The 144,179-nt window shown below is 48.7% G+C and overlaps 3 protein-coding genes and 1 pseudogene across 4 annotated transcripts; 1 reads left to right on the top strand and 3 right to left on the bottom strand.

Annotated features, from left to right (window-relative positions):
- The first annotated feature begins 32,339 nt into the window (after window positions 1-32,339).
- Window positions 32,340-33,233, top strand: LOC100192567 (uncharacterized). The gene has a single exon (NM_001137782.2). It carries the CDS (start codon window positions 32,457-32,459, stop codon window positions 32,781-32,783), a length of 327 nt encoding a protein of 108 aa, NP_001131254.1. The 5' UTR covers window positions 32,340-32,456; the 3' UTR covers window positions 32,784-33,233.
- Window positions 33,234-36,135: 2,902 nt separating this feature from the next.
- LOC100280685 (uncharacterized) lies at window positions 36,136-39,069 on the bottom strand. 2 transcript variants are annotated; one of them, NM_001153604.2, is made up of 8 exons: window positions 38,675-39,069; window positions 38,378-38,440; window positions 38,120-38,236; window positions 37,715-38,009; window positions 37,377-37,532; window positions 37,143-37,294; window positions 36,544-37,064; window positions 36,136-36,350 (listed from the first exon to the last, which is right to left on the bottom strand). In NM_001153604.2, exons 1-7 carry the CDS (start codon window positions 38,971-38,973, stop codon window positions 36,911-36,913), a joined length of 1,236 nt encoding a protein of 411 aa, NP_001147076.2. In that variant the 5' UTR covers window positions 38,974-39,069; the 3' UTR covers window positions 36,136-36,350; window positions 36,544-36,910. The 2 variants fall into 2 exon arrangements, with proteins under 2 accessions (NP_001147076.2, NP_001339104.1); NM_001352175.1 differs by lacking the exon at window positions 36,136-36,350 and having other exon boundaries at window positions 36,533-37,064.
- Window positions 39,070-39,416: 347 nt separating this feature from the next.
- LOC103631194 (uncharacterized) lies at window positions 39,417-98,354 on the bottom strand (annotated as a pseudogene).
- Window positions 98,355-121,275: 22,921 nt separating this feature from the next.
- LOC100281078 (arogenate dehydrogenase) lies at window positions 121,276-122,594 on the bottom strand. The gene has a single exon (NM_001153997.1). The coding sequence runs from the start codon at window positions 122,531-122,533 to the stop codon at window positions 121,484-121,486; it is 1,050 nt and encodes a 349-aa protein (NP_001147469.1). The 5' UTR covers window positions 122,534-122,594; the 3' UTR covers window positions 121,276-121,483.
- Between the last annotated feature and the right edge of the window lie 21,585 nt (window positions 122,595-144,179).

The raw sequence follows: 144,179 nt of genomic DNA, 5'->3' as shown, positions 1-144,179 counted from the left end.
CCAAAAGATGGTCGTTGGAAGTGTGCTGTCGCATGGCGCACCGGACAGTCCGGTGCGCCACCGAACACTGTCTGGTGCGCCAGCCACGTCAGCAGACCGTTGGGGTTCGACCGTTGGAGCTCTGACTTGTGGGGCCTCTGGGCTGTCCGGTGGTGCACCGGACATGTCCTGTAGACTGTCCGGTGCGCCATTTGGTGCTGCTCTGTCCTCTGCGCGCGCAGGCGCGCATTTAATGCGTTGCAGTCGACCGTTGCTCGCGAAGTAGCCATTGCTCCGCTGGCACACCGGACAGTCCGGTGTGCACCATACACTGTCCGGTGACTCACCGGACAGTCCGGTGAATTATAGCGGAGCGCCCTCTGATTTTCCCGAAGGTGAAGAGTTCGAGCTGAAGTGCCCTGGTGCACCGGACACTGTCCGGTGGCACACCGGACAGTCCGGTGCGCCAGACCAGGGTGCCTTTGGGTTGTCTTTTGCTCTCTTGTTTGAACCCTTTTCTTGGTCTTTTTATTGGCTTATTGTGAACCTTTGGCACCTGTAGAACTTATAGACTAGAGCAAACTAGTTAGTCCAATTATTTGTGTTGGGCAATTCAACCACCAAAATCAATTAGGAAATTGGTGTAAGCCTAATTCTCTTTCAGTTGTGTCCGAGTTTCCAGATGTGTTTCCAAAGGACCTACCGGGTATGCCACCAGAGCGGAAAGTTGAATTTGCCATAGAGCTTCTTCCTGGAACTGCCCCCATCTTTAAGAGAGCTTACAGGATATCTGGACCAGAGTTGGTTGAACTTAAGAAGCAGATCGATGAGTTGTCAGAGAAAGGTTACATCCGGCCAAGCACCTCGCCTTGGACCGCCCCTGTCTTATTTGTGGAAAAGAAAGATGGCACCAGAAGGATGTGTATCGATTATCGAGCTCTGAATGAGGTCACCATCAAGAACAAGTACCCCTTGCCTAGAATACAAGATCTGTTCGACCAATTGAGAGGAGCCAGCGTGTTCTCAAAGATAGATCTGAGGTCAGGTTATCATCAGCTCAGGATCCGACCTTCAGATATTCCGAAGACGGCATTCATTACCAAGTATGGGTTGTATGAGTTCACTGTGATGTCTTTCGGCCTAACCAATGCACCGGCCTTCTTCATGAACTTGATGAACAGTGTATTCATGGATTATCTTGATAAGTTTGTGGTGGTATTTATTGATGACATTCTGATATATTCACAGAGCGAAGAAGAACATGCAAGTCATTTGAGGATGGTATTGCAGAGATTGCGAGAGCACCAGTTGTATGAAAAGTTGAGCAAGTGTGAGTTCTGGATCAGTGAAGTTCTGTTCTTGGGTCACATAATCAACAAAGAAGGATTGGCGGTGGATCCGAAGAAAGTGGCAGACATTCTGAACTAGAAAGCGCCAACAGATGCCCGAGGAATCAAGAGCTTCATTGGAATGGCTGGATATTATCGGCGATTCATTGAAGGGTTTTCGAAGATTGCGAAACCAATGACAGCTTTGCTAGGCAACAAGGTTGAGTTCAAGTGGACCCAGAAATGTCAAGAGGCCTTCCAAGCGCTGAAAGAGAAGTTGACTACAACGCCTGTCTTAGTCTTGCCTGATGTGCACAAGCCCTTCTCGGTGTATTGTGATGCTTGTTACACCGGTTTGGGATGCGTGTTGATGTAAGAGGGAAGAGTTGTGGCTTACTCGTCCCGACAGCTGAAGGTTCATGAGAAGAATTACCCAATCCTTGATCTAGAGTTGGCAGCAGTGGTTCACGCACTGAAGACATGGAGGCACTATCTGTATGGACAGAAATGTGATGTCTACATAGACCACAAGAGTCTGAAGTACATATTCACTCAGTCAGAGCTGAATATGAGGCAGCGAAGATGGTTAGAGTTGATCAAAGACTATGAGTTGGAGATTCATTACCATCCAGGCAAAGCGAACGTAGTAGCAGATGCTTTGAGCAGGAAGATTCAAGTCAATCTGATGGTCGCTCGTCCAATGCCTTATGAGTTGGCCAAGGAGTTTGACAGGTTGAGTCTCGGATTTCTGAACAACACGCGAGGAGTAACAATTGAGTTGGAACCTACCCTAGAGCGGGAAATCAAAGAAGCACAGAAGAATGATGAGAAGATCAGTGAGATCCGGCGACTGATTCTAGATGGCAGAGGCAAAGATTTTAGGGAAGATGCAGAAGGTGTGATATGGTTCAAAGACCGCTTGTGTGTTCCCAATGTCCAATCTATTCGGGAGTTGATCCTCAAGGAAGCTCATGAGACAACCTATTCGATTCACCCTGGTAGTGAGAAGATGTATCAGGATCTGAAGAAGAAATTCTGGTGGTACGGAATAAAGAGGGAAATCACAGAGTATGTGGCTATGTGTGATAATTGTCGGCGGATCAAGGCAGAGCACCAGAGACCAGCTGGATTGTTGCAACCATTGCAAATCTCTCAGTGGAAATGGGATGAAATCGGCATGGATTTCATAGTCGGATTGCCTCGCACTCGAGCCGGCTACGATTTCCATTTGGGTAGTGGTGGATCGCTTAACCAAGTCAGCCCACTTTATACCTGTCAAGACCAACTATAGTAGTGCAGTATTGGCAGAGTTGTACATGTCTCAGATCGTTTGTGTTCATGGTGTGCCGAAGAAGATAATGTCAGACAGAGGAACACAATTCACCTCTCATTTCTGGCAGCAGTTGCATGAAGCCTTAGACACACATCTGAATTTCAGTTCCGCCTACCATCCGCAGACCGACGGCCAGACTGAAAGAACTAATCAAATCCTTGAAGACATGTTGAGAGCCTGTGCGTTACAAGATCAGTCCGGTTGGGACAAAAGATTGCCTTATGCAGAGTTCTCCTATAACAACAGTTATCAGGCCAGCTTGAAGATGTCACCATTTCAGGCGCTTTATGGAAGGAGCTGTAGAACTCCGTTGCAATGGGATCAGCCTGGAGAGAAGCAAGTGTTTGGGCCAGATATTCTGCTTGAAGCTGAAGAGAACATCAAGATGGTTCGAGAGAATTTGAAGATAGCGCAATCAAGGCAGCGAAGCTATGCAGACACCAGAAGAAGAGATCTGAGTTTTGAGGTTGGAGACTTCGTCTATCTGAAAGTGTCACCGATCAGAGGAGTCAGAAGATTTGGAGTCAAAGGAAAGCTAGCACCCCGCTACATTGGTCCGTATCAGATTCTCACAAGGCGTGGAGAAGTGGCCTATCAGCTCAGTCTGCCAGAAAATTTGTCTGCTGTGCATGCTGTCTTTCATGTGTCTCAGTTCAAGAAGTGTGAAAGCATCTAGGCCCCTGGTTGGTTTTAGTGATTAATGACAACGTAATATTATATGTGACTAACGTATGTTTTGTAGAGACAAATGGTAAGTTAGGTCGCATGACAGGTAGAAGTACTACAACGGTGAAAACAATCCCGGAGATAAGAACTCGAAGCGACGGCTAAAACGACGGAACAAAAGGTGAAGGTCTACGGAGTCCGAGTATCAAGGAGATGTGGACACTCGCGATTTAGTTAGGTCTTTTGTTCTCTTTTAGCCGTACTATAAAGAGGGGTTGTCGATGAGTAGTTTGACCAAGAGAGTTCTAGTGTAGTGTTGGTGCACAATCACACTCATATACAGTGCTAGGTGTCACTCTAGAACTCACACACAAGTTAGAGCGCAAACCGATTTGAAAATCAGCTGAAAAACAAGAGTTAGTGTTTTTGGCTTTGGGGCACCGGACTGTCCGGTGTGCACCGGACTGTCCGGTGCACCCTCTGCCAGGTGGGACCAGGCTGGTCCACGGCAGAGTCTCTACCCTTCGCAGAAACCCGAGAGCGCAGCATTCAGAGTTGAATTTTAGTGGCACACCGGACACCGCACCGGACTGTCCGGTGTGCACCGGACAGTGGACTGTTCACTGTCCGGTGCGCCATGAGAGCACCTAGAGGGGGGGTGAATAGGTGATCCTGTAAACTTCAAAACTAAAGCCACAAAACTTTGATTAAGTGTTAGCACAGTTAATGCCAAGTGGCTAGAAAGAAGATCTTGCACAATATGATAATCACAAGGAGTTCAACACAGAGAAGACACAGTGATTTATCCCGTGGTTCGGCCAAGTACAAAACTTGCCTACTCCACGTTGTGGCGTCCCAACGGACGAGAGTTGCACTCAACTCCTCTCAAGTGATCCAATGATCAACTTGAATACCACAGTGTTATGCTTTTCTTTCAATATCCCGTTTGCGAGGAATCTCCACAACTTGGAGTCTCTCGCCCTTACACTTGAGATTCACAAAGAAATACGGAGTAAGGAAGGGAAGCAACACACACAAATCCACAGCAAAACGCGCACACACACGGCCAAGAGTCGAGCTCAAAAGACTATCTCAAGGTTCTCACAAGAACGGAGCTCGAATCACTTAGAATGACAATCGGATGCGCAAAGACTGAGTGTGGATGATCAAGAATGCTCTAAGGTTGCTTGGTGTTCTCCTCCATGTGCCTAGTGGTCCCTTTTATAGCCCCAAGGCAGCTAGGAGCCGTTGAGAGCAAATCTGGAAGGCTGATCTTGCCTTCTGTCGTCGGGCGCACCGGACAGTCCGGTGCACACCGGACACTGTCCGGTGCCCGATTTCCTTCCTTAAACAGCGCAGTCGACCGTTGTAGATCTGGGAGCCATTGGCGCACCGGACATGTCCGGTGCACACCGGACAGTCCGGTGCCCCCTTCTGACCGTTGGCTTGGCCACGTGTCGCGCGCAGAATCCGCGGCCGACCGTTGGCCCTAGCCGACCGTTGGCTCACCGGACAGTCCGGTGCACACCGGACAGTCCGGTGAATTTTAGCTGTACGCCGTCGGCGAATTCCCGAGAGCGGTCACTTCGGCCAAGGCAGCCTGGCGCACTGGACACTGTCCGGTGCACCACCGGACAGTCCGGTGCCCCAGACCGAAACAGCCCCTTGGCTGTACACAGCCACCTCTTTCCTTTTCTTTTTCTTCCTGTTTCCAATACTTAGACAAGTATATTAGTACACAAAACCAATGTACTAAGACTTAGAAACGTACCTTTTCTCTTGATTTGCACTTTATTCATCCATTGCATAAATTCACATTTAAGCACTTGAGTTGGCACTCAATCACCAAAATACTTAGAAATGGCCCAAGGGCACATTTCCCTTTCAATCTCCCCCTTTTTGGTGATTTATGCCAACACAACATAACGCAACTAGAACAAGTGCAAAATCACTTCAAAACACTTAAATTTATTTTGATTCATTTTTGGCATATATGGATCATCCTTTGCCACCACTTGGTTTGTTTTTGCAAATCAAACTCAAATCTCTATCTCTAAGTCAAACACACATGTTAAAGCATATAGAGAGTTATTCCACAAGAGATTGATCAAAGATTTCAAAAACTCCCCCTATTTCACATAATCACCACTTCTCCCCACAAGAAGCCAACTTTTGACAAGAGACACAATAAAAGAGTTTTGCCAAAACAGAAAGCTCTATTCTACTATTTTCAAAATCTCTCAAGTGGTAGCTGATCCATTTATTGCTTTGGCCTTTATTTTCTCCCCCTTTGGCATCAAGCACCAAAACGGGATTAATCTTGGCCCTGTTAACCCCATTGCCTCACCAAAATCTTCAATTAAGAGCAAATAGGCAATAAGAATTAAAAGATGAACTTGGAGAAGTTACTCTTTTCATCGGAGTGCAGTGGAAGTCTTTCATGGTCCAAGTCCACCTTTTCCCTTTCAATCCTCCTTCGAGACTAAATCATCAAACTCAAGCACATGGTTAGTCTCAAAGGGTCAAGTTGTAACACATCTCCCCCTATACATGTGCATCACTTTGCAACGGACTTGTGAGGTCCAGGGAGTGTTTGTACAACTTGAGAACCACAATAAGCAACAAAATGCAGAATTAACATGATCAAAGGCATAAACACATGTATGCTACAATTCAATCCAAGTTCCGCGAATCTAAGACATTTAGCTCACTACGCAGCCTGCAAAAGGTCTTCTCATCTAGAGGCTTGGTAAAGATATCGGCTAGCTGGTTCTCGGTGCTTACATGAAACACTTCGATATCTCCCTTTTGCTGGTGGTCTCTCAAAAAGTGATGTCGGATGTCTATGTGCTTTGTGTGGCTGTGCTCAACAGGATTTTCCGCCATGCGGATAGCACTCTCATTATCACATAGGAGTGGGACTTTGCTCAGATTGTAGCCAAAGTCCCTGAGGGTTTGCCTCATCCAAAGTAGTTGCGCGCAACACTGTCCTGCGGCAACATACTCGGCCTCAGCGGTGGATAGGGCAACGGAGGTTTGTTTCTTAGAGTTCCACGACACCAGGGACCTTCCTAAGAATTGGCACGTCCCTGATGTACTCTTCCTATCGACCTTACATCCAGCATAGTCGGAATCTGAGTATCCAACCAAGTCAAAGGTAGACCCTTTTGGATACCAGAGTCCGAAGCAAGGCGTAGCAACTAAATATCTAAGAATTCGCTTCACCGCCACTAGGTGACACTCCTTAGGATCGGATTGAAATCTAGCACACATGCATACGCTAAGCATAATATCCGGTCTACTAGCACATAAACAAAGTAAAGACCCTATCATTGACCGGTATGCTTTTTGATCAACGGACTTACCTCCTTTGTTGAGGTCTGTGTGTCCGTCGGTTCCCATCGGTGTCTTTGCGGGCTTGGCGTCCTTCATCCCAAACCTCTTTAGCAAGTCTTGCGTGTTCTTCGTTTGGGAGATGAAGGTGCCATCCTTGAGTTGCTTCACTTGGAACCCAAGGAAGTAGTTCAACTCGCCCATCATCGACATCTCAAATTTCTGCGACATAACCCTGCTAAACTCTTCACAAGACTTTTGGTTAGTAGAACCAAATATTATGTCATCGACATAGATTTGGCACACAAACAAATCACCATTACAAGTCTTAGTAAAAAGAGTTGGATCGGCTTTCCCAACCTTGAAAGCATTAGCAACTAAGAAATCTCTAAGGCATTCATACCATGCTCTTGGGGCTTGCTTAAGTCCATAGAGCGCCTTAGAGAGCTTACACACATGGTCGGGGAACCGATCATCCTCGAAGCCAGGGGGTTGCTCTACGTACACCTCCTCCTTGATCGGCCCGTTGAGGAAAGCGCTCTTCACATCCATTTGGTACAACCTGAAAGAATGGTGAGCGGCATATGCTAGCAAGATTCGAATTGACTCTAGCCTAGCCACAGGAGCAAAAGTCTCCTCGAAATCCAAACCTGCGACTTGGGCATAACCTTTTGCCACAAGTCGAGCCTTGTTTCTCGTCACCACCCCGTGCTCGTCCTGTTTGTTGCGGAACACCCACTTGGTTCCCACAACATTTTGCTTCGGACGAGGCACCAGTGTCCAAACTTCATTGCGCTTGAAGTTGTTGAGCTCCTCCTGCATGGCCAACACCCAGTCCGGATCTAGCAAGGCCTCCTCTACCCTGAAAGGCTCAATAGAAGAGACAAAGGAGTAATGCTCACAAAAATTAACTAATCGAGATCGAGTAGTTACTCCCTTGCTAATGTCACCCAGAATTTGGTCGACGGGATGATCCCTTTGAATCATCGCTCGAACTTGGGTTGGAGGTGCCGGTTGCGCTTCTTCCTCCATCACTTGATCATCTTGTGCTCCCCCTTGATCAAGCGCCTCCACTTGAGGTACCTGTTCGTCATCTTCGGTTGGGAGATGCACCATAGTTGAGGAAGAAGGTTGATCTCGTTCATCTTGTTCCTGTGGCCGCACTTCTCCAATCGCCATGGTTCGTATAGCGGCCGTCGGAACATCTTCTTCATCTACATCATCACAATCAACAACTTGCTCTCTTGGAGAGCCATTAGTCTCATCAAATACAACGTCGCTAGAGACTTCAACCAAACCTGATGATTTGTTGAAGACTCTATACGCCTTTGTATTTGAGTCATAACCTAACAAAAACCCTTCTACAGCTTTGGGAGCAAACTTAGAATTTCTACCCTTCTTCACTAGAATGTAGCACTTGCTCCCAAATACACGAAAGTAAGATACATTGGGTTTGTTACCGGTTAGAAGTTCATACGACGTCTTCTTGAGGAGGCGGTGAAGGTAGACCCTGTTGATGGCGTGGCAAGCCGTGTTCACGGCTTCCGACCAAAAACGCTCGGGGGTCTTGAACTCTCCAAGCATAGTCCTAGCCATGTCGATTAGCGTCCTGTTCTTCCTCTCTACCACACCATTTTGCTGTGGTGTGTAGGGAGCGGAGAACTCATGCTTGATCCCTTCCTCCTCAAGGAACTCCTCCACTTGAAGGTTCTTGAACTCGGACCCGTTGTCGCTCCTTATCTTCTTCACCTTGAGCTCAAACTCATTTTGAGCTCTCCTGAGGAAGCGCTTGAGGGTCCCTTGGGTTTCAGACTTATCCTGCAAAAAGAAAACCCAAGTGAAGCGGGAAAAGTCATCAACAATAACTAGACCATACTTACTCCCTCCTATGCTCAGATAGGCGATGGGTCCGAAGAGGTCCATATGCAGCAGCTCCAGGGGTCTTGAAGTGGTCATTACATTCTTGCTGTGATGTGCTCCTCCCACTTGTTTACCTGCTTGACAAGCTGCACAAGGTCTATCTTTTTCGAATTGCACGTTAGTCAACCCTATCACGTGTTCTCCCTTTAGAAGCTTGTGAAGGTTCTTCATCCCCACATGTGCTAAGCGGCGATGCCACAGCCAGCCCATGCTAGTCTTAGCTATTAAGCATGCATCTAGACCGGCCTCTTCTTTTGCAAAATCAACTAAATAAAGTTTGCCGTCTAATACACCCTTAAAAGCTAGTGAACCATCACTTCTTCTAAAGACAGACACATCTACATTTGTAAATAGACAGTTATACCCCATGTTGCATAATTGACTAACAGATAGCAAATTATATCCCAAGGACTCAACTAAAAACACATTAGAAATTGAGTGCTCATTTGAGATTGCAATTTTACCTAATCCTTTTACCTTGCCTTGATTCCCATCACCGAATATAATTGAATCTTGGGAATCCTTATTCTTGACGTAGGAGGTGAACATCTTCTTCTCCCCCGTCATATGGTTTGTGCATCCGCTGTCAATAATCCAGCTTGAACCCCCGGATGCATAAACCTGCAAGGCAAATTTAGGCTTGGGACTTAGGTACCCAACTCTTGTTGGGTCCTACAAGGTTAGTCACAATTTCCTTAGGGACCCAAATGCAAGTTTTGTCTCCCTTGCATTTTGCCCCTAACTTCCTAGCAACTATCTTCCTATCCTTTCTACAAATAGCAAAGGAAGCATTTAAAGCACAATAAATTGTAGAAGGTTCATTTACTACTTTCCTAGGAGCATGAATAGTATTCTTTCTAGGCACATGATGAATAACATTTCTCCTAGTCATATCTCTACCATGCATATAGGAAGAACTAGAAGCAGTCATGGCATAAGACTCATAAGCATGTGAATCAAAAGCATCATAATTTCTAAAAACATTTCTAGAATTTTTCCTATCATGATACAAAAAGGCATGGTTCTTTTTAGCACTAGTAGCCATAGGGGCCTTCCCTTTCTCCTTAACGGGAATGGGAGCCTTATGGCTTGTTAAGTTCTTGGCTTCCCTTTTGAAGCCAAGTCCATCCTTAATTGAGGGGTGTCTACCAATCGTGTAGGCATCCCTTGCAAATTTTAGCTTATCAAATTCGCTTTTGCTAGCTTTAAGTTGAGCATTAAGACTAGTCAATTCCTCAGTTAGTTTGGAAATTGAAACTAAATGATCACTACAGGCATCAACATCGAAATCTTTACACCTAGTGCAAATCTCAACATGTTCTACACAAGATGTTGTTTTGCTAGATTTTTCTAGTTTAGCATTTAAATCATCATTTTTGCTCTTTAACCTAGCAATTGAATCATGACATGTAGACAACTCACAAGAAAGTATTTCATTTCTCTTAATCTCTAATGTAAGTGATTTTTGTGCTTCTACAAATTTGTCATGTTCTTCATACAACAAATCTTCTTGCTTTTCTAAAAGCACATTCTTATCATTCAAGGCATCAATCAATTCATTTATTTTGTCTATTTTAGATCTATCTAAACCCTTGAATAAGCATGAATAGTCTATGTCATCATCATCACTAGACTCATTATCACTAGAAGAAGCATAAGTGGAGTTTCGAGTACTCACCTTCTTCTCCCTTGCCATAAGGCATGTGTGACGCTCGTTCGGGAAGAGGGATGACTTGTTGAAGGCGGTGGCGGCGAGTCCTTCATTGTCGGAGTCGGAGGAGCAATCCGAATCCCACTCCTTTCCAATGTGTGCCTCGCCCTTGGCCTTCTTGTAGTTCTTCTTCTTTTCCCTCTTGTTCCCCTGTTCCTGGTCACTATCGTTATCGGGGCAGTTAGCGATAAAATGACCAATCTTACCGCACTTGAAGCATGAGCGCTTCCCCTTTGTCTTGGTCTTGCTTGGCTGCCCCTTGTGACCTCTTAGCACCGTCTTGAAGCGTTTGATGATGAGAGCCATCTCTTCATCATTAAGTCCGGCCGCCTCAATTTGTGCCACCTTGCTAGGTAGCGCCTCCTTGCTTCTTGTTGCTTTGAGAGCAAGAGGTTGCGGCTCGTTGATTGGTCCATTCAAGGCGTCGTCCACGTACCTTGCTTCCTTAATCATCATTCGCCCGCTGACGAATTTTCCTAGGACTTCTTCGGGCGACATTTTGGTGTACCTGAGATTCTCACGAATATTATTCACCAAATGAGGATCAAGAATGGTAAAGGACCTTAGTAATAGTCGGACGACGTCATGGTCCGTCCATCGCGTGCTTCCATAACTCCTTATTTTGTTGATAAGGGTCTTGAGCCGGTTGTATGTTTGGGTTGGCTCCTCGCCCCTTATCATTGCAAACCTTCCAAGCTCGCCCTCCACCAATTCCATTTTAGTGAGCATGGTGATGTCGTTCCCCTCGTGAGAAATCTTGAGGGTGTCCCATATTTGCTTGGCATTGTCCAAGCCGCTCACCTTATTGTACTCGTCCCTGCACAAAGAGGCTAGCAACACAGTAGTAGCTTGTGCATTTTTGTGAATTTGTTCATTAATAAACATAGGGCTATCCGAGCTATCAAATTTCATTCCATTCTCTACAATCTCCCATATGCTTGGATGGAGAGAGAATAAATGACTACGCATTTTGTGACTCCAAAATCCGTAGTCCTCCCCATCAAAGTGTGGAGGTTTGCCAAGAGGAATGGAAAGCAAATGCGAATTCGAACTATGTGGAATACGAGAATAATCAAATGAAAAGTTTGAATTGACCGTCTTCCTGAAGTCGTTGTCGTCGTCCTTTTGAGAAGAAGAGGATTCGTCGCTGTCGTAGTAGACGATCTCCTTGATGCGCCTTGTCTTCTTCTTCTTCCCATCTTTGCGCTTGTGGCCCGAGCCAGAGTCGTTGGATTTGTCATCTTTTGGCTCGTTGACGAAGGACTCCTTTTCCTTGTCGTTGATCACGATTCCCTTCCCCTTAGGATCCATCTCTTCGGGCGATTAGTCCCTTTCTTGAAGAGAACGGCTCCGATACCAATTGAGAGCACCTAGAGGGGGGGGTGAATAGGTGATCCTGTAAACTTCAAAACTAAAGCCACAAAACTTTGATTAAGTGTTAGCACAGTTAATGCCAAGTGGCTAGAAAGAAGATCTTGCACAATATGATAATCACAAGGAGTTCAACACAGAGAAGACACAGTGATTTATCCCGTGGTTTGGCCAAGTACAAAACTTGCCTACTCCACGTTGTGGCGTCCCAACGGACGAGAGTTGCACTCAACTCCTCTCAAGTGATCCAATGATCAACTTGAATACCACAGTGTTATGCTTTTCTTTCAATATCCCGTTTGCGAGGAATCTCCACAACTTGGAGTCTCTCGCCCTTACACTTGAGATTCACAAAGAAATACGGAGTAAGGGAGGGAAGCAACACACACAAATCCACAGCAAAACGCGCACACACACGGCCAAGAGTCGAGCTCAAAAGACTATCTCAAGGTTCTCACAAGAACGGAGCTCGAATCACTTAGAATGACAATTGGATGCGCAAAGACTGAGTGTGGATGATCAAGAATGCTCTAAGGTTGCTTGGTGTTCTCCTCCATGTGCCTAGGGGTCCCTTTTATAGCCCCAAGGCAGCTAGGAGCCGTTGAGAGCAAATCTGGAAGGCTGATCTTGCCTTCTGTCGTCGGGCGCACCGGACAGTCCGGTGCACACCGGACACTGTCCGGTGCCCGATTTCCTTCCTTAAACAGCGCAGTCGACCGTTGTAGATCTGGGAGCCATTGGCGCACCGGACATGTCCGGTGCACACCGGACAGTCCGGTGCCCCCTTCTGACCGTTGGCTTGGCCACGTGTCGCGCGCAGGATCCGCGGCCGACCGTTGGCCCTAGCCGACCGTTGGCTCACCGGACAGTCCGGTGCACACCGGACAGTCCGGTGAATTTTAGCCGTACGCCGTCGGCGAATTCCCGAGAGCGGCCACTTCGGCCAAGGCAGCCTGGCGCACCGGACACTGTCCGGTGCACCACCGGACAGTCCGGTGCCCCAGACCGAAACAGCCCCTTGGCTGTACACAGCCACCTCTTTCCTTTTCTTTTTCTTCATGTTTCCAATACTTAGACAAGTATATTAGTACACAAAACCAATGTACTAAGACTTAGAAACGTACCTTTGCTCTTGATTTGCACTTTATTCATCCATTGCATAAATTCACATTTAAGCACTTGAGTTGGCACTCAATCACCAAAATACTTAGAAATGGCCCAAGGGCACATTTCCCTTTCACGCCATGAGTCCAACGGCTCCCTGTCAGAACTAGCCGTTGGAAACGACCGTTGGCGCACCGGTGGCGCACCGTTGGCGCACCGGACTGTCCGGTGCGCCATCGCGCAGTGAATTGCCTATAACGGCTAGTTGGTGGGTGAGGGCTATTTATACCCCCTCTACCCACCATATTCAATGTCTTGCACTCCACATTTATTCCAGCACATTGCTAGAGCATTGCAAGCACCAAGAGCCTAGTGAGGAGATTAGAGAGTTAGTATCTCAGGCACACCACAAGCGTTGGTCTGTGGTATCCCAAAGGAGCTACTTTTGATTTAATTGGCTATTCCGATTCAGATTATGCCGGTTGCAAAATTGATAGGAAAAGTACTTCTGGGGGATGCCATCTGCTTGGTAGATCACTAGTTTCATGGACATCCAAAAAGCAAAATAGTGTTGCCTTGTCAACTGCCGAAGCGGAATACTGAGAGCACCTAGAGGGGGGGGTGAATAGGTGATCCTGAATAACTTCAAAACTTAAGCCACAAAAACTTGTTAAGAGTTAGCACAAGTATGGCCAAGTGGCTAGAGAGGAGTCAAAACACAATAACCACAAGAAATCAATCACAGAGATGACACGGTGGTTATCCCGTGGTTCGGCCAAGTACAAAACTTGCCTACTCCACGTTGTGGCGTCCCAACGGACGAGAGTTGCACTCAACTCCTCTCAAGTGATCCAATGATCAACTTGAATACCACGGTGTTCTTGCTTTTCTTTCTTCAATCCCGTTTGCGAGGAATCTCCACAACTTGGAGCCTCTCGCCCTTACAAAAGATGTTCACAGAAAATCACGGAGTAAGGAAGGGATTAGCAACTCACACAACACAAAGATCACAGCAAATACGCACACACAAGACCCAGACTTGAGCTCAAGAGACTAGCACACTAGAACGGAGCTCAAATCACTAGAATGAAGAACAAGTGCGCAAGATTGATGTGTGAGTGATCAAGAGTGCTCAAGGAATGCTTGGTGTTGTCCTCCATGCGCCTAGGGGTCCCTTTTATAGCCCCAAGGCAGCTAGGAGCCGTTGAGAACACATCTGGAAGGCTATCCTTGCCTTCTGTCGTCGGGCGCACCGGACAGTCCGGTGCACACCGGACAGTGTCCGGTGCCCGATTCCTTTCCTTAATAGGCGCAGCCGACCGTTGCCGACCGTTGCAGATCTGGCGCACCGGACAGTCCGGTGCACACCGGACAGTCCGGTGCTTCCTTCCGACCGTTGGCTCGGCCACGTGTCGCGCGCCGATCACGCGGCCGACCGTTGGCCCGGCTGACCGTTGGCTCACCGGACAGTCCGGTGCACACCGGACAGTCCGGTGAATTTTAGCCGAAGTCGCCGGAGAAAAACCCGAGAGCGGCCTCTTCGGCCGAGGCAGCCTGGCGCACCGGACACTATCCGGTGCACCACCGGGCAGTCCGGTGCCCCAGACCGAAACAGCCCCTTGGCTGTACACAGCCAAGTCTTCTCTTCTCTTCTTCTTTCTGTTTCTAACACTTAGACAAGATATTAGTACACAAAACCAATGTACTAAGGCTTAGAAACATACCTTTACTTGTGATTTGCACTTTGTTCAACCATGGACACATTTTCACATTTAAGCACTTGTGTTTGCACTCAATCACCAAAATACTTAGAAATGGCCCAAGGGCACATTTCCCTTTCAATCTCCCCCTTTTTGGTGATTTATGCCAACACAACATAAAGCAACTAGAACAAGTGCAAAATCACTTCAAATAAAAACTCAAATTGGTTTTGATTCAATTTTGGCATATATGGATCATCCTTTGCCACCACTTGGTTTGTTTTTGCAAATCAAACTCAAATCTCTATTTCTATGTCAACCACACATGTTGAGGCATAAAGAGAGTCATTCCAAACGAGATTGATCAAAGATTCCAAAAACTCCCCCTAAATCCCATAATCAATACTTCTCCCCACAAGAAGCCAACTTTTCACAAAAGAGACAATAAGAGACAAAAGCTTTTGACAAAACAAAAACTCTATTCTACTATTTTCAAAATCTCTCAAGTGGTAGCTGATCCATTTATCACTTTGGCCTTTATTTTCTCCCCCTTTGGCATCAAGCACCAAAACGGGATCAATCTTGGCCTGATAACCCCATTGCCTCACCAAAATCTTCAATTAAGAGCAAATGGCAATAAGAGTTCATGAGATGAACTTGGAATTAGTTACCCTCTCATCGGAGTGCAGTGGAAGTCTTTCATGGTCCAAGTCCACCTTTTCCCTTTCAATCCTCCTTCGAGACTAAATCATCAAACTCAAGCACATGGTTAGTCTCAAAGGGTCAAGTTGTAACACATCTCCCCCTAAACATGTGCATCACTTTGCAACGGACTTGTGAGGTCCAGGGAGTGTTTGTACAACTTGAGCACCACAATAAGCAACAAAATGCAAAAAGGAACATGATCAAAAGCATAAATACATGTATGCTACAATTCAATCCAGGTTCCGCGAATCTAAGACATTTAGCTCACTACGCAACCTGCAAAAGGTCTTCTCATCTAGAGGCTTAGTGAAGATATCGGCTAGCTGGTTCTCGGTGCTAACATGAAACACTTCGATATCTCCCTTTTGCTGGTGGTCTCTCAAAAAGTGATGCCGGATGTCTATGTGCTTTGTGCGGCTGTGCTCAACAGGATTCTCCGCCATGCGGATAGCACTCTCATTATCACATAGGAGTGGGACTTTGCTCAGATTGTAGCCAAAGTCCCTGAGGGTTTGCCTCATCCAAAGTAGTTGCGCGCAACACTGTCCTGCGGCAACGTACTCGGCCTCAGCGGTGGATAGGGCAACGGATGTTTGTTTCTTAGAGTTCCATGACACCAGGGACCTTTCTAAGAATTGGCACGTCCCCGATGTACTCTTCCTATCGACCTTACATCCAGCATAGTCGGAGTCTGAGTATCCAACCAAGTCAAAGGTAGACCCCTTTGGATACCAGAGCCCGAAGCAAGGCGTAGCAACTAAATATCTAAGGATTCGCTTCACCGCCACTAAGTGACATTCCTTAGGATCGGATTGAAATCTAGCACACATGCATACGCTAAGCATAATATCCGGTCTACTAGCACATAAGTAAAGTAATGACCCTATCATTGACCGGTATGCTTTTTGATCAACGGACTTACCTCCTTTGTTGAGGTCGGTGTGTCCGTCGGTTCCCATCGGAGTCTTTGCGGGCTTGGCGTCCTTCATCCCAAACCGCTTTAACAGATCTTGCGTGTACTTCGTTTGGGAGATGAAGGTGCCGTCCTTGAGTTGCTTCACTTGGAACCCAAGGAAGTAGTTCAACTCACCCATCATCGACATCTCGAACTTCTGCGTCATCACCCTGCTAAACTCTTCACATGACTTTTGGTTAGTAGAACCAAATATTATGTCATCGACATAAATTTGGCACACAAACAAATCACCATCACATGTCTTAGTGAAAAGAGTTGGATCGGCTTTCCCAACCTTGAAAGCATTAGCAATTAAGAAATCTCTAAGGCATTCATACCATGCTCTTGGGGCTTGCTTAAGTCCATAGAGCGCCTTAGAGAGCTTACACACGTGGTCGGGGTACCGTTCATCCTCGAAGCCAGGGGGTTGCTCCACGTACACCTCCTCCTTGATTGGCCCGTTGAGGAAAGCGCTCTTCACATCCATTTGGAACAACCTGAAAGAATGGTGAGCGGCATATGCTAGCAAGATTCGAATTGACTCTAGCCTAGCCACAGGAGCAAAAGTCTCCTCAAAATCCAAACCTGCGACTTGGGCATAACCTTTTGCCACAAGTCGAGCCTTGTTTCTCGTCACCACCCCATGCTCGTCCTGTTTGTTGCGGAACACCCACTTGGTTCCCACAACATTTTGCTTCGGACGAGGCACCAGCGTCCAAACTTCATTTCTCTTGAAGTTGTTGAGCTCCTCCTGCATGGCCAACACCCAGTCCGGATCTAGCAAGGCCTCCTCTACCCTGAAAGGCTCAATAGAAGAGACAAAGGAGTAATGCTCACAAAAATTAACTAATCGAGATCGAGTAGTTACTCCCTTGCTAATGTCACCCAGAATTTGGTCGACGGGATGATCCCTTTGAATCATCGCTCGAACTTGGGTTGGAGGTACCGGTTGCGCTTCTTTCTCCATCACATGATAATCTTGTGCTCCCCCTTGATCACACGCCTCCAGTTGATGAACCTGTTCATCGTCTTGAGTTGGAGGATGCACTGTTGTTGAGGAAGAAGGTTGATCTCGTTCAACTTGTTCCTGTGGCCGAACTTCTCCAATCGCCATGGTTCGTATAGCGGCCGTCGGAACATCTTCTTCATCTACATCATCACAATCAACAACTTGCTCTCTTGGAGAGCCATTAGTCTCATCAAATACAACGTCGCTAGAGACTTCAACCAAACCCGATGATTTGTTGAAGACTCTATACGCCTTTGTATTTGAGTCATAACCTAACAAAAACCCTTCTACAGCTTTGGGAGCAAACTTAGAATTTCTACCTTTCTTCACTAGAATGTAGCACTTGCTCCCAAATACACGAAAGTAAGATACATTGGGTTTGTTACCGGTTAGTAGCTCATACGACGTCTTCTTGAGGAGGCGATGAAGGTAGACCCTGTTGATGGCGTGGCAAGCCGTGTTCACGGCTTCCGTCCAAAAGCACTCGGGGGTCTTGAACTCTCCTAGCATCGTCCTCGCCAAATCGATGAGCGTCCTGTTCTTCCTCTCTACCACACCATTTTGCTGTGGTGTGTAGGGAGCGGAGAACTCGTGCTTGATCCCTTCCTCTTCAAGGAACTCTTCCACTTGAAGGTTCTTGAACTCGGACCCGTTGTCACTCCTTATCTTCTTCACTTTGAGCTCAAACTCATTTTGAGCCCTCCTGAGGAAGCGCTTGAGGGTCCCTTGGGTTTCAGACTTATCCTGCAAAAAGAACACCCAAGTGAAGCGGGAAAAATCATCTACAATAACTAGACCATACTTACTCCCTCCTATGCTCAGATAGGCGACGGGTCCGAAGAGGTCCATATGCAGCATCTCCAAGGGTCTTGATGTCGTCATCACATTTTTGGTGTGATGAGAGCCTCCCACTTGTTTCCCTGCTTGACAAGCTGCACAAGGTCTATCTTTTTCGAATTGAACATTAGTTAGACCTATTACATGTTCTCCCTTTAGAAGCTTGTGAAGGTTCTTCATCCCCACATGTGCTAAGCGGCGATGCCACAGCCAGCCCATGCTAGTCTTAGCAATTAAGCATGCATCTAGACCGGCCTCCTTTTTTGCAAAATCAACTAAGTAAAGTTTGCCGTCTAATACACCCTTAAAAGCTAGTGAACCATCACTTCTTCTAAAGACAGACACATCTACATTTGTAAACAGACAGTTATATCCCATATTGCACAATTGACTAACAGATAGTAAATTATATCCTAGTGACTCTACTAAAAACACATTAGAGATAGAGTGCTCATTAGAAATTGCAATTTTACCTAACCCTTTTACCTTGCCTTGATTCCCATCACCGAATATGATTGAATCTTGGGAATCCTTATTCTTGACGTAGGAGGTGAACATCTTCTTCTCCCCCGTCATATGGTTTGTGCATCCGCTATCAATAATCCAGCTTGAACCCCCGGATGCATAAACCTGCAAGGCAAATTTAGGCTTGGGACTTAGGTACCCAACTCTTGTTGGGTCCTACAAGGTTAGCACATATATTCTTAGGGACCCAAATGCAAGTTTTATCTCCCTTGCATCTTGCCCCTAACTTCCTAGCAATTACCTTCTTGCCCTTTCTACAAATAGCAAAGGGAGCATTGCAAGTATAATAAATGGTAGAAGGTTCATTTGCTACTTTCCTAGGAGCATGAATAACATTCTTTTTAGGAACAACATTTTTCCTAGTAACATTTCTATCATACACATAAGAAGAACTAGGAGCAAGCATGGCATGAGAATCATAAATATATGAGTCAAAAGCATCATAACTTCTATTTGCATTTCTAGTATGTCTTCTATCATGATACAAAAAAGCATGGTTCTTTTTAGTGCTACTAGCCATAGGAGCCTTCCCTTTCTCCTTGGCGGAGATAGGAGCCTTATGACTTGTCAAGTTCTTGACTTCTCTCTTGAAGCCAAGCCCATCCTTAATTGAGGGGTGTCTACCAACCGTGTAGGCATCCCTAGCAAATTTTAGTTTATCAAAATTACTCTTGCTAGTCTTAAGTTAAGCATTAAGACTAGCTAATTCATCATTCAATTTTGAAATAGAAACTAAGTGTTCGCTACAAGCATTAATGTCAATATCCTTACACCTAGTGCAAACTTCAACATATTCAACACAAGAGTTGGATTTATTTGCTTCTACTAGTTTAGCATTTAAATCATCGTTTATGCTCTTTAAGTTAGAAATAGAATCATGGCATGTTGACACTTCACAAGCAAGCATTTCATTCCTCTTAATTTCTAATGCAAGGGATTTTTGAGCCTCTACAAACTTATCATGTTCTTCATACAACAAATCCTCTTGCTTTTCTAAAAGTATATTCTTTTCATTCAAGGCATCAATTAATTCATTAATTTTGTCTATCTTAGATCTATCTAAGCCCTTGAATAAACATGAATAATCTACTTCATCCTCACTAGATTCATCATCACTAGAAGAATCATAAGTATTAGCATTACGAGTGATTACCTTCTTTTCCCTTGCCATGAGGCAAGTGTGATGCTCGTTGGGAAAGAGGGTTGATTTGTTGAAGGCGGTGGCGGCGAGTCCTTCATTGTCGGAGTCGGAAGAGGAGCAATCCGAGTCCCACTCCTTGCCTAGATGCGCCTCGCCCTTTGCCTTCTTGTAATGCTTCTTCTTTTCCCTCTTGTTTCCCTTTTCCTGGTCACTATCATTATCGGGGCAGTTAGCGATAAAATGACCAATCTTACCGCACTTGAAGCATGAGCGCTTCCCCTTCGTCTTGGTCTTGCTTGGCTGCCCCTTGTGACCCTTTAGCACCGTCTTGAAACGTTTTATGATGAGAGCCATCTCTTCATCATTAAGTCCGACCGCCTCAATTTGTGCCACCTTGCTAGGTAGCACCTCCTTGCTTCTTGTTGCTTTGAGAGCAAAAGGTTGTGGTTCGTTGATCGGTCCATTCAAGGCGTCGTCCACGTACCTTGCCTCCTTGATCATCATTCGCCCGCTGACGAATTTTCCTAAGACTTCTTCGGGCGACATTTTGGTGTACCTGGGATTCTCACGAATATTATTCACCAAATGAGGATCAAGAACGGTAAAGGACCTTAGCATTAGTCGGAAGACATCGTGGTCCGTCCATCGCGTGCTTCCGTAGCTCCTTATTTTGTTGATAAGGGTCTTGAGCCGGTTGTATGTTTGAGTTGGCTCCTCGCCCCTTATCATCGCGAACCGTCCAAGCTCGCCCTCTACCAACTCCATTTTGGTGAGCAAGGTAGCGTCATTTCCCTCATGAGAGATCTTGAGGGTATCCCAGATTTGCTTGGCGTTATCCAAGCCACTCACTTTGTTATATTCATCCCTGCACAATGAAGCTAGAAGAACAGTAGTAGCTTGTGCATTCTTATGGATTTGCTCATTAATGAATATAGGACTATCCGAACTATTAAAGTGCATTCCACTATCTACAATCTCCCATATACTAGGATGGAGAGAGAATAGGTGACTACGCATTTTGTGGCTCCAAAATCCGTAGTCCTCCCCATCGAAGTGTGGGGGCTTGCCGAGCGGAATGGAAAGCAAATGTGAATTTGAACTTTGCGGAATACGAGAGTAGTCAAAGGAAAAGTTAGAATTAACTGGTTTCCTTTGCTCGTAGTCGTTGTGGTCGTCGTCCCTTTGGGAAGAAGAGGATTCATCACTGTCGTAGTAGACGATCTCCTTGATGCGTCTTGTCTTCTTCTTCTTCCCATCTTTTCGCTTGTGGCCCGAGCCCGAGTTGTTGGACTTGTCATCCCTTGGCTCGTTGACGAAAGACTCCTTCTCCTTGTCGTTGATCACAATTCCCTTCCCCTTAGGATCCATCTCTTCGGGCGGTTAGTCCCTTTCTTGAAGAGAACGGCTCTGATACCAATTGAGAGCACCTAGAGGGGGGGTGAATAGGTGATCCTGAATAACTTCAAAACTTAAGCCACAAAAACTTGTTAAGAGTTAGCACAAGTATGGCCAAGTGGCTAGAGAGGAGTCAAAACACAATAACCACAAGAAATCAATCACAGAGATGACACGGTGGTTATCCCGTGGTTCGGCCAAGTACAAAACTTGCCTACTCCACGTTGTGGCGTCCCAACGGACGAGAGTTGCACTCAACTCCTCTCAAGTGATCCAATGATCAACTTGAATACCACGGTGTTCTTGCTTTTCTTTCTTCAATCCCGTTTGCGAGGAATCTCCACAACTTGGAGCCTCTCGCCCTTACAAAAGATGTTCACAGAAAATCACGGAGTAAGGAAGGGATTAGCAACTCACACAACACAAAGATCACAGCAAATACGCACACACAAGACCCAGACTTGAGCTCAAGAGACTAGCACACTAGAACGGAGCTCAAATCACTAGAATGAAGAACAAGTGCGCAAGATTGATGTGTGAGTGATCAAGAGTGCTCAAGGAATGCTTGGTGTTGTCCTCCATGCGCCTAGGGGTCCCTTTTATAGCCCCAAGGCAGCTAGGAGCCGTTGAGAACACATCTGGAAGGCTATCCTTGCCTTCTGTCGTCGGGCGCACCGGACAGTCCGGTGCACACCGGACAGTGTTCGGTGCCCGATTCCTTTCCTTAATAGGCGCAGCCGACCGTTGCCGACCGTTGCAGATCTGGCGCACCGGACAGTCCGGTGCACACCGGACAGTCCGGTGCTTCCTTCCGACCGTTGGCTCGGCCACGTGTCGCGCGCCGATCACGCGGCCGACCGTTGGCCTGGCTGACCGTTGGCTCACCGGACAGTCCGGTGCACACCGGACAGTCCGGTGAATTTTAGCCGAAGTCGCCGGAGAAAAACCCGAGAGCGGCCTCTTCGGCCGAGGCAGCCTGGCGCACCGGACACTGTCCGGTGCACCACCGGGCAGTCCGGTGCCCCAGACCGAAACAGCCCCTTGGCTGTACACAGCCAAGTCTTCTCTTCTCTTCTTCTTTCTGTTTCTAACACTTAGACAAGATATTAGTACACAAAACCAATGTACTAAGGCTTAGAAACATACCTTTACTTGTGATTTGCACTTTGTTCAACCATGGACACATTTTCACATTTAAGCACTTGTGTTTGCACTCAATCACCAAAATACTTAGAAATGGCCCAAGGGCACATTTCCCTTTCAAATACATTGCCGCAGGTGCTTGTTGCACACAGATTTTATATATGAAACAAACTCTTCTAGACTATGGCGTAGTTCTAGAAAAGGTACCTTTGTTGTGTGATAATGAGAGTGCTGTTAAAATTGCTAATAATCCTGTACAACACTCTCGCACCAAGCACATTGATATCCGTCATCACTTCCTTAGAGATCATGTTGCTAAAGGAGATATCATTTTAGAAGGAGTAAGGTCGGAAGATCAATTAGCGGATATTTTCACTAAGCCTCTTGATAAGACCCGCTTTTGCATGTTGAGGAATGAACTAAATATTCTTGATCTCAGAAATTTTATGTGAAATGTCAAATGGTGTTGTCAAGCTTGCATTGCATATTTAAATTCCTTGTATTGCATCTAGGACTTGTCTAACCTAGTTGAGATAACCGCCAACAAAGCGAGTGAAGAAGCTTAACTCGGGTCAAACTTGACAAGTCTTAGTTTTAAGTTTTTAGCACTTAAATTCTTACCTTTTATGCAATTATTGGTTCTTGAAATATGCATGAGGTACTGCACTTAGGGGGAGTATTCAACACTCAAATCACTCATGAAAACCCCTAGTGCAAGCCAAAATGCAAATTTCACCATTTGCCTATTTTCTCTAAAAATTATCTAGCCTATGGCAAAATATTTTGAAAAGTATATGAGGGTGCCAATACCTGTCCCAACAAGTGTTATTTTGTGTGATTATAAGTTGGGATTTGGTTTGGTTGGAAGTTAGATAGAAAAATTCAAATTTTTCCAATCTTCCCTCTGTCTGGGCTCACCGGACAGTCCGGTGTGCACCGGACACTGCACTGTGCAATGTCCGGTGCACCAGCAGCCGCGCGCTAAAAATCATTTTTCCTGTGCGCTGTCCGGTGGTTCACCGGACAGCTACTGTGCGCTGTCCGGTGTGCACCGGACAGGCACTGTTCACTGTCCGGTGCGCCCATATTCGGTTTTTAAAAAACCTTTCCCCGCCCGAGCCCGGGGCAGAGACATTTCCTCACGCGCTCTCTGTCTCTCTGGCGTCTCCCTCTCCCCCACCGGCGACCCACCGGCGACCCTCCGGCGACCGTGGAGTCCTGGCCACGTCCTCTCTCTCTCGGTGAGCAGGCTCCCCTCCCCTGTCTCCACTCCCTCTCTGTGCTCTGTCTGAGGCAGTTAGGCTCCCATTTTCCACCCCTTTCGCATCTCTTCCAAATGCTGTGAATTCCTGTGAAATCCAGTTGTGAAATGTGTTCCCCTGTGTTCCTTGAACACTCCTGCAGGCTCCTAGCTCCTTTGGGAGGGTTTTCACTCCTCAAATGGCCGTTTCACCGAAACCCTAATTCCTCGCACGCCACGTGCTCGGTGAAATGCCCAAACCAGCCAAACTTGCTCCAATTGAACCCAAATTTTTCAGGCACCTTCACAACACTTCCAGCAACATCCTTGCCAAATTTCACGCCAATCCGAGATCCCAGGCTTAAATTTTACCAAATTTCCCGTTTTGAGCGATCGTTTCCGAGCCGTGTGCCCAAACTCCTTTTTCTTCGACTAAACTCAAACCAAGCACACCCTTCACTCATATTCACCTATATAAACCTATTCGTGAAGTATCGGCTCAATTCCATATCGTTTCGTGCCTCAATTCGATTTCCAAACATCCTATGACACTATTTATCCGTCAAACGTCGTCTTCACGTCATTTGACTTCTTGATCGTCCCGTCTAGTGCCATATCTCTCTGTGTATGTATTTATTCACATTTCATATGCTTATGACTATGTGACTAATACGTGCTCACCTCTTCTATCATTTCAGTGACCTTGTTTGACCGTGTGCCGTCTCCCGTCCTGCCTGGATCGTCACCTCTCGTGTGAGCTTTCCAGGTAGTCATCTCATTCTTTGCTAAATCTATCGGTGATTTTTGCTCTGTGCTTAGTCTCTCTATCTCATTTGCAGACATCAGATCAGGATGCCGCGCACGAAGAATGTGTCGGCGCCAGGGGGAGGCGATGATGAGGATCCTCGTCGCCCCTTCAGGCAGGTTAAGGGCAAGACTGTTTATTTGGAGCAGCAGGAAGGCCGCAAGAAGCGGCGTACGGACAGAGCAGCCCGTGCAGCGGCAGCAGCTGCAGCAGCCGCTGCGCAGGCTGAGCTTGGAGATCAGCCGCAGACTCCATCCGATCAGATTGCATTCCGTGTTCGTCGTCTCACCTCCCGGCCTCGCTCCTCCACTCACACCTCCGCTTCCACTCCGCCATCCACTCTGCCTGCTCCCGTCACTCCTATTGCTCCATCCACCTCCACAGCCATACCCGCTACCTCCACTACGCCTGCTTCCACTGCTCCTCCTCCTCCCGCTCCCGCTTCAGCTCCTCCTGTCCCTCCACCTCGTTTCCGGGAGCGTGATGAGACTGAGGTTCGTCCTCTGGTTTCGGATCCTCGTCTGTTTGATCTTCAGCGTGCTACAGCGGCACGGGTACGTAGGTTCAGATACGTACCCGTGGAGTCTTGGCTACCAGCTCAGAGAGACCCTGCAGCAGGTGATCTTTTCAGCACACGGATTGAGGAGTCGTTTTTCAGGGCTCAGATGTCTGCTCAGATAGCTCTGCGAGTGCACCGCCTTTTGGATCTTCCAGCTTTTCTGCTTGCAGCCGGTGCTGACTCTGAGGCGCATCTCACCTATCTGCCTGGCCTTCTGACCCTTCTGACTGTCAGCGGCAGATATGTTGAGGAGTGGGTCCGCGTCTTCTACGCCTCTGTTTGGATTGACCCGGATCATCACTGGATGAGGTTCCGCTTTGAGCGTGAGGATGTCACAATTACTGCCAGTCAGATCCGCCAGCTATTTGGATTCCCTGAGTCGACGACTCGCCTTCACAGCCTCTGCTACGGCACTTCTGACCCTCCTCGTCGCCCTCACGGCGGTGTGGCTCCGGGCACAGCTCACGTCGCGGCTCTGTTCCGCCCGCCCTTTTCAGATGGGTCGCGATGTTCACCGGCCGATTTTACTACAGCAGCGAAGTACTTATATGAGCTCATCAGACGGACTCTTCTACCGAGGATGGGATACAGGGAGGCTACCACTCATATTCAGCTTTGGCTCCTTGGTGCCCTGGTCTCCCACTCTGAGTTTGACGTTGTGGACTTCCTGATTTGTGAGATCGAGGACACCGTTCTGGATGGGATTCGTGCTCGTCGGCAGTTGCCTTATGCTCACTACTTGTGCCACATCTTTGCGCAGCTGATTCAGCCCCCTCGATTTTAGAGCACCCTTGAGGCCTCTCGCCTTGTTTTTGGATCCTATCGTCCTGCTCCTGAGATTCCTGTGCCAGCTTCTGCTTCTGTGTTTGACTCTCAGGCCGAGGATGCAGCTCTTCGCCAGTTTGACACTCAGGGTACATCAGCTGATGATGATGATGATGATTTTGGGGTTCCTCCTTCGCCTCCGCCTCCTATGCCTCCACGCTCCCATGATCATGAGGCTGGGAGTTCTCGTGCTGCTCCTGCTCCTCCTCCGGCTATGGACCCTGCTCTTGCGACGATTCTGGCCAACCTGGCAGCCGAGCAGGCCCGGTTATCCGAGACGATGCTCTCGATGTTTCAGAGCATGCAGGACAGGCAGGATGCACTTCAGCAGCAGCTACTTCAGGATCGGGCTGAGAGTAGGGCATTCATGGCTCTTATGCTTCAGCATTCTGGTATCTCAGCACCTCCGGTTCAGTCTGCTCCTCCTCCTCCGCTTCACGCTCCAGTGGTGCCATCGATTTTGTCAGGACCCCCTGTTGGTACCTCTCCGCTCCGGCCGGTCACTTTGGCGTTCACCTCTCCGGTTCTCAGCACTGTCTGTCCGCAGCCACCAGTGCCACCAGCATCTGCTGTTACCACTACCGCTGTGGCAGTATCTGTGACTGCTTCTGTTCCGGTAGCTCCTGCAGCGCGGCCTCCGTCCGAGTCAGTACCAGCTCCAGCTTCTACCGCAGATCCTGGATCCGAGACTGACTCTGACCCTCCGCCGGCGTTCGCTCTGCTACCTCGACCTCGACCGGATGCGCCCCCGCCGCCTCCTCCTGCTTCAGATGTTTAGGTTCAGGTCCCTTTTGGTGTTTGACGCCAAAGGGGGAGAGATATGAGTTGTGAGAGCTAGGGGGAGTTAGAGAGTTAGTAGAGAGTCAGAGTCATTTTGATGTAATATATGTGCCTGCTACTCTCTGTACTAGCTTGATGTTTTTGGCTCACAAACTCGTCATATACTCTCGTTACGTATGATTGACTGTGTGCATTATGTTTTCACCTCATATTTTATCACCAGTCTTCTAGCTCTTGTTTCATAAATTTAACTTCACGTTTATATGAACAAAAATCTTATGATGTGTATGCGCTCACTCTTATTATTATGGTACACATTCCTTCTGTCAAAGATTACTGAGTATAACTAACCATTCTTTCTATTGACAGAATCTTCAAAACAAACTACTCTCACAAAACTTGTAGGGTTGTCATCAATCACCAAAAAGGGGGAGATTGAAAGCATCTAGGCCCCTGGTTGGTTTTAGTGATTAATGACAACGTAATATTATATGTGACTAACGTATGTTTTGCAGAGACAAATGGTAAGTTAGGTCGCATGACAGGTAGAATTACTACAACGGTGAAAACAATCCCGGAGATAAGAACTCGAAGCGACGGCTAAAACGACGGAACAAAAGGTGAAGGTCTACGGAGTCCGAGTATCAAGGAGATGTGGACACTCGCGATTTAGTTAGGTCTTTTGTTCTCTTTTAGCCGTACTATAAAGAGGGGTTGTCGATGAGTAGTTTGACCAAGAGAGTTCTAGTGTAGTGTTGGTGCACAATCACACTCATATACAGTGCTAGGTGTCACTCTAGAACTCACACACAAGTTAGAGCGCAAACCGATTTGAAAATCAGCTGAAAAACAAGAGTTAGTGTTTCTGGCTTTGGGGCACCGGACTGTCCGGTGTGCACCGGACTGTCCGGTGCACCCTCTGCCAGGTGGGACCAGGCTGGTCCACGACAGAGTCTCTACCCTTCGCAGAAACCCAAGAGCGCAGCATTCAGAGTTGAATTTTAGTGGCACACCGGACACCGCACCGGACTGTCCGGTGTGCACCGGACAGTGGACTGTTCACTGTCCGGTGCGCCATGAGTCCAACGGCTCCCTGTCAGAACTAGCCGTTGGAAACGACCGTTGGCGCACCGGTGGCGCACCGTTGGCGCACCGGACTGTCCGGTGCGCCATCGCGCAGTGAATTGCCTGTAACGGCTAGTTGGTGGGTGAGGGCTATTTATACCCCCTCCACCCACCATATTCAATGTCTTGCACTCCACATTTATTCCAGCACATTGCTAGAGCATTGCAAGCACCAAGAGCCTAGTGAGGAGATTAGAGAATCATAATCCGCGCTTGTTCCTCATTAGCGCTAGTGAGAGCCACCTAGAGCACACACCACTTGCATTAGGCTTCTCTTGGTCAAGCGAAAGTCTACGGCTTGTTACTCTTGGTGATCGGCATCACCTAGACGGCTTGGTGGCGTTGGGAGCTCGGTGATCACCGTGAAGATCTTGTTGGTGACCCGACTCAAGTTTGTAAGCGGTCTCGAGGGATCCACCGCGCCGGAGTGGCAAAGGATCATCTCGTAGTGAGCACTTGGTTCTTGCGAGGACCAAGGGGGAGCGATACCCTTGCGCGGGTGCTCCAACGAGGACTAGTGGAGAGTGCCGACTCTTCGATACCTCGGGAAAAATTGGAGGAGTCTTCTAAACTTTGCTTTACATTCCGCACTTAATTCAAGCACTTTACATTGTGTATTTGTTTAGCAAGTATTTGAAGTATTATCTTAGCTTTGTTACATTTCTAGTATTATATTCTTAGTGCTAGTTGTTGGGGTGAAGTTGGGCTCTTGTTTAGCTCTTGCTTAGGTTTTAATTAGTGTTGATTTTTTAGATAAGCCCAATTCACCCCCCCTCTTGGGCATCGTGATCCTTTCAAAGTGTTTGCGTGTGCCAGAAGAGCAGTTGCCAGTGGAAGGTCTGGAAGTCCAGGAGGACTTGACCTACACGGAGAAACCAGCACAGATCCTTGAGACTGCAGACAGAGTCACCCGAAGGAAGACCATCAGAATGTGCAAAGTCAGATGGAATCATCACTCTGAGGAAGAAGCAACCTGGGAGCGTGAAGATGATCTGATGGCTAAATACCCTGAGCTCTTTGCTAGCCAACCCTGAATCTCGAGGGCGAGATTCTTTTAAGGGGGATAGGTTTGTAACGCCCTGAATTTGGGGGTAGATTTTTTTCTTTTCTCTCACCAAATTCGGGCGTTACTCTCTTTTCTCTTCCCGTTTTGCCTCTTTTTTCCCAATTTCAAACCAGTATGGTGACAGGTGTCCGTGTCGTGTATGAACAAAACCTAAGTGTCATGGGTGTTGCATCATGCCGAAGCGCACTTCTTTGTCTGATGTCGCGTGTTCGTCTCGTTCCGTTTCGGATTTCAGTTGGCGATTGATTTCCTTTAATGGTCGTGTGTGTCGTGGGTTTCGATCTGCGAAGTGGCCCGGCCCAACCCAGTCCAGCCTAGCCCGGCCCGGTCCGGCCCAGTCCGGCCCGCGCGACCCCGGCGCCCCACCCCCCCTCCCCATGCGCCCCCTCCTCCTCTCCCTCTCTCATTTGGATTTCCCGCGCAGCAACCTCCCTCTCCCTCTCCCACCTCTCTCTCCCCGTGGTGCCCTAGGGATTGGAGACGGCGATCACCGGAATTTGGACCCCGAGGTGAGCTCCCCTCCCCTCCCTTCTCCTCTCTCTCTCCCTCTCTCCCTCTCCCTCCTCTTCTCTCCCCCTGCGCGCGCCCCCTCTTCTTTCCCCTGAGCGCGCGCGTCCCTGCGCGGCGGCGCGCTTCTGCTCCCCCGCGGCGCGGCGGCCCGCCCCTCCCCTCCCCTGCGCGGCGCACCCCCGTCCCGGCCCCCTGTGCAGCAAACCCACGCGCGCGGTGATTATTTTTTGGGTTTGTAGTTAATTTTAAACCCACGCGCAAACCCAAGCTTGGGTTCGCCCCTTGGGGAGGAGTGCTGTGCATTTAGGAAACCTAACGGGCGGCTACAGCCCCGGGGAATCTTTGTAAAGGCTACGTAGTGATACCCTCCTGGGCCACCTAGGTAGTGGTCAATGGGGAGTAGCTCTCTCCGGGCAGAAAGGGAATCACGACTTGTGGGTAAAGTGCACAACCTCTGCAGAGTGTTTGAAAAATGATATATCAGCCGTGCTCGCGGTTATGAGCGGCCAAGGGAGCTCCAGTGATTAGTGGTACTTGATCAGAGATGTTCGGTTTGCAGGTGGCAATGAGATTGATGGTTCTTGGTTTTGACTCTGGTAATGGTAAGTGATACTCTTTCCGTTTGGAAAAGGAGTACGTTTGGGTTTAAAACGTGGGTTAATTTTAAAACTTGGCTTTCTCTACTAGTAATAATAATCTGACCAACTAAAAACAACTGCTTGACTTACCCCCCACATAAAGCTAGTCCACTACAGCCAAACATGATACTTGCTGAGTATGTTGATGTGTACTCACCCTTGCTCTACACACCAACCCCCCATCCCCAGGTTGTCAGCATTACAACCACTGCCCAGGAGAAGATGAAGCCGTAGAAGGAGACCACCAGGAGTTCCAAGATTACGACAAGTTCTAGGCGTGGGTTAGCGGCAATCCCCAGTCGGCTGCCTGTGAAGGCCGCATATATCTACGTTTCTTTTCCGCACTTTGATTTATTGTAAAGACTATGTGGATGTCTCAGACATATGATGTAATCGACTATTATTTCCCTTTTAATACTATTTGAGCACTATGTGATGATGTCCATGTTATGTAACTGCTGTGTACGTGAATTGCTGATCCTGACACATACATGGTTCGCATTCGGTTTGCCTTCTAAAACTGGGTGTGACACAAGGCAAGGTAAGGGCTCAGAGTTGATCCTTACATAATCATATTCTAATCAGAAACTATCTATGTTTCTGTCACTTATTCGAACTTACTCAAAAAGTACTCAATATTATTGTACATGTCCTTAATGAGTCCAATGTATTTCAGTTGAACTTTATGTTTGTCTAAACCCACTACACATCATTTATTCTTATTTTTTCATATGTCTTCCCCAGGTCAATGAAAATCATGTGTAGATCCTTCCTTTGTTCACTATATTACGCTATCACTTGTTTTATTAAGAAAATAGTTCCCATGGTTGTTATTTTAGGCATAAAATCAAATTGGTTCCAAAGATCCTCATTATACCTCTCAGACGATGCTCGATAACTCTCTTCCATAACTTCATATTATGGCTCATCAAATTAATTCTCTAATAATTATTACAACTTTAAATATCTCCCCTCTTGTAGATCAGTACTAATATATTTCTCCTCTACCAGTTTGGCATCTTGTTCTACAGTTGAACAACTTGGTTAGCTATACTATAACTAGATCCTCGAGGCATCTTTATATATTAATTGGAATTCCATCAGGACCTGTCGTTTTATCCCTTTTCATGTTGTTCAATATCTCTCTAACATCAGTTTTTAAATCGTACATAAAATGCTTGTTCGTATCATCAAAATAGTCATCTGGTTACCATCATCGAAGTAAAATGTTTTTTATCGATTCGAATAAGTTTAGTGGAAACGCGTTTGGTGGAGGCTTCATGGGACCAAGAACGAGCATACACCTGCAAGCATTTGGCACGAATTTTATTTTACTAACACCCTATTTTAAACTCTCTAAAACTAATAGTTAGTAGCTAAAATTAGTTGTGTGGTTTAATTTGGGTTAGCTAATAGACTACTAATTGTTAGCTATATTCTTTAAATACTACTAGTTGTTAGCGGCAATGACTGCTATGCAATTAGTTCTTAGATGCAAACGAGTCTGTTAGATCTGATCAAAGAAGAAACTGTTGTTCGTTAATATTTTTTTTATAAAGCTACTCAAATTAGTGATGGAAAGCTTTAAATATCAAATATAACAAACTCTCTCCGTCTCAAATTAAAATTTATTTTACTTTTCAATAGATTTATAATAATTAATATATGTATTTTCCATGTGTGTCTAGATTTATAATTATTTATTTGAATATAGATATAAAAATTAAGAGATACAACTACTAATATTTTAGGACGGAAGAAATACCGACTGAATTATAATATAACAGATCAAAACTCTCGCTTAGACTCTTATATCTAAGGTCTGCTTGCATTGCATCAATAGCAGTCATTGCCGTTGTTAGCTGCTGCTTTAGAGGACTAACTAAGGGTCCCTTTGGTAGGGCTTATTTTTCAGCTTCGACTCTGGCTAATGTAAAAGTTGTGCTAAACAACTCTTTTTCAAATGGCTTCACCAGTGAAGTGCTTTTCCAAAATGAACTAGAGGGCATGAGCCAAAAAAGTGGCTCACCCGGCTTCAGCTCACGTTATTTTTGCACAATAGCCCTCCCACCAGCTCACGTCTTCTATAATGATATTTCAGCTATACATATAAAAGTATCTATACAACCTATAAGCCGTTTTGCCAAATAATTTTTCAGAATGGCTTTGGCTCATCTAAAGAAGTGGCTTCACCTCGTGAGCCAGAGCCAAAGCCATTTTTGAAGAAGCCAGAGCCTGCCAAAGGGGCCCTAATTCTAATAAAATCGATACGGATTGTGATGTCCAAACGTGACATCGTAGGACACGGAAAAAGGGTCTTTCTGAAAAACAACCTATAAGTCGTTTTGCCAAATAATTTTTCAGAATGACTTTGGCTCATCTAAAGAAGTGGCTTCACCTCGTGAGCCAGAGCCAAAGCTATTTTTGGAGAAGCCAGAGCCTGCCAAAGGGGCCCTAATTCTAATAAAATCGATACGGATTGTGATGTCCAAACGTGACATCGTAGGACACGGAAAATATATCCAAATATATCCGAGCCCACGCAATGGATACCGCTCGTTCCAGATCCGACGGCTGAAGCGAGACGACTACCGCCGCGGGGAAGAGCCGTGTGCGGCCGCAGGAGCCAGGAGGGTAATAATTGGCGGCCCCGGCTTGGCCCTCATCAAACCCTCACAGCGAAGGACACAAAAACACAGGTAGGGTTAGGCGACGCGGCGGCGAGAGCGCGAGAGTAGGAGGAGGCGTCGGCCATGACGGGGAAGGCGAAGCCGAAGAAGCACACGGCGAAGGAGATCGCCGCGAAGATCGACGCGGCGACGACGAACCGGGGCGGCGGCAAGGTCGGGCAGGCGGATCGGCTAGGGCAGGACAAGGGCGGGCACGCGAAGCTGGCGTGCCCGCTCTGCCGCACCCCGGCGCCCGACATCAAGTCCATGCAGATCCACCACGAGGCGCGCCATCCCAAGCTCCCTTTCGAGCCGGAGAAGCTCGTCAACCTGCACTCCTCCACCCCCGCCGCCGCCGAGGCCACCACCTCCAAGCCCAAGCCCGGGGTCCGCGGCAGCCTCAAGAAGTAGCTGGCTGGCTTGCCTGCCTGACTGCCTGGGGTAATTCCCTTCGATTTCAATCCCATCCACCGACCCGATCTACAATCAATCAAAGTACCGCCCGCCCTCCGGCCTGCGGTGTACTGTTAGTCTGCTGCTGCTGCTTCTTATCGTTGTTATATTGCTGATACATGTCTCGCGTGATAGATGTGCAACTATATATCAGTCTCGTCGCCGGCAACACTGGCATGCTTAAACATGTGTCGCTGCTGCTCCGTGATGCCGGCGACGGCTGCTATTAGTGTTAATGTTAGTGTCGATCGGGTCTCCTTGAACAATGGCAGGAATCTGTTGCTTGTTTACTTTCTTCTAATGGCAAGTAAAGTTCCCTAATTGTTTCGTCTGCCGTTGGGTGTTTAATACTGTCAGGGTTTCATGAGACAGATCCTCTCTTGTCTTGTGTATGAATAGTTTGTATTGTCGGATATGCTCGGCTAGCCCAAATCTTCACCTGCTTTGCTTATGCCCACTTGAACTAGCGAGGACAATTGCCTTTGTAACCCATGTGACAGTTGTTAGGCTTAATTGTTCTTGGTTTATGTATTGTGACTAGAAATAAAACGTAGTTATCTAGTTTGAGTCATAAGCAAATGCTTGAGATCGGTAGCGATTTCAGTTCCTCTTCACATGGTTAAGTATATGTCTTGAGTTCGTCACTAGATTAAGTTTACTATTTTTTGCATGGGTATTAGTATTTTCCTAGACCCAAACTTCTCAAAAGGCATTCATGAGAGATGAGTAACATAACGGATAACCAATTAACCATGTACTCCCGCCCTCTTTTTATATTTTGAGCTAACGAACATTAACTATAAAACGGCGGGAAGGTGTATCTTTTGTTTAAAATGCTGGAGTAACGCCATATTAATGACTACACCCGTTGTTTTTTGTCGTCTTCCTGAGAATTGTTTGCTCGCGGGTAGAAGTGGTACTCCAGACAATGCTGCATCACGAGACTGTCATTTGAAGTTGGGATATGTTGTTTCAGCGATGTACAGATTTTAAGGCTTCCAAGCCTCAAGCTTACAGTTACCCCCTCAATGTAACTGCATTTGTTCATTTTCTTGGCAAATTTAGTGCTTCCGTGATCAGGATTCACTCAGGATTTACTTGTATAACACTACTTCATGCAAGCAAGCTTAGCCTTCTGTAAAGTGACCATTCAATTTTAGGCAATAATGCAGTAGTATGGTAACTATGGTTGGTGGTATTTGAGACATTGGGGGTATGACAAGAATTGCACTCTTTTAGTTTGTTGGATGTCATACTGTTTGCCGGCTCATGGTTGAGCAATTTAAGTTATCCAGTTTTATTTGCTTTCAACGCCATACTTAAACTGCGTGCTTTCCTGGAAATCTGGTGTATGGCCTTTGGATCCAGCAACCAATTGTCCTAAAATCTGATGCATGGTCTTTGGAGTACCATTTTCGTTGTTTCCTAGTTTTGTTTGCTTGTGTACTTGCTATGCATTGTTTCTGTACCTTCACCTTAAAAAAAACAAAACACCATGTATTGCCAGGCTGATAGAGTTGAAATGCAAATGATAAGGTTGCGGTCGGATCAATAGACATATACAATACTTTGTTCATCTATTGCCAAACTGGAAAGTTTGAACATTTTTATCCATGTACCCTGACTCTGACCGGGAGAGGTGACCTGTTCACTGATTCGGTCCCAAGTGTGCTTGAAACTCTGGCGGATTTTGCCCATCAAATTGAAACAGCGTATTGAGACGGCAAAACATCTGTCAAATTTGAATTTTATCGCGGAGCCTACTGCTCAAAGAAGCACATACAACGTCGAAAATAGAAACACATAGTATTATTGTTCTAAAATCTGATACATGGTCTTTGGAGTATTATTTTCGTTGTTTTTAGTGGTGGTTCATTCAATATTGCTAGGCATACTTGTGTACTTGCTATGCATTATTTTTGTACCTTCGCCTTAAAAAAAGACAAAACACCATGTATTGACAGACTGATAGGTCAAAATAAATCATAAGGGTTGAAATAAATGACTTCGTTTATCTATTGCCAGACTCTAAGGTGTGAACATTTTTATCCAGCACCCTGACCAGCGTGACCTAATGGTGTGTTTGGTTGGTTGTACGAGGAGGGATGGAACCTGACTAGCGTAACCTGTCCACTAATGGTGTGTTTGGTTGGATATATAAGGGCATGTACAGTGGAGAGACACAAAAACGGTTCTCCAAGCACAGGAGACAACTAAGAGACTCTATTGTACAATGGAGTGTCTATAAACGTAGTCTATTAATAAATACAGAATTAAATGTATTTGTATAGCATCAGATCGATAGAACAGACGACAAATTCGTACAGTGGGAAGTGAGGCGTCTGTTGTTACTTGGTTTACGAGCCAGAGGCGTCTCTTCACGGAGAGACGGCTCTAAGATTTTTTTGCAAATAACCCCCTAAAACACCTTAAGAGCCCCCACATTAAACACCACTGTACATGCCCTAAGGCTAATCACAATGGAGGTTTTATGAAGTATTTCATGTATTAATTAGATTGTCACATCAGCTATTTGGATGACATGTCACATCATTTAAGAAGGAAGAGTTTCATGGGGTTTCATGGGGATGAAACCACGTAAACTTGTTTCCAAGGTCTTGGAAACTGTGTGAAACCTTCACTGAGAGTGTTTTGTTTCATCTTCATATAATTAAGTAAATCCTATTGGTTATTTATATGCAGCATTTAAGAAGTATGTTGACATATGAAATAGTGAGATGAAACTCTCTATTGAGAGAGAGTGTTTCATTCATTCATAAAATTGACGTGGCATTTTTGGAAATAGGGACATGAAATCCTCTGTGATTAGCCTAAAGAGGGATGGAATGAGATGGCCACATTTTATATAGTGTTTGGATGAGTTAAATGGAAGCGAGGTGAACACCAGAGTAATTTTTGGTGGCGGCGTGATGCCAAAAAATTGAGGGAACAGTGTCAACCTGACTCATTCTACTTTGACCTCAAACCAAACACACCCTAACATATTCGGTTGCGTCTAGATGGAAGGGAATTAGAAGAAATTAAATCTCTCTAGTCAAAACTGAATAGGAGATTTAATCTCATTCAATCCAGACGCAACCGAACAAGCCCTAATTCGGTCCCGAGTGTGCTTGAAACTCTGGTGGATTTTGGATTTTTCCCCATCTCAGTAGCCCAAATTGAATCAATGTATTGTGACGGCAAAACATCTGTCAAAGTTGAATTTTTATTGGAGCATAATGCCCAAAGAAGCACAGACAGCATAGGTAACAGAGAAGATATAAACGCATATAGTAGAACAAAAAGAGTAGAACAAAAAGGGCACAATACGAGACTACTTTGTCCAATTGTTCCAAAATCTGATACACGAGTACGTGAACTTTGGAGTATTATTTTGACTCTCCCTTGAATACAGGGAACGGGTTAGGTTCCATCATCACAGAAGAATAGTTCATCTTGCCACGAGCACGATAGCTCTAGCGCACTGCAGCTTCACTTCTTAGGCATGAAAATGATATTCATATTCTGCAAACGCAAAACATAAGCCCAAGTTAGGAAAAAACCATAGCAAAAATAATACTAATAATAAATCATTTGCGAGTATACATGAGTTTTGGGTGTTGATATACATATGGTAAGAACGGCTACGTTGCATACAATGCGGATGCTCCCAAATTCAGAAGACAGACAAAATGGGTCAAGCAATCAGGGCAAGTACCTTTCGTTGGTGACGTTAAACCCAGCTGCAGCTAGCCTTACAGACACAAGTGTTGAAGTCGAAAGGACAACCAAAAGGGCATCTTCAAAAATGCCGATTGGGACACCAGAATACAATGTTCAGGATACGATATTTTCTTCAGTGCCCTGCCGTTCTTCCCTGACAATGGAACCTTGCTTGAATGCTTGAAAAAATGGTACTAGTACTGGCCATCTCTACCGTGTAAACTGCCGTGCAAAGTACAAACCAAATATATGCAAGATTGGTATACAACAAAGACATGAAAACTAAATCTGCTGACGCCGCTGGCCTAGAGAAACACTTGAGGCAAAAATCCATCTGCCTCTCTGCCTGGGGTGTAAAAGGATCAATGGAGCCCCCTGAAGGAGCTTCCTTCTGCCTTGGTGGTCGGCAGAAGAAGAGGTCGCAGATAACCGGCTACCAGAGCGCTCTGAGCCTCTTTGTAGCGAGCCCAAGTGACCAGGTAAAGGCCAGCGATGATGAAGAGTCCCCCAATCACACTGAAACGAGTAAAAATACAGGTGTCAACAAGCTCAGAATTTAGAGGATAAAAAATACAGTTGGGACTAGGGCCGAACCTTCCAACGTAAATTGGAGTTCCAAGAAACATGGTCGAGAGCAAGGTAGAGCATGCCGGTTGGAGTGGGTTGTAGAGGGCGACCAGAGACGGCCCGAGGATCTTGTTCGCCCAGGTCATGATCGCGTAGTTCAGGCAGGACGCAACGACTCCCTGTCAGGCAGGTAGGTAGAAGCAAGGTTACACAACCAGGGAGATTTCGAAATGTAATCTAATATCAAACTCAGAAACTTACAGCGTACAAGATGGCTAAGATCTCGGTCGCTGTCAGCGCCCACTCGTGGAGCCCACTGGTGGCGAACGCGCCGGTGACCACCATGAACAAGGTTGCGAAGGAGTAGGAGTAGGCGGTCAGGGATAAGCTCGCGGGGTATTTGATCAGCACCGGGGCCTGCAGGTTGTCGCGTCAGGAAAAGGACGGCGATTTTGTTGCATCAGGCGTGAACATCGTAGATATTAAAATACGATTACAGTAGTAAGCATCCACCAATCCATCAGTAACAGAAAGGAAATTTCAATAAATATATATCCAACCCCAGTGCTGCCAAGTCTGCGTCACCAAGTCTGCGTCACCTGGATGACGAGGTAAGCGCCCATCAGGAAGCAGTTTCCGATGAGGCAGACGACGCCGAGATGCCATGCCTCCACGCCGTTCCGGAGCATGGCCGCGGCCAGCCACTGAGGAGCATAGTTATAGGCATGGCTGTGGTCAATAACCACTGACAGGGCAGTTGCATCGGCCGCGCCTCCGGTCCCGATCAGAGATGGGCCTCGGTAGAAGACCATCAGGACGGCGCCAGAGACGCACACGGCTGTGCCGAGGACTTTGACGACCCCGTGTTTCGTGAAGATGTTGATCACCTCGACGCTGGAATTGGATGGGAAAATGTGTGGAATTTATTGCGGCGGCGGCGGCGTCGGTCCATGTCAGGAAGGACTCGGGCTGTCAGACGAGAGAAGGAAGGTTCCGAGTGTTACCCGACGATTGCGGCCAGGAGGAACGTGAACACCGGTATGGCCGGCTGGAACGCCGCGGCGTAGGAGGCGTTGGTGAAGCCGAGGCCCAGGAGGAAGAGGAGCTGGTTCCCGAAGATCCTGCGGCAGGCAAGGTAGGAGGAGAAAGCCGTTTCATTAGTTCCTCCAGCAAGGGTTAGTGGTGATGGAAACTATATGTAGATTTACACAGTGAAAGATTAGGAACCAAAAAAAAAAGTGAAAGATGGCTGGAAAAATCACCCAGTGAATCCGAGGAGAGCGAAGGACGCGAGGAGGCGAGGAGTCACCGGGCGCCGCACGTTTCTGCAAGGACGGAATGGATTCCGAATTTACGGGACGAATCGGAATCCCCTGGGATGGGTGAGTGAGAGAGATACACTGCACTAGTACTAGTAGGGAAGAAGCTAAAGAGATGCCTTCCCCCCCTCCTCCCCCAGCAGGTTGCTGCTGGGCAAGCAAAGGAGATTGAAGTGAAATTCGGTGGTGTGTGGTGCGCGAAGCGGAAAGGGATTGGATGAGGAGGACGTGCGGGGAGACCTCTCGCGAAAGAAGGCGATGGGCGCGAGGAGCGCGAGCGCGACGAGGTCGCGGTAGACGCAGAAGACGATCTGGTTCATGCCGACGTTGAGGACGGACTTGGTGAGGACGTGGTAGCCGCCGTAGGCGACCTGGACGAGGGCCATCCCGACGTGCGCCCGCCACGCCTCGTTGCCCGCCCACAGCAGGCGCCCGCTGCCGCTGACGGCCCACACCGACGAGGACCACCGCTGCAGCAGCGTCGGATAGCTTCCCTCCTCCCTGTCGCCGTCCTCCATCACCGCACCCCCACGCCCCATCCCTCCGCCGCCGAGGCCGGCGACCGCTCCCTAGTCTAGCGGCCTGCTGCTTCCCTCGTTCCGCGCGGCCTGCTCCTGCTCTGCTTTGGCCGTGGCTGTAGCTTTTTTTGATCTGGAAAAAATGGCGTGGAGTATACAATTTATAGCCCGATTACGCGAAAGAGACATAGCTTCAAGATTTATTCAATAATTGCGTCTTTATCAAATGAATAAAAGTCTATGAAACTAAGTATGAGACCATGCATAGAATAACACTTTGAAATTTATCCGATGAATAAAAGTCTACTAGTCATGTTCATTGCTACGATTTTTATATATGACATAGAATAAATTTTGTTTTAATAAAACACAAAATATATGTTTTTTATTGATTAGGTGAGTGTGAACGTGGAGCCAACAACAAAGTTCGAATACTCATTTATACATAATTTCACTTTATTTTTTTACATAAAACGCAAATATAAGGCTCCCAAAAGTAGGTCTTGTACTCTTGTATCATTTGTCCTTTCAGCAAGAGATAATAAACATTGGATGGTTTCAATAATATTTTTGTTGTCTCTCTGAAGGATATTATGAAGAATCACCTCAAATAATTGTTGGGGCTTTGCTGGTTACAATACATTTCTGTCAAATAAAACAAATCTTTCCAAAATGATCCGAGCATGCCAAGGCAAATAAAGCAACACTATATGCCCCATACACCCTTGAAGTGGAGCACCAAGTTCACTGAATGCTTTTAGCATGGTAATCGCGTGGTGCTATGAGATCTCAGAACCATTGCCTAGAAGCACAAGAAGTTTCTTGTCAATTCCTGATTCAATCATATAATCTCAACAACCTTCAACTTTCCAACCTTTATCAAAGATGCAAGTCTTGCAAACACATTTTCATACATTGTGAAAGGGAAATAGGCTTACACCTTTTCCTAATTGATTTTGGTGGTTGAATTGTCCAACACAAATAATTCAACTAACTAGTTTGCTCTAGACTATAAGTTTTACAGGTGCCAAAGGTTCACAATAAACCAATAAAAAGACCAAGAAAGAGTTCAAACAAAGAGAGCAAAAGACAACCGAAGTGTGCCCTGGTCTGGCGCACTGGAATGTCCGGTGTGCCACCGAACAGTGTCCGGTGCACCAGGGAACTCAACTCCGAACTGCTCACCTTCGGGAATTCTAGGAGCCGCTCCGCTATAATTCACCGAACTATCCGGTGTAGCACCAGACTGTCCGGTGTGCCAGCGGAGCAACAGCTACTTCGCGCCAACGGTCGTCTGCAGAAGACATTAAATGCGCTACAGCGTGCGGCAGCGCGCGCAGAAGTCAGAGCACGCGCCAGACGGCGCATCGGACAGTCTACAGGACCTGTCCGGTGGCCCAGAAGACAGAAGCTCCAACGGTCGAACCCTAACGGTCGGGTGACATGGCTAGCGCACCGGACAGTGTCCGGTGGCGCACCAGACTGTCCGGTGCGCCATGCCACAGCAGGCTCCACCAAACGACTAGTTTGGTGGTTGGGGCTATAAATACCCCCAACCACCCACCATTCATTGCATCCAAGTTTTCACCCTTCACACCTCATACAAGAGCTATAGCATTCAATACAAGACACAAACAAGAGATCAAATCCTCTCCCAAGTCCAAAGATCATTCCAATCAAATAGTGACTAGTGAGAGAGAGATACTTGTGTTCATTTGAGCTCTTGCGCTTGGATTGCTTTTCTTCTTCCTTCTTTCTTGATTCCAACTCAATTGTAACCAAGGCAAGAGACACCAATTGTGTGGTGGTCCTTGTGGGGACTTAGTATCTCGTTTGATTGAGAAGAGAAGCTCACTCGGTCTAAGTGACCGTTTGAGAGAGGGAAAGGGTTGAAAGAGATCCGGTCTTTGTGACCACCTCAACGGAGAGTAGGTTTGCAAGAACCGAACCTCGGTAAAACAAATCACCGTGTAATTCGCCTTATTTGATTGTGATTTGTTTTCGCCCTCTCTTTCGGACTCGTTTATATTTCTAACGCTAACCCCGGCTTGTAGTTGTGCTTAAAGTTTGTAAATTTTAGATTCGCCCTATTCACCCCCCTCTAGGCGACTTTCAAATGGTATCGGAGCCCGGTGCTTCATTAGAGCCTAACCACTCGAAGTGATGTCGAGAGCATCCGCCAAGAGGGAGATCGGGACCGACGACAAGTCCGCAAGCTCGGGGAGAACACACTCAAGGGAGTCCGCCCACAAGCACAAGGAGGAATCCTCTTTGATAGTCGCCTAGAGGGGGGGTGAATAGGGCGAAACTGAAATTTACAAATGTAAACACAACTACAAGCCGGGTTAGCGTTAGAAATAAAAACAAGTCCGCGAGAGAGGGCGCAAAACAAATCGCAAGCAAATGAGAGTGTGACACGCGGATTTGTTTTACCGAGGTTCGGTTCTCGCAAACCTACTCCCCGTTGAGGAGGCCACAATGGCCGGGTCTTTTTCAACCCTTTCCCTCTCTCAAACGGTCCTTCCGACCGAGTGAGCTTCTCTTCTCAAATCAAAGCCGGGAACAAAACTTCCCCGCAAGGGCCACCACACAATTGGTGCCTCTTGCCTTGATTACAATGGAACTTTGATCACAAGAACAAGTGAGAAAGAAAAGAAGCAATCCAAGCGCAAGAGCTCAAAAGAACACGACAAATCTCTCTCGCTAGTCGCTAAAGCCTTGAGTGGAATTGGAGAGGATTTGATCTCTTTGGTGTGTCTAGAATTGAATGCCTAGCTCTTGTAAGTGGTTGAGAAGTGGAAAACTTGGATGCTATGAATGGTGGGTTGGTTGGGGTATTTATAGCCCCAACCACCAAACTAGCCGTTTGGTGAGGCTGTCTGTTCGATGGTGTACCGGACAGTCCGGTGCACACCGAACATGTCCGGTGCGCCAGCCACGTCACCAATGCCGTTGGATTCTGACCGTTGGAGCTTCTGACTTCTGGGCCCGCCTGGATGTCCGGTGCACACCGGACATGTACTGTTCAGTGTCCGGTGCGCCAGTATGGGCGTGCCTGACTTCTGCGCGCGCAGCGCGCGCATTTAATGCGTCGCAGGTAGCCGTTGCCGCCGAAATAGCCGTTGCTCCGCTGTTACACCGGACAGTCCGGTGCACACCGGACAGTCCGGTGAATTATAGCGGAGCAGCTGAAGTGAATTCCCGAGGCTGGCGAGTTCCTGAGGCCATCCTTCCTTGGAGCACCGGACATGTCCGGTGTACACCGGACAGTCCGGTGAATTATAGTGGAGTCGCCTCTGGAATTTCCCGAAGGTGGCAAGTTTGAGTTGGAGTCCTCTGGTGCACCAGACACTGTCCGGTGGTGCACCGGACACTGTCCGGTGCCCCAGACCAGAGGTGCCTTCGGTTGCCCCTATGCTCCTTCGTTGAATCCAATACTTGATCTTTTTATTGGCTAAGTGTGAACCTGTTACACCTGTGTAACTTATACACTAGAGCAAACTAGTTAGTCCAATTATTTGTGTTGGGCAATTCAACCACCAAAATTATCTAGGAACTAGGTGTTAGCCTAATTCCCTTTCAATCTCCCCCTTTTTGGTGATTGATGCCAACACAAACCAAAGCAAGTATAGAGATGCATAATTGAACTAGTTTGCGTAATGTAAGTGCAAAGGTTGCTTGGAATTGAGCCAATATAAATACTTACAAGATATGCATGGATTGTTTCTTTCATTTTTAACATTTTAGACCACGCTTGCACCACATGTTTTGTTTTTGCAAATTCTTTTGTAAATCCTTTTCAAAGTTCTTTTGCAAATAGTCAAAGGTAAATGAATAAGATTTTGCACAGCATTTTCAAGATTTGAAATTTTCTCCCCCTGTTTCAAATGCTTCTTCTTTGACTAAACAAAACTCCCCCTAAATGAGATCCTCCTCTTAGTGTTCAAGAGGGTTTTGATATATCATTTTTGAAATACTACTTTCTCCCCCTTTTGAACACAATAGGATACCAATGGATAATATTCTTGGAAACACAAAGTTTTTGAAATTGGTGGTGGTGCGGTCCTTTTGCTTTGGGCTCTTACTTTCTCCCCCTTTGGCATGAATCGACAAAAACGGAATCATTAGAGCCCTCTAAGTCCTTTCTTCCCCTTTGGTCATAAATAAATGAGTTAAGATTATACCAAAGACGAAGTCCTTTTGCTTGGTGCTCATGCTTTCTCCCCCAAGAATGGAGAGTGACTTGGAGTGACGGCGAGGGATGAGTTACGGAGTGGAAGCCTTTGTCTCTGCCGAAAACTCCAATTCCCTTTCAATACACCTATGACTTGGTTTTAAATAGACTTGAAAACATATTAGTCATAGTATATGAAGGAGATATGATCAAAGGTATACAAAATGAGCTATGTGTGCAAATCAACAAAAGAAGTTCCTAGAATCAAGAATATTTAGCTCATGCCTAAGTTTGTTAAAAGTTTGTTCATCAAGAGGCTTGGTAAAGATATCGGCTAATTGATCTTTAGTATTAATGTAAGAAATCTCGATATCTCCCTTTTGTTGGTGATCCCTAAGAAAATGATACCGAATGGCTATGTGTTTAGTGCGGCTATGCTCGACGGGATTATCCGCCATCTTGATTGCACTCTCATTATCACATAGCAAAGGGACTTTGGTTAATTTGTAACCGTAGTCCCGCAGGGTTTGCCTCATCCAAAGCAATTGCGCGCAACAATGGCCTGCGGCAATGTACTCGGCTTCGGCGGTGGAAAGAGCAACCGAATTTTGCTTCTTTGAAGCCCAAGACACCAAGGATCTTCCCAAGAACTGGCAAGTCCCCGATGTGCTCTTTCTATTGATTTTACACCCCGCCCAATCGGCATCCGAATAACCAATCAAATCAAATGTGGATCCCCTAGGATACCAAAGCCCAAACTTAGGAGTGTAAGCCAAATATCTCAAGATTCGTTTTACGGCCGTAAGGTGAGCTTCCTTAGGGTCGGCTTGGAATCTTGCACACATGCATACGGAAAGCATAATATCCGGTCGAGATGCACATAAATAGAGTAAAGAACCTATCATCGACCGGTATACCTTTTGATCCACGGACTTACCTCCCGTGTCGAGGTCGAGATGCCCATTAGTTCCCATGGGTGTCTTGATGGGTTTGACATCCTTCATTCCAAACTTGTTTAGAATATCTTGAGTATACTTCGTTTGGCTAAGGAAGGTGCCTTCCTGGAGTTGCTTCACTTGAAATCCCAAGAAGTACTTCAACTCCCCCATCATAGACATCTCGAACTTTTGTGTCATGATCCTACTAAATTCTTCACATGTAGACTCGTTAGTAGACCCAAATATAATATCATCAACATAGATTTGGCATACAAACAAGTCATTTTCAAGAGTTTTAGTGAATAGAGTAGGATCGGCCTTTCCGACTTTGAAGCCATTAGCAATAAGGAAATCTCTAAGGCATTCATACCATGCTCTTGGGGCTTGCTTGAGCCCATAAAGCGCCTTAGAGAGCTTATAGACATGGTTAGGATACTTACTGTCTTCAAATCCGGGAGGTTGCTCAACATAGACCTCTTCCTTGATTGGTCCATTGAGGAAGGCACTTTTCACGTCCATTTGATAGAGCTTAAAGCCATGGTAAGTAGCATAGGCCAATAATATGCGAATTGACTCAAGCCTAGCTACGGGTGCATAGGTTTCACCGAAATCCAAACCTTCGACTTGGGAGTATCCTTTGGCCACAAGTCGAGCTTTGTTCCTTGTCACCATACCATGCTCGTCTTGCTTGTTGCGGAAGACCCATTTGGTTCCTACAACATTTTGGTTAGGACGTGGAACTAAATGCCATACCTCATTCCTCGTGAAGTTGTTGAGCTCCTCTTGCATCGCCACCACCCAATCCGAATCTTGGAGTGCTTCCTATATCCTGTGTGGCTCAATAGAGGAAACAAAAGAGTAATGTTCACAAAAATGTGCAACACGAGATCTAGTAGTTACCCCCTTATGAATGTCGCCGAGGATGGTGTCGACGGGGTGATCTCGTTGGATTGCTTGGTGGACTCTTGGGTGTGGCGGCCTTTGCTCTTCATCCTCCTTGTCTTCCTCATTTTTATCTCCCCCTTGATCATTGCCATCATCTTGAGGTGGCTCATTTGCTTGATCTTCTACTTCATCAACTTGAGCTTCATCCTCATTTTGAGTCGGTGGGGATGCTTGCATGGAGGAGGATGGTTGATCTTGTGCATTTGGAGGCTCTTCGGATTCCTTAGGACACACATCCCCAATGGACATGTTCCTTAGCGCTATGCACGGAGCCTCTTCAATACCTATCTCATCAAGATCAACTTGCTCTACTTGAGAGCCGTTAGTCTCATCAAACACAACGTCACAAGAAACTTCAACTTGTCCAGTGGACTTGTTAAAGACTCTATATGCCCTTGTGTTTGAATCATATACTAGTAAAAAACCTTCTACAGTCTTAGGAGCAAATTTAGATTTTCTACCTCTTTTAACAAGTATAAAACATTTGCTACCAAAGACTCTAAAATATGAAATGTTGGGCTTTTTACCGGTTAGGAGTTCATACGATGTCTTCTTGAGGATTCGGTGAAGATATAACCGGTTGATGGTGTAGCAAGCGGTGTTGACCGCCTCCGCCCAAAACCGATCCGAAGTCTTGTACTCATCAAGCATGATTCTAGCCATGTCCAATAGAGTTCGATTCTTCCTCTCCACTACACCATTTTGTTGAGGGGTGTAGGGAGAAGAGAACTCATGCTTGATGCCCTCCTCCTCAAGGAAGCCTTCAATTTGAGAGTTCTTGAACTCCGTCCCGTTGTCGCTTCTTATTTTCTTGATCCTTAAGCCGAACTCATTTTGAGCCCGTCTTAAGAATCCTTTTAAGGTCTCTTGGGTTTGAGATTTTTCCTGCAAAAAGAATACCCAAGTGAAGCGAGAATGATCATCCACAATAACTAGACAGTACTTACTCCCGTCGATGCTTATGTAAGCGATCGGGCCGAATAGATCCATGTGTAGGAGCTCCAGTGGCCTGTCGGTCGTCATTATGTTCTTATGCGGATGATGAGTGCCAACTTGCTTTCCTGCTTGGCATGCGCTACAAATCCTGTCTTTCTCAAAATGAACATTTGTTAGTCCTAAAATGTGTTCTCCCTTTAGAAGTTTGTGAAGATTCTTCATCCCAACATGGGCTAGTCGGCGGTGCCAGAGCCAACCCATGTTAGTCTTAGCAATTAAGCACGTGTCGAGTTCAGCTCTATCAAAATCTACTAAGTATAGCTGACCCTCTAACACACCCTTAAATGCTATTGAATCATCACTTCTTCTAAAGACAGTGACACCTATATCGGTAAAGAGACAGTTGTAGCCCATTTTGCATAATTGAGATACAGAAAGCAAATTGTAATCTAAAGAATCTACAAGAAAAACATTAGAAATGGAATGGTCAGGTGATATAGCAATTTTACCAAGACCTTTGACCAAACCTTGATTTCCATCCCCGAATGTAATAGCTCGTTGGGGATCTTGGTTTTTCTCATAGGAGGAGAACATCTTCTTCTCCCCTGTCATGTGGTTTGTGCACCCGCTATCGAGTATCCAACTTGAGCCCCCGGATGCATAAACCTACAAAACAAGTTTAGTTCTTGACTTTAGGTACCCAAATGGTTTTGGGTCCTTTGGCATTAGACACAAGAACTTTGGGTACCTAAACACAAGTCTTTGACCCCTTGTGCTTGCCCCCAACATATTTGGGAACTACCTTGCCGGATTTGTTAGTCAAAACATAAGATGCATCAAAAGTTTTAAATGAAATGTCATGATCATTTGATGCACTAGGAGTTTTCTTCTTAGGCAACTTAGCACGGGTTGGTTGCCTAGAACTAGATGTCTCACCCTTATACATAAAAGCATGTTTAGGGCTAGAGTGAGACTTCCTAGAGTGAATTCTCCTAATCTTGCTCTCGGGATAACCGGCAGGATACAAAATGTAACCCTCGTTATCCTGAGGCATGGGAGCCTTGCCCTTAACAAAATTAGATAATATTTTAGGAGGGGCACTAAGTTTGACATTATCTCCCCTTTGGAAGCCAATGCCATCCTTGATGCCAGGGCGTCTCCCATTATAGAGCATACTTCTAGCAAATTTAAAATTTTCATTTTCTAAGTTATGCTCGGCAATTTTAGCATCTAATTTAGCTATATGATCATTTTGTTGTTTAATTAAAGCCATGTGATCATGTATAGCATCAATATTAACATCTCTACATCTAGTACAAATAGTGGTATGTTCTACGGTAGATGTAGAGGGTTTGCAAGAATTAAGTTCAACAATCTTAGCATGCAGTATATCATTCTTATCTCTAAGATCGGAAATTGTAACATTGCAAACATCAAAATCTTTAGCCTTAGCAATTAATTTCTCATTTTCAATCCTAAGGCTAGCGAGGGAAATGTTTAATTCTTCAATCCTAGTAAGCAAATCATCATTAACATCTCTAGGATTGGAAGTTGAAACATCACAAACATGAGAATCAACCTTAGCTAATAAATTGTCATTTTCATTTCTAAGGTTGTCTATAGTCTCATGGCAAGTGCTTAGCTTACTAGACAATTTTTCACATTTTTCTACTTCTAGAGCATAAGCATTTTTAACCTTAACATGCTTCTTATTTTCTTTAATAAGGAAGTCCTCTTGGGTGTCCAAGAGATCATCCTTTTCATGAATGGCACTAATCAATTCATTAAGTTTCTCTTTTTGTTGCATGTTGAGGTTGGCAAAAAGAGTGCGCAAATTTTCTTCCTCATCACTAGCATTATCATCACTAGAGGACTCATATCTAGTGGAGGATTTAGATTTAACCTTCTTCTTTTTGCCGTCCTTTGCCATGAGGCACTTGTGGCCGACGTTGGGGAAGAGGAGTCCCTTGGTGACGACGATGTTGGCGGCGTCCTCGTCAGAGGAGGAGTCGGTGGAGCTCTCGTCCGAGTCCCACTCCCGGCAAACATGGGCATCGCCACCCTTCTTCTTGTAGTACCTCTTCTTTTCTCTCCTCTTTCCCTTCTTGTCGTTGTCCCTGTCACTGTCACTTGATAATGGACATTTAGCAATAAAGTGACCGTGCTTACCACACTTGTAGCAAACTTTCCTGGAACGGGATTTGTAGTCCTTCCCCTTCCGTTGCTTGAGGATTTGGCGAAAGCTTTTGATGATTAAGGCCATCTCCTCATTGTCGAGCTTGGAGGCGTCAATTGGTTGTCTACTTGATGTAGACTCCTCCTTCTTCTCCTCCGTCGCCTTAAATGCCACCGGTTGTGCTTCGGTCGTGGAGGGTTCATCAAGCTCGTTGATCTTCTTTGAGCCCTTGATCATACATTCAAAGCTCACAAAATTCCCGATAACTTCCTCGGGGGTCATTGATGTATATCTAGGATTACCACGAATTAATTGAACTTGAGTGGGGTTAAGGAAGATGAGTGATCTAAGAATAACCTTAACCACCTCGTGGTCATCCCATTTCTTGCTCCCGAGGTTGCACACTTGGTTCACCAAGGTTTTGAGCCGGTTGTACATATCTTGTGGCTCCTCCCCTTGGCGAAGACGGAAGCGACCGAGCTCCCCCTCGATCGTCTCCCGCTTGGTAATCTTGGTGAGTTCATCACCCTCGTGCGCGGTCTTGAGTAAGTCCCAAATCTCCTTTGCATTCTTCAACCCTTGCACTTTGTTGTATTCCTCCTTGCTTAGAGAGGCGAGGAGTATTGTTGTTGCTTGAGAGTTGAAGTGCTCGATTTGGGCCACCTCATCCTCATCATAGTCTTCATCCCCTACGGATGGTACCTGTGCACCAAACTCAACAACATCCCATATACTTTTGTGGAGTGAGGTTAGATGAAATCGCATTAAATCACTCCACCTAGCATAATCTTCACCATCAAATGTTGGTGGTTTGCCTAATGGGACGGAAAGTAAAGGTGTATGTTTAGAAATGCGAGGGTAGCGTAGGGGAATCTTACTATACTTCTTGCGCTCTTGGCGCTTAGAAGTGACGGATGCCGCGTCGGAGCCGGAGGTGGATGGCGATGAAGAATCGGTCTCGTAGTAGACCACTTTCCTCATCCTCTTTTTCTTGTCCCCACTCCGACGCGTCTTGTGAGAAGAGGATTTCTCCTTCTTCTCCTTTTGGTGTGAAGAAGACTTCTTCTCCTTCCCTTTGGAGGAGTTCTTCTTCTCCTTTCTCTTGGTGCGGGACTCTTCCGATGAAGTGCTCCCATGGCTTGTAGTGGGCTTTTCGCCGGTCTCCATCTCCTTCTTGGCGTGATCTCCCAACATCACTTCGAGCGGTTAGGCTCTAATGAAGAACCGGGCTCTGATACCAATTGATAGTCGCCTAGAGGGGGGGTGAATAGGGCGAAACTGAAATTTACAAATGTAAACACAACTACAAGCCGGGTTAGCGTTAGAAATAAAAACAAGTCCACGAGAGAGGGCGCAAAACAAATCGCAAGCAAATGAGAGTGTGACACGCGGATTTGTTTTACCGAGGTTCGGTTCTCGCAAACCTACTCCCCGTTGAGGAGGCCACAATGGCCGGGTCTTTTTCAACCCTTTCCCTCTCTCAAACGGTCCTTCCGACCGAGTGAGCTTCTCTTCTCAAATCAAAGCCGGGAACAAAACTTCCCCGCAAGGGCCACCACACAATTGGTGCCTCTTGCCTTGATTACAATGGAACTTTGATCACAAGAACAAGTGAGAAAGAAAAGAAGCAATCCAAGCGCAAGAGCTCAAAAGAACACGACAAATCTCTCTCGCTAGTCGCTAAAGCCTTGAGTGGAATTGGAGAGGATTTGATCTCTTTGGTGTGTCTAGAATTGAATGCCTAGCTCTTGTAAGTGGTTGAGAAGTGGAAAACTTGGATGCTATGAATGGTGGGTTGGTTGGGGTATTTATAGCCCCAACCACCAAACTAGCTGTTTGGTGAGGCTATCTGTTCGATGGTGCACCGGACAGTCCGGTGCGCCAGCCACGTCACCAATGTCGTTGGATTCTGACCGTTGGAGCTTCTGACTTCTGGGCCCGCCTGGATGTCCGGTGCACACCGGACATGTACTGTTCAGTGTCCGGTGCGCCAGTATGGGCGTGCCTGACTTCTGCGCGCGCAGCGCGCGCATTTAATGCGTCGTAGGTAGTCGTTGCCGCCGAAATAGCCGTTGCTCCGCTGTTACACCGGACAGTCCGGTGCACACCGGACAGTCCGGTGAATTATAGCGGAGCAGCTGAAGTGAATTCCCGAGGCTGGCGAGTTCCTGAGGCCATTCTTCCTTGGAGCACCGGACATGTCCGGTGTACACCGGACAGTCCGGTGAATTATAGTGGAGTCGCCTCTGGAATTTCCCGAAGGTGGCAAGTTTGAGTTGGAGTCCTCTGGTGCACCGAACACTGTCCGGTGTACACCGGACAGTCCGGTGTACACCGGACAGTCCGGTGCCCCAGACCAGAGGTGCCTTCGGTTGCCCCTATGCTCCTTCGTTGAATCCAATACTTGATCTTTTTATTGGCTAAGTGTGAACCTGTTACACCTGTATAACTTATACACTAGAGCAAACTAGTTAGTCCAATTATTTGTGTTGGGCAATTCAACCACCAAAATTATCTAGGAACTAGGTGTTAGCCTAATTCCCTTTCACTCTTCCTCCATCAAGTCCCAACGGAAGGATGACAAGAAGAAGAAAATGAAGAAGCTGGTCTACTACGAGACCGACTCTTCGTCACCCTCCACCTCCGGCTCAGAATCGGCATCTGCCACTTCTAAGCGCCATGAGCGCAAGAAGTATAGTAAGATGCCCCTTCGCAATCCTCGCATTTCAAAACGCACTCCATTACTTTTGTCCCATTAGGCAAACCACCTATGTTTGATGGTGAAGATTATTCTATGTGGAGTGATAAAATGAGGCATCACGTAACCTCACTCCACAAAAGCATATGGGATATTGTTGAGTATGGAGCACAGGTACCAAAGGAAGGGGACAAGGATTATGATTCGGAGGAGGTCGAACAAATCCAACACTTCAACTCCCAAGCCACTACTATACTCCTCGCCTCTCTAAGTCGAGAGGAGTATAACAAGGTGCAAGGGTTGAAGAGTGCAAAGGAGATTTGGGACGTGCTCAAGACTGCGCACGAAGGAGACGAGGTGACCAGGATCACCAAGAGGGAAACGATCGAGGGGGAGCTCGGTCGATTCATGCTTCAACAAGGGTTCAGCCACAAGCGATGTACAACCGGCTCAAGACCTTGGTGAACCAAGTGTGCAACCTCGGGAGCACCAAATGGGATGACCATGAAATGGTCAAGGTTATTCTTATATCACTCGTATTTCTAAATCCCACTCAAGTTCAATTAATTCGTGGTGATCCAAGATACAAACTAATGTCTCTGAAGGAAGTGATATGCAAATTTGTGAGCTTTGAACTAATGATCAAAGGCTCCAAGAAAATCATCGAGCAAGGCGCCTCCTCCACACCCGATGTGCAACCCGTTGCATTCAAGGCAACAGAGCAGAAGAAAGAAGACTCTACACCTAGTAGAGTCCCCATCGACGCCTCCAAGCTCGACAACGAGGAGATGACGCTCATCATCAAGAGCTTTCGCCAAATCCTCAAGCAAAGGAGGGGGAAGGACTACAAGCCCCGCTCCAAGAAACTTTGCTACAAGTGTGGTAAGCCCGATCATTTTATTGCAAAATGTCCATTATCAAGTGATAGTGACAGGGGCGACGACAAGAAGGGAAAGTGAAGAGAAAAAAAGAGGTACTACAAGAAGAAGGGCGGCGATGCCCATGTATGCCGCGAGTGGGACTCCGACGAGAGCTCCACCGACTCCTCCTCCGATGAGGACGCCGCCAACATCGCCGTCAACAAGGGACTTCTCTTCCCCAACGTCGGCCACAAATGCCTCATGGCAAAGGACGGCAAAAGGAAGAAGGTAAAATCAAAATCCTCCACTAAGTATGCAACTTCTAGTGATTAGGATAATTCTAGTGATGATGAGGATAATTTGCTCACCCTATTTGCCAACCTAAACATGCAACAAAAGGAGAAATTAAATGAATTGATTAGTGCTATTCATGAGAAGGATGAACTCTTGGACAACCAAGAGGACTTCCTAATTAAAGAAAACAAAAGGCATGTTAAAGTTAAAAATGCTTATGCTCTAGAGGTAGAAAAATGTGAAAAATTATCTAGTGAGCTAAGCACTTGCCATGATGTTATTTCCAACCTTAGAAATGAAAATGCTAAATTAATTGCTAAGGTTGAGAAATCAAATATTTGTGATGAGTCAATTGACAATCTTAGAAATGATAATGCTAGTTCAATTGCTAAGATTGAAAAATTGAATGCCTCTCTTGCTAGCCTTAGAAATGAGAATGAAAAATCAATTGCTAAGGCTAGGGAATTAGATGTTTGCAATATTTCTATTTCCAATCTTAAAGATGAGAATAACATTTTGCATGCTAAGATTGTTGAACTAAATTCTTGCAAACCCTCTACATCTAGCGTTGAGCATGTCACTATTTGCACTAAATGTAGAGATATTAACATTGATGCTATTTGTCGGTGTTTCGACCCCGGGGGGGGGGGGGGGGGTCCCTGGACCGACGAGTAAATTGTCGCTGCGTGTCCCAGCCCAGATGGGTCGGCGCGAGATGGAACACAAGGGGGAGAAAAGGGAACCGCGGCTCGTGTTATCCTGCGCCCTGGGCGGATGCGCTTGCAGTAGGGGGTTACAAGCGTTCGCGAGAGAGGGAGAGAGCCTGTTCGTCAACCCGTCCTCCCGCGCGGCCACCTTCTCGTACGAGGGCCCTGGACCTTTCTTTTATAGATGTAAGGAGAGGGTCCAGGTGTACAATGGGGGGTGTAGCAATATGCTAACGTATCCAACAGAGAGGAGCCAGAGCCCTATGTACATGCTGACGTGGCTGTCAGAGAGGTGCTAGTGCCCTATGCATGTGGCGTCGTGGCCGTCGGAGGAGCGCTTGAGCCCTGTAGAAGCACAGCTGTCGGGGCTGACGAGACCTTGCTGACGTCTCCTTGCTTCCGTAGGGGGCTGAGAACCGCCGTCGTCACGGGAGCACGCGGGGTGTCATCATTACTTGTTTTACCGAGGCGAGCCAGATGGGACGCCGGTCTTGTTCCCCGTAGCCTGAGCTAGCTAGGGGTAGGGTAATGATGTACCCCCCTGTGGCGTGGCCAGCCCGAGCCCAAGGTCGGGCGAAGCGGTGACTCCTCTGAGGTCGAGGTCGAGGCCGAGCCCTAGGGTCGGGCGAGGCGGAGACCGTCTTTCGAGGTCGAGGTTGAGGCCGAGCCCTGGGGTCGGGCAAGGCGGAGACCGTCTTCCGAGGTCGAGGTTGAGGCCGAGCCCTGGGGTCGAGCGAGGCGAAGACCGTCTTCTGAGGTTGAGGTTGAGGCCGAGCCCTGGGGTCGGACGAGGCGGAGACCGTCTTCCGAGGTCGAGGTTGAGGCCGAGCCCTGGGGTCGGGCGAGGCGGAGACCGTCTTCTGAGGTCGAGGTTGAGGCCGAGCCCTGGGGTCGAGCGAGGCGGAGACCGTCTATAGAGGTCGAGGTTGAGGCCGAGCCCTGGGGTCGGGCGAGGCGGAGACCGCCTTCCGAGGCTGAGGCGGGGCCGAGCCCTGGGGTCGGGCGAGGCAGAGCTTCCTGTTGCGCCTGAGGCCGGACTTAGCTGTTGTCAACCTCACCCTGGCGGGTGGCACAACAGTCGGAGCGGGGCAAGCGACGCTGTTTTCCTGTCAGATCAGTCAGTGGAGGGGCGAAGTGCCTGCGGTCACTTCGGTCCTGCCGACTGAGGAGCGCGCGTCAGGATAAGGTGTTAGGTGATCCTTGCATTGAATGCTCCTGCGACACGGTCGGTTGGCGAGGCGATCTGGCCAAGGTTGCTTCACTGCGAAGCCTGCCCAAGCTGGGTCTCGGTCGAGTCGAGGGTGCGCCCGTTGCTTGAGTAGGCCCTCGGGCGAGGCGTGAATCTGCCTCGGTCTACTGTTTCTGCCCGAGGCTGGGCTCGGGCGAGGCGAGATCGTGTCCCTTGAGTGGATGGAGCCTTGACCTGAATTGCGCCCATCAGGCCTCTGCAGCTTGTGCTGATGGTGATTACCAGCCGAGTTTAGGAGTCTTGGGGGTACCCCTAATTATGGTCCCCGACAGTAGCCCCCGAGCCTCAAAGGGAGTGTTGGTACTCGTTTGGAGGCTTTGTCGCACTTTTTTGCAAGGGGACCGACCTTTCTCGGTTACATTTTGTTCTGGTGGGTGCGCGCGAGCGCACCCGCCGGGTGTAGCCCCCGAGGCCTCGAAGGAGTGGTTTGACTCCTCCGAGGTCTTAATGCCTTTCGTGATGCCTCGGCCGGTCTGGTTGTTCCCTCATGCGATCTGATCGTAGCCCGGGTGCATGGTCAGGTTCCGAGTTCTCGGGCTGGTATGTTGACGCTGTCAACGGTTTGGCCGGAGCCGGGTTTGCGAGAGCAGCCCCGAGCCTTTGCACGGAGCGAGAGGATGGTCAAGGACTGAATCGGCTTTTATTATACGCCCCTTCGTCGCCTTTCCGCAAGGAGGAGGGGGGGGGGGGGAAAGCGCCATGTTGCCCTTAGAGGGCGCCGAACATGGTGTCTCCAGTGAGTTGCTAACGGGTGATCCGAGTGGACGCCCGTGCCCCGTTCGATAAGGGTCGACTAGTGGCCCAGAGGCGCGCTCCAAAAGTACCTGCAGGTGATTTGCTGGACCCGATCCCGTTTGATAGGGTCCGAGGGCTCGATGCCTCCCTCTGATGGGATTCCATTACAGAATCGCTCCTGCTGGTCTCAGAAATGTCCTAGGGTACCTCGGGAGCGTAGCCCGAGCCTCGGCCATGTATCGGACGTACCCAGAGTCATCCCTCGCCCCGCGTGTTCTGGGGCGGCTGTCGAACCCTTCGGGGGGCCAGCCTTCGAACCCCTGATCAGTAGTGGGCGCGGAGCCCGAGTGGTCTGAGGCGGCTGTCGAACCCTTCCGAGGGGCCAGCCTTCGAACCTCTGATTAGTAATGAGCCTGAAGCCTGAGTGCTCTGGGGCGGTTGTCGAACTCTTCCGAGGGGCCAGCCTTCGAACCCCTGATCAGTAGGAGGGCTTGGGGCCCGCTTCCTTTGCGGAGAAGGATCCCTTTCGGAGTATCCCCTTTCCCGGTCCCTGTAGCAAGAGAGAGGAAGGGGAGAAGGAAAAGGATATGAATTTAAACGGCGTAGCGCACCTTTTTTGACGCGGTCATCATGGCGGAGGTGAAACGTCGCCCGCTTCACCTGCCAAAGGTGTCGCCTGCCCTGCCGCAAAGTTAATGCGACAGGACTAGTGGTTCGCGGGGCAGCCGTTGCACGAGCCGTTCGAGGGACGGAACACGGACGCGTCGTCTTCACGCCGTGGGAGAGGGCTCCCCTGCTGCTTCAGGAGGGGACGTGAGCCTGCAGACAATTTGACTGCTGCTTCCGCCCGCCTACTGCCGCCATTACTGCCGGCCCACTTTTGGCCATATCGACCGTCGCGCCTTCTCCCGCGGCTGACTGTCCCGCGACCGATGCGCTTGGTTGGCACAGTAGGGCCATGCGCGGGGTTGCCTCGAGTCGCGGCACTGGTTCCGCAGTCGAGAAAGCGCGGTATTGGCGCAAGTGGCGGTGCGGTTTTTCGCACGTAGCAACCGGCGCGCCGGTTACATGACGTATGGGCCTGGGCCTCCATGCTGGATGCGTCGAAGTCGAAAGGGTGCGTCTTCGTGGTGTAGTTGCATGCCACCTGCATGGGGGTCCGCCCTTTCACCTGCTTGGTTTAGGCGAGAGTGGAGGAGTGCTTGTAACCGCTGGGTGGCTACACGCTCCGCGCGCGACGGTCTGGCTTCTTCTGTCCCGGACCAGCTTGCATGACGTGTGGGACCCAGCCCCCGTGTCATAGGGGGAGGACCCTGGAGCGCGTTGGTGAAGACTTAGTCTGCGACGCCTGAGGACGCGAGTGGGGAGAGTCGCCTTTAAAAAGGGATCAGCCTCCTGGGTGGTAGCCACGCCTTCGCACTCTCCTCATGCATTACGCCCTTCCTCCTTCCGAGCCCCCAGATGGGGATCACCCGCGTTGCTTTCGCCTTGCTGCTGTTGGAGGAGCGCAACTTCGCGGAGGTTGGCACCTTTCAGCCATCGCTCGACTTCAAGGATTTTCATCAGGCAGCCCGGCTGCATCCCCTCACCAATGGTCACACAGGAGGGTGACCACCAGTTCGATGGTGGGGAGAAGCAAGCTGGGCTGCGGCCTTTGCCCCGCCCTCAGCTTCAAGGATCTTCATTATCCTTGCTAGGGCGAGGGGCGAGCTGAGCCGGAGCTCTACCTCCTGTATGGGCCGGCGGGCCACCTCTTCCTTCAGCATTCAGAGGAGAGGGCTCTCACTGGCCTAGCGGAGGGGGCGGACTTCGACAACGCGGGGCCGGTCGGCCGCAAGCGTCGTCAGCTCCAGCGTGTTTGGCTCGCTGGCTCAGCTGGCTCTGGCTCAGCTATCGGTGCCACCTCCCACCGCTGGGCGGAGTGTCGCTATCTGCCCGCCGTACGGGCGGCTGTTGCGCCGCGCGCACCGGGGGACCGCCCAAGACGTCGCACGCCGCTAGTGCGACGTTCGTGTTCCTGGGTTGTCCTGCCCTCACTCCGGCACGACGCCTCCTCGTGGAGGTCGGTGCACACCCGTCCGGGAGGACTTGAGTGGGGATCTGCCGGTGGGCAGGTGGCTGCCGTCGTCGATGCTGAAGTGGTGGCAGCCGGAGAAGGCTTCTCCGCCAACGAGACCGTTGGCGCCCCCCGCGGACTGACCTCCGGCTCTTTGGCTTTGATAGCTTGTCCTCGCCCCTCGTGTGGGGACGCGGACGAGGGCCTTGTCGCAGCAGCGTCTGCCCTAAGGTCATCGCTGCTGCTGTTTAGCCGCCCGGAGCGGAGGTCGTTGTCGCTGCTGACGGAGCGGGCGGCGGCGAGCCACCTGGAATTTGTCGTCCCGCAGGCCCTCCGATGTGGGGGGTTGTTCGTACCTGCGGGAGTGGAACCAGAGTTCCGTTTGTAATGTCACCTTGAGTGCCGGTGTCTGTTCATTGTGGCTGTCGGGGCCTGAACATTTAGGTATTTGGGTGCAATACCGTGTTTCTTCCTCATTTCGAGCACCAGGACTCGCTTGTCGGCTAGCTGAACCGCTTAACCAAGTGTGAGTTGCTTTGCGCGGAAGGTGACGAGTGAGGTATCCGTATCCCAGAGGCGTAGGAGTCCCTTGGCTCGGTCGGCCTGGCCACTCAAGGCTTCTCTTGCTCAGTTAAGGAAACCCTCGGCCGCTCTGCGATGAGCCGGAGCCGGAGGCGGCGGTGTCAGCATGGACAGAGGCGGAGTCGACTCGAGAAGAAACTTCGTTGGCCCAGGAGCAGGTGACTTCCCAGGCCGAGGAGGCGTAGCAGCGGCGGCTGGAACCTGGCCAGGTCATCCACTGGCGGGACCAACCCCGGGGTAGGGCTGCCGAGGCCATGAGCCGGGCTGATGTCCTCGGGGGGCAGCTGGCTGAGGCTACGGAGCGGCCGGACAAGCCGTCTGCTCGGGCCGGGTTCCTGGAGGAGGCCCTGGCGGCGATGGCCCAGGCGCAGTGCTGAAATCTTCCTTCGAGGTGGAGATCCTCCGCCCGTGTCGCCGTCCGAGGCCGGGCCAGATTCCGCCGAAGGTGGAGACGACGCTGAGGGTGCTGCTGCTCCCCCTATTGATGTCTGAACCTGCAGGAACAATTTGTCTGTAGTATGCGTATGTTTTTTGCGACCGCCAAGGCCCAAACATATCATTGTCGTGTTATAAAGCTGCGTTTCTTTTCTTCTTGTTTCGAGTATCAGGACTTGTTTGTCGGTAGCAGAATCGCTTGTCCGAGCGAGAGTTACTTATCGCGGAAGGTGATGAGTGAGGTATCCGTATCCCAGAGGCGTAGGAGTCCCTCGGCTCGGTCGGCCTCGCCGCTTATGTGTACTCTTACTTGTCCGCATGATTCTGTTATCGATATAGTCGAGAAGGCACGAAAAATCGTTCTGGCAGAAAAGTTTTCGAGCGTTAAGACTTCTTCGGTCAGCAGAATCGCTTATCCGAGCGTGAGTTACTTATCGCAGAAGGTGATGAGTGAGGTATCCGTATCCCGGAGGCGTAGGAGTCCCTCGGCTTGGTCGGCCTTGCCGCTTACGTGTACTCCGTAGTTTTCAGGATCCCGCTATCGAAGCAGTCGAAGAGCGCGAAAAGATGTTCTGGTAGAAAAACTTTTTCCGAGGAAAATTTTGACGCAGAGGGGGTTCCCCCCTTCTAGACCTCGAGGGAGGGTCGGGCTTTGCCGAGGCAAGGCTGACCCTTCCTTGACGGTTAGACTCTATTTGTGTATGTAAAGAGAACAAGGCATATGAACGACTTGAAAACATCTTAAGGGTAAAAGCGACGTAGCTGTCGGATGTTCCAAGCGTTGCTGTAGACCTCGCCTTTACTATTGGCCAGCTTGTATGTTTCGGGCTTCAAAATCTTGGCGATGATGAACGGCCCTTCCCAGGGAGGAGTGAGCTTGTGGCGCCCTCGGGCGTCTTGCCGCAGCCGAAGTACCAAGTCCCCCACCTGGAGGTCTCGGGACCGAACCCCTCGGGCGTGGTAGTGTCGCAGAGACTGCTGATACTGCGTCGAGTGTAGTAAGGACATGTCCCGAGCCTCCTCTAGCTGGTCCAGTGAGTCTTCTCGGCTTGTCTAGTTGCTTCGGTCGTCGTACGCCCTCGTCCTCGGGGAACCGTATTCTAAGTCTGTGGGCAGGATAGCCTCGACCCCATAGACTAGAAAAAATGGCGTGAAGCCCGTGGCACGGCTTGGCGTCGTCCTCAGACTCCAGACCACCGAGGGGAGTTCCTTCATCCATCGCTTGCTGAACTTGTTGAGGTTGTTGTAGATCCTTGGCTTAAGTCCCTGCAGAATCATGCCGTTGGCACGCTCCACCTGCCCATTCGTCATGGGGTGAGCTACGGCGGCCCAGTCCACACGGATGTGGTGGTCCTCGCAGAAGTCCAGGAACTTCCTACCAGTGAACTGGGTGCCATTGTTGGTGATGATGGAGTTCAGGACCCCAAAGCGATGGATGATGTTGGTGAAGAACGCCACCGCCTGCTCGGACCTAATGCTGTTTAGGGGTCGGACCTCGATCCACTTGGAGAATTTATCGATAGCGACCAGCAGGTGCATGAAGCCCCCATGTGCCTTCTGCAAGGGACCGACGAGGTCCAGACCCCAGACAGCAACGGCTAGGTGATGAGTATTGTTTGCAGGGCCTGAGCGGGCAAGTGTGTCTGTCTTGCATAGAATTGACACCCCCGGCAGGAGCGTACAATCCTAGTGGCGTCGGCCACCGCGGTTGGCCAGTAGAAACCTTGTCGAAAGGCGTTTCCAACGAGGGCTCGAGGTGTTGCGTGGTGACCGCAAGCCCCCGAGTGTATTTCTTGCAATAGCTCCTGACCTTCGGCGATGGATATGCATCGTTGGAGGATGCCTGAGGTGATGTGGTGGTAGAGCTCCTTCTTGTTACCCAGTAAGACGAAAGACTTGGCACGCCGCGCCAGTCGCCGAGCTTCGGCTCTGTCGAGGGGTAGCTCTCCTCGGTGGAGATATTGCAGGTATGGGGTCTGCCAGTTTCGATTAGGCGCGACCCCATTCCGCTCTTCCTCGACGCGCAGTGCCTCACCCTTGGGGGCCGAGGGTGCCTCGGGCTGGGCCGAGGCCTCCTCGGGCTCGGGCGTGTCATTTGTCTTGACAGAGGGTTGATGTAGGTCTCGAGAGAAGACGTCCAGGGGAATCGTTATCCGTCCCGAGGCTATCTTAGCCAGCTCATCCGCAGTCTCGTTGTACCGTTGGGCGACGTGGTTGAGCTCGAGCCCATAGAACTTGTCTTCCAGGCACCGAACCTCGTCGCAGTAGGCCTCCATCTTCGGGTCGCGTCAGTGGGAGTTCTTCATGACTTGGTCGATGACAAGCTGTGAGTCGCCACAAGCGTCGAGGCGCCGAACCCCTAGCTCGATGGCGATGCGCAACCCGTTAATCAGAGCCTCGTACTCGGCCACATTGTTTGACGCCGGGAAATGGAGGCGCAACACGTAGCGGAGGTGCTTTCCGAGGGGTGAGATGAAGAGCAGGCCCGCACCCGCTCCTGTTTTCATCAGCAACCCATCGAAATACATGGTCTAGAGTTCCGGTTGGATCGGAGCTGCTAGAAGCTGGGTGTTGAAACATTCAGCCACAAAGTCCGCCAAGACTTGGGACTTGATGGCCTTCCGAGGAGCGAACGAGATCGTCTCACCCATGATCTCCACCGCCCACTTTGCGATCCTACCTGAGGCCTCTCGGCACTGGATGATCTCCCCCAGGGGGAAGGATGACACCACAGTCACCGGATGAGACTCGAAGTAGTGCCACAACTTTCGTCGCGTCAGAATTACTGCGTACAGTAGCTTCTGAATATGCGGGTAGCGGATTTTGGTCTCGGATAGCACTTCATTGATGAAGTAGACCGGCCTCTGGACAGGCAATGCATGCCCTTCTTCTCGTCTCTCGACTATGATCGCGGCGCTGACCACCTGAGTGGTTGCGGCTACGTAGATCAAGAGGGCTTCTCCCGCAGCGGGGGGTACCAAGACGGGCGCGCTTGTAAGGAGCGCCTTTAAGTTCCCAAGGGCTTCCTCGGCCTCGGGGGTCCAAGTGAAGCGCTCGTTCTTCCTTAAGAGGCGGTATAGGGGCAGGCCTCTTTCGCCGAGGCGCGAGATGAAGCGGCTCAGAGCCACAAGGCATCCCATGACCCTCTGTACTCCTTTCAAGTCCTTGATAGGCCCCATGTTTGTGATGGCCGCGATTTTCTCCGGGTTGGCCTCGATGCCCCGCTTGGAGATGATGAACCCCAGGAGCATGCCTCGGGGGACTCCGAAGACACACTTCTCGGGATTGAGTTTCACACCCTTCGCTCTCAGACACTTGAATGTCGTTTCAAGGTCAGAGAGGAGGTCGGAGGCTTTCCTCGTCTTGACTACGATGTCATCGACGTAAGCCTCGACCGTTCGGCCGATGTGCTCTCCGAACACGTGGTTCATGCACCTTTGGTATGTCGCGCCTGCATTCCTCAAACCAAATGGCATAGTAATATAGCAGTACATGCCAAAAGGTGTGATGAAAGAAGTCGCGAGCTGGTCGGAGTCTTTCATCCTGATTTGGTGATACCCTGAATAGGCATCGAGGAATGATAGGGTTTCGCACCCAGCAGTGGAATCCACGATTTGATCGATGCGAGGCAGAGGGTAGGGAACCTTCGGACATGCTTTGTTTAGACCAGTGTAGTCTGCACACATCCTCCATTTCCCACCTTTCTTTTTCACAAGCACAGGGTTGGCTAGCCATTCGTGATGGAATACCTCTTTGATGAACCCTGCAACCATCAGCTTGTGGATCTTCTCGCCTATGGCTCTACGCTTTTCTTCGTCGAATCGGCGCAGAGGCTGCTTCACGGGTCGGGCTCCAGCTCGGATGTCTAGCGAGTGCTCGGCGACATCCCTTGGTATGCCGGGCATGTCCGAGGGACTCCACGCAAAAACCTCGGCGTTCGCGCGAAGAAAGTCGACGAGCACTGCTTCCTATTTGGGGTCGAGCTCGGAGCCGATCCGGACTTGCTTGGAGGCGTCGTTGCTGGGGTCGAGAGGGACGGACTTAACCGCCTCTGCTGGCTCGAAGTTGCCGGCGTGGCGCTTCGCATCTGGCACCTCGTTGGAGAGGCTCTCCAGGTCGGCGATGAGGGCCTCGGACTCGGCGAGGGCCTCAGCGTACTCCACACACTCCACGTCGCATTTGTACGCGTGTCGGTATGTGGATCCGACGGTGATGACCCCGTTGGGGCCCGACATCTTGAGCATGAGGTAGGTGTAATTGGGGACGACCATGAACTTAGCGTAACATGGTCTCCCTTGTACGACGTGGTAGGTTTCTCAGAACCCGACCACCTCGAACGTGAGGGTTTCCTTTCGGAAGTTGGAGGGAGTCCCGAAGTAGACGGACAGATCGAGTTGTCCAAGGGACTGGACGCGCTTCCCGGGGATGATCCCATGAAAGGTCGCCGCACCGGCCCAGATCGTGGACAGATCGATCTGCAAGAGCCCGAGGGTCTCGACGTAGATGATGTTGAGGCTGCTGCCTCTGTCCATGAGGACCTTGGTGAGCCTGACGTTGCCGATGACGGGGTCGACAACAAGCGGGTACTTTCCTAGGCTCGGCACGCGGTCGGGGTGGTCGCCTTGGTCGAAGGTGATGGGCTTGTCGGACCAGTCTAGGTAGACTGGCGCCTCCACCTTCACCGAGCAGACCTCCCGGCGCTCCTGCTTGCGGTGCCGAGCCGAGGCGTTCACCACCTGCCCACCGTAGATCATGAAGCAGTCATGGACCTCGGGGAACTCTTCTGCCTTGTTGCCTTCCTTCTTGTCGTTGTCGTGGGCTCTGCCACCTTCCGCCGGGGGCCCGGCCTTGTGGAAGTAGCGCCGAAGCATGACGCATTCCTCAAGGGTGTGCTTGACGGGACCCTGATGATAGGGGCATGACTCCTTGAGCATCTTGTCGAACAGGTTGGCCCCTCTGGGAGGCTTCCGAGGGTTGTCGTGCTCGGCGGCGGCGACAAGATCTGCGTCGGCGGCGTCGCGTTTCGCTTGCGACTTCTTCTTGGCCTTCTTCTTCGTGCCGCGCTGGGCGGACGCCTTGGGGACGTCCTCCTGTTGGCGTCCCTGAGGCTGCTTGTCCTTCCGGAAGATGGCCTCGACCGCCTCCTGACCAGAGGCGAACTTGGTGGCGATGTCCATCAGCTCGCTCGCCCTGGTGGGAGTCTTGCGACCCAGCTTGCTCACCAGGTCGCGGCAAGTGGTGCCGGCGAGGAACGCGCCGATGACATCTGAGTCGGTGATGTTGGGCAGCTTGGTGCGCTGCTTCGAAAATCGCCGGATGTAGTCCCGCAGGGATTCTCCCGGCTGCTGGCGGCAGCTTCGGAGATCCCAGGAGTTCCCAGGGCGCACGTATGTGCCCTGGAAGTTTCCGGTGAAGGCTTTGACCAGGTCGTCCCAGTTGGAGATCTGCGCAGGAGGTAGATGCTCCAGCCAGGCCCGGGCGGCGTCGGAGAGGAACAGGGGGAGGTTGCGGATGATGAGGTTGTCATCGTCCGTTCCACACAGCTGGCAGGCCAGCCGGTAGTCTGCGAGCCACAGTTCCGGCCTTGTTTCCCCCGAGTACTTAGTGATGGTAGTCGGGGCTCGGAACCGGGTCAGGAACGGCGCCCGTCGTATGGCCTGGCTGAAAGCTTGTGGACCGGGTGGTTCGGGCGAGGGGCTTCGATCCTCCCCGCTGTCGTAGCGTCCCCTACGCCTGGGGTGGTAGCCTCGGCGCACCTTCTTGTAGAGGTGGGCTCGACGGTCGCGGTGGTGGCGCTCGTTGCCGAGGCGACCCGGGGCTGCAGGCGTTGCGTCCCGCGTGCGCCCGGTGTGGACCTAGGCTTCCCGCATGAATCGGGAATTTGCGGCGCGATGCTCCGGGGGGGTACCCTTGCCTTCGGGAGGCAGAGCTTTCGGCCCATCGGACCGCGGCATCCTCCAGGAGATTCTTGAGTTCTCCCTGGATACGCCGCCCCTCGGTGGTGGATGGCTCCGACATCGCCCGGAGTAGTATTGCTGCTGCAGCCAGGTTCTGGCCAACCCCACTGGAAGCCGGGGGCAGCCTCGCCCTGGCATCATCAGCGATGCGGTGCTGGACGTCTTGGGCCTGATGACGCGTGTCGGGGACCATAATTAGGGGTACCCTCAAGACGCCTAATTCACAGCTGGTAACCCCCATCAGCATAAAGCTGCAAAGGCCTGATCGGTGCGATTAAGTCAGGGATCAGTCCATACGAGTGACTCGATCACGCCTCGCCCGAGCCTAGCCTCGGACAAGGGCAGCCGACCCCGAGGGATTTCCGTCTCGCCCGAGGCCCCCCTTTAACGGCGGACACATCTCCGGCTCGCCCGAAGCCTTGCCTTCGCTAAGAAGCAACCCTGACTAAATCGCCGCACCGACCGACCGAGTCGCAGGAGCATTTAACGCAAAGGTGGCCTGACACCTTTATCCTGACGTGCGCCCCCCGGCAGAGCCAAAGTGACCGCCGTCACTTCGCCGCTCCACAGACCGGTCTGACAGAAGGACAGCGCCGCCTGCGCCACTCCGACTGCAGTGCCACTTGACAGAGTGAGACTGACAGGCAGTCAGGCCTTGCCGAAGGCGCCATAGGAAACTCCGCTCCGCCCGACCCAGGGCTAGGACTCGGGCTAAGCCCCGGAAGACGGCGAACTCCGCTCCGCCCGACCCAGGGCTCGGACTCGGGCTAAGACCCGGAAGACGGCGAACTCCGCTCCGCCCGACCCAGGGCTCGGACTCGGGCTAAGCCCCGGAAGACGGCGAACTCCGCTCCGCCCGACCTAGGGCTCGGACTCGGGCTAAGCCCCGGAAGACGGCGAACTCCGCTCCGCCCGACCCAGGGCTCGGACTCGGGCTAAGACCCGGAAGACGGCGAACTCCGCTCCGCCCGACCCAGGGCTCGGACTCGGGCTAAGACCCGGAAGACAGCGAACTCCGCTCCGCCCGACCCAGGGCTCGGACTCGGGCTCAGCCCCAGAAGACAACGAACTCCGCTTCGCCCGACCCCAGGGCTCGGGCTCGGCCTCGGCCACGGAAGACAGACTCGACCCCAGCCTCGGAGGAGCCCCCGCGTCGCCCGACCTCGGGCGCGGGCCCGCCACGTCAACGGGAAGCGCCATCATCACCCTACCCCGAGCCGACTCGGGCCGCAGAGAACAAGACCGGTGTCCCATCTGGCTAGCTCCGCTAGATAGGCAATGATGGCGCCCCGCGTGCCCTGTGACGACGGCGGCTCTCAGCTCTCTTACGGAAGCAGGAGGACGTCAGCAAGGACTCGACCGCTCCGACAGCTGTCCCTCCGTCAAGCTCCGTTGCTCCTCCGACAGCCACGACATCACGCCAGCAGGGTGCCAAGATCTCTCCGGCTGCCACATTGGCATGTACTTAGGGCGCTAGCTCTCCCTCCGCTAGACACGTAGCACTCTGCTACACCCCCATTGTACACCTGGATCCTCTCCTTACGCCTATAAAAGGAAGGACCAGGGCCTTCTTAGAGAAGGTTGGCCGCGCGGGGACGAGGACGGGACAGGCGCTCTCTTGGGGCCGCTCGCTTCCCTCACCCGTGTGGACGCTTGTAACCCCCTACTGCAAGCGCACCCGACCTGGGCGCGGGACGAACACGAAGGCCGCGGGATTTCCACCTCTCTCACGCCCGTCTCCGGCCACCTCGCTCTCCCCCCTTCGCGCTCGCCCACGCGCTCGACCCATCTGGGCTGGGGCACGCGGCACACTCACTCGTCGGCTTAGGGACCCCCCGGTCTCGAAACGCCGACAGTTGGCGCGCCAGGTAGGGGCCTGCTGCGTGTTGACGAACAGCTTCCCGTCAAGCTCCAGATGGGCAGTCTCTAGCAACCTCTCCGGCCCGGGACGGTGCTCCGTTTCGGGAGCCTTGAGTTCATGTCCTTCGACGACAACTACGACACGGAACTCCTTCCACCGCCGCGCGACAACGACAGTGGCGGCCGACAACCCACCCGCGGTGGCGGAATCGACGACATCTTCCCCGCGTGGTGGAAGAACAACATTCGAGCTCGCCCCGTCCTCTCCCCGTCCTCTCCCCCGCCGACGGAGGAGGAGGCGGGGCAACCAAGGCCAAGCGGGAGGCCGCGCTTCGTCGGCTGTCGAGCGAATCGACGTCCCCAGCGCCCCAACAGAAGGCACGCCGGGCGTCGACCTCGCGTTCGAGACGAAGGTAAGCGCCGTCCCCCCGCGACACACCAATCTCGAGCAAGTGGACGACGCCAGCGCGCTCGCGGAGAGCTTACAGGACGTCGCCCTCGTACCTGAGACGGCGGTGCAACCAGTCCCCGACGTGACTATGCAGCTCCTCGTCGACCAAAAGGTACTGACTTGTAGGAAACGGGTGACGCCTAAGAGGGGGGGGGGGTGAATTAGGACTTCTAAAACTTTCGCTAAACTAGGCCACAATTAAATCCCTAGAGCAAAACCTATGCAAATAGTCAAACTAGAATGTGCAAACTAGGTTTTGTCTAAGTGTTGCTATCTCTACCGCAAAGGCTAAGTTTCAATCTACACTAGATATGTATGAATACAAGATTGAAACTTAAATGCTTAATATAAATGCGGAAACTTAAAGAGCAAAGTAGAGAAGCAAACTCTCGTGGATGACGCCGGTATTTTTACCGAGGTATCCGGAACCGTGCAAGGTCCCGACTAATCCTCGTTGGTGCCCCTACGCGAAGGGAAGCCCACGCGAGGGCCAAGCACCTCGGTCGAGTAACTCCGTAGAGAGCCGCGGGCCTTCTCCACACGCAAGTGGTGCTCCGCTTCCGGCTCCTCTCGGACGCTCCCCGCCGTCTCCACTATCGAGCTTCCGGCCGAAACGCCGCGGGCCTCGTTCCCTCCAGTACACGGTGGCGGCCGTGACACAAACGCGGTTGTCACGGTCTCGCAAGACTCTCGCCCCACTCGGTACAATTACAATGGCTCACGCAAGAGCCGAGGGGTTGTGAGGTTTATCTAAACTCACTCAACAATCTAGGGTTCACCTAGAGCAAGCGCTAAAGCGGTCTAACTAACCTAAGCACTTCGCAAAGCACCTACGCTAATCACCGAGTGATTCTATTAAGCACTTGGGTGTTTGAGCACTTGGAAATGTCTACAATATGCCTTGGTATGTTGCTTGGGCTCCCACACTTGAGAATGGCCGGTTGGGGGTGTATTTATAGCCCCCAACACAATTGTAGCCGTTGGAGAAAAGTTGCTGCTCTCTGCGGCACACCGGACAGTCCGGTGTGCACCGGACAGTCCGGTGGTGCACCGGACAGCGCACTGTAGCCTGTCCGGTGCGCCTAGCCGTTGCCTGTCTGACTCCTGTCAGAGCAGGTGACCGTTGGCGCCGCAGGCTCCGGGTGCCACCTGGAACTAGCCGTTGGGCTACAGTTCCCAGGTGCACCGGACAGTCCGGCGTGTGGGCACCGGACAGTCCGGTGTGCCACCGGACAGTCCGGTGCTCCACGCACAGACAGTCCGCAGGCAGCACACGCCTCCTTTCTTGGACTTTTCTTGATCTTCTTAATGTCTTCTTTTGAGGTGTCGCTTTCCTCAATTCCTTAGTCCAAGTAGTTCTTGCATCCTGTGAACTACAAACATAAACACTAGGAAACTTATTAGTCCACAGATTGTGTTAATCATCAAACACCAAAACTTAGCCAAATGGCCCGAGGTCCATTTTCCTTACAATCTCCCCCTTTTTGGTGATTGATGACAACACAACCAAAGCAAGCAAATAATACAAGTATTTGAATGTAAATATGCAATCTACTTGCTAGGATGCATGATTGTCCCCTTAATGTGATATTATGGACTTAAGCCTCCCCGTAACTCCATAATTCACTTACTTCCTATTTTGGACCAAATAACCACAACCACTTGACAGGGCACTTGCAGAATTTTTAAAATTTTAAATTGGTGGTGTTTGGTGTTTGATACATTTTTCATTGCTTTGGTAAATTCTCCCCCTTTGGAATCAACCACCGAAAAGGAAGACATTAAAAGCATGTGAAAATTAGAGGAGCAAGTCATGATTTGAATAGACTAACTTCCCTTATGCATAGATAACAAAATATGATGGAACCACTTATGCATTTATAGCAACAAGGAAGTATAAGATGTGAAATTGTAGTCTAACCAAATTTCGGAGAAGACGAGTAAATGATGTAAAATTACAGTTCTTGGAGATATGCAGTGGAAGATTGTTGTCTTTCTCCGGGGACTTCATTTTCCTTACAATGAGACTATCACAAGAAAATAGACTTAAAAGGAGTGTTAGTCTCAAAGTCTTAGATTATAGAGTAATCTCCCCCTAAAGATGTGCATACAAGTTTTTTGAATTCTTGTAGGAGACATGCACTTTGATTGGATATCAAGAGGGGCAGGTTATCCATAATCCGAGCTTTGGCACATATTAGTTAAATGATACCAGATGAAAGATATGAGTGTTTTACCACTACTAGAATTCGTAGTTATCAAATGATGTATCATTTACTATGAAGTGATGAGAAGCTATGTGCCGTGCTTAAATGAACATTTTAAGCCATGTAGGTTTGCTTAAGAATATGAATTAAAAACAAGCAATCCTACCATATGATTTACCCAGTATGCATGATTTAAAAAAAAAGTAAGTACAAAATGTAATACTAGGCATGAGAGGTAAAACTAGATACAAGAAAATAGATACGCATATCTAAAAATAAGGAATACAATAAATCTAGTTACCTTAGTCATGGGTGGGGAAATTTGGGTCCAAAGTATCTACTAACCCTCTTGGCAATAAACTTGATCCAATGTGATGTATCCCATGATATACATCCTAACTTTGCCAAGTCTCCAAATTTCCCGTTCCTCCTTTGGTCTACTCACTTCCCTTTCGGGATCCAAACCTTCTTGGTGCTTTTCATGGTTGTAATTATTTCCTTTGGCACCCAGATGCGTTTAGCCCCTTTTCCTTTGTTGGCTTGCTGTTTGGCCTTGATTGCTATCACCTTTCCATTCTTTTTCTTTTTGATCAAATATGGTGTAGCAGCCTTTTTGTCCACCTTTTTGATGTAGGTGTTGGAGATTTTGCTTGATGGCTTTTGCTTGAGCTTTTGCCTTTGTTTGTCCCCGGTCATCGCCTTGCATTGGAAAGACTTATGGCCTTCCATGTGACATAGCCGACAAATCACAATTTCTCCCTCCATAGGCTTGTTCACTCCCGCAGTGGTGTTATCCTGTGGAGGTCGGATTTGTTTGGCTTTGCCTTTCTTGTCATACAAAGCCTTGCCAAGGCGAGCCACTTCTTGCCTTAATTGTTCATTTTCCTTTGCAACCTCATCCGAACATGTTTCTGCAACAATATTCTCAACACGAACTTGGTTGCATGGGTTAGAATCATCAATTAAATCAAAGCAAGAAGTAGAAGCATCCTTTTTAATAATTTCAGGAATTTCAACTAAAGATGCTTCTGGGGTGCTACCAATGTTTTCTAGCTTAGTAGTTAGCTCATTGTTGTGTATGCTAAGAATTTCCATTTTCTCTAGCAAATTTTCAATAGTATTTTGGGAGCTAGCTAACTTAGCCTTGAGTTTTTCATTCTTTTTAATAAGGCCATCATCGGTAGCAGTGGATGGAGCACTAGATTCTAATAGCTCAATTTTGGTTGACAGCTCACTATTTAAGTTTGCAAAAGTTTCAAATTTTTCTAGCAAACCTTTGTAATCATTTTGGGAGCTAATCAACTTATTTTTCAAGGTTTTAAGTTGAGCTTTTTGTTTAGTGCAAACATCTTGAAAAAACTCAACGGCATTCGCAAGCTCATCTACAGAGGGCTTTCCCTCACCTTCATCATCACTACCACTTTCATCACTAGAGTATGGAATGCTTTTGTTACCTCTTGCCATAAGGCATTTGTGTGATGACCGTGATGAGCGTGATGATGACCGATGGCTGCGCGTCCTTGGAGGTTCATCTTCACTTGAAGAGTCATCCCAAGTTCTAACACTTGTTAGCGCCTTGCCTTTGCTCCTCTCCTTTTTGGGTTCGGCCATAGTTGGACAGTTGTCCCTGAAGTGGCCCTTCTCCCCACATGAGAAGCATCCTCTCTTCCTTTGCTTTTTCCTGTCAATGTTAAAGAGAAGATCTTCGACCTGCAGGGGCACACCCATTAGATTAATCTTGCAGATCATCCCCATTACCTTTCCGACACGTCGGATTGTTTCTTCGTCCTCGGAGGATGATGTGCATGGTTGATTATCTTCATCATCATCAATTTCTTCTTCTTCCTCTTCTTCACTTGAGGAACTTGGAGTGGGAGCCCTCTTTTTGCCCTTCCTTTCATCACATGCAAAAGCATATGGCCTTGAGGAAGTTGGCTCCTCTCCCCGACACATTTTTCGCGACATCTCAAAAGCCGCGATTTTTCCAATTACAATGGTTGGGGTCATGTTACCCAAGTCCTCCATGTTGTGAAGGATAGTGATGATGCTCCCATATCTTCGTTGTGGTAGTAGGGAGATAATCTTCCTCACAATGTCCGCATCACCTAGCTTATTAATGCCAATAGAATTGAGCTCATTGATAATTAGATTCAAACGAGAATACATGTCTCTAACAAGCTCATCATCTTTCATAGCAAAAGAATTATACTCATTTAAGACTAGGCAATGTTTTTGCTCACGGACATTGGATGTGCCGTCATGGAGCTCATGCAATTTTAGCCAAATCTCATTAGCAGTTTTTAAGGTAAATACTTGATTAAAAATATCCATGCTAAGAGATTCATACAAGCAATTTTTGGCTCTAGCATTTAAGTGAATTTCTTTTTCCTCACTTGTGGTTGGTTTCTCGGGATTCTTGAGGGGTTTCATCCCATCACGAGTGACTCTCCAAACACCTAGATCAACTGCCTCTAGGTAGCAAGCCATTCTAGCACTATAATATGGGAAGTTAGTGCCGTCGAAGTGTGGTGGCCTATGGGTATCCATCCCTTCCTCCAAAAAGCGTCGGCTCTTTTAGCGGTGAAGCTAAAGCGTTTCAAATGAGCCAAACCGGCTCTGATACCACTTGTAGGAAACGGGTGACGCCTAAGAGGGGGGGGGGTGAATTAGGACTTCTAAAACTTTCGCTAAACTAGGCCACAATTAAATCCCTAGAGCAAAACCTATGCAAATAGTCAAACTAGAATGTGCAAACTAGGTTTTGTCTAAGTGTTGCTATCTCTACCGCAAAGGCTAAGTTTCAATCTACACTAGATATGTATGAATACAAGATTGAAACTTAAATGCTTAATATAAATGCGGAAACTTAAAGAGCAAAGTAGAGAAGCAAACTCTCGTGGATGACGCCGGTATTTTTACCGAGGTATCCGGAACCGTGCAAGGTCCCGACTAATCCTCGTTGGTGCCCCTACGCGAAGGGAAGCCCACGCGAGGGCCAAGCACCTCGGTCGAGTAACTCCGTAGAGAGCCGCGGGCCTTCTCCACACGCAAGTGGTGCTCCGCTTCCGGCTCCTCTCGGACGCTCCCCGCCGTCTCCACTATCGAGCTTCCGGCCGAAACGCCGCGGGCCTCGTTCCCTCCAGTACACGGTGGCGGCCGTGACACAAACGCGGTTGTCACGGTCTCGCAAGACTCTCGCCCCACTCGGTACAATTACAATGGCTCACGCAAGAGCCGAGGGGTTGTGAGGTTTATCTAAACTCACTCAACAATCTAGGGTTCACCTAGAGCAAGCGCTAAAGCGGTCTAACTAACCTAAGCACTTCGCAAAGCACCTACGCTAATCACCGAGTGATTCTATTAAGCACTTGGGTGTTTGAGCACTTGGAAATGTCTACAATATGCCTTGGTATGTTGCTTGGGCTCCCACACTTGAGAATGGCCGGTTGGGGGTGTATTTATAGCCCCCAACACCATTGTAGCCGTTGGAGAAAAGTTGCTGCTCTCTGCGGCACACCGGACAGTCCGGTGGTGCACCGGACAGCGCACTGTAGCCTGTCCGGTGCGCCTAGCCGTTGCCTGTCTGACTCCTGTCAGAGCAGGTGACCGTTGGCGCCGCAGGCTCCGGGTGCCACCTGGAACTAGCCGTTGGGCTACAGTTCCCAGGTGCACCGGACAGTCCGGCGTGTGGGCACCGGACAGTCCGGTGTGCCACCGGACAGTCCGGTGCTCCACGCACAGACAGTCCGCAGGCAGCACACGCCTCCTTTCTTGGACTTTTCTTGATCTTCTTAATGTCTTCTTTTGAGGTGTCGCTTTCCTCAATTCCTTAGTCCAAGTAGTTCTTGCATCCTGTGAACTACAAACATAAACACTAGGAAACTTATTAGTCCACAGATTGTGTTAATCATCAAACACCAAAACTTACTTAGCCAAATGGCCCGAGGTCCATTTTCCTTACATGACTGATTCCCATCTTACGTCATTTCGACTCGGCCTCAACCCGCCTAGCGACCTTGCTTTGGCGGGCGCTCTCGTTGAGGCGAGTGCAACCCCACTGGGGTTTCGTATGCGGTCGCCTTGGGACCGGCTGACGGACGTCTCGACCTATGGGCCCTCTGGGTCCGAGGAAGATGACGATCCCCGCATCTGTTGGGATTTCTCCGGATTTGGCAACCCCAGTGCCATGCGGGACTTTATGACCGCATGTGACTACTGCCTCTCCGGCTGTTCCGACGGTAGCCGCAGCCTTGACGACGAGGACTGCGGTCCGAGCCGCGAATGTTTCCACGTCGAGCTAGGGGATCCCTCCGAAGGCAACCATCTCGGCATGCCGGAGGACGGAGATCTCCCTAGGCCGGTGCCTCGCGCTGACATCCCGCGGGAGCTAGCTGTGGTCCCCGTTCCGGCGGGGGGTCACGACCCACAGCTCGAGCAAGTCCGCGGGGCGCAGGCCAGGCTCGACGAGGGAGCAGGAGCGCTTGAGCCGATCCGTCGGGACGTCGGGCAGGTATGGGCGGGCCAACCCCCGGCCGGAGAAATACGTCACCTGCCCCAAGGTTTCCAGCACCGCGTCGCCAACAACGTCAGGGTCAGACCGCCACCCGCATCCAGTGGGGTCGGTGAGAACCTGGCTGCAGCAGCGATGCTCCTCCGCGCGATGCCGGAGCCATCAACCACCGAGGGTCGGCGAATCCAGGGAGAGCTCAAGAATCTCCTGGAAGGCGCTGCGGTCCGACGGGCCGAGAGCACTGCCTCCCGAAGGCAGGGATACCCCTCGGAACCTCACGCCGCGACTTCCCGATTCATGCGGGAAGCCTCGGTCTACACCGGGCGCACGCACAACACCGCGCCTGCGGCCCCGGGCCACCTCGGCAACGAGCATCATCGTCGCGACCGTCGGGCCCACCTCGACGAAAGGGTGCGCCGAGGCTACCACCCCAGGCGCGGGGGACGCTACGACAGCGGGGAGGATCGGAGTCCCTCGCCCGAACCACCCGGTCCGCAGGCCTTCAGTCGGGCCATCCGACGGGCGCCGTTCCCGACCCGGTTCCGACCCCCGACTACTATCACAAAGTACTCGGGGGAAACGAGACCGGAACTGTGGCTCGCGGACTACCGCCTGGCCTACCAACTGGGTGGAACGGACGACGACAACCTCATCATCCGCAACCTCCCCCTGTTCCTCTCCGACACCGCTCGCGCCTGGTTGGAGCACCTGCCTCCGGGGCAGATCTCCAGCTGGGATGACTTGGTCCAAGCCTTCGCCGTCAATTTCCAGGGCACGTACGTGCGCCCCGGGAATTCCTGGGACCTCCGAAGCTGCCGGCAACAGCCGGGAGAGTCTCTCCGGGACTACATCCGGCGATTCTCGAAGCAGCGCACCGAGCTGCCTAACATCACCGACTCGGATGTCATCGGCGCGTTCCTTGCCGGCACCACCTGCCGTGACCTGGTGAGTAAGTTGGGTCGCAAGACCCCCACCAGGGCGAGCGAGCTGATGGACATCGCCACCAAGTTCGCCTCTGGCCAGGAGGCGGTCGAAGCTATCTTCCGAAAGGACAAGCAGCCCCAGGGCCGCCCATCGGAAGAGGCTCCCGAGGCGTCTACTCCGCGCGGCGCCAAGAAGAAAGGCAAGAAGAAGTCGCAAGCGAAACGCGACGCCGCCGACGCGGACCTTGTCGCCGCCGCCGAGTACAAGAACCCTCGGAAGCCCCCCGGAGGTGCTAACCTTTTCGACAAGATGCTCAAGGAGCCGTGCCCCTATCATCAGGGGCCCGTCAAGCACACCCTCGAGGAGTGCGTCATGCTTCGACGCCACTTCCACAGGGCCGGGCCGCCCGCAAAGGGTGGCAGGGCCCGTGACGACGACAAGAAGGAAGATCACCAAGCAGGAGAGTACCCCGAGGTCCGCGACTGCTTCATGATCTACGGTGGGCATGCGGCGAATGCCTCGGCTCGGCATCGCAAGCAAGAGCGCCGGGAGGTCTGCTCGGTGAAGGTGGCGGCGCCAGTCTACCTAGACTGGTCCGACAAGCCCATCACCTTCGACCAAGCTGACCACCCCGACCACGTGCCGAGCCCGGGGAAGTACCCGCTCGTCGTCGACCCCATCGTCGGCGACGTCAGGCTCACCAAGGTCCTGATGAACGGGGGCAGCTGCCTCAACATCATCTACGCCGAGACCCTCAGGCTCCTGCGCGTCGATCTTTCCTCCGTCCGAGCAGGCGCTGCGCCCTTCCACGGGATCATCCCTGGGAAGCGCGTTCAGCCCCTCGGACGACTCGACCTTCCCGTCTGCTTCGGAACACCCTCCAACTTCCGAAGGGAGACTTTGACGTTCGAGGTGGTCGGGTTCCGAGGAACCTACCACGCGGTACTGGGGAGGCCATGTTACGCGAAGTTCATGGCCGTCCCCAACTACACCTACCTGAAGCTCAAGATGCCGGGCCCCAACGGGGTCATCACCGTCGGCCCCACGTACAAACACGCGTTCGAATGCGACATGGAGTGCGTGGAGTACGCCGAGGCCCTCGCCGAGTCCGAGGCCCTCATCGCCGACCTGGAGAACCTCTCCAAAGAGGTGCCAGACGTGAAGCGTCATGCCGGCAACTTCGAGCCAGCGGAGACGGTTAAGGCCGTCCCTCTCGACCCCAGTGGCGACACCTCCATGCAGATCCGGATCGGTTCCGGGCTCGACCCCAAATAGGAAGCAGTGCTCGTCGACTTCCTCCGCGCAAATGCCGACGTTTTTGCGTGGAGTCCCTCGGACATGCCCGGCATACCGAGGGATGTCGCAGAACACTCGCTGGATATTCGGGCCGGAGCCCGACCCGTCAGGCAGCCTCTGCGCCTCAGTCGTCAAGGAAGGGTCGGCCTCGCCTCGGCAGAGCCCGACCCTCCCTCGGGGGCTAAAAAGGGGGAACCCCTCTGCGTCGAAATTGGGTGTACTTCTCCGCATCAAAAATTTTCGATCAAAAAGGGGGCTTCTGCGTTCTCCCGGCTACGTCAGAAGCAGGGTCCCGAGGAGCGAACGTGGGTGCATGTAAGTGGCGAGGTCGACTGAGCCGAGGAACTCCTATGCCTCCGGGTTAGGGACACCTCACTCATCACCTGCCACGAAAAATGACCCAACTCGGGAAGCCACCCCATTATTGACAAGCTGGGCCGGACACACAGATTGAAAGAAAGAAGAGTACGACTTCATGCAAGAAAAACAAAGTGTTCAGGCCTCAGCGGCCGCAGTGAAACGCACATTCAACAGAAGCTGTTCCAACAAGAGTTAGGCGCCGCCTTGGGAAGGAGCTGCGCCCTCAGTTCCGTCCCCGCCGTCGGTAAGGTCCATCTCGACTTCCGGCGACGGCGCAGGGGGAAGGATCTCCGCCTCAAAAGTGGTCGCCAGCGCCGCGCTCGGACCCGCGGCAATCGCGTCGAGCCGCTGAACTTCCGCCAGGGCAGCTTCGTCCTCGTCAGGAAGACAATACCCCTCACTAACCCGTTCCAGGTCCACAACGTAGTGGGAAGCGAGCACGGTGAAGGCCCGCCTGACGCTGTGGTGTAGCGCCTCGCGGACTCTGCCGCGCGCGTGATCACCCAAGGCTTGAAGGCGGCTTTGGGGGGAGCTTCCTGAAGGGACGTCGCCGGAGCCAAGGATCCGATAAACATCCGAGACGGCCTCGGACATGGCCGCGAGGTCAGCCTCCCTCTGCTCGGCAGCTCCGGCAAGCGCCTCGGCGAGCGCCTTGGCGGACTCGTCAAGGGCGGACTCGAGCTCTGCGAACAACCAGAAGAAAGACCTCAAGCACAAGCAGAGGAAACCGACAAGAACGAGAACCAGGGACGGCCAAGGCGTACCTCCGGCTCGGGCACGCTGCTCCGAGGCTGCAACCTGGGCTGTGGCTAGGTCGGCCGCGAGGGTCTCAGCCTGACTTTCGGCCTCGGCAGCTCGGCCCCGAGATTGGTCCCGCTCCTTGACGACCTGGACGAACTCCGACCGCTGCCGTTGCGCCTCCGCGCGCGCTGCTGCCGCCTCGGCTCTCAGGTCAGCGCAGAGCAACTGGAGGTCCGCTACCTTGGCATCCTGCTGAGAAAGGCGCGTAGTAGCCCTAGCAAGCGAGGTCCTCAGGGATCGCAGCGAGCCCCAGACATCGACCTCGCGGCGGATGAATGACGACTTGGCGGCGCTCCGATCCGTCAGGTCCTGGGGGAAGGAAACAAGGCGTCACAACGAACACCTCGCTCACAGAAAGGAAAAGGTATGCCTGAAACCGTTACCTGGAGGATTTTGGGGACGTCCCTGCAGAGAACCTCCAGCGACGACCGGAGCGACCCCACCGTTGCTTCAGCACGCTCGCGGAGCTCATCTCAGGACTGGTCCTCCTGTTCATCGTCGAGAATGAAGACAGGGTCCGAGGCCTCGCGGGTCCGGAATCGGAGCAGCTGGTGCCGGGCCTCGGGGCTCCGCCGCACAGCGATGAGGCTGCCGCCCGGCTGGACGGATCGCGCGTCCACACCCACCTCTTCTGAGGCACTGGGCGCCGACGCATCAGCCATCCTGACGCTGGCAGCAACCGGTCGCTCTCCGACTGGGACGACGGCGGCTTCGGTAGCGGCAGGCGACAGCATGGCCGGCACGACAGGCGGGCTCGGGATCACGTCGGCGTTAGCCGCCTCCCCTATCACGATGGCTGCCTCGGCAGAAGAGCCAGCCTCGGGAACCTGCTCCCCAGAGGCAGGCGACGCCCGAGTCCCCTGCGGTGAAACGCCCTGCGAAAGGGTCGGCTGAACGACAAGGCCCGGGGCGGCGCTGGCCGCACAGACCGGCGCCGTCTTAAGGGCCTTCCGGGGTGCCAGGTCGGTCTGGCCATGGCTTCGCTTGCTGAGAAAGAAAAGAAAAGGAAAATCACGGCCGAGACATATGAATGGGAAGCCAAGACATTCTGAGGTACTTACCCACTTTGGGCCATGATCCACCGCGCCTGGGGGGAGGTTTCTTGGATCCCGGCTCCCGGAACAACTGCCGAGGTCCGCTTCACCGGCAACTTCGGCGCCACCCTTGCTTTGGACGCCCGGGGAACAGATTGCCCGGGCGCGGTCGCGATGACTTGAGGGTCACCCCCATGCGCTGCCGGTACGAGCGGCGGCCCTTGAGGAGCAGACGCCCTGACCTGGCCCTCCGGAGCCACCTCAGCTCCCCCAGCCGAGGGGTCAGGCGACCTCTCGGGTCGCCCCCGTGCCTCGGGCTGGGACCCCGACGCCCCAACTCCAGGGACTGACGGTGTCGACCCGCTCGGGGGCTGGCTCGACGACTCCTGGCCACACCCCAAGCCGGGGCTGAGGCCGAGACGGGCGGCCATGTCGTCCTCCTCCTCCTCATCATCGTCATCGTCTTCATCGGGCGTCTCCGGCGATGGCTCCCTCGGGAGTCCTTCCCTCTCCTGCTGGCGACAGCGCTTCTCCAAGGCGTCCCGAGCCCGCCTCCACTCGCGGGCCCGGGCCTTCTCCGCGTCCTTCTTCTTCTTCTTCTCCTCCTCGGCGACCCGCCGCGCTGCTCGGTCCACCGCGTCCTCCGGGACCCGTGGCAGGGAGGGCTTGTGCCACCCCACCTCCTAAAGAAGGGGAGAAAGAAACCCGATCATAAGAACCAGGAGCAACCCGATGTATGAAGAAGGAAGAAGCGAACACTCACCAGAGTTACGCACCCCTGGTCGGGGCGCATCCGGAGCTGGGAGTAGGCGTGGGAGTCCGGCTTCCCCATCGCAGCCGACACCCGCCATTGGAGGGCGTCGAAGGGAAGAGGATCAGGGGACATTCGTGAGCCCTCCCAGTCAGCCTCCGGGGTCATCTCCCAAAGCGGCAGCCGCCGCTCCGCCAAGGGAAGCACCCTCCGACGATGGATGGCGGCAACTACTCCCGCAGCGGTGAGTCCCCCTTCCCGCAACGCCTTCAGGGCCTGGAGAAGGGGCTCGAGGTTCTTCTGTCTCTCGTGCGGGGTCCCATGACGCCAGGCGTCGATGGCGGCGGTGACTACTCGCTGGGAGAACGGCGGGAGCGACTCACCGTCATTCCGGAGGTAGAACCACCGGTGCTGCCACCCCTTGTTCGAGGACGCAAGGATGGCAGGAATGTACTGCAACGCCCGCGACTGCCTCAGCAAGAGGGTGCAGCCGCCGGCCCACACCGCTGCACGGACTTTCCTTTCCCCCGTCGGCAAGGCAAAAAGCTCGGCGAGAAGAGATGAGTCCACAAATCCCAATGGGGGGCAATCCCCAAATACCCTTCGCACACCGCTACGAAGATAGCGGCCTGCGAGATGGAGTTGGGGGTGAGGTTGTGCAACTCCACCCCATAGTGGAACAGGATTGCCCGCATAAAGCGGCCCGTCGGCACGCCGAATCCCCGCTCGTGGAAGGAGACGAAGCTCACGACGTACCCCGGCGGTGGGGATGGAGCGACTCCGCCCGTGGGAGGAATCCATTCTGGTCGCTGCTTGTCGGTGAGAGGGCGAAGCAAACCCTCGCCGACCAGCTCCTCCAGATCGCTCGCCGTCACCGTGGAAAAGGGCCACGGATCGCGCGGTGAGATGATGGTCGCCCGATCAGCCATCACCAAAACGGAAGGGATGGCGGCGCAAGGGGCAGGAAGGGCGGTTTTCCACTTCGCTGGCTAAAGTCTCTCGGGTTGCGAAAACCTAAAGGAAGAGGCAGGAAGCGGAGCGAAGAACCGTCACCAGACCCGCTCCCGAGTATATGAAGACCAGGGCGAGACCGTTTCCAGCGCTCCGCCCGGACCGGACGCGGGATTCAAAAAACGCAAAGCGAAACAGCCGTTCCTCGAACGGCTCGCGCATGCGCGACGGCCGCCCTGCCAACAACTCACCCCGTTGCATTAACTCCGCGGCGGGGCAGGCGGCGCTTCTGGCAGGAGAAGCGGGCGACGCTTCGCCTTCGCCGTAATAACCGCGCCAAAAAAGGTACGCCACGTCGTTCGATTTCGTATCCTTTTCCTTTTTTCCTCTTTCTCTATCTCTTGCAACAGGGACCGGGAAAGGGGGATACCCTGAAAAGGATCCTTCCCTTTGAAGGAACCGGGCTCCGAGCCCCCCTACTGATCAGAGGTTCGAAGGCTGGCCCTCCGAGGGGTTCAACAGTCGCCTCAGATCGTGTGGGCCCTACACCCACTACTAGTCAGAGGTTCGAAGGCCGGCCCCCCGAAGGGCTCCATGGCCGCCTCAGGCTACTCGGGCTCCGCGCCCATTACTGATCAGGGGTTCGAAGGCTGGCCCCCGAAGGGTTCACAGTCGCCTCAGACGCCGAGCGAGGGATGACCAGGGGTACGTTCGATACATAACCAAGGCTCGGGCTGCGCTCCCGAGGTACCCTAGGACATTTCCGAGACCAGCGGGAGCGATCTTGTAACGGAATCCCATCGGAGGGAGGCATCGAGCCCTCGGACCCCGTCGCCAGGGGACCGGGTCCGGCAGATCACCCGCAGGTACTTTTGGGCGTGCCTCTGGGCCCCTAGCCGACCCCCAACGAACGGGGCACGGACGTCCACTCGGATTACCCGCTTGCAGCTCACCGGAGACACCATGTTCGGTGCCCATCGAGGGTAACATGGCGCTGTCCCCCCCTCCTCCTTGCGGAAAGGCGACGTAGGGGCGTATGTAAAAAAGCCGAGTCTGTCCCTGATCGCCCTCTCGCCCTGTGCGGAGGCTCGGGGGCTGCTCTCGCAAACCCTTCTCCGGCCGAACCGTTGACAGCGTCAACATACCAGCCCGAGAACTTGGGCCCCGACCGTGCACCCGGGCTACGGCCAGTTCGCATGAGGGAACAACCAGACCAGCCGAAGCATTACGCAAGGCATTAAGACCTCGAAGGAGTGAAACCACTCCTCCGAGGCCTCGGGGGCTACACCCGGCGGGTGCGCTCGCGCGCACCCACCGGAACAAAATGCAACCGAGAAAGGCTGGTCCCCTTGCAAAAAAGTGCGACGAAAGCCTCCAAGCGAGTGCTAACACTCCCTTCGAGGCTCGGGGGCTACTGTCGGGGACCATAATTAGGGGTACCCTCAAGACGCCTAATTCTCAGCTGGTAACCCCCATCAGCATAAAGCTGCAAAGGCCTGATGGGTGCGATTAAGTCAGGGATCAGTCCATACGAGTGACTCGATCACGCCTCGCCCGAGCCTAGCCTCGGACAAGGGCAGCCGACCCCGAGGGATTTCTGTCTCGCCCGAGGCCCCCCTTTAACGGCGGACACATCTCCGGCTCGCCCGAAGCCTTGCCTTCGCTAAGAAGCAACCCTGACTAAATCGCCGCACCGACCGACCGAGTTGCAGGAGCATTTAACGCAAAGGTGGCCTGACACCTTTATCCTGACGCGCGCCCCCCGGCAGAGCCAAAGTGACCGCCGTCACTTCGCCGCTCCACTGACCGGTCTGACAGAAGGACAGCGCCGCCTGCGCCACTCCGACTGCAGTGCCACTTGACAGAGTGAGACTGACAGGCAGTCAGGCCTTGCCGAAGGCGCCATAGGAAACTCCGCTCCGCCCGACCCAGGGCTAGGACTCGGGCTAAGCCCCGGAAGACGGCGAACTCCGCTCCGCCCGACCCAGGGCTCGGACTCGGGCTAAGACCCGGAAGACGGCGAACTCCGCTCCGCCCGACCTAGGGCTCGGACTCGGGCTAAGCCCCGGAAGATGGCGAACTCCGCTCCGCCCGACCCAGGGCTCGGACTCGGGCTAAGCCCCGGAAGACGGCGAACTCCGCTCCGCCCGACCCAGGGCTCGGACTCGGGCTAAGCCCCGGAAGACGGCGAACTCCGCTCCGCCCGATCCAGGGCTCGGACTCGGGCTAAGACCCGGAAGACGGCGAACTCCTCTCCGCCCGACCCAGGGCTCGGACTCGGGCTAAGACCTGGAAGACGGCGAACTCCGCTCCGCCCGACCCAGGGCTCGGACTCGGGCTCAGCCCCAGAAGACAACGAACTCCGCTTCGCCCGACCCCAGGGCTCGGGCTCGGCCTCGGCCACGGAAGACAGACTTGACCCCAGCCTCGGAGGAGCCCCCGCGTCGCCCGACCTCGGGCGCGGGCCCGCCACGTCAACGGGAAACGCCATCATCACCCTACCCCGAGCCGACTCGGGCCGCAGAGAACAAGACCGGTGTCCCATCTGGCTAGCTCCGCCAGATAGGCAATGATGGCGCCCCGCGTGCCCTGTGACGACGGCGGCTCTCAGCTCTCTTACGGAAGCAGGAGGACGTCAGCAAGGACTCGACCGCTCCGATAGCTGTCCCTCCGTCAAGCTCTGTTGCTCCTCCGACAGCCACGACATCACGCCAGCAGGGTGCCAAGATCTCTCCGGCTGCCACATTGGCATGTACTTAGGGCGCTAGCTCTCCCTCTGCTAGACACGTAGCACTCTGCTACACCCCCATTGTACACCTGGATCCTCTCCTTACGCCTATAAAAGGAAGGACCAGGGCCTTCTTAGAGAAGGTTGGCCGCGCGGGGACGAGGACGGGATAGGCGCTCTCTTGGGGCCGCTCGCTTCCCTCACCCGCGTGGACGCTTGTAACCCCCTACTGCAAGCGCACCCGACCTGGGCGCGGGACGAACACGAAGGCCGCGGGATTTCCACCTCTCTCACGCCCGTCTCCGGCCACCTCGCTCTCCCCCCTTCGCGCTCGCCCACGCGCTCGACCCATCTGGGCTGGGGCACGTGGCACACTCACTCGTCGGCTTAGGGACCCCCCGGTCTCGAAACGCCGACAACGCGCTTCTCCGGCTAGCGCTCGGCCTGCCCACTCCTGCCCGATGTATTGCCGGAGCTACACAAGTTGCCCTGCTTCCTCGTCGAGCTTGGCCTGCATCTCGCGGATTTGCTCGAGCTGTGTGTCCTGACCCCCCGCAGGGACTGGGACTACAGCTAGCTCCCGAAGGATGTCAACGCGAGGCGCAGGCCTAGGGGGATCGTCTTCCTCCGGCATACCAAGGTGGTTGCCTTCGTCGAGACCCCCTAGATCGACGTGGAAACATTCGCGACTTGGGCCACAGTCCTCGTCGTGAAGGCTGTGGCCACCATCGGAGCAATCGGAGAGGCAGTAGTCACATGTGGTCATGAAGTCTCGCATGGCACTGGGAGCACGGAGCCCGGAGAAATCCCAACCAGAGCCGGGCTCGTCATCTTCCTCGGAACCCGGGGACCCGTAGGTCGAGACGGCCGTCAGTCGGTCCCAGGTTGACCACATATGGTACCCCGGAAGGTTAGGATATGCCTTTATGAAAGCGTCCACCGAAGCGGGGTCGCTTGGTGGGTCGAAGCTGAATCTAAAAGGCACAGAGTGGAAAACGGACGGTACCTCTCGATCGACGGATGGTGACGAAGTCGCGTTGGAGACGGACTGCACCGTTATCTCAGGTACGAGGCTAACGCCCAGCAAGTCCTCCGCGAGAGTGCTGGCGTCATCCGTCCGCTTGGGGTTGGCGTGTTGCGGGGAAACGGCGCTCGTCTTCGTCTCAGACGCGAAGTCAACGCCCGACGTGTCCCCCGCAGGGGCACCGACGTCGTCGACTCGCTCGACAGCCAATGAGGTGCCGCCTCCTGCTTGGCCATGGTTGCCCCGCCTCCTCCTCCTGCGGCGAGGAAGGCAGCGGGACAGGCCCGGATGTTGCTCTTCTACCATGGGGGGAAGACGTCGTCGAGTCCACCGCCGCCGGGCGGGTTGACGGCCGCCATTGTCGCTGTCGCGCGGCGGAGGAAGGAGTACCATGTCGTAGCTGCCGTCGAGGGACATGAACTCGAGACTCCCAAAACGGAGCAGCGTCCTGGACTGGAGAGGTTGCTGGAGACTACCCATCTGGAGCTTGACGGGAACTTGTTCGTCAACACGTAGCATGCCCCTACCTGGCGCGCCAACTGTCGGCGTTTCGACCCCGGGGGGTCCCTGGACCGACGAGTAAATTGCCGCTGCGTGTCCCAGCCCAGATGGGTCGGCGCGAGATGGAACACAAGGGGAAAAAAAGGGAACCGCGGCTCGTGTTATCCTGCGCCTAGGGCGGATGCGCTTGCAGTAGGGGGTTACAAGCATTCGTGAGAGAGGGAGAGAGCCTGTTTGTCAGCCCGTCCTCCCGCGCGGCCACCTTCTCGTACGAGGGCCCTGGACCTTCCTTTTATAGATGTAAGGAGAGGGTCCAGGTGTACAATGGGGGGTGTAGCAATATGCTAACGTGTCCAGCAGAGACCTTCCTTTTATACATGCCGACGTGGCTGTCGGAGAGGTGCTAGTGCCCTGTGCATGTGGCGTCATGGCCGTCAGAGGAGCGCTTGAGCCCTGTAGAAGCACAGCTGTCGGGGCTGACGGGACCTTGCTGACGTCTCCTTGCTTCCGTAGGGGGCTGAGAACCGCCGTCGTCACGGGAGCACGCGGGGTGTCATCATTACTTGTTTTACCAGGGCGAGCCAGATGGGACGCCGGTCTTGTTCCCCGTAGCCTGAGCTAGCTAGGGGTAGGGTAATGATGTACCCCCCTATGGCATGGTCAGCCCGAGCCCAAGGTCGGGCGAGGCGGTGACTCCTCCGAGGTCGAGGTCGAGGCCGAGCCCTGGGGTCGGGCGAGGCGGAGACCGTCTTCCGAGGTCGAGGTTGAGGCCGAGCCCTGGGGTCGGGCGAGGCGGAGACCGTCTTCCGAGGTCGAGGTTGAGGCCGAGCCCTGGGGTCGGGCAAGGCGGAGCTTCCTGTTGCGCCTAAGGCCGGACTTAGCTGTTGTCAACCTCAACCTGGCGGGTGGCACAGCAGTCGGAGCGGGGCAAGCGGCGCTGTTTTCCTGTCAGATCAGTCAGTGGAGGGGCGAAGTGACTGCGGTCACTTTGGTCCTGCCGACTGAGGAGCACGCGTCAGGATAAGGTGTCAGGCGATCCTTGCATTGAATGCTCCTGCGATACGGTCGGTTGGCGAGGCGATCTGGCCAAGGTTGATTCACTGCGAAGCCTGCTCAAGCTGGGTCTCGGGCGAGTCGAGGGTGCGCCCGTTGCTTGAGGAGGCCCTCGGGCGAGGCGTGAATCTGCCTGGGTCTACTGTTTCTGCCCGAGGCTGGGCTCGGGTGAGGCGAGATCGTGTCCCTTGAGTGGACGGAGCCTTGACCTGAATTGCGCCCATCAGGCCTCTGCAGCTTGTGCTGATGGTGATTACCAGCCGAGTTTAGGAGTCTTGGGGGTACCCCTAATTATGGTCCCCGACACTATTCATGATCACATTACTATGATTAAACAACAAAATGATCATATAGCAAAATTAGATGCTAAAATTGCCGAGCATGAACTAGAAAATGAGAAATTTAAATTTGCTCGTAGCATGCTTTATAGTGGGAGACGCCCTAGCATTAAGGATGGCATTGGCTTCCAACAGGGAGACAATGTCAGGCTTAATGCCCCTCCTAAAAGATTGTCTAACTTTGTTAAGGGCAAAGCTCCCATGGCTCAGGATAACGAGGGATACATTTTATACCCTGTCGGTTATCCGGAGCACAAAATTAGGAGAATTCATTCTAGGAAGTCTCACTCTGGCTCTAATCATGCTTTTATGTATAAGAGTGAGGCATCTAGTTCTAGGCAATAAACTCGTGCTAAATTGCCTAAGAAGAAAACTTCTATTGCATCAAATGAACATAACATTTCATTTAAGACCTTTGATGCATCATATGCGCTAACTAACAAATCAGGCAAAATAGTTGCCAAATATGTTGGGGGGCAAACACAAGGGATCAAAGACTTGTGTTTGGGTACCCAAGGTGCTTGTTTCTAATGTGAAAGGACCCAAGACCGTTTGGGTACCTAAGAACAAGGCCTAAAATTGTTTTGTAGGTTTATGCATCCGGGGGCTCAAGTTGGATCATCGATAGCGGGTGCACAAACCACATGACAGGGGAGAAGAAGATGTTCTCCTCCTATGAGAAAAACCAAGATCCCCAAAGAGCTATCACATTCGGGGATGGAAATCAAGGTTTGGTCAAAGGATTGGGTAAAATTGCTATATCACCTGACCATTCTATTTCCAATGTTTTTCTTGTAGATTCTTTAGATTACAATTTGCTTTCTGTTTCTCAATTATGCAAAATGGGCTACAACTGTCTTTTTACGGATATAGGTGTTACTGTCTTTAGAAGAAGTGATGATTCAGTAGCATTTAAGGGAGTGTTAGAGGGTCAGGTATACTTAGTAGATTTTGATAGAGCTGAACTCGACACTTTCTTAATTGCTAAGACTAACATGGGTTGGCTCTGGCACCGCCGACTAGCCCATGTTGGGATGAAGAATCTTCATAAGCTTCTAAAGGGAGAGCATATTTTGGGACTGACCAATGTTCATTTTGAGAAAGACAGGGTATGTAGCGCATGTCAAACAGGAAAGCAAGTTGGTGTTCATCATCCACACAAGAACATCATGACGACCGACAGGCCACTTGAGCTACTCCACATGGACCTATTCGACCCGATAGCTTACATAAGCATCGGCGGGAGTAAGTACTGTCTAGTTATTATGGATAATTATTCTTGCTTCACTTGGGTGTTCTTTTTGCAGGAAAAATCTCAAACCCAAGAGACATTAAAGGGATTCTTGAGACGGGCTCAAAACGAGTTCGGCTTAAGGATCAAAAAGATAAGAAGCGACAACGGGACGGAGTTCAAGAACTCTCAAATAGAAGGCTTCCTTGAGGAGGAGGGCATCAAGCATGGGTTCTCTTCTCCCTACATGCCACAACAAAATGGTGTAGTGGAGAGAAAGAATAGAACTCTATTGGACATGGAAAGAACCATGCTTGATGAGTACAAGACTTCGGATCGGTTTTGGGCCGAGGCAGTTAACACCGCTTGCTACGCCATCAACCGGTTATATCTACACCGAATCCTCAAGAAGACATCATATGAACTCCTCACCGGTAAAAAGCCCAATGTTTCATATTTTAGAGTCTTTGGTAGCAAATGTTTTATTCTTGTTAAAAGAGGTAGGAAATCTAAATTTGCTCCTAAGGCTGTAGAAGGCTTTTTACTAGGATATGATTCAAACACAAGGGCATATAGAGTCTTTAACAAGTCCACTGGACTAGTTGAAGTTTCTTGTAACATTGTGTTTGATGAGACTAACGGCTCTCAAGTAGAGCAAGTTGATCTTGATGAGCTAGATGATGAAGAGGCTCCATTTGTCGCACTAAGGAACATGTCCATTGGGGATGTGTGTCCTAAGGAATCCGAAGAGCCTCCACATGCACAAGATCAACCATCTTCCTCAATGCAAGCATCTCCACCAACTCAAGATGAGGATCAAGCTCAAGATGATGATGATGAAGATCAAGAGGAGCCACCTCAAGAGGAGGACAATGATCAAGGGGGAGATGCCAATAATCAAGACAAGGAAGATGAGGAGGGTCCAAGACCGCCACACCCAAGAGTCCACCAAGCAATCCAATGAGATCACCCCGTGAACACCATTCTCGGCGATATTCAAAAGGGGGTAACCACTTGATCTCGTGTTGCTCATTTTTGTGAACATTACTCTTTTTTTTCTCTATTGAGCCACACATGGTAGAGGAAGCACTTCAAGATTCGGATTGGGTGCTGGCGATGCAAGAGGAGCTCAACAACTTCACGAGGAATGAAGTATGGCATTTAGTTCCACGTCCTAACCAAAATGTTGTAGGAACCAAGTGGGTCTTCCGCAACAAGCATGATGAGCATGGTGTGGTGACAAGGAACAAAGCCTGACTTGTGGCCGAGGGATATTCACAAGTCGAAGGGTTGGATTTTGGTGAAACCTATGCACCCGTAGCTAAGCTTGAGTCAATTCGCATTTTACTTGCCTACGCTAGTTACCATGGCTTTAAGCTTTACCAAATGGGCGTGAAATGTGCCTTCCTCAATGGACCAATCAAGGAAGAGGTCTATGTTGAGCAACCTCCCGGCTTTGAACATAGTGAGTACCCTAACCATGTTTACAAACTCTCTAAGGCGCTTTATGGGCTCAAGCAAGCCCCAAGAGCATGGTATGAATGCCTAAGAGATTTTCTTATCGCTAATGGCTTCAAAGTCGAAAAAGCCGATCCTACTCTCTTTACTAAAACACTTGCAAATGATTTGTTTGTATACCAAATTTATGTTGATGATATGATATTTGGGTCTACTAACAAATCTACACGTGAAGAGTTTAGTAGGATCATGACTCAAAAATTCGAGATGTCCATGATGGGGGAGTTGAAGTATTTCTTAGGATTTCAAGTAAAGCAACTCCAAGAGGGCACCTTCATTAGCCAAACAAAGTACATTCAAGACATACTCACAAAGTTTGGGATGAAGGATGCCAAGCCCATCAAGACACCCATGGGAACCAATGGGCATCTCGACCTCGACACGGGAGGTAAATTCGTAGATCAAAAGGTATACCGGTCGATGATAGGTTCTTTACTCTATTTATGTGCATCTTGATCGGATATTATGCTTTCCATATGCATGTGTGCAAGATTCCAAGCCAATCCTAAGGAAGTTCACCTTAGGGCCGTGAAACGAATCTTGAGATATTTAGTTTACACTCCTAAGTTTGGCCTTTGGTACCCCAGGGGATCCACATTTGATTTAATTGGTTATTCCGATGCTGATTGGGCAGGGTGTAAAATTAATAGAAAGAGCACATCAGAGACTTGCCAGTTCTTGGGAAGATCTCTGGTGTCTTGGGCTTCAAAGAAGCAAAATTCTGTAGCTCTTTCTACCACCGAAGCCGAGTATATTGCCGTAGGCCATTGTTGCGCGCAATTGCTTTGGATGAGGCAAACCCTTAGGGACCATGGTTATAAATTAACCAAAGTTCCTCTTCTATGTGATAATGAGAGTGCAATTCGCATGGCGGATAATCCCGTTGAGCATAGTCGCACTAAACACATAGCCATTCGGTATCACTTTTTAAGGGATCACCAACAAAACGGGGATATCGAGATTGCATATGTTAACACCAAAGAACAATTAGCCGATATTTTTACCAAGCCATTAGATGAGCAAACATTTACCAAACTTAGGCATGAGCTAAATATTCTTGATTCTAGGAATTTTGATTGATATTTTGCACTCATAGCTCATTTATATACCTTTGATCATATCTCTTTCCTTGATATGACTAGTGTGGTTTTCAAGTGTATTTCAAGCTAAGTCATAGATTGAAAGGGAAATGGAGTCTTCGGCGAAGACAAGGCTTCCACTCCACTCCATTGCTTATTCATCCTTCGCCGTCACTCCGCAACACACTCTCCAATTTGGTATAATCTTCACTCATATGTTATTTACCATAAGGGGAGAAAGTAGTTGAAAGGGCTTATATTTCACTCACAAGTATCCGTTTTTGGCGATTCATGCCAAAGGGGGAGAAAGTATTAGCCCAAAGCAAAAGGACCACACCACCACCAATTTCAAAAAATGTAGTCTTTCAAATATGGATTAAGAAAAGATTTTGGTATGTTTTTCAATTGGTATCTTACTTATTGATATAATTTCAAATTGGTATACCCTCTTTAAAATTAATATCTAAAACCCTCTTGAACACTAAGAGGAGGATTTCATTAAGGGGGAGTTTTGTTTAGTCAAAGGAAAAGCATTTGAAACAGGGAGAGAAAACTTCAAATCATGAAAATGCTTCTCAAAATCCTATTCATATACCTTTGACTATTTGCAAAAAGACTTTGAAAAGAATTTCCAAAACTTTGCAAAACAAAACAAGTGGTGCAAGCGTGGTCCAAAATTTTAAATTAGAAGAAAGCCTCCATGCATATCTAGTAAAAATAATTATTGGTTTCATTCCAAGTAACCTTGGCACATACATTATGCAAACTAGTTCAATTCTGCACTTTTATATTTGCTTTGGTTTGTGTTGGCATCAATCACCAAAAAGGGGGAGATTGAAAGGGAAATAGGCTTACACCTTTTCCTAATTGATTTTGGTGGTTGAATTGCCCAACACAAATAATTGAACTAACTAGTTTGCTCTAGACTATAAGTTTTACAGGTGCCAAAGGTTCACAATAAACCAATAAAAAGACCAAGAAAGGGTTCAAACAAAGAGAGCAAAAGACAACCGAAGTGTGCCCTGGTCTGGCGCATCGGACTGTCCGGTGTGCCACCGGACAGTGTCCGGTGCACCAGGGAACTCAACTCCGAACTGCTCACCTTCGGGAATTCTGGGAGCCGCTCCGCTATAATTCACCAGACTGTCCAGTGTAGCACCAGACTGTCTGGTGTGCCAGCGGAGCAACGGCTACTTCGCGCCAATGGTCGTCTGCATAAGACATTAAATGCGCTACAGTGCATGGCAGCGCTCGCAGAAGTCAGAGCACGCGTCAGACGGCGCACCGGACAGTCTACAGGACCTGTCCGGTGCACCACCGGACTGTCCGGTGGCCCAGAAGACAGAAGCTCCAACGGTTGAACCCTAACGGTCGGGTGACGTGGCTGGCGCACCGGACAGTGTCCGGTGGCGCACCGGACTGTCCGGTGCGCCATGCGACAGCAGGCTCCACCAAACGGCTAGTTTGGTGGTTGGGGCTATAAATACCCCCAACCACCCACCATTCATTGCATCCAAGTTTTCACCCTTCACACCTCATACAAGAGCTATAGCATTCAATACAAGACACAAACAAGAGACCAAATCCTCTCCCAAGTCCAAAGATCATTCCAATCAAATAGTGACTAGTGAGAGAGAGATACTTGTGTTCATTTGAGCTCTTGCACTTGGATTGCTTTTCTTCTTCCTTCTTTCTTGATTCCAACTCAATTGTAACCAAGGCAAGAGACACCAATTGTGTGGTGGTCCTTGTGGGGACTTAGTGTCCCGTTTGATTAAGAAGAGGAGCTCACTCGGTCTAAGTGACCGTTTGAGAGAGGGAAAGGGTTGAAAGAGACCCGGTCTTTATGACCACCTCAACGGGGAGTAGGTTTGCAAGAACCGAACCTCGGTAAAACAAATCACCGTGTCATTCGCCTTATTTGCTTGTGATTTGTTTTCGCCCTCTCTTTCGGACTCGTTTATATTTCTAACGCTAACCCCGGCTTGTAGTTGTGCTTAAAGTTTGTAAATTTCAGATTCGCCCTATTCACCCCCCTCTAGGCGACTTTCACATTGCTCATTTTCTGCAAACAAGAGATCTACGATTTGATCCATGAGAATTCTTGCCAAATTTCATCAGCAATTGCGCCATCAACATGCTTAGATATTGTTGGGGACTTGTTCTCAAATGCTAAGAGTTAAGAACAAGGCAACATAAAAAGTGTTAAGTGTTAAAGTCCTTCGTCCTTCGAAGCATTATGTCCCTTCGGGAAATAATGAGCTTCGGACGAAGGTCATAAGAGACATACCTTCGTGAACATAACAAGTAATGACGAAGGATTCATATAAAGCATGAAATATAATATAAGCATCATCATAGAATCATTTCTATTTTATTGACATGGAAAAATAGAAATGATTTTAGATTACAAATGTACCTTCGGTCCTGAGAGAAGATAAAAAGCACAAGCGTGACACAAAAGCAAATGCCAAGTTAGCGTGAACAGTACGGGGGTACTGTTCACCTATTTATAGGCACGGAATACAACCCATACAAAATTACATACATGCCCTTTACATTTGGTGATAATTCCATAGCAATCTATCGAGGTCTAAATGGCCTTTTCATCTTTAAGTCGGTTCCCTTTTCTGCGAACATGCCGAAGCTTTCCTGCTTCACAGCTTCGGCACTGCCAACCTTCGTATCTTTTGAGGTTCTCCCTCTTTGACATAAATCCGAAGGTACCTGTTCACACATTACACTCTAGAAACACTATTAAATCATGTTTTTGAGGACCTTCGGAAGCCGAAGGCCCCCAACAGTAGCCCCTCGCAATATTAATTTGTTTGAAATAATAAATTCAGATTGCGATATGAACGAAGGCTTTATGCCGAAGGTCCGAAAAAACACCTTCCCTTTGCTAGAATAGCAACATTCAATGACAAGTGGGGTCTTTCAACTTTCAACGCATCAAGCGTATAAATACGGCCATACCGCAAACTTATTTTGCACGCTTTCTGGCCAACCACTCCTGCTCACTCATTTTTTAGCTCTTGTGCACTGTGATCTGCTAAGTTTTTAGCTTTGAAGCTTCGGCTTTTAAAAATAGTTTTTTAGTGTTTCCGAAGATGTCTGAAGCTGCTAAGAAGGCTGCTGCTGAGATGAAGCTGAGTCTTGATGAAGAGAAGAACTTAGGGTTTCTTATAGCAATGTCGAAGACCAACACAGAAAAGATCACCAGGGAAATTCTGGAAGGGCTGTCTGAAGATACTGGTGACAGTGAAAGTTATGATGTGGACAGCGGTGGCGAAGACTCCGAAGATCGCCCCTGGCGACCAAGCCATTCAGTTTATGGTAAATCAACTATCAAAGAGAATCATCTTGTTAATATGAGAGGAAGGTATTTCCGGGATCTGTCCATTGTGAGGGCGGACGAAGGGGAAAAAACTTGTCCACACCCTGAAGAAAATGAAGTTGTGGTGTATCGAAGCTTTTTGAAAGCTGGATTGCGATTCCCCTTGAGCAGCTTCGTCGTGGAGGTGTTGAAAATCTTCGAAGTCTATCTTCATCAACTTACTCCCGAGGCAATTATAAGGCTAAATATCTTCGTGTGGGCCGCGAGAAGCCAAGGTCTGAAGCCTGACGCAAGAAGCTTCTGTAATGTTCATGAATTATTATATGAAACAAAGCCTTGGGGCAAAGAACAGTACCATAACAACTTTGGCTGCTACAGCTTCGTCTCTCGGTCCGGGGCAAGCTGTCCCGTACCAACCTTTCGGAAGAGATGGCCCGGGGATTGGATGACAGAATGGTTTTATGTGAAGAATGACTTATCAGCACGAGAAGACATCAAAGGTATAATTATGCGTCCTATTTGGCAAAGCTTCGGCCTTCGGAGGCCGAAGGTTGAAATGAACGAAGCCGCCGAAGAGTGCCAAAGAGCCTTCGGCGTTGTCTGCTCTTTTATAGGAACAAGGGACTTAGTACAAGAGCATATTGCCTTCAGGGTGTGGCCGCTTGCGGAGAAATGGGAAATGCCACAAGAAACCGTTAAAGAGGCCGACGAAGGTGGACTTGTCAGGTTTAAGTACACTTTTAAATTTGAAGATAAATTTATTGTGCCAGACGATGAGTTGTTGAAAAGCATTGACAATTTAAGTGATGAGCTGCTTGGGACATACTCGAAGGCCGAAGATACTGCAATGTCAGCAGCCTTCGGAGGCCGAAAAAAGAAAAGGCTGAATCGGGTATTTGATGCCATCGGGTTTGTCTACCCTGACTATTGCTACCCCATTCGAAGGCAGAAGAGAAAAAATACAACCTCTGCAAAAGAAGAAACTGCAGCTGCTCCTAGCGAGCCGGAACCGAAAAGGAAAAAGATAAAGGTTCTTACTTATCGACCACGTTATATTGAACCAGCTTCGGTGCCTGAGTTTGCCGGAGAGACTTCTTCGGCCACCGAAGCTGAAAAACCAGCCGAGCCAACTTTGCTGCCAGAAGTCACAGAAACAGCCGAAATACCAACGAAGACAAAATTGGAGCAATCAAAAATTTTGTTACCAGAAACGAAAGAGAAGGCCGAAGCGCCATTCACAGAAAAAATGGAAGAGGTAAAGGAAGCAACCGAGGACTCCAAAACATCAGAAGTTTTGAGTCCTGTGGCAAACATTGAAACAGTAAGTAATCAAAAAGTGCCAGCAGTGACTCCGAAAAGAAGGAGAATGGCTAATGTGCTAGATGTGCTGGAAACGATCAAATCTTCAAGCACCCCTCCGAAGAAGGCTGCCGTCACTCCTGAAACAACAGTCGAAGCTTCGGGTTCTAAAGCTCCAGAGCAAGATACTGAAGCCGAAGCTGGGCCCTCAAAGGCAAAAACCTTGGAAAGTGAGGCAGAAAAAATAACAAAGCCAACTTTTGCTGAAGGAACTGGTGTTGTTACCCCCGAAGCATCCAAAATTCGTGATTATATTTTTCGTCATGCTTCGGGGAAAAAATTAACAGAAAAAGAAGAACAAGAGGCCCAACACTATGCCCAAAAGTTGAAATATCCAAAGGGGGCGTTGATATTTAATGGCAGTGGAGAAGAAGATTTCTTGTATTGCCTCCCCGACAGCAAGGAAATTTCTGTCTGTCGGGAGATGAGCAGAAGCTTCGGATTTCCAACTTTAGAAGACGGACTTTCGGTGCTGTCAAAGAACGATCTGGCTGACAGCCTAGCTTACAACAGTTTAAAGGTGCGACAAATGGAATTCTTATATTTTTGTTGAATTCAAAATTTTCCGTTTGTTTAAAACTATTGACACAGACATATTCCTGTCTGCAGGGCCTGATACTCAGCAATGCCCTCAGAGCACAGAAAGATGCTGAGGACGAAGGATGTACTATAGCCCTGAGCAACCTTCGTTCCGAAGTAATTGAACTGAGGAACGAAGGTCTCGAAAAAGACAAAATATTATACTCATTGATAGATAAAATAAAGGAGGACGAAGCTGCTTTCAAAAGTCAAGCTGAAGCTCAGAAACGCGAAATTGAAGACCTTCGGAAACAACTGGCCAGAGCCAAAGAAGAACGTATACTTGAAGAAACAAAGCGTGAACTCAGCGATCAATGGGCAGATCATCTAGAAGTGACTGTTGAAGAGCTTCGTTCGTCCAAAAAGAAATGCTACAATAAATCTGTAGATTGTGTTAAAAAATTAAAGGCTAGCTTCGCCAAAGTCGGCGCATTCTCAAGTGAAGAAAATTTTTTGAGGGGCAATCCCGAAAGTGTCATTGAATGGATTGACCACGAAGCTGAAGCCTTCGAAGAAATTTTAAATAGCCGAGGAGATATATGTGCCTTCTCTGGCGCCAGAGGGATTGCCACCATTTTAGAGAAGAAGGGCTGTGAGCATGTGAAAATTTTAGCACAGTCCGAAGCTGCTTTGTCCTTTGAAGATACAAAAGATCCTTCGGCCGAAGCTAGCATAATTGGTGGAAAGTTTTTTACTGATATCTGGGATAACGGTGGCCGAGAAATGGCAAGAGAAATTATTCAGAGAAGTGAAAAGGGCATCCATGATGCTAGAGAAGTGGCTAAGGCTGCTAAAAAGAGCACAGAGCCCGAAGGTCAATTAGGTACTAAATAATAGTTTTTACCGTGTTGTAATCTTTAGGCTTTTAAGATCTGTTTGCGATTTGTAATAGTAATGTAGTCGTGTCCCGTCCTCACTCAGATCCTACTCAAGCATCTTCGGGCCCTCAGCCTAAAGATGACGACGAAATTAAAAAGATGGCCGAAGCTATCATGGATCAGGTTGTCGATCGACTGCTGAACGAAGCTGCAGAGATAGTACTTAGGGAAGACTAAGTGCTATTGCAAAAAACATTTGATATATGATTTGTGTAATATTCTGTAATCCTGTATGTAATATACTTGTTTTATGATTCAATTCTTTACGATGCATGAAACTTTAAACACGTACCATTTTTGAGTCTTCGACGAAAAAACACCTTCCCTTCTTTTCATGCTTCGTGAAGAAGAATTTATCATTTATCACGACAATATCCATAGTGTTCTGATAAGAAATATCCAAGCTTCGTAAAAATAATCTCCGAAGCTATACCTCGAAAATCAATATTGTTTCTCCCTGTAACTTGGCATGATTTGCCCCTTTTCAAAGCATTTTCCGAAGATCGATAACATGCCCCCTTCTCGTGCCACATGCAGCATGATGTATGATGATTATGCTATGCAAAATGATGTGATGATGTTATGTTATGCAAAATGATATTTTGTGCCGAAGATACACACATTCCTGCAATGGGGCACAATCTTTTGTATCAATACTGACTTTTTCATTATAAGCCTCCCTTAGGAGCTTCTTCGCCTTTTACCTCAGCGGAATCAGCGTTTATTTTTCGCTGTAAGTTCTGCATCCCCTTAGGAACGTCTTTGGAACTTCTTCGCCTTTTACTTAGGCGGTATAAGCTCTGCATTCCCTTAGGAACGTCTTTGGAGCTTCTTCGCCTTTTACTTAGGCGGTATCAGCGTTGACTTTTCGCTGTATGCTCTGCATTCCTTTTGGAACGACTTTGGAGCAGAAAACTTACACTGCGCTCCCTTCGGAACGACTTTTTGTGACTTCGTCAGACTTACTCTGCGTTCCTTAGAACGACTTTTTGTTGCTTCGAAGGATTTTCGATAGTCCGAAGGTCCTTTTTATTATCACAAACCTGTGAAGAAAACATATTTTTCTTGTAGGAATCAACGAAACTAATTACATGAAACCTAAACAATGTCCTTTATTAGAAAAAATAAAACTGAATGAAAAAGATTGCTATTAAGGTAGGATATTTGTCAATAGATGTGTTTTGACTCTGGCACGGTGCTGTTGACCATGCGAGCTTCGGACTGTTCTCTGAAGTCCCTTTGATGTGGAGCATATTGGCTCCCTTCTGGCTGCTGGCCTTGTTGCAACGGGGGTGGAGGCGGGGGCTGTTGCCAGGAAGCTGAAGGCTGACTTGCCGAAGCAGCAGAGACTACAGGATGGTTGCCCACATATTCTGGGATGTAGGGCGAATGATACGAAGCAGTGTGCATGACCTGCTTCGGCTGAGCCTGTTGCGCGGCAGCTTCGGCTATCTCTTTTTGCTTCTGAATGGTAACATGACACATCCTGGTAGTATGACCTTTGTTTTCACCACAGAATAAGCAAAATATTCTTCTGGGTTGATCCCCGAATCTTCCGCCGAAGCCCCTGGCGCCTCTGCCTCTTGGAGCTGGTGGTCGAAAGGAGCTTTGCTGTTGCCCCGAAGTCTGTGAGGAGTACTGTGGCCTTTGCTGCTGGCTCCCCTTATCATCATTTTGATTGGAATTATGAATTGATCTGACATGCTTCGGATAGAATCTTCCTCCGAAGCCCCTGGTCATCTCAGAAAATCTGAAGGCCTCCTCCCTTCTTTGGCGAAAATCATTGTCAGCTCGAATATATTCATCCATCTTCTGGAGCAGCTTCTCCAGCGTTTGTGGTGGCTTCCTGGCAAAATACTGCGCTGATGGCCCTGGCCGAAGCCCCTTGATCATGGCCTCAATGACAATCTCATTGGGCACTGTCGGCGCCTGTGCCCTTAGACGCAGAAACCTTCGGACATATGCCTGAAGGTATTCTTCGTGGTCCTGAGTGCACTGGAACAGAGCCTGAGCAGTGACCGGCTTCGTCTGAAATCCTTGAAAACTGGTTAACAACAAATCCTTCAGCTTCTGCCATGAAGTGATCGTTCCTGGTCGAAGGGAGGAATACCAGGTTTGAGCAACACTTCTGACAGCCATAACGAAAGATTTGGCCATGACTGAAGCATTGCCACCGTACGAAGACACTGTTGCTTCGTAGCTCATCAAGAACTGCTTCGGGTCTGAATGGCCATCAAATACGGGGAGCTGAGGCGGCTTGTAGGACGGAGGCCAAGGTGTAGCCTGTAACTCAGCGGACAGGGGAGAAGTATCATCAAAAACAAAATTCCCACGATGGAAATTGTCATACCAGTCGTCTTCGTTGTGAAAGCCCTCCTGATGAAGGTCTTGATGCTGAGGCCTTCGGTGTTGCTCATCCTGAGCAAGATGACGAACTTCTTCAGAGGCTTCATCTATCTGCCTCTGCAGTTCAGCTAGCCTGGCCATCTTCTCCTTCCTGCGTTGAACCTGCTGCTGAAGGATTTCCAGATTCTGAATCTCCTGATCTAGATCATCCTCCGGATGTGTTGGACTGGTAGCCTTCCTCTTCTGGCTTCGTGCCTCTCTGAGAGAAAGGACGTCTTGATTGGGGTCCAGCGGCTGCAGCGTGCCAGCCCCTGGTGCTGAAGCCTTCTTCGGCGGCATGACGAAGCTGATGCTTGTCGAAGGTGTCGAAAAGCTCAGGAAATGGAAGTGAGTTCACCGGAGGTGGGCGCCAATGTTGGGGACTTGTTCTCAAATGCTAAGAGTTAAGAACAAGGCAACATAAAAAGTGTTAAGTGTTAAAGTCCTTCGTCCTTCGAAGCATTATGTCCCTTCGGGAAATAATGAGCTTCGGACGAAGGTCATAAGAGACATACCTTCGTGAACATAACAAGTAATGACGAAGGATTCATATAAAGCATGAAATATAATATAAGCATCATCATAGAATCATTTCTATTTTATTGACATGGAAAAATAGAAATGATTTTAGATTACAAATGTACCTTCGGTCCTGAGAGAAGATAAAAAGCACAAGCGTGACGCAAAAGCAAATGCCAAGTCAGCGTGAACAGTACGGGGGTACTGTTCACCTATTTATAGGCACGGAATACAACCCATACAAAATTACATACATGCCCTTTACATTTGGTGATAATTCCATAGCAATCTATCGAGGTCTAAATGGCCTTTTCATCTTTAAGTCAGTTCCCTTTTCTGCGAACATGCCGAAGCTTTCCTGCTTCACAGCTTCGGCACTGCCAACCTTCGTATCTTTTGAGGTTCTCCCTCTTTGACATAAATCCGAAGGTACCTGTTCACACATTACACTCTAGAAACACTGTTAAATCATGTTTTTGAGGACCTTCGGAAGCCGAAGGCCCCCAACAGATATCTTAGCCAGAACAGAAGAGAAGTTGGCTAGAGTTGAAGTATCTTCACAGGCACCAAGAAGATCAATTAATCTATGATGGAATCTAGTATTTCAAAAGAGCAAGTAAGATTTGTGTAGTCTGCTAGAACAAATATAATTGCAATTGCGGTAGTGAATGTAAAAATAAGATCTGGTGAGCCTATGTAAATTATCTCTGCTATTCGAGGGACAAGTATTTTAGTGAACCCAATTCTGCTTGCCTCAAATTCAGATAGGGATGTGCATGCATGAGAGCTTGAGTTGTGTTTGCCAACTAAATGTCAATTTCCATGAATTCTAGCAGAGAAAAAAATCCCATCTTCCATTCAGTTGGTCTTTTCATACACTCTTTACCAAAAACAAAAGGCCAAGGAGCTACAAATGACACATAATATGAAATCGAATCAGATAAAAGAGCACGAGTAACATCTTTTGTTTTATTCTCATGGTGCATCTATATATTTCTCATTAACGTATGAAACTGGACCAGGTGCACAAGTTGCATATATTGGGAGGTTGGATATGGTTTTCTCCCATGTTTCCACTATAGTTTCCTTCGTTAGAGCTTGCCTATGACAACAACTGTAAGAGGATGGAGACCACAACGATCCAACAAGACTTCTATGGCAGGCTGTGAAGTATAGAGAAGTTAAACTCCTAAAGCCATGGTGTTTGGAATTTTTATTTATTCTATCTTTTATGATGTATCTTCCTCTAACATGCCTTAATTTGCAAATTTGGCATAACTACTGATTGAAAAAATATATGTATGTAAAAAATACGAAGCATATTTGTGAAGCTAAACATGATGTTACTTAAGGAAATATGTTGTTAACATAATAAGATTAATATTAAAATGGAAACATATGTAAATTAGAATCATCTGACAAAGCTAAGATATGTCCATGTTTTGAGAACCTTCTTCAGACCACGACGCAAAAGTAGCTCTCCAAGACTCAGTGAAGGTTGTCACAATTCCACCAATATATGACATGCATCCTCATGGCCGCCGTCATCGCCATAAACACGGACAACTCAATTCTCCGCTCCATCAATTTAGAAACAAGCAAGCAAGCAGTCGATCGCTCACCCCCATACGCACCACTCTGACTCCCAAGGATCGCTCGTGAAAGGGAAATAGGGTCAAACCTTTTCCTAAATGATTTTGGTGGTTGAATTGCCGAACACAAATAATTAGGACTAACTAGTTTGCTCTAGATTATAATTTCTATAGGTGCCAAAGGTTCAACACAAACCAATAAAAAGATAAAGTTAGGGTTCAAAAAGAAAGGAGCAAAACCAATCGAAGGCTGCCCTGGTGTTTCGCACCGGACTGTCCGGTGCACCACCGGACAGTGTTCGGTGCACCACCGGACAGTGTTCGGTGCACCAGGGAGATCAACTTTGAACTGCTCAGCTTCAGGTTTCTGGAAATGCTACTCCGCAATAATTCACCGGACTGTCCGGTGTGCCATGCAGAGCAACTGCTACAGCGCCAACGGTCGTCTGCAAAAGGTGAACAGTGCGCTACAGTGCGTGGACAGTTCGCGCAGAAGTCAAAGCAGCACCAGAAGGCGCACCGGACAGTGAACATTGACTGTCCGGTGCACCACCAGACTGTCCGGTGGTCCCACTTGTCAGAGCTCCAACGGTCGAACCCTAACGGTTGAGTGACGTGGCTGGCGCACCGGACTGTCCGGTGCGCCCATCGACACACAGCCTCCCCAACGACCATTTTGGTGGGTGGGGCTATAAATACCCCCCAACCACCACACTTCAAGGCATCCAAGTTTTCATCCATTGCATTCAATATAAGAGCTCTAGACTTCACTCCAAGACACAAAATAAAAGATCAAATCCTCTCTAAGTCCCAAACTCATTCCATAGACTTAGTGGCTTGTGAGAGAAGAGACATTTGTGTTCATTTGAGTTCTTGTCGATTGGATCGCTTTTCTTCTTCCTCCAATTCTTGTTCTCAAGCAACTTGTAATCAAGCAAGAGACACCAAGTTGTGGTGGTCCTTGTAAGGGGTCTAAGTGACCCGTTGATTAAGGAGAAAAGCTCACTCGGTCTAAGTGACCGTTTGAGAGAGGGAAAGGGTTGAAAGAGACCAGGTCTTTGTGACCACCTCAACGGGAAGTAGGTTTGCAAGAACCAAACCTCGGTAAAACAAATCACCGTGTCATCCGCTCTATTTGCTTGTGATTTATTTTCGCCCTCTCTTTCGGACTCGACTTTATTTCTAACACTAACCCCGTCTTGTAGATTGTGCTTAAAGTTTATAAATTTTAGATTTGCCTATTCACCCCTCTCTAGGCGACTTTCAATTGGTATCAGAGCCCGGTACTTCATTAGAACCTAACCGTTCGAAGTGATGTCGGGAGATCACGCCAAGAGGGAGATGGTGACCGGCGAGAAGCCCGCCACAAGCCACGGGAAGGCTCCATCAAAGGAGTCCGGCAACAAGAAGAGGGAGGAATCACCTCCCCGCGTCAAGTCGCACCGGAGTGGTGACAAGAAGAAGAAAATGAAGAAAGTGGTGTACTATGAGACCGATTCTTCGTCGCCTTCAACCTCAGGCTCCGACACGCTGTCCGTCACTTCTAAGCGCCATGAGCGCAAGAAGTTTAGTAAGATCCCCTTACGCTATCCTTGCATTTCTAAATGCACTCCTTTACTTTGCGACCCACTAGGCAAACCGCCGATTTTTTATGGTGAAGATTATTGTATGTGGAGTGATAAAATGAGGCACCATGTAACCTCACTCCACGCTAGCATTTGGGACATTGTTGAATTTGGAGCGCAGGAACCATCCATGGGGGATGAAGGCTATGACTCGGACGAGGTAGCCCAAATCCGGCACTTCAACTCCCAAGCCACTACTATACTCCTCGCCTCTCTAAGTCGAGAGGAGTATAATAAGGTGCAAGGGTTGAAGAGTGCCAAAGAGATTTGATACGTACTAAAGACCTTGCACGAAGGAGATGAAGTGACCAAGATCACCAAGCGGGAAACGATCGATGGGGAGCTCGGTCGATTCATGCTCAACCAAGGGGAGAGCCACAAGCCATGTACAACCGGCTCAAGACCTTGGTGAACCAAGTGCACAACCTCGGGAGCACCAAATGGGATGACCATGAAATGGTCAAGGTTATTCTAAGATCACTTGTTTTTCTTAACCCTACACAAGTTCAATTAATTCGTGGTGATCCTAGATACAAGCTAATGTCTCTCGAGGAGGTTATAGGAAAGTTTGTGAGCTTTGAATTGATGATCAAAGGCTCCAAACAAATCATCGAGCGAGACGCCACCTCCACACCCGAGGTGCAACCCGTCGCATTCAAAGCGACAGAGGAGAAGAAAGAAGAGTCTACGTCAAGTAGGCTCCCCATCGACGCCTCCAAGCTCGACAATGAGGAGATGGCGCTCATCATCAAGAGCTTCCGCCAAATCCTCAAGCAAAGGAGGGGGAAAGATTACAAGCCCCGCTCCAAGAAAGTTTGCTACAAATGTGATAAGCCTGATCATTTTATTGCAAAATGTCCTATGTCAAGTGATAGTGATAGGGGCGATGACAAGAAGGGGAGAAGGAAGGAAAAGAAGAAGTACTACAAGAAGAAGGGCGGCGATGCCCATGTGTGTCGGGAGTGGGACTCCGATGAGAGCTCCACCGACTCCTCCTCCGACGAGGACGCCGCCAACATCGCCGTCAACAAGGGCCTTCTCTTCCCCAACGTTGGCACAAGTGCCTCATGGCAAAGTACGGCAAAAAGAAGGTAAAATCTAGAGCATCTACTAAATATGCAACATCTAGTGATGAGGCTAGCTCTAGTGATGATGAGGATGATTTGCTTACTCTTTTTGCCAACCTAAACATGCAACAAAAGGAAAAATTGAATGAATTAATTAGTGCTAGTCATGAGAAGGATGAACTCTTAGATAGCCAAGAGTACTTCCTTATTAAGGAAAACAAGAAGCATGTTAAGGTTAAAAATGCTTATGCTCAGAAAGTAGAAAAATGTGAAAAATTGACTAGTGAGCTAAGCACTTGCCATGACACTATTTCCAACCTTAGATTTGAGAATGCTAAATTGATTGCTAAGGTTGAGAAGTTAAATGTTTGTGATGATTCTCTTGTCAACCTCAAAAATGATAATGCTAGTTTGATTTCTAAAATTGACAAGTTGAATGAATCACTTTCTAGCCTTAAGATTGAGAATGATAATTTAATTGCTAAGGATAAGGATTTAAATGTTTGCAATGATTCTATTTCCAATATTAGAAATGAGAATGCCATGTTACATGCTAAGATTGATGAATTAAATGCTTGCAAACCCTCTACATCTACTGTTAGCCATGTTTCCATTTGTACTAGATGTAGAGACATTAATGTTGATGCTATCCATGATCATCTAGCTTTAACTAAAAAACAAAATGATCACATAGCTCAACTTAGTGCTAAAATTAATGATCATGACTTAGAAAATGAAAATTTTAAATTTGATAGAAGTATGCTCTATAGTGGGAGACGCCCTGGCATTAAGGATGGCATTGGCTTCCAACAAAAAGACAATGTCAAGCTTAATGCCCCTAAGAAATTGTCTAATTTTGTTAAGGGTAAGGCTCCCATGGTTCAGGATAACGTGGGCTATATTTTATATCCCACTGGTCATCCCGAACACAAAATTAGGAGAATTCATTCTAGGAAGCCTCACTCTAGCTCTCATCATGCTTTTATGTATAAGAGTGAGGCATCTAGTTCTAGGCAATCCACTCATGTTAAATTGCCTAAAAAGAAAACTCCTATTGCATCAAATGAGCCTATTATTTCATTTAAGACTTTTGATGCTTCATATGTTTTAACTAACAAATCAGGCAAAGTAGTTGCCAAATATGCTGGGGCCAAACACAAGGGCTCAAAGACTTGTGTTTGGGTACCCAAGGTGCTTGTTTCTAATGTCAAAGGACCCAAGACCGTTTGGGTACCTAAGAACAAGGCCTAAACTTGTTTTGTAGGTTTATGCATCTGGGGGCTCAAGTTGGATAATTGACAGTGGGTGCACAAACCACATGACTGGGGAGAAAAGGATGTTCTCCTCCTATGAGAAAAACAATGATCCCCAAAGAACTATCACATTCGGGGATGGAAATCAAGGTTTGGTCAAAGGACTTGGTAAAATTGCTATATCACCTGACCATTCTATTTCCAATGTTTTTCTTGTAGATTCTTTAGATTACAATTTGCTTTCTATTTCTCAATTATGCAAAATGGGCTACAATTGTCTTTTTACGGATATAGGTGTTACTGTCTTTAGAAGAAGTGATGATTCAGTAGCATTTAAGGGAGTATTAGAGGGTCAGCTATACTTGGTTGATTTTAATAGAGCTGAACTCGATACTTACTTATTGCTAAGACTAATATGGGTTGGCTCTGGCATCGCCGACTAGCCCATGTTGGAATGAAGAATCTTCACAAGCTTCTAAAGGGAGAACACATTTTGGGACTAACAAATGTTCATTTTGAGAAAAACAGGATTTGTAGCGCATGTCAAGCAGGAAAGAAAGTTGGTGTTCATCATCCACACAAAAACATCATGACGACCGACAGGCCGCTCGAGCTACTCCATATGGATCTATTCGGCCCGATCGCTTACATAAGCATCAGCGGGAGTAAGTATTGTCTTGTAATTGTGGATGATTATTCTCGCTTCACTTGGGTGTTCTTTTTGCAGGATAAATCTCAAACCCAAGAGACATTAAAGGGATTCTTGAGACGGTCTCAAAATGAGTTCGGCTTAAGGATCAAAAAGATTAGAAGCGACAATGGGACGGAGTTCAGGAACTCTCAAATTGAAGGATTTCTTGAGGATGAGGGCATCAAGCATGAGTTCTCTTCTTCCTACACACCTCAACAAAATGGTGTAGTGGAGAGGAAGAATAGAACTCTACTTGACATGGCGAGGACCATGCTTGATGAGTACAAGACTTCAGACCGGTTTTGGGCGGAAGCAATCAACACCGCTTGCTACGCCATTAACCGCCTCTACCTTCACCGAATCCTCAAGAAGACATCCTATGAACTCCTCACCGGTAAAAAGCCCAATGTTTCATATTTTAGAGTCTTTGGTAGCAAATGTTTTATTCTTGTTAAAAGAGGTAGAAAAATCTAAATTTGCTCCTAAGGCTGTAGAAGGCTTTTTACTTGGTTATGACTCAAACACAAGGGCATATAGAGTCTTTAACAAGTCCACTGGACTAGTTGAAGTTTCTTGTGACATTGTGTTTGATGAGACTAATGGCTCTCAAGTAGAGCAAGTTGATCTTGATGAGCTAGATAATGAAGAGGCACTGTGCGTCGCGCTAAGGAACATGTCCATTGGGGATGTGTGTCCTAAGGAATCCGAAGAGCCTCCACAAGCACAAGATCAACCATCATCTTCCATGCAAGCATCTCCACCAACCCAAGATGAGGATCAAGCTCAAGATGATGAGAATGAGGATCAAGAAGATGAGCCACCTCAAGAGGAGGGCAATGATCAAGGAGGAGATGACAATGATCAAGACAAGGAAGATGAACAGGGTCCAAGGCCGCCACACCCAAGAGTCCACCAAGCGATACAACAAGATCACCCCGTGAACTCCATTCTCGGTGACATTCATAAGGGGGTAACCACTCAATCTCATGTCGCTCATTTTTGTGAACATTACTCTTTTGTGTCTTCTATTGAACCATACAGGGTGGAAGACGCATTAAGAGATTCGGATTGGGTGTTGGCAATGCAAGAGGAACTCAACAACTTCACGAGGAATGAGGTATGGCATTTAGTTCCACGTCCTAATCAAAATATTGTAGGAACCAAGTGGGTCTTCCGCAACAAGCAAGATGAGCATGGTGTGGTGATAAGGAACAAAGCCCGACTTGTGGCCAAGGGATATTCACAAGTCGAAGGTTTGGATTTTGGTGAAACCTATGCACCCGTAGCTAGGCTGGAGTCAATTCGTATATTACTTGCCTATGCTACTTACCATGGCTTCAAGCTTTATCAAATGGACGTGAAGAGTGCATTCCTCAATGGACCAATCAAGGAAGAGGTCTATGTTGAGCAACCTCCAGGCTTTGAAGATAGTGAGTACCCTAACCATGTGTATAAACTCTCAAGGCGCTTTATGGGCTCAAGCAAGCCCCAAGAGCATGGTATGAATGCCTAAGAGATTTCCTTATCACTAATGGCTTCAAAGTCGGCAAAGCCGATCCTACTCTCTTTACTAAAACTATTGCAAATGATTTGTTTGTATGCCAAATTTATGTTGATGATATCATATTTGGGTCTACTAACAAATCTACTTGTGAAGAGTTTAGTAGGACTATGATTCAAAAATTCGAGATATCTATGATGGGGGAGTTGAAGTACTTCCTAGGATTTCAAGTGAAGCAACTCCAAGAGGGCACCTTCATCAGCCAAACCAAGTATATTCAAGACATACTCACCAAGTTTGGAATGAAGGATGCCAAGCCCATCAAGACACCCATGGGAACCAATGGGCATCTCGACCTCGACATGGGAGGTAAGTCCGTAGATGAAAATGTATACCAATGGGCGCAATTGCTTTGGATGAGGCAAACACTTAGGGACTATGGTTACAAATTAACCAAAGTCCCTCTCCTATGTGATAATGAGAGTGCAATCCGCATGGCAGATAATCCTGTTAAACACAACCGCACTAAGCACATTGCCATTCGGTATCACTTTTTGAGGGATCACCAACAACGGGGGATTTCGAGATTGCTTATGTTAGCACCAAAGAACAATTAGCCGATATCTTTACCAAACCACTAGATGAGAAAACCTTTACCAAACTTAGGAATGAGCTAAACGTTCTTGATTGTAGGAACTTTGATTGATACTTTGCACACATAGCTCATTTATGTACCTTTGATCATCTCTTTCATGTGCTATGACTAATGTGTTTTCAAGAAAATTATTATGCTAATTCATAGATTGAAAGGGAAATGGAGTCCTCGGCGAAGACAAGGCTTCCACTCTACTCCATAGTATTATTTCCCTTCGCAGTCACTCCGCATCGCTCTCCACTTTGGTATAATCCTTCACTCATATATTGTTTGCCAAAGGGGGATAGAAAGTAAAAGGGCTCTAAAGACTCCATTTTTGGCGATTAATGCCAAAGGGGGAGAGAGTATTAGCCCAAAGCAAAAGGACCGCACCACCACGACAATTTCAAAATTTTTCGAAACAAAGTTGTTTTCAATTAGTACCTTTGAAATCTGTATTCCTCTAAGAAATTCTATCTCAAATGATATCTATATTTTAAGTAGTTTTTGTTTTTCAACAATCGATATCTAAAATATTTGATCTTCTTTCAGTTTGTAAAAACCTCTTGAACACTAAGAGGAGAATTTCATTAAAGGGGAGTTTTGTTTAGTCAAAGGAAAAACATTTGAAACAGGGGGAGAAAATTTCAAATCTTGAAAATGCTTCTCGAAATCTTACTCATATACCTTTGACTATTTGCAAAAAGACTTTGAAAAAAATTTCCAAAAACATTTGCAAAAACAAAACAAGTGGTGCAAGCGTGATCCAAAATGTTAAAAGAAAGAAAGCAATCCATGCATATCTTATGAAAGTTTAAATTGGTTTAATTCCAAGCAACCTTTGCACTTACCTTATGCAAACTAGTTCAATTATGCACTTATATATTTACTTTGGTTTGTGTTGGCATCAATCACCAAAAAGGGGGAGATTGTAAGGGAAATAGGGTCAAACCTTTTCCTAAATGATTTCGGTGGTTGAATTGCCCAACACAAATAATTAGGACTAACTAGTTTGCTCTAGATTATAATTTCTACAGGTGCCAAAGGTTCAACACAAACCAATAAAAATTTAAAGTTAGGGTTCAAAAAGAAAGGAGCAAAACCAACCGAAGGCTGCCCTGGTCTGGCGCACCGGACTGTCCGGTGTGCCACCGGACAGTGTCCGGTGCACCAGGGAGATCAACTCTGAACTGCTCAACTTCGGGTTTCTGGAAATGCCACTCTGCTATAATTCACCGAACTGTCCGGTGTGCCACCGGACTGTCTGGTGTGCCATGCGGAGCAACGGCTACAACGCCAACGGTCGTCTGCAAAAGGTGAACAATGCGCTATAGTGCGCGGACAGTTCGCGCAGAAGTCAGAATAGCGCCAGAAGGCGCACCGGACAGTGAACAGTGACTATCCGGTGCACCACCGGACTGTCCGAGGGTCCCACCTGTCAGAGCTCCAATGGTCGAACCCTAACGGTTGGGTGACATGGCTGACACACCGGACTGTCTAGCGCGCCCATCGACAGACAGCCTCCCCAACGGCCATTTTGGTGGGTGGGGCTATAAATACCCCCCAACCACCACACTTCAAGGCATCCAAGTTTTCAGTCATTGCATTCAATACAAGAGCTCTAGACTTCACTGCAAGACACAAAACAAAAGATCAAATCCTCTCCAAGTCCCAAACTCATTCCATATACTTAGTGGCTTGTGAGAGAAGAGACATTTGTGTTCATTTGAGTTCTTGTCGCTTGGATCGCTTTTCTTCTTCCTCCAATTCTTGTTCTCAAGCAACTTGTAATCAAGCAAGAGACACTAAGTTGTGGTGGTCCTTGTAAGGGGTCTAAGTGACCCGTTGATTAAGAAGAAAACCTCACTCGGTCTAAGTGACCGTTTGAGAGAGGGAAATGGTTGAAAGAGACCCGGTCTTTGTGACCACCTCAACGGGGAGTAGGTTTGCAAGAACCGAACCTCGGTAAAACAAATCACCGTGTCATCCGCTCTATTTGCTTGTGATTTATTTTCGCCCTCTCTTTCGGACTCGACTTTATTTCTAACGCTAACCCCGACTTCTAGATTGTGCTTAAAGTTTATAAATTTCAGATTTGTCTATTCACCCCCCTCTAGGCGACTTTCAGTTTGCATACCACCAGCACTCCACCTGCATCTACCAATCGAGACCTCCTCAGCCTAAGTAGATTGATTGATCGTCAGAGTCAGAGAGTTGGTGGTACGGGTACCTTAACTACCATGAAACGATGGGGCGCGATGTAGAGCGGATAGCGCCTCCCTACGTGGAACAACACCCGCGCCACATCGCTTGACTACAGCCTCCTCGTCGTCGGTGCCACAACGAGGGGGCCCGTGGCTGCAGCCACCGACCAACATGTGTCCGCGTCCTTGAGAGCACCTAGAGGGGGTGAATAGGTGATCCTGTAAAATTCAACAACTAATAGCCACAAAACTTGGTTAAGTGTTAGAATGGCTAAGTAGCGAGCTCTTGCGAACACACAAGTATCACAGAAAAACAATCACAAAAGACACGCGAGTTTATCCCGTGGTTCGACAAGTATAACACTTGCCTACCTCCACGTTGTGACGTCCTAACGGACAAGGGTTGCACTCAACCCCTTTCAAGTGATCCAATGATCAACTTGAATACCACGATGTTCTTCTTTGCTTATCTCTTTTCCCGTTTGCGAGGAATCTCCACAAGTTGGAGTCTCTCGCCCTTACAACAAATATCAAGTGAAAGCACAAGAGTAAGGGTGGGAAGCAACACACACAAATCCACAGCAATACGCACACACACAAGCCAAGACTTGAGCTTGAATGAAGCACAACGAGTTCACTACTAGAACAGAGCTCAAATCAATAACAAAGTCAATCAAGTGCGCGGAGACGGAGTGTGGAAGACTTAGAATACTCAAAGTATGCTTAGGATTACTCCTCCATGTGCCTAGGGGTCCCTTTTATAGCCACAAGGAAACTAGGAGCCGTTGGAGGCATTCTTGGAAGGCCAAAGTTGCCTTCTGTCGGGTGGCGCACCGGACAGTCCGGTGCACCACCGGACAGCCACTGTTCATGTACGGTGCGCGATCTCCTTCCTAATCTGGCGCAGCCGACCGTTGCAGCTTCGGGCCCGTTGGCGCACCGGACACTGTCCGGTGCACACCGGATAGTCCGGTGCCCCTGCCGATCGTTGGAGTGGGCCACGCGTCGCCCGCGGATTTGGCGGCCGACCATTGCGCTGGCGGCCGTTGGCTCACCGAACAATCTAGTGCACCACCGGACAGTCCGATGAATTATAGCCGTACGCCGCCGTCGAGGCCCGAGAGCGGCCGGTTCACCTTGGACTTGTCTGGCGCACCGGACACTGTCCGGTGCACCACCGGACAGTCCGGTGCACCCAGACTGAGCAGCAGTTGGCTGTACACAGCCAACTCTTTTCCAATCTATTTTCTCCTGTTTCCAGCACTTAGACACAATACATTAGTATCCAAATCAATGTACTAAGTCTAGAAACGTACCTTGTTACATGATTTGCACTTCTTCAATCTTTGGCACAATTTAACACTTAGAAAGAATGTGTTGGGAGCTTAATCACAAAACAATATAGAAATGGCCCAAGGGCACATTTCTCTTTCAATCTCCCCCTTTTTGGTGATTTATGCCAACACATCAAAAAGCAAATGCAAAACATGCAACATTGATTCAAATTGAAGACCGAATTGTTTTTGATTCAAATTTGGCATATTTGGATCATTCTTTGCCACCACTTGGTTTGTTTTTGCAAATCAAAATCATTTTCCTATCTCTAAGTCAAACACATGTTTAGGCACAAAGAGAGATAATCCAAGAGTAAAAATGATTAAGAGCCAAAAACTCCCCCTTTTTCCCATAATCAAACATTCTCCCCACAAGAGACCAAATTTTGACAATAAGAGTATTTTGACAAATCAAAAGTTCTAACTCTACTATCTTCAAAATTCTCAAGTAGTAGCTGATCCATTTGCTTTGGCCTTAATTTCTCCCCCTTTGGCATTAAGCACCAAAACGGGATCATTATTGGCCCTTTAACCCCATTGCCTCACCAAAATTGTCAATTAAGAGCAAAAAGGCAATAAGAGTATAGATATGAACTTGGAGTTAATACCGGAGTGCAGTGGAAGTCTTTGCATGGTCCAAGTTCACCTTTCCCTTTCAATTCACCTTTGAGACTACATTAAGTAAACTCAAGCAGAAATGTTAGTCTCAAAGAGTCAAGTTGTAGCACTTCTCCCCCTAAATATGTGCATCATTCACACATGGACTTGTGAGGTCCGGGGATTCCTTGCACAACTTAAGCACCAGAAGTAAACAACAAATCTCATAAATGCATAAAGTAACTTGATCAAAGGCATAAAACACATGTATGCTATAAATCAATCCAAGTTACGCGAATCTAAGACATTTAGCTCACTACGCAGCCTGCAAAAGGTTTTCTCATCTAAAGGCTTGGTAAAGATATCAGCTAGCTGGTTCTCGGTGCTAACATAAAACACTTCGATATCTCCCTTTTGCTGGTGGTCTCTCAAAAAGTGATGTCGGATGTCAATGTGCTTAGTGCGGTTGTGTTCAACAGGATTATCCGCCATGCGGATTGCACTCTCATTGTCACATAGGAGTGGGACTTTGCTCAAATTGTAGCCAAAGTCCCGGAGGGTTTGCCTCATCCAAAGTAGTTGCGCGCAACACTGTCCTGCGGCAACATACTCGGCCTCAGCGGTGGATAGGGCAACAGAGGTTTGTTTCTTAGAGCTCCAAGACACCAGGGACCTTCCTAGGAATTGGCACGTCCCTGATGTACTCTTCCTATCAACCTTGCATCCAGCATAATCAGAGTATGAGTATCCAATCAAGTCAAAGGTAGACCCCTTTGGATACCAGATCCCGAAGCAAGGCGTAGCAACTAAATATCTAAGAATTCGCTTAACGGCCACAAGGTGACACTCCCTTGGATCGGATTGAAATCTAGCACACAAGCATACGCTAAGCATAATATCCGGTCTACTAGCACATAAATAAAGCAAAGAACCTATCATAGACTGGTATGCCTTTTGATCAACGGACTTACCTCCTTTGTTGAGATCGACATGTCCGTCGATGCCCATTGGTGTCTTTGCGGGCTTGGCGTCCTTCATCCCGAACCGCTTGAGCAAGTCTTGCATGTACTTCATTTGGGAGATGAAGGTGTCGTCCTTGAGTTGCTTCACTTGGAACCCAAGGAAGTAGTTCAACTCGCCCATCATCGACATCTCAAATTTTTGTGTCATCACCCTGCTAAACTCCTCACAAGACTTTTGGTTAGTAGAACCAAATATTATGTCATCGACCTAAATTTGGCACACGAATAGGTCACCATCACAAGTCTTAGTGAAAAGAGTTGGATCGGCTTTCCCAACCTTGAAAGCATTAGCAATTAGGAAATCTCTAAGGCATTCATACCATGCTCTTGGGGCTTGCTTAATTCCATAGAGCGCCTTAGAGAGCTTACACACATGGTCGGGGTACCGTTCATCCTCAAAGCCAGGGGGTTGCTCCACGTACACCTCCTCCTTGATTGGCCCGTTAAGGAAAGCGCTCTTTACATCCATTTGGAACAACCTGAAAGAGTGGTGGGCAGCATAGGCTAATAGAATGCGAATAGACTCTAGCCTAGCCACAGGAGCAAAAGTCTCCTCAAAATCCAAACCTGCGACTTGGGCATAACCTTTTGCCACAAGTCGAGCCTCGTTCCTTGTCACCACTCCGTGCTCGTCTTGCTTGTTGCGGAACACCCACTTGGTTCCCACAACATTTTGCTTGGGACGTAGCACCAGGCTCCAAACTTCATTCCTCCTGAAGTTGTTGAGCTCTTCCTGCATGGCCAACACCCAGTCCGGATCTTGCAAGGCCTCTTCTACCCTGAAAGGCTCAATAGAAGAGACAAACGAATAATGCTCACAAAAGTTAGCTAGTTTTGAGTGAGTAGTTACTCCCTTGCTTATATCACCCAGAATCTGGTCGACGGGATGATTCCTTTGAATCGTCGCTCGGATTTGAGTTGGAGGGGCCCGTGGTGCCTCTTCCTCCATAACTTGATCATCTTGTGCTCCCCCTTGATCACACGCCTCTTCTTGATGAACCTGTTCATCTTCTTGAGTTGGGGGTTGCACCATCGTTGAGGAGGAAGGTTGATCTTGCTCTTGTTGTTCCTGTGGTCGCACATCTCCAATCACCATGGTGCGAATTGCGTCCGTTAGAACTTCATCTTCATCTACATCATCAAGATCAACTTGCTCTCTTGGAGAGCCATTAGTTTCATCAAATACAACGTTGCTAGAGACTTCAACCAAACCCGATGACTTGTTGAAGACTCTATACGCCTTTGTATTTGAGTCATAACCTAGCAGAAAACCTTCTACAGCTTTGGGAGCAAATTTATAATTTCTACCTTTCTTCACTAGAATGTAACACTTACTCCCAAATACACGAAAGTATGAAACGTTGGGTTTGTTACCAGTCAGAAGTTCATGCGAGGTCTTCTTGAGGAGGCGATGAAGGTAGAGCCGGTTTATGGCGTGGCAAGCTGTGTTCACAGCTTCTGACCAAAACCGCTCGGGCGTCTTGAATTCTCCAAGCATCGTCCTTGCCATGTCTATGAGCGTCCTATTCTTCCTCTCTACCACATCGTTTTGCTGTGGTGTGTAAGGAGCGGAGAACTCGTGCTTGATTCCTTCCTCCTCAAGGTACTCCTCCACTTGAAGATTCTTGAACTCGGACCCGTTGTCGCTTCTAATCTTTTTCACTTTGAGCTCAAATTTGTTTTGAGCTCGCCTTAGAAAGCGCTTGAGGGTCCCTTGGGTTTCTGATTTATCCTGTAAAAAGAATACCCAAGTGAAGCGGGAAAAATCATCAACAACAACAAGACCATACTTACTTCCCCCGATGCTAAGGTAGGCGACGGGTCCGAAGAGGTCCATATGTAGTAGCTCTAGTGGTCTTGATGTCGTCATCACATTTTTGTTGTGATGAGTGCTTCCCACTTGTTTTCCTGCCTGACACGCTGCACAAGGTCTATCTTTTTCGAAGTATACATTGGTTAGTCCTAACACATGATCTCCCTTTAGAAGTTTGTGAAGGTTCTTCATCCCAACATGTGCTAGACGGCGATGCCACAGCCAGCCCATACTAGTCTTAGCGATTAAGCATGCATCTAGATCGGCCTCCTCTTTCGAAAAATCAACTAAGTAGAGTTTGCCATCTACTGCACCCTTAAATGCTAATGAACCATCACTCCTTCTAAAGATAGATACATCAACATTTGTAAACAAACAATTGTAGCCCATGTGGCACAATTGACTAATAGACAGGAGATTATAGCCTAGCGACTCTACTAAAAATACATAAGAGATAGAGTGCTCATTTGTGATGGCTATTTTGCCCGAGCCTTTGACCTTGCCTTGGTTCCCATCTCCAAAGATAATCGTATCCTGGGAATCCTTGTTCTTGACGTAGGAGGTGAACATCTTCTTCTCCCCCGTCATGTGGTTTGTGCATCCGCTGTTGATAATCCAGCTTGAGCCCCCGGATGCATAAACCTGCAAGACAATTTACACTTGGGTTTTAGGTACCCAACTCTTGTTGGGTCCTACAAGGTTAGTCACAATATCCTTTGGGACTCAAATGCAAGTCTTGTCTCCCTTGCATTTGACCCCCAACTTCCTAGCAACCACTTTCTTATTTTTACATGAAAGTACAAAATCAGTGTTGCAGGCATAAAAAACAGTGGTAGATTCATTATGCATTTTCCTAGGCACATGATGAATAACATTTCCCTTCCTAGGCCTACTTCTACCATGCACAAAAGTAGAACTTGAAGCAATCATAGCATGTGAATCATAAGCATCATAACTCCTATTATAATGAGCATTCCTAGAAAATTTTCTATCATAAATGAACGCATGATTCCTTTGAACGCTACTAGCCATAGGGGCCTTCCCTTTCTCCTTGTTGGGAATGGGAGCCCTTTGGCTTGTTAAGTTCTTAGCTTCCTTTCGAAAGCCAAGCCCATCCTTAATTGAGGGATGTCTACCAATGGTGTAGGCATCCCTAGCAAATTTTAACTTATCAAAGTCATTTTTGCAAGTCTTAAGTTGGGCATTAAGACTTGCCACTTCACCATTTAGTTTTGTAATAGAAGTAAGGTGCTCAACACATGCATAAACATCAAAATCCTTACACCTATTACAAATGACAACGTGCTCTACACAATGACTAGATTTATTAACTACTTCTAGCTTAGCATTTAAATCATCATTAATACTCTTTAAGCTAGACACAGTTTCATGACAAGCAGATAATTCAGAAGAAAGCATTTCATTCCTTTTAACCTCTAAAGCAAGAGATTTTTGCACACTAATAAACTTGTCATGCTCTTCATATAAAATATCTTCTTGTTTTTCTAACAATCTATTCTTTTCATTTAAAGCATCAAGTAACTCATTAATTTTATCTAATTTTGATCTATCTAAACCCTTAAATAATTCAGTATAGTCTACTTCATCATCACTAGATTCATCATCGCTTGAAGTAGTATACTTAGGGGTTTCACGAACGCTTACCTTTTTCTCCTTTGCCATGAGGCAGGTGTGGTGTTCGTTGGGTAAGAGAGAGGACTTGTTGAAGGCTGAGGCAGCGAGTCCTTCGTCGTCGGAATCGGAAGACGAGCAGTCCAAGTCCCATTCCTTTCTGATGTGTGCCTCGCCTGATCATGGCAAATCTTTCTGCCTCGCCTTCCACCAACTCCATTTTGGTGATCATGGTGGTGTCGTTCCCCTCATGCGATATCTTGAGGGTGTCCCATATTTGCTTGGCGTTGTCCAAGCCGCTCACCTTGTTGTATTCATCCCTGCACAACGATGCTAACAAAACAGTGGTAGCTTGTGCATTTTTATGAATTTGTTCGTTAATGAATACAGGGTTATCCATACTATCAAATTGCATTCCACTCTCAACTATCTCCCAAATACTAGGATGAAGAGAGAAAAGGTGACTACGCATTTTGTGACTCCAAAAAGCGTAGTCCTCTCCATCAAAGTGTGGAGGTTTACCAAGAGGAATGGAAAGCAAATGGGCATTGGAATTATATGGAATGCAAGAATAATCAAATGAAAAATTTGAGTTAACCGGTTTCTTTTTCTCATCATAGTCATCGTCTCTTGGGGAAGAAGAAGACTCGTCGCTGTCATAGTAGACGATCTTCTTGATGCGCCTCTTCTTCTTCTCGTCCTTCTACTTATTACTTGAGCCAGAGTTAGTGGGCTTATCATCTCTAGGCTCGTTGAGGAAGGACTCCTTCTCCTTGTCGTTGACTACCATCCCCTTTCCCTTAGGATCCATCTCTTCAGGCGATTAGTCCCTTACGTGAAGAGAACGGCTCCGATACCAATTGAGAGCACCTAGAGGGGGGTGAATAGGTGATCCTGTAAAATTCAACAACTAATAGCCACAAAACTTGGTTAAGTGTTAGAATGGCTAAGTAGCGAGCTCTTGCGAACACACAAGTATCACAGAAAAACAATCACAAAAGACACGCGAGTTTATCCCGTGGTTCGACAAGTATAACACTTGCCTACCTCCACGTTGTGGCGTCTTAATGGACAAGGGTTGCACTCAACCCCTTTCAAGTGATCCAATGATCAACTTGAATACCACAATGTTATTCTTTGCTTATCTCTTTTTCCGTTTGCGAGGAATCTCCACAAGTTGGAGTCTCTCGCCCTTACAACAAATATCAAGTGAAAGCACAAGAGTAAGGGTGGGAAGCAACACACACAAATCCACAGCAATACGCACACACACAAGCCAAGACTTGAGCTTGAATGAAGCACAACGAGTTCACTACTAGAACAGAGCTCAAATCACTAACAAAGTCAATCAAGTGCGCGGAGACGGAGTGTGGAAGACTTAGAATACTCAAAGTATGCTTAGGATTACTCCTCCATGTGCCTAGGGGTCCCTTTTATAGCCCCAAGGCAACTAGGAGCCGTTGGAGGCATTCTTAGAAGGCCAAAGTTGCCTTCTGTCGGGTGGCGCACCGGACAGTCTGGTGCACCACCGGACAGCCACTATTCATGTTCGGTGCGCGATCTCCTTCCTAATCTGGCGCAGCCGACCGTTGCAGCTTCGGGCCCGTTGGCGCACCGGACATTGTCAGGTGCACACCGGATAGTCCGTTGCCCCCTGCCGATCGTTGGAGCGGGCCACGCGTCGCCCGCGGATTTGGCGGTCGACCGTTGCGCTGGCGACCGTTGGCTCACCGGACAGTCTAGTGCACCACCGGACAGTCCGATGAATTATAGCCGTACGTCACCGTCGAGTCCCGAGAGCGGCCGGTTCACCTTGGACTTGTCTGGCGCACCGGACACTGTCCGGTGCACCACCGGACAGTCCGGTGCACCTAGACTGAGCAGCAGTTGGCTGTACACAGCCAACTCTTTTCCAATCTATTTTCTCCTGTTTCCAGCACTTAGACACAATAAATTAGTATCCAAATCAATGTACTAAGTCTAGAAACGTACCTTGTTACATGATTTGCACTTCTTCAATCTTTGGCACAATTTAACACTTAGAAAGAATGTGTTGGGCACTTAATCACCAAAACAATATAGAAATGGCCCAAGGGCACATTTCTCTTTCAGTCCTCATCCGACCTCGACATGTCATGGCAAGCAGTCGGACACTAGCATCAGACTGACAATATGGGTCTCTGAAGAGCCCGCCACCTCAGGAGATCCGAGCCCTGCTGTTGGTGGTGGTAACCATTTTTGCTGCGCTAACGCGGAGATCTAGATGCCAAAAATTTATAGCGACGACGGTCGTGGCAGGCACACTATCGGAGGTTGCGACATGGCGGGTCACTCGACACGGAGTTCACGGGGCCTATTCTCGCATCGCTCGGCATGGAGTTAGCGGAAAGTTATCCTCACGACGCGCTCCAAGGTTGCAACAGCGGATGAAGGCGTGTGGCGTGCAGAGTCGATTTCTGCGTGTGGCATGCTGGAGTTCAATTCAGAGATGCGGGGAAGCACGACGACGTACGGCGGTCACTAGAGGGGGACAACACACTAAACTATCCTATTATAGTAGTAGAGAAGAGATTATAAGAGTGGGGGTTGATTTTAAACAAATGTAGGTTTTTTGAAAAATATTGATGCAGGACGATCGTTGAAACTTGTGCTTTAATATAGTAGAGAATTAATGTCTCAACTTATTTTTATAGGTATATTTTCCACATTTTTCCACACAAGGGTTTACAGTGGTTCAGGCCACCGGAGCGTAATACCCTACTCCACTGTGTGATGTATTGAGCTTGAGAGTCTGAGAGACTAAGTGTGTTTCTGAGTCTGTGTTGTAACGTTTCATGCCTCCCCTTTTATAGCTAAGGGGAGCATGCACAAAGGTGCTGAGCCCCGACATGTGGGCGCAGGGACATAATGGATATATCACTTGGAGCTACAAATGTTCGCTGCTGGAGCAATCTTCTCGCACCCTGACATCGGAGATCTGCATAGTATCGACGTGTAGGGGAAGCTTCTCGTATAAGGGACGATGAGCACAGTGCGCCGCGCGGCACGGGCGCACTGTTTGACAACGGACTGGACAGGTGCGCCGTCTGCAGGATGGCCCTGCGTCGCCTGCCAGCGGAGTGGCAAGGACGCATTAAATGCTGAGAGGACACATCACCTGTCAGCATGGTGGGCAGACGGCGCGTCCTCTGCGCAATAAATGCAGAGACCGCGCGGCTTTAGAGGCCTTACGTCAGGCTCCGCCCGTTGGCTTATGTCACAGGCCACAAGCCACGCGGCAGCAGCGGGTCTCCGCCTGAGCGGGGAGCGCAAGTGCACAGGATAAGGCCCGGACACGTGTCAGCACCGGACCCTTGTTCATGCCGGGGTCCCCCCTGTCTCGGGACCTTGCTGTGGTCCGGACCTTACTCGGAGGGACCTGGGTCCATCCTAGGGACCCGACACGCCTTCATGGGAGACCCGGGCCGTAATCGGGGGTCCGGGTTGTGCGTACAGGGGTCCGGTGTTCCTCCGTAGAGGTCCGGTCCCAGTGATACATCCCGGGGTGTATCATCTTTTCTCACCACGTGGTGCCCCTAGACTTGCCCATGTGGTGGGGTCAGGTGCTGTTCACCGTACGGCTAGGAGACGTCGTACGTGTACAACGTATTTATACTGTAGTAGAGGGTACCCCTGATTCAGGGTACCGACATATTCTATCCGTTGAATTGTTGAAAGGGAGCGCACCAGGTACACATAGCATGGTGGTGCATATGGTATATATATATATATTAAAATCAAAATTATTCATATCAAATTTATTATCCCTTTTTATCTTATGTATTTTTCTATTTTTATTCTGCTTGAAGGATGTTATTTATAAAATATACATGGTAAGAAGTAGCGTTAAACCTGACATGGACGAGTATGATTAAATATGTGTACTATGTGCACCAAGGTTCTATTTATATGTTATTTTTCCAATGCACAACTTATAGCACACTCTTCTACTTGCTTTGCTATAACATAAATATAGTATATAACTATCTCTCTCATTTTAGGATAATATACAAATATATTAAATATTTAAATATATGAACTTAATTAGTTTTGTCTAAATTATAATTATTAAAATGAAATTCAATTCCAACGAAACAAACGGGGCCTTATTGAAAATCATTTGAATTACATCTTAGGGCTCATTTGGAACACAAGAATTTCACGAAAAATGGTATAGAAATTTTATAAGAATTAGTTTAAAAACACAGGAAAATAATATTTCAGAAAATTATCCTTTGATCCCAAAAGAAGGCCTTAAGGTGATTTTAGGGGGTGTTTGGTTAGATGAACTAAAGATTAGTCTCTAGTTTTTAGTCCTATTTAGTCCCTTTTTTTGTCAAATACTAGGACTAAAATATGGACTAAAATGATTTAGTGTTTAGTCCTTCACATAGGTGCTAAAAGAGACTAAAAGACCAAATTATCCTGTTGCCCTTACCTTCCTTCTATAATATTCGGTTGTGAGAGCATATTTGTATGAGCAACTAATGTTGTAAGTGTATTCCAAGGGTATTTGAGTCTTTGGACAGCGTATTTAATGACTTTAAAATCTGTTTAGTCCCTAGAACCAAATAGGTAGGGACTAAAAGTTTAGTCCTAGGACTAAAGTTTAGTTTTAGGACTAATTGAAACCAAACATGACCTTAATCAAGGGCAAATACAGGTAGTGCCGACTGAGATCACATGACATCATTAAAAAAATGTTGTCAATGATTTCAGCCTGTTTTTCACCATTGATGCCCTCAAGTGAATGATAAGGCTCTCACGCTCTCACGCAACAAGAAATGTAAGGTTATTTTGATGATCATTATTAGTCTGTCTCTAGTCAAATTATTTCTTGGGTTCGCTCTATTTTCAAAAGTGGTTTTTGCTAATGTGGCACATCAATATAACACCAACATATCGATGGTTGATCATTTGTTCCCTAATCAATAAAAGCTAACGTTGTGGTCATTAAAACATCTAATAATCTTGGAAACAACCTCCGGATTGTGTTGTGTAGTATCCCACTATACTAGCTAGACATAAGAACATATGATTGCATGCAAGGCCATCAGCTTTGTCCCCTCACTCGCTCCAATCTCTGCTCCTTCCAAAGTACGCTAAGCCCTAGAGGCATTGTAGTGGATACCTCCTTGGACACTAGGGGAACACAGTCTTCAATGTATGTCAGTCCCCATTTCCAGTAGCTTATCCATTCTCAGACCCACTCACTTTGAACAGTGCAGTTTGCAGTGTAGAACAATATTTTGAGGTAAACTTTAGGTATACTGTTGCAGACCGTCTTAGGACCCTAACGAGGCATCATACCTTATACATCGTGTATTTGACTGCTTCGCTACATAAACTCACAACCCTGTAGTCAGCTGCACTTGAGCTAGTCATATAACGAGAAAAGTGAGGATATAGTAAATTAGTCTAAAAAGGGTATATCTCTTCTATTATTAAATTAGACTAATTCACTAGTTAAAGAGGACGCACAACCGAGTTAGCTATAAAAAGGGGCACATTTTATTTTCAACTCATATTTTTCTCAGCCTATTGACTAAGATAAGGACATATCATCTATAATTTAATATCTAGTATGTGAGCTATATGTTCACTTCAATTTTAAATTTTTTTGGGGGAATGTCCATCATATTGGCTTGCCAATACCTTCTCCCGTTGCATTATACCACCAAATATATCTAGGGATAACAATGACCTCTAAATTTTACACTATAAAATTTAAGGATCAGATCAGGTTAGGATCAGACTCTATTTTTATACAATTTTGAACTAAAACTTATTTATGATCCTAACATTTTGCGAAGAAGTATGTATTTTGATCGCGACCCATTACCACCCCTAAATATACCATCAAATATGATGCCACATTTTACTCCTGCGAGAGCCTCTTATATTGAATCTGCCCTGGCATACATCTTCAGGCTTCAGTGACTTGCAAGATAAGGTCCAGCCTTTGGGCTGAACCTTAGGCCCATTAGTTTCTCACTCCCATAGCGTGGTTTAGCGCCGGCAAGGCCCACCATAACAGTGGCACTAACTAATCATCGACAGCGAAAACGTTTTCCTTGCGCTGGGAAGAACGGCAAGAGAGCTTGAGAGAAGCTCAGGGAATCCGGTTGAGCTGAGCAGCAATGGAAAAGGAAGGGGAAAAAAGGAGGAGAAGAAAACCAGACAGAGACAGCTTGAGCAGGGTCAGGGAACCAGCCACCAGCTCTTGGAGCTGCCGAGAGACCACTCAACCGCAAGTCGAAAACCCAAAGGATAAGAATCCTAATCTGGCCCTTGAGAGACTGAAACAACACCATTAAAACCTAAGTATATATACTCCTCCTACCTACCGCAGCCCCCACAACAACAACAACGTTGTGTTTTGTTGTAGACAGGCAGACCCGACCCTGGGCCACGCCGTTTCGAACGAATCTCGTACAGATCCAAGGAAGCATAGATCCCATTCCAATCCATGCCAAACCTTCGTCTCAGATGCAGTGTTCCACGGTGGTGCAGCCAAAGCACACCGTTTTGTTTTTTTAGTGGCAATAGTACTTTTTTGATCCCTAGCAGTGTTCCTGACACCGCTGTCAATCAAGAAAGCAGCTTACCAACCGTAATCAGCAGCGTCCATGGACCCACAATGACAACGACGAATCTAGCCAAAAATATTATTCAGAGTTATTGAGCTCAACTTCTCTATATGATATAACTTTTTTTCTTTCAAATTTATCAGTGTATTATTAAAGAATTTATAAATTTTACACACAAGAGACCAAAAGCCATCTGGTTTTTGGCTGGAAATTGCTCCTGATCCAAGATCCTCAGTGCAAAACATACGCAAGCAGCAGGCTATTTGAGGTTGCTTCTGATCTTCCCTCGTCCTGCTATCAGGAACTCGCAATGCACAAAGACTGCCGCTTTATTCATTCTCTACATCACCATATCACAAATCCCAACGGCCAGCTGCCAAATTCCCAATAACAGATACAGATACAGGCTGTCGACCGTGACATGAGCGGCAGGCAAGCACGGTGGTGGTCGGAGAAGAGAAGGAGAATTGGGGCTGGATCTTTTACTTTTTACTAATAAACATATGACATTGGGAGGATGGCTACTTGCGCACGTTGGAGGAGGAGGAGGAGACGTTGGGGGCGTGCGGGGAGCCCTCGAAGAGCTGCTTCCGGAGCACGTCGTGGAGGCCGTCGAAGAGCCTCTTCTTGACGGAGTCCATGGCCCACTCGAGGCGGTTGAGCAGCTCGGTGGAGTTCTTGTTGTACATGAAGAGGCCGTTGTACAGGTCGAAGCTGTCGCTGCAGGTGTTGTCCACGAGGCGGATCAGCGTCTCGTACCCCCTGGTGTCGACGGGCGTGGAGCGCAGCTCCAGCGTGGCCAGCATCCGCCCGACGGTGTGCGTCAGGAACTGGGTCTCGGCGGCGTGCGCGTCGTGCTCGGCGCAGGACATCTCCACCATCCGGCACCCCTCGCGCTCGAAGGCGCCGAGGAACGCGTCGGCGCGGGCGCGGCGCGCGGGGCAGTCCCCGACGCGCACCCGCTCGAACACCAGCGGCAGGCCGTCCCACCCGTCGCGCGCCGACTCCGGCCCGAACATGGGGTGCGTGCAGATCACGTCGAAGCCGGGCGGCAGCGAGCTCAGGAGCAGGTTCCTGGGGAACTCCTTCACGGAGAGCACGTCCGCGAAGAGGGTGCTGCGGCGGAGCCGGTGCAGGGGCAGCGACCGCAGCACGGCCTCCGCGGACAGGATGGAGGTGGCGAGCAGCACCACGTCCGGGTGGCACTCGCACAGGTCGTGCGGGTCGGTGAAGAAGGCGGCGCCCAGCGCGGACGCCGCCGCCGAGTGGTCCGTCCGCGAGTGCGCCAGCAGCGTGTGCCCCTGCCGCGCGAACGTGCGCGCCAGGAACTGCCCGAAGTTGCCGAACCCCACGATGGCGATCTTCAGCCGCTGCCGCTCCTCCAGCGGCCCCGCCGCGCGGGACTCGTAGTCGAACGGCTGGGCGGCGTCCAGCGCGCGGAGGGGCGCCGGGGAGTGCCCGCGCCACCGCCGCGGGGAGGTCAGGTGGGTGGCGCCTCCCGCGGCCGCAGCCGGCGGGTGGGGGCGGGTTGGTTGGTGGAGGCGTAGGGTGGAGGTGGAAGACGACAGCATCTTTGCTTGGGGACCTGGGGTTGGGCTGCCGCCTGCTCTTGGCTGCCGCTGCCGCTGCCGCTGCCGCTTGCTCTGGCGTTTCCTCGGAGAATTAAGGTGGGAGTGTGTGACTGTGTGAAACAGTGAGTGTGTCTCACATCAGGCACACCTAACGACTCAAGGAGTAATCTATCTGGTATTCTATTAATTATCGTTTAGCACAACCACACGTCTCTAAAATATAGTTTTAATCAATATTTTTTAATATAAATAAAATTTTAATACATCTATATTTTTATAAAAGTACTTTTAAAGATAAATCAGTGCATATAAATATTAGATTTTAAAACTAAATAACAAAATAGAGTAAATACTAACATGCACTTATTATATAGAGTTTTAGTGGTTAGTGATTATATATTATCACGGTTTTTTATATCATATAGATATAGACTTTACATAAATAAAATAGTTATTTAAACATGATTATATTTTTTATTTTCAAAATATTAGTATATATATTACAAGATTTTCTTTTGCTTAACACAAATGGATATGGGTTGTAGTAGTAGAGAACAATAAGTGCCAGAATAGAGGGACGACATAAGACGAAACTCGTGCTTTAAGGTATAATAATGATTAATAGTGGTAAAACTGTAGAATTAACAATGGGTAAATAGATAAGTGTAGTATTTCGATATCATCATTTTCTCTAAAAATTGAACGGGTGTGTTTCAATATCATCATTTTTTCTAACCGTTCTTGTAGTAGTTGTAAGAGGCAAATCAACAAAGTCGCAATCGCAATGATACAGATCTTTGTTAAAAATGGTCAGAACTTTAATAATTGATTGTGTTTGTAATTTGTCATGTTATATGGTTGTGGCATATGTGAGTGTGACTATGTCTTTGTTTGAATCTAAAATTTTTAATGTACTAGACAGCTAGTCATGCATAGCCGGAAATAATTAAGTTATTCTTTTTTTAAAATGGACAGTAAGCTGCCATTCCTGCCTACCACAATGGGATGCCCATATCTGTTAATTTATGCCAATGTATTACTTTTTGACGAGGACGTTAGTACCAAACGTGTTAATCGTGGTATCCATGCTATATTTGCCTCACTACTACAACCGTGGGTGCAAGCTCACAATATGACAAGAGGAATACAAATGTGATTTTGTTTTTGCCTACTAGAACCGTGGGTGCAAGCTCACTATTAGATTTTGGAGGCCAAAGCGGTTGGTACTGCCACCGGGGGTAGGAATATTTCGGACTAGTTTAAAAAGTAAAAACTCAAATTCGCTTAGAGGTTAGAGGAGATTAAGATGAAAACGAACTAAATTTTCTCTCAATCATTTCTAATTTTGAAAAAAAATTAAGTTTTCAAACTAGCCTCCAGATTCCTAGAAAGGTTTCTAGAGCCTTATCATATGGAAAGTGTTGGGGACTTGTTCTCAAATGCTATGAGTCAAGAACAAGGCAACATAGAAAATGTTAATCGGTAAAGTCCTTCGTCCTTCGAAGCATTATTCCCCTTAGGATATAATGGTTTTCGGACGAAGGTTATGAAGGGCGTACCTTCATAAATACATTATACAATGACGAAGGATGAATTATAAGGAATATAAAGGACAACATGAGCAATTATATATTACTTATCATGTATAAACAGAAATAACGTTGGATTACAAATGTACCTTCAACTTGAAGGAGATGAAAGTACAAGCGTGACGCAAAAGCGAATGCCAAATCAGCGTGAACAGTACGGGGGTACTGTTCACCTATTTATAGGCACGGGACACAGCCCATACAAAATTACATTCATACCCTTTACATTTGATAATAATTCTATAGTAGTCTATCGAGGTCTGAATAGCCTTTTCATCTCTAAGTCGGTTTCATTTTCTGCTACCACGCCGAAGCTTTCCTGCTCACATCTTCGGCGCTGCATCGACCTTCGTATTATTCTGGTCTTCTGTCGCGATACCGACTTGAGTCCGAAGATACCTGCTCACACATTATACTCCAGAAATACTGTTAAATCCTGTTTTTGAGGACCTTCGTAAGCCGAAGGCCCCCAACAGAAAGCGCACTCACATTTCACAAAAAATAAACAAAATATAACATTATAGATAGAGACGTAAAATTTTATTCTTATTTATAATAATCTGCTTGATAACATAAAAAAGATCAATATTAAATTTTATATGTTTTTATTTTAAAATACTAAATTTGTCTTAACAATTCCCATATAAATTGTTTTATGCATTATTTGCTCCCTACAACAACAAAACAGAAAAAATATAAAACTTAATTTTGTATCATTTGAAAAAATATGATAAATGTGAAGTTTACTTTTTATAAATCATTACAAGATTAATGCTAAAAGAATACAAATTTATACAATAGATTCTATATCCCATTTATTGGTATCAAAAGAAAAAAACCAAAAAATGATATCCGAATAATTATCCCTTTTCATACCTAATAACCCCCACCACGTTCTACAACAACCATTGTCCTAGTAATGATGGCGATGTCTATTATGCGGATCAGAGCCTCAGTGATCAGAAGCTCTAGAATCAGGGCAGTGTCTACAGATGCTCATGGGTCGGACCAAGTACGCAAGGGCGCGGAACCGAAGACAAGTCGTAGAGTTCGGAGGCCTAACTCCTTGTACACGGGCTCAAAGTGGGTTGTGTGACGGCAGTGGGCCGGTGTAAGCTGTGACGCTGTGTCGCCATATGGCTGGTCGATGTATCTAAGACAGGGGGAAAAACATTGCAGCAACTAAGAACACACAGCTTTCCTCCATATCTCCTTCGCATATCCCTTCTTCTCTACCAACTCTTCCAATCAGCATAGATGTGGTGCTGACAATTGGTATCAGACTACCGATCTTGGGTCTGGCGGAGTCCGGGTACTTCACACGGCGGGCAAAAATGGCGGGCGTAGCAGATCCGGGCATCGCAGCGGCTTTGGCGGCGCAATCCAAACAAATCGACTCCCAATCGAAGAATATCGCCGCACAATCCAAGATCCTGCAACAACTCTGCGAGCGATTGGAAGCCCATCGGTGGCCGCTCACTCCGACGACATCGCGGTTCTTCACGCGAAGTTGGATGACGCCGCCATCGATTCCTTCTGTATCGATCTACAACATTCCGTGGAGGATCGGTGGCAAACCCAAGTCGCTGAGATGGAGACAGCGTCGCAACATTGACTGGATGAGTTCACGGCAGAAGCGACGACCCGTGTCGCCAATCTGGAGACTGTCACTTCTTCCTTCGAATCCTGGCGGCCTCGGATCAAATCCTCCATCGATGCGGTGCGTGCCGAAATCTCCAAGGTGTCTCACTTCCTGGAGCGTGGTGCGCTTCAGTGGCCATCACCAGATGGCGTGCTCGGCGTTCACCCTTCGAAGGCGGGGCATCCACCTGCCTCCGCGACGAACGCCGATGGCCCCATTGGGCACTGCATCGACCCACCTCCACGGGAGCCTGGTTTCGGGTGTGTATACACCCAAAACCACCTCCCCGCCAATCGTATACACTCATCTCCTCATAGGGAATCTGAATTTCATTCCACTATGTCTCGCAAGGGTGTTCCTGGTCATTCATATCCACCACCTCATTCAGCCTTTGGTAGTCGTGCTTATGGTACCCAATTTGCTAGTTACTTAGGTCAACTGCCCAAATTTAATTTCCCTGAGTTTGATGGCACACACCCCAAATTGTGGCACAAAAGATGTGAGAATTACATTCATATGTATGGCGTTGATCCTGCTGTGTGGATTCAAGTGTCAACCATGAGTTTTTCGGGCCCAGCGGCTCGTTGGATTCAGTCTGTCGAACACAAATTGCATCGGGTGTCGTGGTCAGAATTTGGGTTCATGGTTATGGAATGGTTTGGCAAAGACCAGCACGAAATCCTTCTTAGATAGTTCCGCCATATTCCATATACGACAAACTTCTTGTGTTACTGATTATGTTGACCAATTTTCTCAACTAGTAGATCAGTTAAATGCCTACCAGCCTAATGCTGATTTCCTTTACTATACCACTAAATTCATAGATGGGTTAAGGGATGATGTTCGTTTTGCTGTTTTAATGCAAAGACCCCACGATCTCGATATTGCCTATGTGCTTGCTCAGTTGCAGGAGGAAGTGCGCGAGGCGAACAAATCGCGTGACTACAAGACTTCATCCAAAGGGTTCAACAAATATCCTTTTGTCGCTTCGATGGGGACAGACAGTCGTGTGCCTGTTCCTTCCAAGCTGGAGGTTTCAATTCCTAAGGTGCCAACCAAGTCTCATTCCACCGAGGACAAACTGGCCACATTGTATGCTTACAGGAAGGCTAAAGGTCTGTGTTACAAGTGCGGCTTGATATATGCTCGCAGCCACAAGTGTGCTGAAACTGTACAACTTCACTTAGTCGAAGAGTTGTGGCAGTTCATGATTTTTTTCTGATGATGAGGATCAATCAGTGGATCAGGCACTTGAGGAGGTCCACATGCTTAATATTTCTCAAGCAGCAATCTCTGTTGAGTTTGTGATCCAAATTCTGAAGAAGGCGGCCAAGTTGGCGAGCGAAGCGGAGGCCCGTCGCCGGGAGGCTTGGGCCGGAGCGCAGGGACGCCTGGGGGGTGGGGGGGGCGGAGCCCCCCGCAGTACGGATCGTTTTAGGGTTTCACCTCTATAAATATCTTTGTAAGCCGCAGGAGATATCTATCTCAATTGTAAATCTCCTGCGATCTGTAACCACCCGAAAATAGTGAGAAGTTGCCTGCCGGCGCCCGTGGTTTTTTCCCCTTCACTTTGGAGGGGTTTTCCACGTTAAATCCGTGTCTTCTCTGTGATTGATCCTATTTGTGTCGCATTCATTTATAACAATCTCTGGTTCCGATTCTCTCAAGACTACAAGATTTCTGGGTCATATTGCTGGTATGGAGATATTGGTTCTGCTGGATTCGGGCAGTTCAGCTTCCTTCATCAGCGATCGTGTCGCTACCCATCTCCCTCATATGCAGGCTGTGGCTAAGCCCCTTCTAGTTCGCGTCGCTAATGGTTCTTCTCTATCCTTTGACAAGGAAGTGCTTCAGGTTACATGGTACCTCAATGAATACATGTTCACATCCGACCTGAAAGTGTTACAGATCTCCAGTTATGATCTTATTCTCGGAATGGACTGGTTAGGTACATTCAGTCCCATGTGGGTTCATTGGGCAGCCAAGTGGTTGGTTATTCCATATGGTGGTTCATCTCTTAAGTTGTGGGGTCTCGGCGCTCAAGAGGCCCAATGCGCCATTTTAGAAGTCTGTCCATTGGACATTCTTCCTGCTAAGGATCAGTCCATTATACTTCAGTTGCCTCTTGAATTGCAACATTTGTTAGCATCCTTTGCTGATATTTTTGAGGTTCCATAGAGTTTACCTCCGTCCCGAGATTGTGACCATCACATTCCATTAATAGCTGGTGCTCATCCTGTTCAGATGCTGCCATATCGTTATGCCCCAGCATTGAAGATAGAAATTGAAAAACAAGTCACAGAGATGTTGTCAGGCATCATCCAACCCGACAAGAGTGAGTTTTCATCTTCTGTCATTTTGGTCAAGAAAAAGGACAACACATACCGTTTTTGTGTGGATTACAGGCATCTCAATGCTCTCACCGTGAAGACTAAGTTTCTTGTTCCAATCATTGATGAGTTCCTAGATGAGCTGCACGGAGCAGCGTGGTTTTCCACGCTTGACCTGCGAGCGGAGTTTCACCAGATCCGCATGGCACTTGAAGACCAGCATAAAACAAGTTTTCAAACTCACCATGGTCACTTCGAGTTTCGAGTCATGGCCTTCGGTTTATTAGGAGCTCCAACAACATTCCAGGGCGCAATGAACAGAATTCTTGCCCCTATCCTACGACACTATGCACTAGTATTTTTTGACGACATATTGGTTTATAGCAAAACCTAGGCTGATCACATTCAGCATTTACAGTCTGTGTTTCAGCTATTACGGGATGATCAGTGGTAGATCAAATTATCAAAATGTGCCTTCACTCGTCAAGAGATTGCTTACCTCGGTCATGTCATTTCAGCACAAGGAGTTGCGACCGACCTAGCAAAGGTGGCTGCGGTAGCCTCTTGGCCTGTTCCAACGAACTGCAAGGAACTTCGTGGTTTCCTAGGCCTCGCAGGCTACTGCCGCAAATTTTACAGACATTTTGCAGTCATTGCCAAGCCCCTAACTCAACTATTGAAGAAGCATACCTTATATGTGTGGACACATGACCAGGCCTTCACCACTCTCAAGCTCGCTTTGTCGATGCATCAAGTCAGGGCATCGGTGCTGTGTTAAGCCAGCAAGGTCACCCTCTTGCATTCGTCAACTATTGAAGAAGCATACCTTACAGTTACCAAATTTCAGTATTCCTTTTGCCATTGAAACAGATGCATCAAGTCAGGGCATCGGTGCTGTGTTAAGCCAGCAATGTCACCCTCTTGCATTCGTCAGTAAGGCCTTAGGGGTCAAGAATCGGGGCTTATCCACATATGAGAAGGAATATCTGGCTATTTCAATGGCTGTGGATCAGTGGCGCACTTATTTACAACATGATGAGTTCATCATTTATACAGACCAACAGAGTTTATCTCACTTGTTTGAACAGAAGCTCAATACACCCTGGCAACAAAAGGTTTTCACCAAGCTACTGGGTCTGCAATACAAAATCAAGTACAAGAAAGGAATTGAGAATGGTGCTGCGGATGCTTTATCACGCCGTCCTCATCCGGATGCGACAGTCTACTCTATGTCATGCAGTTCACCTCAGTGGCTGTCTGAAGTCATCCTGGGTTACTCCAACGACAGCAAGGCCCAACAGTTGCTTTCTGAGTTGGCATTACAACCTGACAGGCATCCTCCTTATAGTCTCTAGGCTGGTGTTCTTAGGTATAAAGGTCGCATATGGTTGGGTACTGTTGAGCACCAAATTGAGCGCGGACGGTCCGGCCCTGAGGCCGGACGGTCCGTGGTCCGGACGGTCCGCGCCTGTGGGCCGGACGGTCCGCGCGTGCGCAGAACAGATTAGGGTTCCGAGTTTTGTGCTACGGTTGTTAGCTAAAATCATGGGATAAGCTCGGAAATTAGTTTGTAAAGGGTCCAGCCCCCCTCCTCTATAAATAGAGAGGTATACGGCCGATTTGTAATAATCAACAATCGAATCAATACAACTTCTATTCGCATTTTACCCTAGGAGTAGTTCTAGTCTAGTTTAGGTTTAGCCTCCCAATCCCCAAATTCTCCGCCTCTCCTCGACTCTACGTCGATTAGAGGAGTCTAGGTCGGCCGGCCCGAGCCTAGACAACCCCTAGGATCTCTCCTCCCCGACGGGGTCCCTCCCGGGAGCGAGATCCAGGCGTCGCCGGCGATCTTCCGCCGCCCCTGCGCACGCGCGGACCGTCCGGCCCCAGGGCGCGGACCGTCCGGCCGTCAGGCAGGAAAACCTAGCCCCTGCGCCAGGTCGCGGACCGTCCGGCCCCAGGCCGCGGACCGTCCGCGCCTGACCAGAGAGCACCGCCGCCGGTTCTTCTTGAGTATTTGGCGCTCCGAAAAGGCGTCAACATACTTTTTGGGGGCGGCCCGAGCCTAGACAACCCCTAGGATCTCTCCTCCCCGACGGGGTCCCTCCCGGGAGCGAGATCCAGGCGTCGCCGGCGATCTTCCGCCGCCCCTGCGCACGCGCGGACCGTCCGGCCCCAGGGCGCGGACCGTCCGGCCGTCAGGAAGGAAAACCTAGCCCCTGCGCCAGGTCGCGGACCGTCCGGCCCCAGGCCGCGGACCATCCGCGCCTGACCAGAGAGCACCGCCGCCGGTTCTTCTTGAGTATTTGGCGCTCCGAAAAGGCGTCAACATACTTTTTGGCGACTCCGCTGGGGACAACACATATAGACCTATCAAATCGGCCCTCAATGGCCGTTTCAAAAGATAGCTCTGAGGTTTCCACCAGCAATATCATCACACCGACATGGGAAGCCTTGCCGGCTGAAGAACAGCTTCTGTTCGAGGAGCGCCAGGAGCAGCTGATCCATGATGCAAAGGCGAAGTTCCTGGCTGACTTCAAAGTGGACAGGAACAACAAAGTCGTTCGGCAACGGGCGACAGATCTGGCTTCGCTCCGACCTACTACGATTACCCCAAATGTAAGTAGCACCAACGAACTCCAATCTCTTAAAGCTTACATAGATGAACAGCGAGAACAGATGCAAAATATCATAGGGGTTATGCAAAACGATTGTAGGAGACTAGTACGTGCATTTGATAAATCTAGTATAGCAAATTTTCCTTCACACGAGGTTGAATTAGGAGATAATACACGTAATACATCGGTTAAAGGTTGTCACGACCAGTCACAACCCCCTTATGGGATGCCGATGGACACGTACCCTGAGCAAACGCAAATCGGTAGTAAACCAGCCGATCTACACATGTCCGGACCGTCCGCTCGCGAGCGCGGACCGTCCGGGTCAGCCACAGTCAGGCCCATTTTTAATGAGTTACCTAGACACGCACCCGAGCCACCACATAGGGCACCGAATTTAAACTATCCAGTCGTACGGTCCGCATACAACGACGGACGGTCCACATATAATCACGGACGGTCCGGGTACGTATCCGGACAGTCCGCGCATGAGTCTTTTGAGGGGGATTATTACCTGAATCCTCGCCCGTCCCAACAACACTTCCCATCACATTATGCAATGCACCAGCCCATTAATTCAGGATCCAGAGCCCAGGAAAGCTTCCCGGCCCCACCTAGAAGGCCGGAAAGAAACGATCAAACATATGAGCCATATAGCGCAAATGGAAATGCACCACGTAGCTCAAACCAATGGGAGGAACGACAACATACTAACATGCAACCAACCCCACCTATGTTTGACCAGAGAGCCGGTGGTCTTGCACCGGCTGCCATTGGTATAGTGAGGGAAGAAATAGCCGGGGCGTTCCGAGATAAGCTCGGAGTAAGCATGATCCCTGGGGGGCAATCATATCGGAAGCCTTATGACAGCCGATTTGATCACCACCCATACCCACAGGGAACTAGGATACCCGAGTTTGCAAAGTTTTCGGGTGACCAAGGAAAGAGCACGCGTGAGCACATAGGCCAGTTCCTAGCACAATTAGGAGAATTGGCCGACACCGAAGCATTCCGTGTGCGTTTATTTTCATTATCCTTAACAGGGACTGCATTCACATGGTATGCCACGCTCCCTCCTAATTCCATTTTGTCATGGGGAGACTTAGAGCAAAAATTTCATGAACACTTCTTCTCTGGTGATTATGAGCTAGATTTAGTAGACTTAGTGACCCTACGACAAGAAAAGGATGAATCGGTTAGTGATTATATCCGGAGATTCCAGGATACGAGAAACCGATGCTTTCAAATTCATCTAACAGATAAACAACTGGCGGGAATAGCCTTTGATGGATTGCGCTATTATTTAAAAGAGAGATTAGAAGGCATCTAGTTCTTTACTCTAGCACAATTACATCAGAGAGCTTCGGCTTGTGAAAGCCGAAGCAAAGAACTAGTCAGACCGGTTCATCATAATGTCCCTATAGTAGAACACAATCAAAGTAGTTCGGACGATGAACCAAAGAAAGTTTACACTGCCGAAATAGTTTGGCCCGAGCAGGCCAAATCTTCGGCTTGCTACTCCTTGCAGTCAGTTCAAAAGGAACGACAAGTGGAGGTTAAGTTTACATTTAATGTCGGCAAATGTGATAAGATATTCGATGAATTACTAAAAAATGGTAACATTAAAATTGATTATATCGTTCCACCTGCCGACGAACTAAAGCGTCGCGCATACTGCAAGTGGCACAACTCATTTTCACATGCCACTAATGATTGTAATGTGTTCCGACGACAAATTCAATCGGCCATTAATGAGGGACGATTGAAATTTCAGGAGGACACGGAGCCCTTCCCAATGAATGTGATCGACTTTAATGGCAAAAAGGTCCTAATTCGGCCCAACACAGCCGATAAGGGCAAAGACAAAGAAGCCATCATCGGCAACGCACGGGAGGCCGATGGAAACAACAAAATTTCTTGCAGGAAAGTGATGGCCGAGAAGACTCCTGATGGAGGGAAGACACTGAAGGTAACCATCACAAACTCCAGCGCTGGGGGGCAAGCACAGACAAGGGGATATGCGCGAGAACCCATACTACGCATCGCGGATGGTCCGGTGTCTAGGCACGGACGGTCCGTAACATCACCGGACGGTCCGAAGCGTTCCGACGGACGGTCCGGCAACATCGAAGAGCCGCGGCAACCACGTACCTTCAAACCACGACGACCAGAAATAGGTACGTGGAAAACTAACACATTCAAGGCAACTGGTCGGTTGGTAAAATCTAGCCCGACCTTTGATCAATTATTGTCTAAATATGTGAAAAAGAAGGCTGGCTCCAGCGACCGGCCACCAAAGGGACCTCGCTTACCCACCCAGGTGCGACGGCAGGTTAGGCCGATTGGACCACCACACCAATCGGAAAGGACGGAAGGTCATAATGTTCAATTAAGACCTAACGTACCTGCATGGACACCTCCACCACCATATCCACCTATGCCATATCCATACACATACATACCTCCACCATATGTCCCAAATCAAATGTGGGGCATGCCACCATATCCATTTGGGATGCCACAGTACCCCGCTTGGGGGGCACCCCAAACATCTGTATTCAATAGGTTGACACCTCCAGTACAAGACCGATTGAGAGCCCCTCAATCTTGTCCACGAGCACAGGCCCAGCAAGATTGCCGAACAACTCAGCCCCAAAGGCTGACTAATCCGGCAGGGGGACATACAGCTATAACCTCCAACAGTACTAAAAAGGGAGAGGTCATTAAAATAGGAGCGACAGATGTCGTCGTACAACAAAATAACGAAGGGCCGATGATTTTTGGTGAATCGGCCAACACAAACAAAAAAGAAAGTACGATTGTCAATAAAATAGTCGATCCAAAATACTCCATGCCCCGATGGTGTCCATCGGGATTGACACGATCGCAAAAGCGAAAATTACAGCGCCTCAGAGCAAAGGAGAATCAGGAAAAAGAGACAGAAAGAATATTCAATGACACGCATCCGCAGTATCCGCCACCGCAAAAGAGATGGAGACCAAAGGCCGTTGAGAAAAGTCAAACGACCGCAAAGATAGTAAATAAAACAACAACTGTGCATCTCTCTGCAGGTATGGTAGACTGTCCGGCTATAAAGGCCGGATCATCTGCACAGGACGCGGACCATCCGACCCCTGAGGCCGAACCATCCGCACTACACCAAGACACCTTCGACGACGTACCGACGCCCATGGAGGAAGACGACCTGCATGGAGAAGACCTGGTCGACTACGGAGCTACGCCAGAACACTTAGAGAATTAGGAAGGCAAGGTGACGAATTGGTCAGGACCTGTATGACGCTCGGCGATGTTGGGACTGACAGTTCGATCAAATCTAAAGGGATCACGTCCATTGAGTCAACCATCGAGACCAAGGCCACTGCGTACCATCCTAGTAAGTGGCAAGATGCCTAAGAAAACCGATGTGATAACATCGAGTTAGTTGCTTTTGGTTCGCTCAGCTCCACCAAAAGGCAGGGGGGCATATGTTGAGCACCAAATTGAGCGCAGACGGTCCGGCCCTGAGGCCGGACGGTCCGCGGCCCGGACGGTCCGCGCCTGTGGGCCGGACGGTCCGCGCGTGCACAGAACAGATTAGGGTTCCGAGTTTTGTGCTACGGTTGTTAGCTAAAATCATGGGATAAGCTCGGAAATTAGTTTGTAAAGGGTCCAGCCCCCCTCCTCTATAAATAGAGAGGTATACGGCCGATTTGTAATAATCAACAATCGAATCAATACAACTTCTATTCGCATTTTACCCTAGGAGTAGTTCTAGTCTAGTTTAGGTTTAGCCTCCCAATCCCCAAATTCTCCGCCTCTCCTCGACTCTACGTCGATTAGAGGAGTCTAGGTCGGCCGGCCCGAGCCTAGACAACCCCTAGGATCTCTCCTCCCCGACGGGGTCCCTCCCGGGAGCGAGATCCAGGCGTCGCCGGCGATCTTCCGCCGCCCCTGCGCACGCGCGGACCGTCCGGCCCCAGGGCGCGGACCGTCCGGCCCCAGGGCGCGGACCGTCCGGCCGTCAGGCAGGAAAACCTAGCCCCTGCGCCAGGTCGCGGACCGTCCGGCCCCAGGCCGCGGACCGTCCGCGCCTGACCAGAGAGCACCGCCGCCGGTTCTTCTTGAGTATTTGGCGCTCCGAAAAGGCGTCAACATACTTTTTGGGGCCGGCCCGAGCCTAGACAACCCCTAGGATCTCTCCTCCCCGACGGGGTCCCTCCTGGGAGCGAGATCCAGGCGTCGCCGGCGATCTTCCGCCGCCCCTGCGCACGCGCGGACCGTCCGGCCCCAGGGCGCGGACCGTCCGGCCGTCAGGCAGGAAAACCTAGCCCCTGCGCCAGGTCGCGGACCGTTCCGGCCCCAGGCCGCGGACCGTCCGCGCCTGACCAGAGAGCACCGCCGCCGGTTCTTCTTGAGTATTTGGCGCTCCGAAAAGGCGTCAACAGGTACCAATCTCTCGCTGCAGCACAAAGTCCTTTCTGCTCTACATGACAGTCCTATGGGTGGCCATTCTGGATTTCCGGTGACTTATCGTCGTGTTCGACAATTGTTTGCATGACCCAACATAAAAGGCATGGTGAAAGACTATGTAGTTGGCTGTTCAGTTTGTCAAAAATCAAAACCCGACCGCTCAAAATATCCTGGTCTTCTACAGCCACTTCCAGTTCCTGATCAGGCATGGCAGGTTGTGTCCTTGGACTTTATTGAAGATTTGCCCTGCTAAACTAATGCCAACAGCATCTTGGTCGTGGTGGATAAATATTCTAAATACGCTCATTTCCTGCCATTGCTGCACCCATACACTGCCTTCAAAGTGGCTAAAATATTCATGTCTTCCATATACAAGTTACATCGAATGCCTGAAGCTATTATTTCAGATCGAGATCGCATCTTTACAAGTACCTTGTGGCAAGAGTTCTTTAAATTAGCTGGCACTCAATTGCGGATGGGGACATCTTATCATCCTCAATCGGATGGTCAGACCGAACGTGTGAACCAATGTTTGGAAACCTTCTTGCGGTGTTTTTTGCATGCCTGTCCTACTAAGTGGACCAGCTGGTTGTCGATGGCAGAATTTTGGTATAATACCAGTTTTCACTCTGCCTTGGGTCGCTCTCCGTTTGAAGTTCTTTATGGACGCTCTCCTCGACAGTTTGGAGTCACTCGAGAGGACACTATTACATATGCTGATTTAGCAGTTTGGCTGTCCAAGCATGAACTGATGTCAAGAATTGTCAAGCAACATCTACTTCGCGCCGAGGCTCGCATGAAACAGCAGGCGGACATAAACCGTTCTGATCGTCAGTTTGAAGTGGGTGATCAAGTCTACCTCAAACTTCAACCATATATTCAAACATCAATTGGTACTCGTGCCAATCACAAGCTTGCATTCAAATACTTTGGGCCGTTTGCCGTGCTGCAGCGAGTCGGATCAGTCGCCTATAAACTGGATTTGCCTGCATCCTCAAGCGTGCATCCTATTTTTCATGTTTCATTGTTGAAGAAAGCAGTACCAGCTAAACATCAGGTGAGCTCTACACTGCATGACGCGTCTGTCCAACTCCAGTTTCCTGTACATGTACTTGATCGGCGCTCTATCACTCGGGGCGGTGCTTCCAGCGATCAAGTCCTCGTCCGCTGGTCCGACTTCGATGATGTTTTGTCTACCTGGGAAGACTACGATGCTCTTCGTCAACAGTTTCCTCGTGCAGCCGCTTAGGGGCAAGCGGCATCCCAAGGAGAGGGGAATGTTAGCTTGTCCAATGCTACAGATGCTCATGGGCCAGACCAAATACACAAGGGCGCGGAACCGAAGACAAGCCGTAGAGTTCGGAGGCCTAACTCCTTGTACACGGGCTCAGAGTGGGTTGTGTGACGGCAGTGGGCCGGTATAAGCTGTAACGCTGTGTCGCTATATGGCTGGTCGATGTATCTGAGACAGGGGAAAACATTGCAGCAACTAAGAACATGCAGCTTTCCTCTGTATCTCTTCCGCATCTCCCTTCTTCTCTACCAACTCTTCCAATCAGCATAGCTGTGGTGCTGACATCATGTCGCTCCTCCCTCGATCTCCTTGAGTGTCGATGGCTCCAACCAGAACTCGCGTCAAGTCGAATCACTGTGATATTGTTGTTTCTCCTTGTGCCGTAGAGAATGTCTGCCTCTCTCAGAAGAACTCGATGAATACTTCTCTTCTTGGAACGCTTCTTGGACTTGCTAGCAGAAAAACTGGAGATGAGAGCTAGAATGCCACAGCTGTCCAGAAAACGAAAACCTGAAAGAAAAGAAGCCCGGATGGGCAGCAAAAATATTAAATTGCAAGTCATACGGGGATGTTGTTATGTTTCAGAATTCAGACTACTCGTATACCTCCATATTCATCAAAGATGTCTTCTTCTACAATGTGCTCATCAGGGTCACCATCTCGGTCAAATCCACCACGAGGAGGGCTCATGCTTAGCTTTTGCTTAAGGGGGTGTTTGGTTTATAGGGACTAAACTTTAGTCCCTCCACTTTATTTCATTTCAGTTCATAAATTGTTAAATAAGGAAACTAAAATAGAGTTTTAGTTTCTATATTTAATAATTTAGAGACTAAAATGGAATAAAATGGAGGGACTAAACATTAGTCCCTAGAAACCAAACACCCACTAAGTCCCCACTTCGTCAATTGTCTATCAAATGATTCCTAGCATTAAAGATTGGCGCTTATAAACAAATAATCTGCAAATTTATGTTCCTATTGTCTACATCGGTTGGACATGTATCATGTATGGATCAAATATTGCTACCAAGACTATGATAATTATATATCACAGTGTTAAAAATATTCAGGTATCTGCTACATTTAAACTGGCAACATGGTTTCAAGAATGACGCAAGAAGTAGACAACACTGATGTTTACTAGAAAAAGTACTATAGGACATCATGCTATTATTAGCAAGTTAAAAAATATGTAGGGCCCGCTTGCTGCAGGCTGCAGCTGAAAGCTGATGGTGTTAGAATAAAATGTGCTTGTATATCAGGCTGCGACCATATTAGATCATAAGTTCCTAGAGTTCACATGGTTATTCTATAATAGAGGGAGACCTTAACCGTCTCGAGTTAAAGATAGGATAGAATTAGGTTTAATTTATCCTAGAGATAGTAGTGTTAGAATATGAGTCAGTTAAGGTAGCTATACTTCTTCCCTATATGTAATCAGCTCTCCTCGGTCTAATAGGTGGGGTTTGGGGAAATGAATTAACCCAACTAAACAACTTCATGTGACACTACAGGAAGGAAATTCCTTCGGCCCAGTCAGCCCCATCTCATCAATATCAAACAACAATGTTATCGACAACACAATATTTCTGGTGATTCCAAATGTACAGACCTTAGCATATCACTTACTGTTGGGGGCTTTCGTTTTCGAAGGTCCTCAAAAACACGACTAACATGCTTTTCAGTATAATATACTGTCACAGGAAGCTTCGGCTTTGAGATGAAGGTGTACATGGTATGAAAGGCGCAATCTGGAAGAAGGATGAATTAGTTCTGAAGCTATGTATGGAGAAGCTTCGGCTTAGCACAAGGATGATGATGAAGGACGAAACCGACTTAAAAGAAAAAGACTGCTCAGTCCTCGACAGATTACCTTTTGACTAATAGAAAATGTCAGGGACATAAATGTAATTTTACCTAGGCTGCGTCTTGTGCCTATAAATAGATGAACAGTAACACATTACTGTTCACGCTGACTTGTAATTGCTCGCACGTTACTCTCAAATTTTTACCTTCTGTCAAACCGAAGGTACAAATGTAATTTAATATCATTAATGTTTGCTCGTGATTATATGATGTCAATATGAATGATTTAATGATTTAGTATAATTATTCATGGTCTTTTTATGTTTCATGTGCCCCTGTTTATATTCTTGCATATTGAAATGATGAAGGTATGTCCTTCATGATCTTCGTCTGAAGATCATTATATCCTGAGTGAGATAATGCTTCGAAGGATGAAGGTCTTTAACCATTAACATTTGTGTTGCCTTGTTCTTAACTCATAGCATTTGACAACAAGTGACCAACATTGGCGCCCACCTCCGGTGAACTCACTTGACCACCTTCGGCAAGCTCTGACCTTCGTCATGCTGTCGAAGAAGTCATCAGGGCCAGGGGCTGCAGTGCAGCCACTGGACATTAATCAAGATACATTACGCGAAGCTAGGAGCCAGAAAAGGAAGGCTACCAGTCCAACACCTTAGGAGGAGGAGTTAGACCAAGAAATCAAGGACCTTGAAGTCATCCATCAACAGGTTCAGAGGAAGAAGGAAAAGATGCATCGTCTCGCCGATCTTCAGAAGAAGATTGATGAGGCCGCTGAGGAAATACGTCATATCACCCAAGATGACCAAGACCGAAGGCCTCAATACAGAGAGCTTCGTCAAGACAATTCGTACAACGGTGATGAATGGTATGATGATTTCCATCATGGTAATTTTGCTTTTGATGATGCTTCTCCTCTAGCAGCAGAGTTGTAGGCTACCCCATGGCCCCCATCATACAAGCCACCTCGGCTTCCTATGTATGATGGGCACTCAGACCCGAAGCAGTTTCTAATGAGCTATGAGACAACCATATCTTCATATGGGGGCAACACTACGGTTATGGCAAAATCCTTCGTCATGGCAGTTAAAAGTGTCACACATACTTGTACTCTTCTCTCCGGCCAGGGACAATCACATCATGGCAGAAGCTTAAGGATATGCTAATTACAAGCTTCCAAGGATTTCAGACGAAGCCAGTCACTGCTCAGGCTTTATTCCAGTGCACGCAAGACCACGAGGTGTACCTTTAGGCGTATGTCCGAAGGTTCCTGCATCTGAGAGCACAAGCGCCTACAGTGCCCAATGAAATTGTCATTGAGGCCATGATCAAAGGGCTTCGGCCAGGACCTATGGCTCAGTATTTTGCTAGGAAACCCCCACAAACCCTGGAGAAGCTTCTTCAGAAGATGGATGAATACATCCGGGTTGATAATGATTTCCGCCAAAGAAGGGAAGACGCATACATGTTTCCTTAGATGACCAGGGGCTTCGGAGGAAGAATCCACCCCAGGCATGTCAGATCAATCCATAATTCCAACCCAAGTGATGACAGAGGAAGTCAACCTCAAAGGCAGCAACACAACTCCCAGTCTTTAGGGCCACAACAAAGCTCCTTCAGGCCACCAGCCCCAAGGGGCAGAGGCAGTAGGGGCTTCAGAGGAAGATACCGAGATCAGCCTAGAAGACTATACTGCTTATTCTATGATGAAGATAAGGGCCACACCACAAGAACATGCGAAGTCACAATCCAGAAGCAAAAGGAGATTGTCGAAGCTGAGGCGCGGTAGAATCAGCCAAAGCATGTCTTACATACTGCTTCATGCTACTCTCCATGTGTACCAGAGTACGTAGGCAATCAATAACCTTCGGCTTCTGTCGCTTCGGCAAGTCACTCTCAAACTTCGTGGGCCTAGCTCCCATTACGACCACCATTACCACCCACTCAGACCCGAAGCCAATAGCCAGAAGGGCACCAACACGCACACACAGCAGCGTGATTTTCGGGATGAATCCAAAGCTCGTACAGTCAACAACACTGTGCCAGAATCCAAGCATATCTATTAAAGAATATCCTATTCTTGATGTATCTATCGTTTATGCCATTTTAATTTTTGTATGAGAAACAAGTCATGAAGGACTAAATTTTGATTTTATGTCATAATTGTGCCGGTATCAACGAGTAAAATACGTCTTAAACAGACTTCTGAAGCTACAAAACTCGTTCCTAAGGGAGCGCGGAGTAAGTTCCGAAGCCACAAAAGTCGTTCCTAAGGGAGCGCAGAGTAAGTTCCGAAGCTACAAAAGTCGTTCCTAAGAGAGTGCAGAGTAAGTTTTCGAAGCTCAAAAGTCGTTCCTAAGGGAATGCAGAGCCAAAATACCACCAAAATAGAAGGTGAAGAAGCTCCAAAGTCGTTCCTAAGGGGATGCAGAGCTTAAATACCACCGAAATATAAGGTGAAGAAGCTCCAAAGTCGTTCCTAAGGGGATGCACATCTTAATGACTCCAAAGATGTCCCTAAGGGGATGCAGAGTCTTGTGTGTTCCAGTGTGGGCGTGTGTGTGTGTGTGTGTTCGGCATCACCATCACATTGCATCATATCATCGCATCATTCCGCATAACATTACATCATACACCATATTGCATCAACGCCAAAAAGATTGGATACGAAGCAGATCTTCGACAATGCTTTGTTTAATGAAAATGTGCTGAGGCACGAAGTAAACCTTCGGCAAACATAATTTCATCACAACAGATTCGACATAAAAAGGGGCTTCTTTCTTTATGAAACATGAAAAGAAGGGAAGGTGTTTTTTCGCCGAAGGCTCAAAAACGGTATGTGTGTAAATTTCATGCATCGTAAAGAAATATATTACAATAATTTACATGACTGATTAGTTGTTTCATACACCAAATGTTACATGGTATCATTACAATAAAGTCTAATCTTCCTTAAGTATTTTCTCCGTGGCTTCGTTCAGCAGCTTGTCGATGACTTCTTCGACGATGGAGTTAGCAACGCTCATTATATCCAGTGCTTCTTTCATGACCGGATCGGTTAGGGGGTTGTATGGCTCGGGTAGCGGTGACAGTTCAGCTGTAATAGGCAAACTGTTAGTTCGAAGCCAGAAAATAAATGCCGAAGCTAAAATTCGAAAACAATACCTATACGCCTTTCGCGCTCAGCGGCTTCTTCGGCCCGCCTAGCTTCTTCTCGAGTTTCATGGGTTTCTTTTTCATTCTTCTTTATGATTTCGTTGGCCGATTCTTGGCCACCGTTCACCCAGACATCGAAATAAAATTTTCTACCCACCAAAGTAGCTTCGGCCGAAGGGTCTCTCATGTCGTCTGTGGAGAAGGCGGCTTCAGTCTGGGCCACAGCTTTAACGTGGTCACAACCAGCCTTCTCCAGGATTGCTGCAATACCTCGAGCGCCAGTGAAAGCACAAATATCCCCGCGATCGCTCAGGATCTCTTCAAAAGCTTTGGCTTCCCCGCTTATCCAATCAATAACACCTTCAGGGTCGCCTCAAATAAAATTCTCTTTGGAAGAATAAACACCTACTTTGGCAAAGCTGTTTTTCAATTTTTTCACGCAATCCAAGGACTTCTCGAAGCACCTTTCCTTGGATTCACGAAGCTCCTCAACATTTTTCTCTAGCCTAGTTTTTGACCATTCACTAATTTCTTGACTAGCTTTTGCAAGTGCAAAGTTCTCATTAGCTTCGGCAAGTTTTTTCCTGAAGGTCTTCAATTTCGGCTTTATAAGTTTCGGATTGAGTGTAAAATTTTGCTTCATCTTCTTTCACTTTACCCATCAATGAAAATAGAATTTTATCCTTTTCCAAGACTTCATTTCTCAGCTTGATAACTTCTGATCGAAGATTGCTGAGGGCCATCATGCAGCTTTCATCTTCAGTATTCTTTTGCGCCCTCAAAGCGTTGCTAACAATTAAGCCCTGCAAGAACATAGAATCAGCATGAGAATACAAGGCAAGATAATCTATTTTTAAGTTCATCACTTTCATACCTTCAAACTGTTGTATGCAAGGCTGTCTGCAAGGTCATCTTTTGACATGGCGGAGAGACCAGCTTCGAGCTTCGGAAATCCCATATTTCTGGCCATCTCCTAGCAGACAGATATTTTCTTGTTGTCTGGCAGACAGTATTGGAAATCATCTTTGTCCGTGTCGTTGAACACTAAGGCCCCCTTCGGGTATTTCAGTTCTTAGGCATAGTGTTTGGCTTTTGCAATTTCTTCTTCAGATAGTCTTTTTCCCAAATAATATAGTCAAGATCTTCGGATGGTGCTTCGGGAGCAGGGGATTTGGCTTTTTCGGCCACATTCTTCTCCAGAGCTATGCTAGCATCTGAAAATTCTTGTTCAGCTCTCTGCTCAGTTGCGGCAGGCTCCGCCTCCGTGGGCACTGAGGGCCCAGCTTTGGTTTCAGCACGAACCATAACAGCTTCGGCAACTTTCTTCACAGGTGTAGGAGTTAGTGACCTTGTCGTCTCCATGACAGCATCCAGCACGCTTGCCATTCTTCTCCTCTTGGGGGTAATTGCGGGAGTTTTGCCACCTTCGGTAATTCTGCCTCTGGCGGTCCTGTCTTTTCTTTAGCTTCGGCAGTTTGTATCGGCACTTCGGCCGATTCAGCTGCAGAAACCTTTGGTACTGCTGCCGATTCTTTGGCGCTTCGGGTGGTAGGAACAACTTGTTCCGCTTTAACAGTGGAAGATGCCCCTTCATCAAATTTCAGCACTATGGCCATCTCGATGTATCTCGGCCGGTGCGTCAAAACCTTAATCTTTTTGCCTTTTGGCACAGCAGAGATGGCCGAAGCGGTAGTTTTCATCTTTTTGCTCTGCTTTCGCGAGGGGTAGCAGTAATCAGGGTATATGAAACCAATCACGTCAAAAACTCTGTTCAACCTTGTCGGGTACCATAACTAGGGTTACCCTCAACACTCCTAAACTCAGCTGGTAATCACCATCAGCACAAACTGCAGAGACTGATGAGCGCAATTCAGGTCAAGGCTTCGTCTGCTCAAGGGACGCGATCTCACCCCGCCCGAGCCAGCCTCGGACGAGAATAGTAGTCCCGGACGAATTCTCACCTCGCCCGAGGGCCTCTTCAAGCAACGGACGCACCCTCGTCTCGCCCAAACCCCAGCTCGGGCAGGCTTCGTTGTGAAGCAACCTTGGCCAGATTGCCTCACCAACCGACCGTATCGCAGGCGCATTCAATGCAAGGATCGCATGGCATCTTATCCTGACACGAAGCCTCAGTCGGCAAGGTCGAAGTGACCGCAGTCACTTCGCCCTCCCACTGACTGACCTGACAGGAAAACAGCGTCGCTCGCCCCTCTCCGACTGCTGTGCCACCCGCCAGGGTGAGGCTGACAGCAGCTGAGTCCAGCCTCAGGCGCAACAGGAAGCTCCGCCTCGCCCGACCTTGGGCCTCAGCCTCAGGAGGAGGTCTCCACCTCGCCCGACCCCAGGGCTCGGCCCCCGCCTCGACCTCGGAAGGTGGTCTCCGTCTCGCCCGACCCCAGGGCTCAGCCTCAACCTCGACCTCGGGAGGAATCACGTCCTCGCCCGACCCCGGCCTCGGCCTCAGGAGGAGTCTCCGCCTCGCCCGACCTTGGGCTCGGACTGACCATGCCACAGGGGGTACATCATTACCCTCTCCCTAGCTAGCTCAGGCTACGGGGGAACAACACCTGCATCCCATCCAGGCTTGCCCCGGTAACAAGTCATGATGGCTCCCCGCGTGCGTCCATGACGATGGCGGTTCTCAGCCCCCTACGGAAGCAAGGAGACGTCAGCAAGGTCCCAACAGCCCCGACAGCTGTGCTTCTACAGGGCTCAAGCACT

The sequence above is a fragment of the Zea mays genome, chromosome 6, assembly GCF_902167145.1.
Source record: "Zea mays cultivar B73 chromosome 6, Zm-B73-REFERENCE-NAM-5.0, whole genome shotgun sequence".
NCBI classification, from domain to species: domain Eukaryota; kingdom Viridiplantae; phylum Streptophyta; class Magnoliopsida; order Poales; family Poaceae; genus Zea; species Zea mays.
Note: the sequence above shows the minus strand (reverse complement) of the source record. Positions and strands in the feature narration are given on the sequence as shown.

Bases quoted from the DNA above. Each gene is read 5' to 3' on its own strand.
- LOC100192567 (NM_001137782.2), top strand. From the start codon at position 32,457: ATGACGGGGAAGGCGAAGCCGAAGAAGCACACGGCGAAGGAGATCGCC.
- LOC100280685 (NM_001153604.2), bottom strand. From the start codon at position 38,973: ATGGGGCGTGGGGGTGCGGTGATGGAGGACGGCGACAGGGAGGAGGGA. The intron at 37,533-37,714 runs GTGACGCAGACT...GACAACCTGCAG, and splicing joins GCGCTTACCTCGTCATCCAG to GCCCCGGTGCTGATCAAATA. The intron at 37,295-37,376 runs GTAAGTTTCTGA...CCTGCCTGACAG, and splicing joins TCTTAGCCATCTTGTACGCT to GGAGTCGTTGCGTCCTGCCT.
- LOC100281078 (NM_001153997.1), bottom strand. From the start codon at position 122,533: ATGCTGTCGTCTTCCACCTCCACCCTACGCCTCCACCAACCAACCCGC.